Raw genomic sequence first — 124,816 nt, 5'->3', positions numbered from 1 at the left:
AATGAGTACTCCGTTTATAGTCAGCGTATCACTTTAATGACATATTTCAAAAAAATTTGTGTTTGTTCTTGAATTTTAGCGAGAGGTGCAAACTGTCTGACCTTTCACCTACTAAAAGGACTGTGGTGAATCTCCGTTGAATTTGACTTAACAACAACAAGAAAACAATGCAGTCTGGTTTCTAACAGAAACGCAACTATTCTCCATAAATTAAATCTTGTGGGCACTTTGGTATTGCACGACCAGTTGACTTAGACATAAACGTATACCCGATTAGCAATCAGTTGCTTCTGTGCTTCTTTTCTAAAATTTTTTCTTTGTGTTTTTATTTTCTCATGTCTGTGTACAGCACTTTGGCCAACGTTGTTGCTTTTAAAGTGCTTTATAAATAAAGATTGATTGATTGATTGATTGATGCAGTAGATATGGCACGTGGGCATTTGTGTGGGTTCAGGCCACCTGCTTAAGATAAGCATACAATTCACTCCTGTTAGCTGTATATACTGTAAAGCCCTGACAAAACTCTGTTCTGTTAAGTTTGATTGGCTTTAAAAACATTCTGGTTTCATAAAAGCCTGTGTCTTAGTATTGTAGTTTTGACAATCCTTCCTACTGTATCAAAAAAATAACACCATTGATAAAGTTAATTTATAGTCCTGCATTGGATCTACACCATGTATACGTAGATACCTTCATTATGTCGTAGTCTAACGTGACCGCCACAGCGGACTACCCCCGCTGTGTTCGGTCTGAAATGCATTTCCTCATCCCAATTTCTCAGTCCCCAGACAAGCACAGAAAAATTACCCCTATTTCTTCTTCCTGAATACCATCTACTCAGACATCTTTTCGCTTTTGCGTTTTGCTGTGATTTCTGTAGGTGTAACTTTTATTCAGCACTTACTAGCTCCAGCTCCAACATGAGCCTCTAAGTTCCAAACGCAGAGGAACTCAAAAAAGCCGCCAACTGGCATTTTAGCGGCCAGAGCGGCACTGACTCACCAGCCCGGATAAATGATTACAACGGTATAGGTTACAGTGTTAGTTCTGTAGATGTGCCGCAAGAGCATAAACCAGGCTTCAGGCAGACAGCCAGAAAAGGTCAGAACTGCAGAAATACGGTGTAAGTTGTTATAAATGAAAGTTCACTTGTGTATTTGGTAGCACATTTGCTAGCCTGCTCAAAGGTTCCAGTAGAGCGGATTTCGTAACTCTACATGTGCAGTAAACTGATTTTCTTTGTGTGCGTGTCTCTCTGTCTGTGCATGTCTATGCATTGTCTCCCTCTCTCCTTCTGTCGGCCTCTGCCTGTGTCTTTCTCTGTCACTTATCTCATGTGCTGAACACTTCAAGCTCACTCTAGATCCAGTGGGGCACGTGCTACTTTGGAAGGCAGCCATTGTGGGAGGGGACAAGGCACATGGACCGGACACAAAACGCACATGCACACACGCACGTACCGCCTCTACCAGATTACTTGAACTATCACAAGCTTTAAGAGGATTTCACAATGGGAGGCCGCTGCACTTGAATCTCATGCACCTGATGGCTATTGATCCATCCGAAGCCTGCACACGAAACACATGCGAAACAATCACAGTTGTTACTTCTTGTCATTATTAACAGGCTTCCTCACTTTGTGTGTGTTGGAGGTAGTCTGCCCTCTTAAATTCATACTCGGCCTGAACGACAAGGTTTATTTGTTGGACGGCGTGCATCCCAACATGAATCCACGCATAATAAAGAGAGATTAATACACAAATAAAAGAAAATCTGAAGCATCACTTTCCATCTAGGCTGCCATTTAAATAAATCTATCCCTGAATGGTATATGCGTGCTTATTAGCAATGCTGATGTGAGTGGAACATTAGAAGGCTGTTGTTGTCTGCGACGGCGCAGACACTGAATGGGTCCCTCAGATGTGTACGTTGATAAGCAAAAGGTTGCAATCAGCAAGCTGTCATGTGAGAAAATGGAATAATAAGATGCACGCTGTCAGGAAAGTACTTCCTCTGGGTTGCATTTGATGGTACTATGTTATGTGTTGTGTACGACTTTGCCTGACGCTGAAGATGTAATATACAAGACGTTGAACTTGAACACCAAATATTGATTTCCACCGATGCTACTTGAAGTATTTACTTCGGTTTTAAAAATAATTCAACCTCTCACTCTATCATAGTATAGGAAGAAAAGGCTGTAAACCATTCAGGAAGGAGAATAAATCTTTCAGTAGTATTCTAGTTACAACCGCAAAATGATTTCTTAGTCTATTGTGATGCGAATGGACTAATCCCGAATAAAAATGGCAACGCCTAATTAAATTAATACACATGCCACATGTCTCCAGTCATTACAGAAAGCACTGATGCTATTTGGACGGGATCCTGAAAGCAGCACAGCAATAAGTGGCTGTTAACCTTTTTATGCTATTGTCCGTCTCCTCGAGAATGCATCTGTGACAAATAAGCTCAGCCAAATAATTTCATATCCGTATTTACACAACAATTTCTATCAGTATATACATAAAAAAAAAACGCCATGACCTTGAATCGACATCAGCAAATGAATTAGATTTGAATGATCGTATTCTGGGATAATACAGTGTCTCTATATATCATTTGTGACTGCAAACATGAAATAATGGCGTGAAGGAATGAAGGATAAGCTTGTGTGTGTTTTTCCCCCTCGAGTCCAGTTTTGATTTTGTAATTATGACCTTATTGTTGTTTCCAGCCCTGACAAATGGAGTTCTTCCGGTTCTCGCTCAAGGCTGCATGTGGGCTCTAAGCTTATATGAAAACTAGCTGACTTGTGGCCACGTTTGATTTATGCTTTGCATTTTATTTCATAAGTAAAGGAAAATAAATAGATTCATCACCATGTTATGAAAGCAGTGTAACAGAATATCAAACACACGGATCTCCCACTTTTGTAGCCGGTGCGTTTTTTATCTTATCTGTCCAACATGCAGCCTTTTTCTCAGGGGTGCGCACACCTGACTCGCGATTCAGAGATAACCTGCCTTTTTTTTTTCTTCTTCTTCTTCTTCTCCTTCTTTCTTAGCACATTTTAATTACGGCTGACATTAGCTAATTCACAACATGCGTCTCCACTCCCACTTGGGTCGTTCTTGGCGGCTTCATTTGCTGGTGTTGAGCCAATGTGTCTGTGATTACAAGACCGGCAATGCTTCAACCACATCTGGACGCTGGTGGGATTTCTGGGCTGCTGGGCTATCATTACAGATGATCACTTGATGACAGCAAGTGTAAAGCACCGTTTCAGATTGAAGAGGCACATGTGAGCATTCATTTCCGATCATTTTTGTCCCCTTGCAGGTCTCCTGAACCAAACCAGTGTTGTGTGAGCGTCGTCAGATTCTAAAACACGCCACTGGTTGGAGAACTGACATTAGTCACTGCTTAATTTACTAGAGAACATGAGGAATGGACAGGTCCCTGTGTAAACCCTTACATAAATCTTGTCTGTTAAGATCTCCTGTATGCTATATATACATTTTTGGAAGGATGCTATACAAAGGACATGTGGTGGAGAGGACTTGAATTGCTCCAGAGAGCTCAAGCTGTTGAGTCATCAAGCTGTTATTCAAATAACGCATTCCGCAATGTAAATATATGTCGGATATGTAATCATCTGTTTTACATCATTTCAGATGCTGAGCTGTTTCATGTCTTTCTTTTTTTTTTGTGCAATGAAAGAGACGCTCAGAAAGACATACACAGAGGAAGGTGATTTTCAGTGGAGAGGCATGCGGCAGGAAGCTGGCTGCTGTCTCCTTGTCCGATGTCCTTGGAGTACGGCTTTGTGGTGTGAACTCCCATAAGACCTCGCTTTGTTCTCAGAAGATGAGTGCTGCCAGAATGTGACCGTGCACTTACACCTGAAGCCATCAAAAGCAGAGGGAAATAACACATTTTATAGCGTGCGATGGCTCTGCCCTTATCCTGCAATGTGCCTGGCCACAAACAGGCCACAAGAGGTCCTGCTGAGCGGACTGCACTCTTTCACTCAGATGGAGAAAAAAAAAAAACTACTACAAAATTCACAACCCTCCACGTGCTCCTTTATAAACAGCAGATTGATGCTGTTGATTTTCATCTAGTTTGAATGTTTGTCTCCAAGACGTCTTACTAAACCCAGCGGCGTTCATTATTGAGATTAATTTAGGAGGTGCTACACAAGGAAAATATTGAAATATCGATCAAGGCGGTGACAGAAAATCAGTGCCAGATTAATTACTCCCCGGTCGACGGACTGAAAACAGCGCCACTGTTTAGTTCCATTTGCATATCACCTTCTGTGAGAGGAGGCCGCCGGCAAGTTGCATGGTGAGCGCTGTCTTTACGCGTCAGCTAATAAAGTCTAGTGAAAAGTGACTAGAGGAAAAGCCTCGTAGATAAGACAGAATAGCAGGCTGCGAGCAACGTGTCCTACATCCTGTGTCCCACATCTTCTCCCTCAGAGGGGCAGGGATAGATAACACAGACACGAGACTGGCAGGCGTGCAAGAAGGAAAGGTGAAGTCGGCCGTGGTGGACACGGCAGTGGTGCTGAATATTCCCCTCTGCTTTCACAGTGTGTTTTGCTTTTGCTTGAACGCCTTAGTTTGCATTTTAGATTGCCACAAAATACTAAGGAATACAAGAAATGCTAGTCTAGAGATATTCATTATAATGATATTAAACAAAGAGACGAATAAAGATCCTTTATTTGCTATAGAGGCAGAGAATATTTGGCATGTTGACAACTGTCATATCAGCGTCAATAGTGTTAGATTGCAGCATGTTCAAATGTCTCTTCTTCAAATGTCAAATCATTCGCTTTGATGTGTCTCAGTGGCCGTACCAGCCTTTTTATAGAACGCCGTTTCCTTTTTTTTGGTCTCAGAATTTTCGTAGGCTGCCATATACTTTACTTCTCCATTTCTATTTTCTCCCCTTCCATTTCACTCTCTTTGTTTACCTGTCACACTGTATAAACTCATTCCATACTTGCGGTGGATCAGTGAAAGCTAGAACACCAACAGCTGAGAGAGAGAGAGAGGGAGACAGAGAGAGAGGGAGGGAGAGACGGAGGATGGAAACAGAAGGCATGCGAGTGTCCGGGTAGCACCGTGGAGTGCTGGACTTTGGCATGGGCCATCCATCTGTCACTTTCTTACACCCTTTCTGGCGCTGACGGGTCATGGCAATGGCAGCCTGTGACGGATGACTAATCTTCCCCTGGTAATGAATGAGACACCAGCCCCCCTGAAAGCCAAAAGGGTGCTGATGGTGAGGGTGTCTGCTGCCTCTCTGGCAACGCACCAGTCCTATGATGAATGGTATGCAATCATGTTATCCTGTCTGTGCCAAGCAAATACAGTAGCTGCCAGATTATGTGCGTCTCCAGTGAGAATTTTTATGAATCATGGTCTGGGGACAGAGAGCTTCTCCCTCTCCTCCTCTGTGTCAGTTGCATGTGTGTGAGCAAAGGAGGCAAGAGGAAGCAAGGGCTCAAATGAATCAGTAAATTAGATTGCTTTAATGATGGAAACATGTGCAGGTGGGAATCAAAGGGACACTTGCATTATGAATGATGCATGCACTGTTCTGTCAGACTGACGGGCTCTGGAGCTGCACTAGTCAAATCGTCTTGGCTGTGTGTGTGTGTATGTGTGTGTGTGTGTGTGTGTTGAGTAGCTGAGACCTGTCTTATCTTCACCTCATAATGCGCAGGCGTGATCCTATCTGAGCCTCGCACAAAAAAAAAAAAAAAAAAAAAAAAAGCTGTTACCATCAGAACTAGGCGTCGTGTGCGCTGCTCTTCATGTGGCGCTCAATGCTAAGATTTTTGGATATTTTGCAGATCTTCCACAGAGACGGCGTGAAAATGAAGGTTTGCTCGCAGGCTGATCTTTCCGAACAACACAGTCCAACCTGTGGATAGTGCGGAGCGCGTCTAGTGGCCACCGGCCAGTCTCCGCTATCTGGGACGCTCTGCCCGTCAGCCTGCTGTGCGCGTCTCTTTTTTTTTTTTTTTTTTCCGCCGTTGGCTCCGGTCTGTGTCGGCGCGGGGATCCGGTGTTCCGTCCGAGCCGAGCCGTGAGCAGGTATTCAGTTTATGAATGGCACTGACATGGAGGAAATACCGTTTCAGAAAGTCAAAACCAGGCGGAAGAGAAGTCACTGTCCACCGGGCGTCCCTTTGACCACCATCGTGTGCGAGGACGAGTTCGACTGCAAGGAACTCGAGTCCCTCTTCCAGAACTACAACCTGAAGCTGGAGCAGACGTCCACCCTCAAAGCCCTGGCCGTGCTCATCTTCATGTCCTCGACGCTGGCCGTGTTGGAGTTGCTGTCCGGCCCCAGCCTCACCATCTCCAAGGGGTCCCATCCGGTCCACTGTGTCATCTTCGTCTCCCTGTTCATCGTAACTAATGTCAAGTACCTGCAAGTGACTCAGCTCCAACAGATTGTCAACCTGACGCTGCTCTTCGGCTTCACTTTCTCCTTCCTCTGCTGCCCCTTCTCCCTGGGCGCGATGGGCATGGAGCCCCCGACGTCCCCCGAGCAAGGCATGTGGCAGCTCATCCTGGTCACCTTCGTCGCCTATGCGCTCCTGCCTGTGCGGACGCTCTTGGCTGTTTTGTTGGGAATAATGGTCTCCATCTCGCATTTGATTGTGACCGCCACCTCTGTCACAGTGAAAACCCAGAAACTGTGGCGAACGGTGAGTATGCGTTGCACAGCGATTACTACAGTGTCTTTAACAATTAGCCCGCCTATAATTATCATCAGGATTTCAATATTATCTGCACCCCACATGCAGCAGAGTGCAACAAGGAGCCCGGGCAGAAACACACAATTTAGACGTCAGTTCAGCACCAAGGACAGCTCCCTGTGGTTAGACTTGATGGGCTTTGCTCAGGCTTTGATCAAATCTGACAAAAGCAATAACACACTCTTTTCTGAAGAGACCTGCTTTGGTTACAAAAGGAGAGGAGTCAGACCGTGTCAGCTCAGTCAGGGAGAACGCTGTTAGATCTTAACTTCCGACACAAAGCGAGAGCATTTCTTTTCGCATACTTTTTCCCTCCCAGAGTGAATTAGCATGCATGTAACAACACATTTATTCATATTGGGTGATAGTCGGTCTGCAGCATAGGCTGTGGTGCTGCATAGCTGTAGGCCTAGAGAAAAGAAAACAAACAGAGGGGGGGAAAAAAATGAATAGGCAAAACTGTCCGTGTGCTCCTTCCTCGTGGATATGATTCAGTCCCAAAGGCTGGAAATGAAGAACTGGAGTGACACCGAGCTAGCACCAGAAGTAGGGCAAATTGGAGCAACACACACACACACACACACACCACTTTTTGCTACACTATATGCTTCCGTTATGAAAAAGAGGGCAAAGTCATGCATGTCATTTCAGAGCTGAAATAGAAATTGGTACACCACTCTCTGTATATTTTGTACCCTTTTTTTCTTCTTCTTCTTCTGTCAGTGAAACACACACTCACATTTCTGACTCCCATCAGGTGTGGGGAAAGTAGATATGTCACATCAGTCAAACCCTCCAGGGGTAATGAAACATTTCTGCCTACGGGCAACGTACGACATGAAGATTGCGCACTTCTTGGAAATGAAATTGAGATTTGATCAGTTCATCGCACCCTCGGATGGCGACGGCGCGCTCGCGCAGGAGATTGTTTTCCCCCTGTATGTAGGCTATGCGATACCTGCGTAGCCATGTGAAGGACAGTGTTAGCTGTACGACCAGAGATAGCTAATCCATTAAGCTTAGAGATGAGCTGTGTGGCATGACCCCGCACAGCCCAGGCTTGCACCAGCCACCCACCTAGGTCCCAGCCACTCAGCCTATCTGCTTCCACGGCTCAGTCTACATGAAATATCTTATTATTGAAGCGAGAGCGGGGTATCGCTTGAAAAGCAGGTTATTACTTCTTCGGCGAGGAGTCTTGTTGTGATGGACTGCAGTGACTGAACAGCTTTTAAATCTTTTTTTCTGTCTGGAATACAGTCTATGAAAGCATTGGTTGTTTAAATATTATACAATTCTGCATGGCATTAGTTTATAATCTGGTGTTTTTCTAATATAATCTCAGATTAGAAAACAATAAATTAATATTAAATTAGACCCCAATCCAAAGCACATTCACGCTATATAACTGTAATGATGATAATAAGCAAAGTTTATATTGCAACTCATTAACATCAACAGTAACAACATGCATACTAAATAAAACCCTTGTATTCTATAGATATGTATATTATTGTGCTGCAGATGTACGTCACAATTTTAAATGATGCCTTTATAAACGTGCAAAATTGTAACCCTTAACCAAATGCAACGATAGTAATTTATCTGTGTAACACTGCAGAGATCCATCTCAATTGAGTCAGACAGGCGCAAGAGTGAGCGTTTTACACCAATTAACTTGGATGTCCACATGTATTTACTCCAGGCTGTAAAGTAACCTGAGCATCATTCGAGCATGTTGATACTTGCCAGCTCTGCTGCCGAGCTCAAAGACGGACTGCCGCTGCCAAAAACAGTCTTTAAAGGCAATCCATTATTCAGTGCCCCGGGAAACATGCCTGTCTGTGGAGGTGGGAGTTTGTTAAATTTTAGGTGAAGCGTGTATATCATACGAAGCTCTGACAGCGTATTTATGACGCTTGGGGAAAGGAAAGGGCTCCGAATGACAATATGGTTTGTTTTATGTAATTTGTTATCGCATTCCTTGGCGCTCAGTTACTCCGGCTCCACCAAACGCCACAGACGAATCAATACATGAATAATATGAATTCCTTTGTTTTCATAAATATGTAATCGTTGCCCCCAGTCGCAGCCTGCTGGAGTAGTGATTATGTGACTGTGTGTGGTTGGAGCACAAAGTCAGCGCCAGGCCGTCCTCTGTCAAGTAAAAGAAAGTCGTCGTGTCCTGGACAAGGTCGAAAGCAGTCATGCTGCTGTTGTGATGGATGGACCGGAGCACAGGCTCTCAACTGTTTTAGTGCCACAGTGACCCACAGCAGAGAAGTGTTAGGATCCACTTATCTCTCAACCATATGGGAGGTCGCATGTGAAAAAAAACACATATACGATCCATTATGTATGTTAATGTGTATGAATAAACAACTATGAACATCTAAAAAAGCTTGAACCCCACACACAGTATGAATATGTGCATAAATTATCCACTAATGCACAGAATATCTCAATCATATTACACAATTTTATTAGTTACTGTTAAGACATAATGACAGTTTTTACAATGTGACTTAAACACAGAAATTGTCTCGTAGTTGTTGCATTCACAGCTTTTCCTGATACTACGTGTCAGTGTGTCTTTAACAACTGCACCGAAGAATCAAAACTGTGCTCTCCATGTCTTTTTTTTTTTTTTTTTCTTTTCCCCCTCTCTCTCTCTCTCTCTCCTCTCTCTCTCTCTCTCTCTCTTTTGCAGTTGGTTGCCAACACGGTGCTGTTCACCAGTGTCAACCTGTCGGGGCTGTTTGTGCGCATCCTGACGGAACGAGCCCAGAGGAAGGCCTTCCTGCAGGCTCGCAACTGCATCGAAGAGAGGCTCCGTATGGAGGACGAGAACGAGAAACAGGTACAGGCACCTGTGCGCTGCTTAAACTGTGGGTAAAATTAGATGTGTGTGTGTGTGTGTGTTTGTATATGTGTGTGTGTACCCCGCCCCCACCCCAGCTCGACGCTGTGAGTCATTTCCACACATTATTCATTTCTGTTAGATTTCATGCCTCTATGTCTAGCACATTCCTTATCGCCACTAACACTTTGTCCTATGATAACTTTGCTGTGTTTTACTGTATAAATGACTTACTTTATCTTTTCGCTCCCCCTCTCTGTTTTTCACACACACACACACACACATATATATACACACAAACAGGAGCGCCTGCTAATGAGTCTGTTGCCCAGGAACGTAGCTATGGAGATGAAAGAGGATTTCCTGAAGCCCCCAGAAAGGATCTTTCACAAAATCTACATCCAGCGCCATGACAATGTCAGGTAGGACCCTATCATCAATACAGCACAACGGCACGCCAGTCCTGGTGACATTTAAACTCCTCTTAGCTGTGAATTGACTTAAGGCTTGCCGCTTTTAACTGTGGCATTTAGAGATACTATATTCTCCTCATGGGAGAGTTTCCAGTTGAAACAGAGGAATAAACACTGTCTCAGTGAATTACAATGCGTGGCTAAAAAAAGAACTGAATAACTTGACCAAACATGTCCTTTGGAAGGAACACTGAGGGCAATACAATGCTGTGTGATCTGACCCAACAGTGTCCTAAAACATTAACAGCACCCCAGGCTGCTCAAACTGAAATATTTAATTCCTCATACTGAATATCGAGGCTTAGTCGCCCCTGACTCGCTTGTTGTTTTTTATTTTTTTCTTATAGTCCAGATAACACTGAAGTCCTGAGAAGGATGCTACGTTGCACTTAATGCATATTTAATGCGGATAGCAAATCTTGGAGCAGGGATAGAGAAAATTCTATGTGCACTGAGAAATGAGTTGCAACAACACAACATAAAGTCATGCATTCAAATATTACCCAAGCAAAAATACGGTTTGTGCTCATTATGTGTTATCATTTATTTTATTACTGTTTTTTATTATCCAAGCAGCGCAAAAATGTTCTGGTAAACTCATACTGTAGCTAATATCACTGCTTTATAGACTGTCAAATAGTTAAATCCTGAGCAGTCAGTCATATTTACTGAGCTAATCGGATGTTTTCTTTGTAAAATCACAATCTGCTTTGCCACTTTGCCACTACAGCTTTGCCTCGAGTACAATATTCGCCTCTAAAATGAAAAGATACATCAAATCTTCAAGCCAAGTAGATAAGATAAAAAAATAAAAAATTCTTGGTTATAATTCACAACTGCATCTAATACCTGCACTTGCTTCCTGACTCTATTGTTGACTGTGATTGACCTTTGACCCTTTGTCAGAAAAAAACAAAAAAATCCATTGCCTCATTCTCCTATTTTTTTTTTTTTTAATTCTCTTTCTTTCTTTTCTTTTTTGGGTCTGCACATTTGACTGCATTGTTAAATCTCCCCTCTTAGGCTCCTGCATTTCCTCAGTTCCTCTGTGTTCCTGGAGCAGCAGGGAGGCTTGAGGAGGAGAGTTTGCTTAGCCCCAGGATTAAGTTGCTACAGGGGATTAAATGCAATGGAGACTAAATTCTCGTTGCATAACGCGCCGGCGTTCGTGTGTGCGTACGTGTGCGCTTTTGTGTGCACACGCTGGTTAAATATGGACGGATCTCAGTGGAGCTCTGCTGATTGCTTTTGTGCCTTGAACTCCTTCAGATAGCGCCACCCTTTGAGAGCGATCTAGAACGGATGCGGACGTGATTTATGTGATTTGGACGGACTGTAATTAGAAACTAAACTGTTTGCAACACAAGTTTTCTTTATTACGCTCTGAGACTGTGGGCAGTGTCTGATTAAAATCCAGCCGGAGGGATATTGTAGTTATCCGTCACTAGAACGCTCTTTTGAATATTGGAGCACCATACTGACACACTGACAGTAAAGTATATACAGTTAAAAAACAATGACTACTGTAAGGAATCTACCACCAGTAATAAAATTATTGCTTCATTTATCACATCATCTTTACACACATGAAAACAAAAAAAAAAGATCAATTATGAGCAAGCGTTGTTCTATATCGCATCTCTCTTTTAATTAAAGGGCGCTCAGATTTGTCATGATTTTCTAATTTAGCACCATGTTTAATAAAACCTGTTCCACTCTTAGTTTTTAATTATATTTCATTTCCGGCCCCACCTGTACTGTAAATATAAATAAAATGCTAGATAAAACAAATCCCCAGCAGTTAAGTCATTCCATGCCCTTTGCAAAACAGATTCAAACAGATACAATATGATCTGGTAAGCTTTTAATGTCTTCTTGCATCGACAGAGACCACTCAAAAGTTTCCAAGGATGACCAATGTGGGTCACTGGATGTTTTCTAATGTCGCTCGCTCACATTAAACAAATTAACACTCCAGCCTCGTAAAATTAGTTGCAAGCACATCGCGGTCTCCTCTGCGTTATTTTATTGACCTAGCGTCAGCACGTCCGCCCGCTGCCCACATTTCCCATCTCCATTGGGGCCCATCCGAAGTTAACCCTTGAGCTGACTCTTTCTTCCGCTCCGTGGCAATTGACATCACATCTGCCAAAATAGCTACAGTAATGCCTCCCACAGAGGGAAATAAGAGATTAGCATAATTGGGGGAATAAGCATGTGCCATTGGAGAGGAAATGATGAATGAGTGTGTGTATGTGTGCCCGCGGCTGGAAGTCGTATTAGACAATATAAAATATTATAAAGCTCCAGTTACCGCAGGGATAATTATGTTTGTGTGATGTGGTTTATTTAAGTGAATTTTAACAGTACTGTAGATGATGCATTAACCGAGAAGACCTATACACTTGAGCTGGGATGAGGTTTCCTCCTCCAGTAGTAAATATGGTAGAGTGCAGCAGGTTAGTCTGGCCAAAGCTCGGGATAGAGTAACACCCAGGTGTTGCCAGGAGTGCTGTGGTGGTTCTTTTGAAGATTTTGCTGAAGGACGTTCAAAATCAGATGTTCCCAGTCTGCAGTCTCTGTGCTTCTCACTGGTCCAGCTCATAAAAACACGAGTGCTTTCGAGGTGTGAGATTCCAGGATGACAATTAGCCTTAACGAATTCTGTTTTAATATTAATCTGCAGCAAGTCCGCTAGTTTACATATGTAAAATATTGGCGAATGTGTACATAGCGCGCACAACTCTTTAAATAGAAATCATGCTATCCACAAATCCACAAATAAATAAAGTAGTTCTGCAGTTAAAAATAAATCACAGATGTTTGCTGCACGCTCAGCACACACACTCATATTTATCGCTTTGATTAAGTCGGATTAGAGTAGTAGTAAAATCCTGTGTTCTCTTATTTAGTGTGCGACTGGATTTATGTATCTGCAACTTGGATTTATGAACAAGTTGCTGATGTAGGTGAGGTCCTAAATCACGTTAAAATACACAACACAACATTTGTAGCTTATTTCAAACGAACCTGCACCTCTTGAACCATATTACTTTCTGCTGCAGAGTGAGGGATTTGAACATCTGTTATATTCAAATCCTTGCCAAGGCAAGTTCACACAATGTTGGCTGAGCTAATTATCGCCAGGTAAATCTCTCTACTGTATGTGTCGTAGTACAGCAATTTAGTGTATTTCTGAGTTTTAAGTCCGTGCTGATATGCTCATGCTGGTGCACCAGTAGCAACCCTTTTAGCGACTGAGTAGCAACTCGGAAGAAAATAACTGAAAAGCAATTTCGCACTCAGTAGAAAGATTACGGTCTAAAAAAGAAAGCTGACGACGGCTGGGACAAATGCTGCTTAGCAATATTGACTCGTCCCAGGCTCATGTTCAGACATTTCTACAGTTCTGAGAAGTTCATTATTTGGTTAGCGTTAATGTAGAAGCTAATTAGACGTGGTCCAAAACCGGTTAGTAAGCATCTGCGGCTGCCCTCAGTACCTTCTCTACTTTAATCACTCTCCAGGGGGGTACAACTAAGCTACGGGCTTGTTCATAATCAAAACAGACCGATAAAGCATTTTTCTCAGTTGCTCTCTTGGGTCTATGCTGGGTTGTCTTAGCTTTTATCCCACTGACTGAGGCACAGAAAGTCCTGCTGTTACATTGTTATCTCACACTATACGCTATTACTTCTGTCACCCATTGGTGGGGGGGGGGGTCCATACATGCCATGCATCATGCATTCATACGTGTCATGGCAGTGTTTTTGTAATATTGTTCACTACCAGAAGGGGGAGACAAACATTCTGCACTGCAGCTTTAACCCTAACTTCTGCATCACTGAAACTGGTAAATCTCTTTCAGGCATGTATTTTGAATTAATAGAGCTTTTAGTTTTCTTTTTTTTTTCTGAAGACAATAGAGATTAAAATGAGGTGAACATGGTCGAAAATGGTGCAGGCAGGGGTCACATGAGGTGATGAGACATTGGGATACAATGAGATGCTTTCTGCAACACATCATGGCTGAGCCTCAGTAGTATTTTCAAAATGTCAGTCTGTAGAACTATTTCTGAGCCGAAGTTTAGGGAAGCATATTAGAGATTATTTGAAAAAGCACATGGAAGATACCTCGCAGATACCTCACCTGGTTTACATCATCATATCATAGAGCGATGCAGAATGGATTTTGTGCCTGTTAAAAAGAGGTGGCAATATCGTGTTGTCACAAACAACACAAACTAGTCCTTCATTTAATAGCCATACGTATATATCAAGATACAGATACTGTACATGACTGATGACCAAGCGGAAACCTCCAGGGCTGAAAAATGTAGCCGACACTGCACTTCCTCTAATTGCCACTCGGGGCTAGCTCCAAAAGTGAGTCAATTCCCATATACATCCTTGATAACATACTCACATTTATACCAGAAATAAACATGTCCACAGCCTGGTACTAGCTAATTTCCTCCTTCATGACTGATCCAGTTCAATTATATCAAGGCTTAAAGTTATTAATAATTGAATGCACGGCTCCTTTGAATGACAGGCAGTTGCCATCTCACGTTGCAAGTTGTCCGCCTCGGCTCCAGTCACGCTCCACGTCTTTGACCATTTTGAAATTAGTCAGGCACTGCGAAGATGGCGACGGCCAGAGCCGCCCACATTGAGCCTCAAAACAACTCTTTAGGAAATCTATGGGTGATCTATGGTTCTGTTTTACCGGGACATTTGTATTTACAGTATAATGAAACTGGACTCTTTAATAAAGATGAGAAATCTTATACAGTGAATAAACTCTTTATACAAAACATTTTTCATTGGCTTCGCATCTATTATCATTGTGCCGACCCCCCTGTTTAAACCACTTCCTCGTTCATTGAAATCAGCTCATCGTTTCAGTCCTACATTACAGTCTTTTGATGACAACAAGAGTAGGCGTGAGATATAATTATCTACTTAAGGTTCATTCAAGACAGTTTACAGAAAAAAATGGATATTGTTTTGGCTTGTAGTTCGGTGCAGGCATGAAGCGGAATTTATTAATTTGAGGGATTAAATAACCGGGCATGTGTTGTGTAGGCTGATCAAAATCCATTTGGTTTTCATCCAGCGCTTTTGTTGGGCACATTAAAGATCCTTTGACTGCATCCCAGCTCAGTTACAGTAGGTGTTTTATGTTATCCACTGATCATTGAACCAGTTCAGTTCTTTTGAGCGTTCTGGTGAATTCATCTAAAAATGTTTACACCAACACGGTATTTAACTTTCCAAATATTTCCCAACCACAGATGGCTGCCAGTTAAAACACTTAACACAAAATGAATTCACTGCCCCTCGTTACGGCGACATCTGTGAGAGAACAAAATGACATTTAGCGGCTCTCCCTTCAGGATCCAGCACTCTGTCACATTGTGAAAACTCGAGCCCACATGTAAGCAACAGTCTGCCATCGGGACGCGAGCTGCAGACGTCCAAGTTGTTCAGGAGAGTCAGAGTTGGATGACTAATCCCCTTCACACCCTTTGCTGCCACACAGCACTCAGGGCGAATCCTTCTCCAGAAAAGTTTCTGTTCTGCGCCAATACAAAACACGAAGGAACGTATTACGACACCAGAGTTTTCAGCAAAAGTAAACCTTCCACCAGGGCAGGGTTTCAAGGCTGTAACGAAACATTTTTGCAAGGAACCATAATCTTAAAGGGGAACTACTGTTTTCTACAACCTGGACCTTATTTCTGGCATAAAATACGATCGTTTACTCACCCATATAACTTTTGCCTAATTTGTATTCCTTCGGGAGATATTTAGATCTGCGTATATCCATATAGTGGGAGTGACTGGGGCACCGAAACACACCTGGATGATGTCGTGTCTGAGCACCACGCGCACCCGCGACGGTCGACTTGTTTACCTGTAATTTGCTACTGCTATGGTTCGTCCACAACCTCAGAATAAAAATATTCAGCCATGTTACAAAAAACTAGCAGTAGCAAATTACAGGTAAACAAGTCAACCGCCGCAGGTGCGCACGTTGCTCAGAGACAACATCATCCAGGTTAGAAGACATCATCCGGGGTCTGTAAGTCAAACTACAGAGCCCAGATGATGATAACAGCTAACTCCGGACTCAACAGGGAAAAGCAATAGCGTATGATAACAAAATATTGGTGAAATGAATGAGTTTCGTAGCAGATAATGCGTTATTTAGAGGCTGCGTTTCGGTGCCCCAGTCACTCCCACTATATGGATATACGCTGATCTAATTATCTCCCGAAGGAATACAAATAACACCAAAGTTATATGGGTGAGTAAACGATCGTATTTTATGCCAATAATAATAAGGTCCAGGTTGTAAAAAAAAGTAGTTCCCCTTTAAATGATATTACAGTGATTATGCGATTATGCAAATAATGGCTAAATAGAACCTTGGCTGAATTAAAAACACAATAGATAGAAGCCAGACTCAAAAAAAAAAGTTTCAAGTTTGCTGTCCAGGACATCTACTCTCTCTGGCCCTCTCTGGTCAGCTATATATGAGTTCATATCTTAAAACCAGTGTCAGCAGCCAGAGTGAGACGCTTCAGAAGACTGTAGACCAGTGGAAGAATATTAAAATCAATGTTAAAACCTCCAATCTATGTCTTTCTCCTGCATTATAGTTAAGAAGGGCGGTGCCCCGACTGCTCAGCTGGTTGAGTGGGCGTACCACAAACTGATGCAGGTTCAATTGCAGGCTGTGCTGCATGTCGTACCCTCTCTCTCACCCCATGATACCTCACCTCTCAGCACTGGCACTATCATAATAAAGCGTAAATAGGACAAAATAACAACTGATTTCTCAGGAATACACTATAGGCCCTTTTACTCATATGTGCTGTCTGTCAAAAGGGGAGTACAAGTGGATCCTGGAGTCTGTGACAGCACCTTGATGGTTACATTACATCCTAGAAAGGCTCCTCTCTTCAGTTCCTAACAGGACACGTCTCCTCCCTGATCCCCCGTGAGATTGCCGTTGCTTCTATTTTGAGTTGCTCCGCTTGACTGCGCTGCCAGTCAGTCAGAGAACGGAGCAGGTTCCCTCGCACGCTTTTGTTTGTTTGTGTTTTTTTGCAGGTTCTGTTCCCGCGAGCCAATCTGATCCCCGATACATGGAACATGCTGTTTAACCTGCGCTCACTCACACACGTCTTTTCTTTTCCTCTTTTGCAGCATCCTGTTTGCAGATATAGTCGGTTTCACCAGCCTGGCCTCCCAGTGTACGGCCCAGGAACTGGTTAAACTGCTAAATGAGCTGTTTGGAAAGTTTGATGAGCTCGCCACGGTGAGTCCGTTTCCCTTCCTTCAAATCATGTCCCTCAGCTGCAGCCAGTGTTGGCACACAAAGCTGCTCTTTTTCTTTGTGTACACTTTGTCCAAACTTTGCCATCAGATGTGTGTGTGTGTTCTTGCTTTGGCCACAGGCTTCTGGCACATGCCACTAGCTTAGCATGACGTCATAGTGACTATTGGAAGCCCATATGATGCTTAATATGATTACCCAGTGCTTCATTTGAGAAAGAGTTGACAGACCTCTTTAATCTTAGCCAGATTTACCGAGGGCTAAACCTCGCCTTCTCTCTTGTTGTGTGAATGAACCAAATGAACGCAGAGCAGAGTCGTACTTGTCCCAGTCGCTCTTGGTTTGCATGTGGAAAAGATTTCAGCCACCCCATCTGTCAATATTTCTTTGCGATTTTCAGCGCTGGAAATCCGCTCAGCTTTTGCCGTGAATTGTACGGCTATGGTTAATCTGTCCGACGCCGTCGGCGCAGGTGAAAATCTGTTAATGAAACGCACACTTTTGCAATGACGTCATGTCACCGGCTCCTCTCTCAAAAACAGAGCGCATGTGAATTTCGGCTGACGCGTAAATCTTTGTTTAGTGAGAAGGTTGAGCCCCCTGCAGATCACCCTGCCACAGCCTTATCTACATGTAATCTGGCCTCTATTACTTACACTAGGCACATGCCCTTGTCAAATCCATTAATCCACAGGATTACAACTAACCCTTTTTTGCTTTCAAAGAAGGTTTTACTTGGCTGTGTTGAGAGCTTCTATTTTTAACGTGTTTGTTTACAGGCACAAATTTAGAACTGTCTAAAAAGAGAGTGCTTCTCATTTGACTTGGATCAGTCCTTTTACATGATTATTGCTATTTTGTTTGTCAGCTGTGTTTGCCCCGTGGAAAGCTGCATTTGGCCAAAACGGTCCCGTGCTTTACAATGTGCACACTCAATAACAAGTCACATCAACAAGCTGATCCACACGAATGATTTTTGCCTTAATTTCACAATTTTTTATTTACTTTGGTTTCAGGCGATGTGCTTTCACTATCATTTCCAGCTAAGCAATCCAAACTACTTTTGCTAGAAGATCTTGAACTATGTCAGTTTTCTTGCTGCTGGGATTTGAGCTGTCTAATTGTTGTACTTACAACTGAATAGATTCATCTGATGGCTGCTTGGCTGCTGGCCTGGGCGCTTCACATTACACCGAAAGGATGTCCCCAGCCACGGAACGTGTCATCAAATGGTCTAGCCTTACCCTGACCCAAAGCCCCACTCATTCTGATCCACTTTGGCAGGAAGTGGCAATGCCAGTGACTCATAGCTATGGTCACTGTGGGCACGCAGACTCCTCTCGTTCCATACGAAGAGCGGGCGATGCCACATGGCCACTGGGCATCATCTCATAATATCATTCCAGCACCATCCCCACACCACCTGTCCACTCTTTGGACTTGTCAAGCTGCATGTGGATGTGGGCCAGGAACACAGTGTTCTTCCTAAAGTGCTGTTGATGTAGCTGACCAAGTCTCCTCTCCTCTGCGCTCTCTAAATTTTTCAAACAAAAAATATAAGAATATAAGGTTACAAGTCTGAACCAAGAAAGCTTCCACTCACTTAGTCTGACTGAAGTCTTATTTTCTTATACCTTCAGCCACCAAACTCATACTAGTTTCTGAATTTCATGCACAGTCACTTAGTCCTAACTATTAGATAAAAAGAATAGTTTTCCCTCACTTTGCAGCCATATCTGCGTGTTAATCAGCTGCACAGGTAGAATTTCAAACAAATCTCTATGTGTCAAACACAGAGTAACATTTGCTTGTCTTCGGAGTTGAATTTTTCACCCATTGTTTACTGTAAGTTCCAAGTTTTAGCTCTGGTTTGGACGCCCTCACCAACTAACAAGAGAAGCATAGCTCAGGCATAACATTATGACCACCTTCCTAATATTGTGTAGGTCTCCACTGTGCCTCCAAAACAGCTGTGACTCATCAGAGAATGGGTGGGGTGAGGGTGCCCTGTGGTGTCTGGCAACAGAATGTTGTTAGTGGGGGGTGGCTGCTGCCACAAAGGAGTATCATTGCTATGGGGTGGGGGGTGCCTGGTCTGGTCTAGGTGGGTGGTACATGTCTAAGTAACATCTGCACGAATGCCAGGTCCAAAGGTTTCCCAGCAGAACATTGTATTGCCACAAGATGGTCAATGTTATTTACTTCACCTGTCAGTGGTTTTTATGTTGTGGCTGATCGGTGTATATGCTCCATACTGATGACACACTGGTATTGTATAATCAGTTTAGCGTTTCTTGCTTTCTGTTGGGAAAACAACATGGGTTGACGAGGCCAATGAGAACAGCGAATTAAAGGAAAATGATATTTGAACCAAAGCAAACCAAAAAACAACGTCCTTAAAAACACTCTTCCCTAGAGGACAGCTAGAGTTAAAAAATAATAAAATATAATAAAAAAACTCAATTTATCCCTCCCTAAATGTTCTCTAAGCAATTTCTCTGACCCCTCTATCTCTCTCTGGTTCATGTCAAGAGTTGCAATTAAATAAGCAATGCCCAGATGGAAAGAAAGTACAACTAATGTGTTGTCTTACAAGCTAACAGCCAGTAATGAATAAATTGAATTGAGGAAGACACTGTCGGTGCTCGATCAGATCCAGATGTATAATTTGACAGTGGAAGTTCTGGTTTGTCTGAACCACATCTTTAAGACACTGGTCAATGTTTAGCTCTCAGTTTAGCCTTGTTTATAACTCGTCTCGTGGGGTTATCAATCAAGTGCGTGTCCTCAGAAGCCGTTGCCAAAACCTTGTTGTAAGAGCACGAGTGGTTGCGACCAACAAAGACGTTGCCATGCCGCGATTCCAACATTGACTTTCACTGTTGCCGACATCTAAGCGGAGGAAGCACCGTGCCTGTTGTTTGTAATACATTGTGTGGATAACACTTCTTAAGACTTTCGGAGGTGTGATTCTCATCAGCTCAGCGGACAGCAGCATAAAATTTTATATTAAGATGCAGAAGAAAGGGAAAAAAAATAACAAGAGCCCTTCCTTCTTGGACTGTGCCTGAGCGGGTAGGTTGAAAATTGAAGTTTACAGGAAACCCACTCGCACTGATCAGTATTTGCTGTTTCATTCCCACCACCCACATGAACACAAGCTGGGAGTAATTATAACTCTTCACCACCAGGCTGAGAATCTGCCGACCACCGCTGAGAACGAAGACAAGGGGTGCATCTCAGGAAAGCTTTGAAACCTTATCACTACCTAAACTTGGTCTTTGTGGAAACTGTGAAAATACAACACCAGACTGGCACCTGGAGCAGACACAGTAATTATCCCGTACATGGTAGGGGTGAGCGGGTTCACTGTACTGTAGAAATGGTCCAAATAACAGACACACGTAGCATGCAGTTATAATGGCGATTTTTTAAAAGGACGTCCGTGGGCGTTTATTTCAAAAACAAGAATATAAATTGCCACACCAACTGGTCTTCTTGAGGCCCCCTCACTCTATAAACACTTCCTCTCCCTGGCTGAGTTTCCAACAGTCTGTCCGGCACCCGGAACAACGGCTCCGGCTGTGAGAGGAACTCTGTGATTCATTTATGGTTGTTGCAGCGCTATATAACATTAATAGCCCTGTTCTGGATGGGCTTTTGTGTCTGAATGCATGCGTGAGCTGTTGCTGTTTCCGTGGCAGAGTTTCACAAAGCTCCTCATTCTTGTCTCTCTTTTCTCTCCTCTTGCAACACCTCCCTGCATCACAGCTTTCAGACTCCTCCGCTCCTTGTTTCTCGGCTTTTTGATTGACACGCAGCAGCCTACTTCCCTCAACTGTGTCTTTTATGCCCTGTGGTTCTCCGCGCTCTCTTCCTTCTTTGGTGTTTCCATTTTTAGGAAAGGCTCAGTGATGTATCTAGCTACTGTCTCTTACTTCCAAGCCAGAGTTACCTTTTCATTCACTCTCACACGGCCGTGAAAGCTGTGCAGTTCACGAATGTATGCTAAAGTATTGATGATTCATCACCTTCATCGCCGTGAGGCATTTTACTTTTTATCCCACTGCACTATTTATAAGTGGTTAACAGAGCGCCATATATCTGTCAAGCAAAATTGAATAGAATTAAAGATAATAATAATAAATTTAACTTATTATCAAATATTATCGAAGAACTGCTACTTATGAATTTTTTAAAAGCCTGTCCAAGTGGCTTTGTACATGTGCAAGTATAATGTAAAGGATGCAAAATCTCACCAAAGGAAAAATATAGCAAATACAATGAACGTTAAAATTAATCACAGGAGCTGTTCACTGCCCACATGGTGACAGCTGCCTGCCAGGAACTAAAATCTGGGCATAAACACAGTCAAATAACTCTGTTTGGGTTCGTCCCATGAGCAGGTGCAGGGATCACTATCAAGTCCTGCTGTTTTCCTCTGACTCCTCTGTGGACTGAAGCAAAACCCAAACCAAACAAGCCAGCTTTGGTTCTTGACGGAGGAGTAAGATGGAAAAAGCATCACGATGACGGCTGCTATCGCAGGGAACATGAGGCACCCAGCTAAGTGTCTTTTGCCAGATCCTCTCTGATTTTAAAGGGAAGCTACTACAGGCAACCAGGTAAAATGTCTCAATATGTGATCGAAATCTGATGAAGCTATGAAGCATAAATCTCTTTTTATCAATCCATTAATCAGAAACTACTGTCTACTACTGTCAGCAACCAGATTTTCAGGAATGAAATGTTATCTTATTCAGACTATGAATGATATATGAGTGTATGTCGATACTGAAGTGGAGATTTGGTGCTCAGAGTACGAAGAAAATCAAAATTTTTGAGAAAACTGCCTTAAGTTTTATAAAATTCCTTATATCTATTGGAAAACGCTATTTAGTTAAAAAAAATGTAACTAATAGACATCTTTATGAAATTTCCCATATTTGCATAAACACGCAATAGACAAAATGCAGTTAAATATGCATGTAAATGTGTATTTTAGATGTTTAGTCTGGAAGAAGATGAAGTAAGCAATCCTGCCGTACCAATCCAATGGTTATTTATGAAAAGGCAGCACCCACTTTAAGTATTTTGGAATTTAATAGTTATTTATATTATCAGATTTGGCTTCAGCAATTTGAGAACTTCGTTTTTCACTTTACTGTGGTCACCGCTGGCACTGGTACTCGCACAAAGACTTCGGGCTATTTGGGTGTCCAAAAGCCGGCCGCTCAAATATATTTACAGGTTCTTTTATATCGTACCAAGAAAACGCTGGCCCTCGCTGCCAGTTCTGATCCTCTGTTCCAAAAACCAGCGCCATCCCTCAAAAATAAATCCGTTTTGGATCACTTGTTATTTGTCATAGCTGTTTAATTAATATCTACATTATTAAGATGACTTTGCAGACATCTAACAACCGCTCGCTAACGGCCCTCCAGGATGCGGTGGGTGGTTGATTATTTTTTCATTCATTCTTTCTCAGAAACGAATTCAAATCAATAAAAGAGCCGGTGGTGGCTAAAAGAAATACCCACAGATGGAGCAAAGGTAGAGAGAACTTCTATGGCGCTCGTAAAGATTTTGCCCAACACAAGCCAATCCATCTCTGTACCTATATATTGATTAAGTGTTGACATGGAATAAGACAAATTAAGACTGAAAAAGAGGTGGAATATATGTAATGGGCTCATATAAAATGCAATGAATAGTGTGGTCACTTGTAAGTAAAATCGGCAAAGGAGTTCTTCAGCTGCTACTGAAGTCCTGCAGATTTCAGACAGATTCAGAAACAGATAGCCGCAGACACCGTTTCTGTTTTGTGTCCTTTCAACGCCCCAAAGTTACAGGGCTGGAAGTCCTAATCTTTAGGTCCATCAATTATGTGTACACAGCGGTGATCTTTGTCTTTGTATCAAAGGCAGAGCACACCGTGTACCGCTCTCTCCTTTGGGGACTTGTAGGAAATGAACTGCGACTCTCAGCTGGCTCGTCTCTTTCTTCATAATCATTTATTGAATGTTCGCCGTCCCCCTGTTTCTCTCTTTGTCGCTTCCCTTTTTTTTTTTTTGTCTCCCTGTCTTTGTTTGTATGTGTGCACTGAATTGTCTGCTAATTTGAATTCTTCAACAATTTACTGCGTCTAAGGCGCCGAGACATGACACAAAACAAATGTGAAATGAACAATAGCAAGTGAGGGCTATCTAAATTCAAAATAGGTGTGAAACTCGCCCCTAACGCACCGCATCCATCTTCCTCCTACACCGATGACCACCCAGATTGCCCACAATGCTCTAGTCACATGACGACGGTAATCCTGCTTGGGTCTGAATCAGCTCCTAAACCCTCACACTGCAGATTAGCATAGGAAAAGTACAGAGTAGGAGACTCTGTAAGCACAAGGGCTTTCCCTGCTTCCTGTAGCTTCAGCCGTGCCTCACTCCAGCACCATCTGTTACTGCTCCACTTTGCCCCGAGTTGCCCCGAAGAAACCTTGGTGGCTCTGTTACGACAAAGACGTTTCTTACTGTCAAATGCAAATGAGAAAGCCTCGAAGAAGAGACATAAAACTGAATACATTAAGACGCAGCTTAAAGGGGAACCATATTAAATATTCAAGGCAAATAGCCTTGTCTATTGTTTTCCTTTTTAAACTCATACCTTTCTTCTGCTAGGAGGCAGCCCCGTACTGAGGCGGATAAAGTAAATTAAGCTTTATATTTTTAATAAGGGAGAAAAAAGCCAGGATATGTGTTATTATGTTAATTTTAGCACTGTGCTTATTCCATTGACCATAGTTCTTTTTTTTTTTCTTTTTTTTTTGTATATTAAAATAGATTAAATAAATTAACACTTTTTATCACCAGGATCTATATTAACCCTTTAGAGTTTCCGGTTGTGAAAGACTGGAAAAGAAAAGTCTAATTTATTGTTGCTTTAAGGAAACTAAACACATGTATGTAAAATACATACATCACATCCAAATAAAATCTTATAAAATCCTGTTGTGGTTTATCTTTTGACTATTTATAATGTAATCTAGTGTTAAAGGGGACTTTTTTACTGAGAGAGAAGCAAGGAACTGATGTAATTATTAGCACAGCCTGAGTGGTGTGCTGCTTTAAAGGGGAATTACCGTTTTTTTACCACCTGGACCTTATTTCTGGCATAAAATACGATTGTTTGCTCACCAATATAACTTTGGTGTCATTTGGAGTCGTTTGGACGATATTTAGATCCGCATATATCCATATAGTGGGAGTGACTGGGGCACCGAAATGCAACCTCTAAATAACGCATTATCTGCCACGAAACTCATGCATTTCACCAATATTTTGTTATCGTACGCTAGTGCTATTCCCCGTTGAGCCCGGAGTTACCTGTTATCATCACCCGGGAATGAGTTTTGTGGCAGATAATGCATTATTTAGAGGCTGTGTTTCGGTGCCCCAGTCACTCCCACAATATGGATATACACGGATCTAAATATCGTCCGAACGACTCCAAATGACACCGAAGTTATATGGGTGAGTAAACCATCGTATTTTATGCCACCAAAAAAGGTCCAGGTGGTAAAAAAACGGTAATTCCCCTTTAAAGCAGCACACAACTCAGGCTGTGCTAATAATTACATCAGTTCCTTGCTTCTCTCTCAGTCACAGAGCTGAATTTCACAAAACTGTGTCAAGTATCAGGAGCACAAGTAAAATGAAAACATCCGACAGTTTTAAATGAATGAAACAAACCAAACTGTATTAAAAAGACAAGTGACATAGTAAGTATGTAAGAAATATCTGTACATAATATCTGTATTCTGTAATATTCTATATAACATAAGTAAGTTTTTGTGTGTATTATATCACGTCTATCTATTTATTGTATCTGAAATAATTCTGAGTCCTCATTTGAATCAGTTTTCATTTTTAGCTCATTGCTCTGGACAATCTTTCAACAGAAAATAACAAAACTATCAAGAGCTGCTCAGCAACAACACGCCTCTCTTTCCTTTGTAGGCTAGAATACAATTCGCATGAACGTCCTCCACGCCACTGAGCACTCAGAAAGCACGACCACAGCAGGTGAACCCACACGTGGCGAACAGCCGCCGCTAACAAGCCCCAGCTATCTTGCTATGCTGAAACTCCCATGTTAAAAATAGAGCGTCCGTCTTGTCCTGTGCCCACCGACGTGCATAATTATGAGTCTTTGTGCTCTTCACATGCATGGCCAGCAATCCCATTACCTCCATGGAAACAATAAAGGGTTATGAGAAGGCGCCCACGGTAACCTGGTCTCCCTGGTAAAATGAATGTCTGTTGCTCATATCCTCTAATAATGGGTTATATTTGTAAGCTGTCTTTTTATGCCACTGCTCATTGTCCCTAAAGAGTGAGAGAGAGAGAGAGAGAGTGACTCACCTTATTCCCTAAAGTGAGACTGATCCTTTGATTCAGCGCCACGTTTTTGGGACGTATTCTAGTGCTGGTGTATGCTCACATTCTCAAATTGTCATGAGATAATGTTCAGGAAGTATGTAGATATAGAATCATGTATGTTTTATTCTGTCTGTTTTTTTTTTAACGTGATTTGACCCTCCACTGATTTATCACCACAATGCATGTGTTTGTCATTGGTACACAAGTATACAATATAAATTTGGTTATTTGAGTTATTTGTGAGGGTTAGGAAAATTCTGTGCACAAAAAACATAAATTAGACTGTAAGCAAATGTTTAATTCACTTTCTTGCCAAAAGTTGAGAAGACTGACAATAGCTAAGCCAGCTGGTTGCTGAGCTGATTTGAAAAGTGAGTGAATAAGTGTTAATTCCTGTGATGTTTAACTACTCCTTAAATGAATTTTGAATTCTGGGATTTTAGACACAATAACAGGGAAACCTGTGTTCACAGGAACAAGTCAATTAATAGTTGTCGTCACAGACAGATTTAGTTCCGTGACTTGCATGCCCTTGTTTTAACTAATTTAATTAGTGAGTGTTTACCAGACTAAGAAGTTGGAGGTGCTTTTCCTGAAAAGAAAAACATCACTGTGCACTAATCAGCCTTGAAGCAAAAACCAGTGGGCCAGTTTTATAAAGACATACACGCATTAAAACTCTTCACACAATACATAGTATTATGACAGATTTTGAACTATTATAAACTTTAAAGGATTTTGACGTTGCTACAATCTAATATAAAACGATATAATTTTGACACCACCTGTACCACAAGCTCAGTCAGCCTTGGAAATTGAGTAGCTTGAAGCTACATTTCCAAATTATGCTGATAGATATGGATCAGTGGAATGGATTAACTATAATTATATATCTGAACTTTTCTGTCAAGAGCCCCTGGTCTCAGATGCCACTAGTGTGACTTTGATTAAACTCAAGAAACTTTTTTTTTTCTTCACTGCATCCCAGCGTGCTTATAAGAAAATCAATAACGGTTTCTGATACCTTGAGAGAGGGGGTGGCTGCTACAGTGACAGTTTTGTGTTTGATGCCGCTTGCAATGATGATTCTTGTTACTGACCACCTCCACCTCTTGGAGGAAGATGTCGGATCACTATTTCTCTCATCAATCCATATTTCTGGTGGACAGGAGAACCACTGTCGCAGGATCAAGATCCTGGGGGATTGCTACTACTGTGTGTCCGGACTGACCCAACCCAAGACGGACCATGCACACTGCTGTGTAGAGATGGGTCTCGACATGATTGACACCATAACGTGAGTCTTTTATTAGGTGTTCATGTGCCTACTGTTCTGGCGCGATGTGAGACTTACCTTCTGAGCAAGCGGCACTACAGTTGATTTAGAGGAAAGGTTTGAATGGAGAAAGAAAATAAGCTATACTCTCGTTGATTTGGAAGCTGCTTGTTTTCCTTGCAGACGCTGCGTGCTGAAAAAAAGAGAGACGCAGCAGAAGATTAAATCTGACACTCTCCTGATTTGACTCAAAGTCTGTTAATTAAGATTAGATTTTTTCCCCAACACTGACTGAATAGAAATGCTCGACTCAGCAGTCTTTTTGTTCTTAGACTGTTTTGTTATGTTGCCGCAAAGCAGAGAATTTCTGAGAGTTTTTTTCTCCCTGTCCACGTCTTCACAAATCAGCCCCGTCTATTTATAAAGAAAGCATGTAGTTAATTTAGTATGGGTGTATCACCTGTGTCAGACCTCAGTGGTGGTCTTATCTCGGATGAATGGTCTGGCTGATGGAAAACAAATTTTCCCTCCATAATTATGTCCACATCTCATCTTCTGAAATGTGCAGCGTGCAGGTTATTAAATTACTAAATATAAATGTCTTCTTCAGGGACTGTAAAGTCCTGATGTACATTAAACTGTAAATCTCTGACATTTAAGCCTTGTTTGAATTGGCGACACCTGCAGTTTCTGTTGGTAACGACAAAAGCAGTTTGATGCAACAGGTTATTTTTATGCATGGGCTGGTGAACAGCAGGGCGCAGTGAAAGAAGTTGGTTATCTCGCTGGAATAGTTGGGGAGGGGTGCAGCCTGTCGCTTGCAGCTCTCCATCTAACAGCTCATTGTGGCTGCTCCTTCTTGTTCATAATTTCAAGCAGATCCATCTTCAAAAAAATTAAAACATTTTCAAAATTGGTGGTAATGAAAGCAGTAAGTTCTAAGCTCAGTGACAAATCGCACTGTACACAACTTGTATTTGTTAGAGTTAAATGCTTTTAATGTGGAGAACTGTGTTTTTTTTGCGTCTCTTCAGTGCTGCCTTTTATGCCCTTTATCTTTAAATTATCAATATTAATTTATAGATATAGATATAGATATAGATATATAGAAAGATGTACTGTAGCTAATGATGTCCGTGTCTTCTGTCTCTGCAGGTCAGTAGCAGAGGCCACAGAAGTCAACCTGAACATGCGCGTGGGCTTGCATACAGGCCGGGTGCTGTGTGGGGTGCTGGGCCTCAGGAAATGGCAATACGATGTGTGGTCCAATGACGTGACCCTTGCCAATGTGATGGAGGCTGGAGGACTACCTGGGTCAGTAGTGAACATTTTACAGCGCGTCCACACAAGCGTCAGCAGCTATAGACGCCATTTCTGTCCATCTAATCTGTCTAATTTGTGGTTGACTTATGTGATTTGGAATTGAACTTAGACATAACGTGAAACTCATAAACAAACCTCGTTCAAACCTCTTCACCGCTTGACTCTTCTGCGAATTGCCGGCTTTACGTGTTCCGCTTGCCCTGTCTGTGCTGCAGGAAAGTTCACATCACCAGATCTACGCTCGAGTGCCTAAACGGAGACTATGAGGTGGAGCCTGGAAACGGTCATGAAAGGAACGCCTTCCTCCAAAAACATGAAATAGAAACCTTCTTTATAGTGCCATCTCACCGACGGAAGGTATTTTATCGCAGCTCTCTGTTGAGGAATGTGTGCGTTTCTGCAAGCAAAATGAGTGGTCTGAAATCTTCAGATAACGCTGTGTGTTAGGCCATGGCCTTAGCTGAACCTTTTAATGACAGTGTACGGCCTGCATTAGCAAAGCTTCTGCAGTGTGTAAATCCATATTAATGGACATACTTGATAAGTCAGGCTAGGCTAGGTTGCAAAAGTAGGCTTATCTCAAGGAGTCGTTAGCCCTTCAGACAGAAATATACAGCGTGGTGCGGTGTAGCATCGTACGATGGAGCTCACACACATTTGTTGTTGAGCTGATCTCACTTCCAGCCTGTAATGGATTGGACTGGGGCTATGAAGAGAAAGAAAAAACAGCCCGTGGCATCTATCATCTCAGATTTGCACAGTCCGACAAACCTACAGTGATATGTGCGTCTCAGTGCATACACATAAACATGCACATTTCCAACAGATGTGCTACAAGCAGCTGGAGAGGGAATTTCAGTCTTGTCTCTCTTCTCCTCTCCTCTCCTCTCCTCTCCTCTCCTCTCCTCTCCTCCCCTCTCCTTACTATTTCTTGCCAGCAGGTTCCGTGTTCTGTAAGATAAGGCTTGCACATAGGTCCGTTACATATTTCCTCGTGTGAACCGGTAACATCCACGTTGCGTGTATTTTTCTTTGATACGTGAGACACTTTGCTAATCCTCTTAATACAGCTGATGGTTCAGCTTCCTCAAAGACGTGGCTCAGAGAAAGATATGCCCTGTTGGATAAACTGCTACTCGCTGTTAGGGACCGACTTTGTGTATATATTTCTCACTACAAATGACACGCAGACATTTCCTCCAGCCCTTTAACCTGCAATAAATCTTGACCACTAAAAAGTCGTTGTGAAAAAGAAACGAGGGCAGCCGAGTCCTACACCCATTAAAATCTCCTATGGGATTGACCTACCTTATTTTAACAGCTTTCTTGTTAAATTTCTGAGCCTAATAATGTCATTATGATTGCAAGCGTGTGTGCATGAGCATGTGTGCACGTGCATGAGTTATAGTCCCTTATATCTCTCTATATATATTTATATATATTACTGTGTGGGTTATTATGACTTAATCCTTGTTCCCATTTCTTATCTGGTGGCAGATATTCCCAGGATTGATTCTTTCGGATATAAAGCCCGCCAAAAAGATGAAGTTCAAAACTGTGTGCTACTTACTAGTCCAGCTTATGCACTGCAGGAAGATGTTCAAGGCTGAGATTCCCTTCTCCAATGTCATGAACTGCGAGGACGGTGATAAGGTATAAACTCTCAGTGTCTGTGGTGACGTATCTGTGTTTGTTGGTGCTGTGATTTACTAAGAGTTGTGTGTCTAGATTGAAAATGAGGATGAGGAGTTAGGAAAGGTTTGTTTGAATGAACTGGATTTCTTAATGTTAGTATATGTGATCTAATGTTGTCCTAGTTTAGCACTTCAGGCCATTCCACACATTTCATACTGCCTGACATGAAGAATCTGACTTGTCTCATTAGAGAAGTGTCTGACAAATGCTTAGATTAAATTAGAAAGCTCAAATTGTGTAACATTAACTCTATGTAAAAGGTGGACGTCTGAAGTGAAGCCTATGTGGACTTTGTCTTAAAATGCAGTACCACTGATGGCCACTAGGCTGGCTCCAAAACATCTCTGGTTCCAATAGCCTCCCATTCAAAAATGATCTGCTTCACTAATGAAATACTAAGTCAGTACACTTCTTCCACAAGTAATTATGAAATAATTAGCTAAATTCCCTTCTTCGGATCAGTGTGCTGGTGGTCCTTTAAAAAAATAACTTAATAATTAGGTAGATATCAGGTGGTGTTTAGGGGCTTGCATGGTTTAATTGACACATCTGATCTGGAGTGACTGTCCTCATCTCTAGCTCCCTTCTCTTCTCCAAATGTGGTCACTGTAAAAGCATAATAAAATAGAGGCCGATGACCATATGTCAACTCAGTCCTTTAAAACAGAAGTCCACAAACCAATAGATTACATCACGGTGTCCACATCAATCTCTCGTTTCTCTGAATATTATACTCTGTACTCATGATCCTTGTTTCCTCGTTAGTTTAAACTCTTAGTGATGCTCATCACGTTTGAGCATTCCCCTTCTGCCAATCTATGTTGTTGACAATGAACTGTAGATTACTTTACTGTGCATTACTTTACATGCATTTCAATATACAACAAGAAGTCATGTATTTAAACTATATTAAATAGCATTAATAAGTAATTTTATAAGATTTAAAAAATAGTTTAAGATTGCAGGTGCTTCAGAAGGCAGCAAAACATCCACATGGTGGATCGTGTATCTTAAAAAAACAGGGAGTGATGGAGAGATGAGTGTTTGTCCCGCCAGAGACCAACATACCATTTCCCCCGCATATACTGTCAGTGAAACTGTCAATCCGTCTGACTGTGAAAGATCTTGTTTGGCCTTGTGTGTGTGTGTCTGTATAGAAATTCTGTGGTCTGGCAGGTGTACAACTCCACCGACTGTTTTAACAAGGATTTTGATGTGTGTGTGTAGGTGTGTGTGCTGTACGTGTATCCATTTGTATCCGTACAGTATGTTATGTATTAATCATCTCGTGGGTCCAAAAAAAAAAAAACAGGTTCACACTTTCAGATATGAGAAGTCATCCTCACAGAAAGAGTATGCACAAGGTTAATTGTCTATTTGATGGCTACGATGTACTGTATTTGTGTTTAAGCCTATGAGTACTGTTGTGTTTGTTTGTCTGCGTTTGTGTTGCATGCCCAGTTTTGGATAGAATCACACAGAAAAGGCTGTTACATATTTGTGAATGGATAAAATATCAAACATGTGCTGTGGAAGTTTGAATAAGGATCATCTCCCTGGTTTTATAGTGTTGCTCTCGGTGTCGCAGTTACATCCAGTAGATTTTTTAAGTAATGACAGGGCCCTCACTCTGTAGACAGAAGGCAGATTAGTACAAAACAGAAAAATGGAAAAGGGTGACGGGTTATGTCATATCCCAAACCTCCCGCTGAATGGTAATTTCAGATTCAGACCACACACACGCACTTACTGTGTGAAACGACATAAGCATTCAAGGCACGGAGGTGAGCGATATGAGGGACAAGGGATGAATGAATAGCATTTTTGGTGCAGCAGACATGGCTGCACGATGTGTCCTGTGCTACACCGAATGCAATATGGAACATAACGAGAAGTGAGTATCTGCAGTGTGGCTGCCTTATAAATAAACCAGGACATGAATGTGAGGGGTGCACACAGAAATAAGGGATGGAGAAAGGGAGATAAACTAAATGGTGGAGGAAAAGGATAAACAGGAACGGGGACGGAGCTGAAGTGGGGTGAGAAGGGAAGTGAGGTAGAATGGACATGAGCAGGAAATAAAGGAGGGACCAGCATATGAAAGGGAAGGATGACTTCTTAGAAGATAAGGAAGAAGGGAAGATAATGAGGAAGAAGGACGAGTTTAAAGTAAGGAAAAGTATGCAGATTAAAGCAGAGATAGCAAGAACAGACAGAAGCAGGGAGGGAAAGAAACAAGGAAGTAGAAAGAAGAAAGAAAATGATTAAATCAATGAAGTCTGTGGGCTGTAAACATCCATGTCATGTCGTGAACACTCTGGTGATCCTCGCTCACCTTTTGTCTCCCTCTTGTGCTGAACTACACAATTCATCCAACATGCACACACACACACACACACCTACACACAAACATCCACTCTGCCATGTTAACTCTCTGGCTTTGCTCCAATGCCCAATGTTTTGCAAAGCTGCTCACATTGACTGCTGAAGACACTTAGACACAGCGGGGTGCATTCAGTAATGAAGTTAAGTGTGAAGGCACTGTCCTAATTTGAAAGTATAATGAGCTGCCCGTGTTTATTGTTGAACGCTATCCACCCTTGTTCCTAATATGATAATACTCAAGTAGTGCAGAGAGAACAGGGTGCTGCATTGCAGCATCAAACTGATGTTACTCAGGTTTTCAGTGAATGTCTCTGTTTTCCTCCCGCCAGCGGAGAGCCATGCGAACGGCTCCACAGAAACTGAGGAACCGCCCCAACGCTAACCAGGCCAACGTAATCCAGAGCAGCCCCAGAACCCGGGTCAACCGCTATATCGGTCGGCTAATCGAGGCCCGCCAGACCGAGTCGGACACGGCAGACCTCAACTTCCTCACGCTCATGTATAAGTGCCCTGAGCGCGAGCAGAGGGTGAGGGACTTAAGATACTGCAGACACATATACCTACACCGTGTGGATGAAATCACTGATGAACGTGTGCTATTCTGTCACTCAGTATTTTCTGTTCTCTGGCTTCACACAGTACCACCAGATTCCTGATGAGTACTTCACCAGTGCAGTGGTCCTCTCCCTGATCCTTGCTGCCTTGTTTGGCCTTGTGTATCTTCTCATCATACCACAGTATGTTCAATCGATTTTTGCTTTTGTGGTTCCTTTTTTTTCTTTTCTGTTCGGGGAAACACAAAACTAATCCAAATTATCCAAAACCCTTCCTGTCATGAGGAAGTGTTTGACTACAGACAGAGCCTGGTGGAACATGACACATTAAAAAGCACTTTGATTTTAGAAGTTTACGTGTGTTACCTAGCTACAACCGTTGGGGCTGAAAAAAAAAACTGCAGTTCCGTGAATGGCCTTTTGAGGCTGTCTCCAAGACCGAGTCAATTCACATGACATGAATCCTCGTGTTAACCTCCATGTCGAGCTTTAGAGCAGAAATAAACATGTTTACAGCCTGGTACAAAACAAATGGTTTCGGTCTCCATAGCTATTTTCCCCATTCAATACAACTGGAATGAATATTTATATGACTCACCATTTAAACTATGTAAATGCTCAAAGTTGTGCATAATTAAAGGCTCTGTGGCTTTGAGTGACAGGCGGGTGCCCTCACAGGATTGCTAGCCGCCTTAGCTTCACTCGCACCCCACCTCTTTGACCGTTTAGCCGGGAGTTAGGAGGAGTCAGGCTGAAGCCCCCACACTGATCGTCAGAACTGCTTTCTTTGTTGCTTTGTCTCTCTATTTATCTCCACAGTTGACTCATTTGCGTACTCAGGTCTTTCCCACTAACCCTTCCATTTCCATCTCTCATTATTATTTCCCCTCAGGGGCACAGTGGTTCTAGTCCTTCTCGTCTTCTGCATCTGTTTCCTAGTGGCTTGTATCATGTACCTGCATATCACTAGAATACAGGTAAATGCAGATTCTTTCTATTATCCTCATCTCTTCGTTCGTCTTCGTTATTAGTTCATCAACTTTTACCACTGATAGATACGTCTTCTCTTGCAAGTTAAACTTTCTTCATTATATTTTTATTTTTTTATCTGCTATGAAAGTTTTCTGCTGAGCAAAGAGAAACTTTAAAGCCTTTTAATTTCAATTCAGTAGCCGCTGGTTTTCTAATCCCCTGTGTTGTATTTAAATTAAGCTCTTCGTTGTTTGAGGTAGATGGTCATGCTCAAAGAGACCCACATTGAAAAGTATTTAAAACTTTGTAGCTCGTTCATGCTCTGATCTCTGCCTGTACGTCACTGATTCAATGCACTTTCCCTCACACTATACCAGTTAGAGTTCCTCGTTCTCTCTGTGTCCTGCATTCAAATTTTTCCTTGCTTTCATCTCTCAGTGCTTTCCAGGGTGCCTGACCATTCAGATTCGCACTGCTCTCTGTATTCTCATAGTGCTCTTAATCTACGCCGTGGCCCAGGCCTGTGTGGTAAGTGAGGAAGACAATGATAAGAATGTCATTTCCCATAAATCATGTACTTTACTAGGGAACCAGAAAAGTTCTGTGACTGTTGTTGGGCTCTAAAGAGTTTTTATGCATGTGTCTCGTCCTGTTTGCCTTTGACAGGTGGGCTGTATGCCCTGGCTGTGGGGTAGTGCCAACACAAACAGCTCCATCGTCATTATTGATGTGGACAGCGGCGCCAACCACACCATGGCAGAGCTTCCCTGCGACGGCGCCCGCTACGCCTTTCTGTCCTGTGTGGTGGGCACGCTCACCCTGGCACTCTTCCTGCGCATCTCCTGGCTGCCAAAGATGGCGCTAATGCTTCTTCTGGGGGTGCTGTATGTCACCGTGCTGGAGCTCAGCGGCTTTCGCAAGACTGCAGGGTGAGGTTCGCGGCTCGGCGCGATCACAAACACCAGACAAAACACACACTCTTGATTCCTGTCATTTCCTGAAGTCACACGCACATCCAATCAGGGAAGCGAGCCCCTTAAGCCATTATGTGCGTCATTCAAGAATGTGAAGCCACGGTTTTGGGTTTGTTTGTTTGCGGGGAACAAACAGATAACCAGGAGTTAGAAGAGCACTTACAGTACATGTGCTGAGATGTATGTGTGTGGAGGAGTCGTTGCTTGTCTTCGGCCCACACGCTCTTTCATTTCCCACCCTTTGAAGCAGCACACATGCTTATTAGTTCCAAATCAGAAGCCTGAAAGGACAATGTGGGCTGGGTGATTTGACCGCGTTAGCAGTTTCAGCCCAGCACCGAAGGACCTGGCCAATTTTATTGGAGCTCGGATCATAAATGTGCAACTGAGAAAAAAAAAATAGTAATAATCCTGTTGAATTTGTTCAGGTTATTAAGATAAATATCTCTTTTGCAAAACTCATTTTGTTTAGATAGAGTCATGCATCAATGAATAATATAATATTGGTTTCAGCCACATTAAAAAGTAAGTTTTCCTAAATGTTTTGTTTTGCCCTTCAGAAAAAAAAAAAAAATCCATATTTTCATACTTCTCTTAAAGTAAAACTTTACTCGACACTGTGTGGGGTCCATCCAGCCCTCCTGTTTCTGTGTGGTCTGGTCCAGTGCTGACTTGTGTGTTGGTCTCTTCCACAGTGGGGGGTCCTTCCACGTCCGGGGCTATGAGCCCATCCTGTCTCTGTTGCTCTTTGTCAGTGCCCTGGCCCTGCACTCCAGGCAACTTGACCTCAAACTACGCTTGGACTTCCTCTGGGCTGTGCAGGTCAGGAAGTGTGTGTGTGTGTGTGTTTGAGAGAGAGAGAGAGAGAGAGAGAGAGAGAGAGAGAGAGAGAGAGAAACTGTGCATGTTAAGAGGCTTAAATCTTATTATCACAATTTAAGCTTTAATGTGAGTGTAGAAATGCTGCCATTTCAGGTTTGATATGTGTAAAGTATTGGGGCTGTGTGAGGAGGATGTGTATTTATAGGCTGCCAGCTGTCTGTTCTTTGGCAAAAACAAGTCTAAGGAGCTTGTTTTGGCTCGGTTTCATTTGGCGCAGATTGTTTTGCATAGTGGGATTGAAGTGTTGAAGCTGAAATCTTAAGCCATTTAACCCTTTAACTAGCAGCATTAGTTATGCAACGCACCTAAGTCTACTCATCCAACTGTGGGGCTTGATGTGAGTGGGAATGATGTGAGGCTTTTTACTGACACCCCGTGGTGAAGATGTGGAACAAGCTTTGGCTCCCACAGCTGTGTCTGAGCATTCTTTGTGCCACCTCTGCTGCCAGGCGGAAGAGGAAAGAGACGGCATGGAGAAAGTAAAGCTGGACAACAGGAGGATCCTCTTCAACCTCCTGCCTGCACACGTGGCTCAACACTTCTTAATGTCAAACCCCAGAAACATGGTGAGCCACGCTAATAGACAGGCAGGCAGACAAACAGACAAACAGGTAGATAAAAAAGACAGAAAGCAAAAAAACAACAACTGTGCACCGACACCAACGGGTGTATTTTATGCCGTCTTCTTTTCTTTTCAATTAGGATCTGTACTATCAGTCCTACGCACAAGTCGGCGTCCTGTTTGCCTCCATCCCGAACTTTAATGATTTCTACATCGAGCTGGACGGCAACAACATGGGAGTGGAGTGCCTGAGACTGCTGAATGAGATCATAGCTGACTTTGATGAGGTGTGAGCAGGATCACATTTTTCTTTACTTAACATCTACTGCCGGGAGTTTGTCTTTGTAGTGTTCGGTTTGTGTTTGTGTATTGCAGCTCATGGATAAAGAGTGCTACAAAGACATAGAGAAGATCAAAACCATCGGAAGCACATACATGGCAGCTGTGGGACTCGTCCCCACCATCGGTACCAAGGTGGCCTTCCGTTTGTTTTCTTTGGTTTAAACACGAAGGATCATTTCATGCACAGACTAACTGCTTGGTGCGTTCCCCGTCCTCAGGCCAAAAAGTCAGTTTACGACCACCTGAGCACAATAGCAGACTACGCCATTGAAATGTTTGACGTTTTGGATGAAATCAACTATCAGTCGTACAACGAATTTGTCCTGAGAGTGGGTGAGTCCGCTCCTGCGTTAATAGTAGAGTTTGACCCCCGGTTCGATTTCAGCGTGACTCTGGGATTCTATTTTTGGTTCAAAACGTTTGTATCTTTGCGCAGGTATCAATGTGGGTCCAGTGGTTGCTGGCGTGATCGGAGCACGGCGACCTCAGTATGACATCTGGGGAAACACGGTCAATGTGGCCAGTCGCATGGACAGCACTGGAGTACCCGGAAAAATACAGGTACGCAAAAACACTTCAAGTTACAAATTACCCGGATGGCTTCCAGTCATAAGGAAGTGTTCAGCCAAAGACAATACTGTGTTTTTTGGGGAATGTTTATGTACTGTATAAAAAGTATTCTCTTTCTTTTAGAGTGAAAGAGTAACTGGCCAGCTGGCCCAGCTTTGTTCAAAGCTTTAAAATGTGTCTACTAAGCAACAATGTGGAAGAAAATTAGTCAATCCAAGTAGACGCCGGTGTTATAATGCCCAACTTTCAAAAATAAACATGTTTACAGTCTGGTACAAAATCTATTTTGGTCTTTATAGCTCATTTCTCCATTTATGACGAATGAAGAGATTGTTTAATATATAACTAAACTGGATAAGTTATATTTAGACGAGAGTTAGAGGCAGTGACAGTGTCAGAGACCACTCTGAGCTTCAAAACCACAGGTTTAAGAGACCGTCAGGGGTGGGTAGACACCACTTAATTGAACATCACCGTTCCTTTTGCCTCTTATTATCCAGGTGACTGAGGAGGTTTATCGGCTGCTGAACACCAACTACGACCTGGTCTGCCGCGGCAAGGTCAGCGTCAAAGGTAAAGGTGAGATGCTGACCTACTTCCTGGAAGGGAAGGTTCAAGGCGTGGGCACCGTGACCACTTCCTCCGTGATGCGTTCCGTCAGCCTGGCGCGCCGGATCCACTCCTGTGGCAAGACGAGCGTCCCGGCCAACCTGGGCAGCGTCTCCTCTGGTGCCAGCCTGACTGCTTATGCCAGCATGGGCAGCAACATTCAGATGAGCACTGCCAACAGCAGCAACAGCCCGGCGACATGCCTGCCCTCATCCTTCGTGCCCGCGGTGGGTGAGGAGGATGAGGAGGAGGACATAGAGATGACAAAGATTGAAATCGAGGCCGTGGCAGCTGTTGCAGATGTAGCGGTGTAGGAAGAAAGACTGTTATTTAAAATACAGCGAGAAAACCAAGGTTGGACGCCGAGAGGAGTCCGAGCTGTCCAGGTATTTTCTGTAAATCCCGAGCTACTGGCACAACCCAGGATATGCTCACTCAGGATACGAACCTCCTGAGATATGAAGTGATGTTTCGGACAATCATACTTGCTTTTAGAGATTTTTAACCGCTTGAAGAGACAGGTACCCGGAAATCCTCTTTTAACATCTCTATAACAGATGCTTAGATTTGTGGTTGTTCTTGGGTTCCCTCAGATCCAGGTATTACGTGCATCTTTGTTTTATATGTAGCACATACTCCATGTACCGGGGGGTGTGTGCGTCGATATCCAGAAACAGACTGATCGCGCTATGTTGCTTTTGCACTGTGTTTCTGATTATGCCAAGGATACATTGCATTATTTACGGCGTAAAAAAAAAAAAAAAACGGTGTTGTTTCTTTCCGGTGTGTGTAAGCATGCATGCGTGTACTCGTGAGTGTGTGTGTGTGTGTGCATGTGTGATCAAGAAAACGGCACAAAATCCTTTTTTTATACGCGACGCTCACTGGGTGAAATAGGCTTTTTATGATACATATTTACAGCTAATAGTGCATGACTTTATAAGAGTTGACAGCCATAGTGATGATACTCCTGAAGAAAGAAAACCAAAGTATTGAGTTATCCATACAGCTTGATTTTTGCTACTTGTATTGCCTCACCGTACGAGAGAAAGTGTTCCAGTATACCGCTCATATTTAGCATATGCGACTTTGTCCGTGTGTCACCCGCAGACCGAAAAACGGTCAAAGACGAAATAAGGTTTCCTGAATACCTGATGTTCAAAACTAGTGGCAGCTTTGACGGAGAAGAGTCAATAAAGGTCAATAGAAGGGCCAGAGGAAGGTGTGTGCTGCTATGGAAACTGCCAAACCTGGGCCAGTCACCAAGTATTAAAGAAGAACACAAAGAGGACCAACACATCCAAGTCATCCAAATGATTTAAAGATAGCAGTCATCCACACAGATGAGAGCACATACATACTACTGATGATGATGATAATAATAAGCACAAAACTTCCACAAATGCATGTCCTTTAGGCTACTGTAATGTACTGTATATTCAGACTTTATCTTGAAGCCTCAGAATCTTTGGTGCACCGTCCGGCTGCCGTCGCCCTTCAGGCATGCACCGTACATTTCTGCATTTCCTCAAGCTACACTTTTGAGTTGTCCTCAGACGTTAGAAGCTTTAGCAAACTCTCTCGGTTACAGTCTCAGAAATATATATATATATATATAGAGTATATGCTTATATCTTTATAGCCCGTATCTATATCAGCGCGTAGAACTTTCACTCGATCTGCAAAAGTGTAAATACATCATGTCTTTGCCTTACTCAATAAGCTTACAGTGATTGCAACCTGCCTTTTTAGATATATTCACTTTGATATGCAGATCGTACTTTTTTTGTAAATAGCCAAAAGCTGTAAACTATGTTGTATCTTGTACAGTGTAAAGTTGGGTTATTGAATATTTTGTAATAAAGACAATATTGGTGTATAAAATATTACATCAGTATGCGAGTCTGTGTGCAATAACTGTGTGCAGTGTTTGAGGTATAAAACAAGCCATGAACTGAAAGGTGATCTTTTTACTGAGGCGTGCATGAGAGTTTTCCAACCTGAAAGTAATATTTACACATTACCTCCAGCGTGGCAAATGATCACCAGGTAAAAAAAAAAAAAAAAAAAGCAACTTTTTATAGGTGGCTTTCCTTGTTAGTTCCACTCGATAGATTTTTATTCCTCACGCCTTATTTAATTGCTCATAAAGTCACAGTTTTCGCACTACGCAGCAAAATATGCGAGACAGCAGCTGGTTTATTGTGCTTCGCCGGCCCACGGCCCAGATGAGGGTGACCATGTCTCAAACTCTGAGCAGAGGCCAAAAACTGTTTTCCCAGCGCTGATGTCGAGTTGGTCGAGGTTCACTCAGTGTAACAGTTAAGTCAACAAACACCTGGCTTGCTCAACCGTAATGGATAGTACAGTACGGCAATAAATCATTTTTTCGACTCAGAATAAAATGAAACGAATTCTGCTCACGTATGAATCATTTGCCGTCCGCTGCAGCTGTTATACATATATATGTATATACCTCGATGGAGTTTTTATTTTAAAGAAAGGAGGCAAAAAGACGCGCGGCTGTTACCACCGCCACGGTCCTCTGACTCAGAGCTGGAGTTGACATTAAGCAATGAAGGAAAGCAAAGGTAAACGAGGGTGGGCAAATAACATGGAGTCATCAAGGCTAAAAAGGGTCAAAAGGAGTAAATTGGGTCATGGCATTCATGAAGAGTTACATTTACATTAGATTTTAGCAAACAAGAAAATGAAACTTTCATTGAGACATCACTTTTATTAGATCATTTCTAAGAAAGATTTGACTTGGTACACAGTTTAGGAATATATATGTCTACAGATATAGGTATAGTTATGGATACATAGATATATTGTAGACATAGATAGATATTAATGTATTTATCCCACTTTGGGATAAATCAAATAATTGATAGATAGATAGATAGATAGATAGATAGATAGATTTAATTTCAAAGTATGCAAAATGAACATTGTCACTATTCATTTTATAATTTGTACCAGATAACATGTTTATTTCCTGGATAAAAAAAAAAAGAAAGAAAAGAAAAATACAAACTCTAAACGCAGACTTTAATGATCCACAAGGGAAATTGCTTTGTCACAGTGGCTCAGTTGTACATAAAAAACATTCTTGAAAACCACAGGCAAAAAGAAAAATAAGATAACCATAAAATAAAATAAAATGAAATAGTATAAGCAAAAAATGTACCCTCTAAATCAGCAAATTTGCAGAATTAACCATAAAACTGGGTGACTAACAAGAGACACATTAAAAAAAAAGGTTAAAAATCAAACCAGTACACTCTCTGGTTGCATTCTGGTTTCCTTTCACACCTGTGCTTTCACTGCGGTGATGTGTCTGCCTTGGAAGAGTCTCTTGTTAAGTGCAAACACCTGATCTGAATAATCAGCTGATGAAAACGTGGCAACACTCACACCCAGAAAATGCAGGTTCTTCACCTGAGGAAAGCTCAGTTATCCGGCAGCTAAATGGACGCGCAGCAGCCAAATGTAAGTCTAAACGCCGCTACTGTTGTTCCACATACGTGATGTGTGTTTTAAAATTGCTCATTAAATTTTCGTTCCGCATGTCAAAATAAAATGAATGGAAATAATGACGGCACAGAGGCCACACCTGGAGACCATCCAGGAGGAGTCGGAGAAGGAAGATGAAACTGCAGGAAGCGAGACAGGAGAAGAAGAAGAGGAGGATTTCCCATTTCAAGTAGATGAAGAAACAGATGAGATGCTGGCAGAAGATGAGAGCGAAGATGAAGAAGAGGAGGAGGAGGATGCTCCTCTGAGGGTCCTGAGACCCGGGCGGGGGTCTTGTTCCATCAGCAAAGAGAATTTCACTCGAATGCAATCTAGTAACAATCACCTGGAAGAAATGGAGGATTCCTCTGTGTCGGGCGAGAGCGCACATGTGGAGGATCTGCGTGATGAAGCGTCGCCATCTGGGCAGCCCAAGTCAGGAAATGAGAAGAGGTTCAGTTTCAGGGAGCTGAGAATGAAGGTATTTGTAGTTACTATTGAGCACTTCACATTTCCATTAAAGATTTAAACAGTGCGTAGCTGAAACAAATCTGTTGTTTTAAGGTACCCAAGATACGCTGGCAAAGACAGCCTGAGCCTAAACCAGCAGTGCAGAAGAGGAAGAAAAAACACAAGATGAAGATACTGGGTGTGAGTATTCATGTGGAGCAAATATCTAATTAAAAATATGTATTACAGCATCCAGATTCTACTATAAAAAACTATTTCCCAGGACGAGCCTTTTCAGCAGTGGCTAGTGGACCTGATGATCAACATCGAAGAGGCAACAACCCATCAGCTGGTGGTGGAGTAGTAGTACACATCAACCCCAACGGAGACTTGCTGGCAACATTGATAGTGAATGTAGAACACGCTCATCACGGCTAACATGCCCAGCTTGGGGTTGGCACTGCTGGGGGGGTAAAGTCCACGTGTTGTATGTTTGTGTTGTTATACGTGAATAAACAAAAAGTACATTAGGTGCAATCAGAAAATTTGGTTTCCTAACAAGAGTTGTACAGTGAAGTAAGAGCTTTGTTTATTTTGTTGATAGTTCCTGTGCAGCAATCAATATGTACTTTTATTATGTCATCTCTAATTGTAATTTTTTTTGTGTGTGCCTCTACCACTAAACCCCAGCTGACTTTACAATTTCTATTTTATTTATTTTTTTTTAAATCCAGCCTGCAGTCAGTCTAGAATACAGTTTTAGAGTTGTTCAACTCGTCTCTCAGCCACTCTTCTGCACTTCTCTACTCCATTTAAAGGAGGTGGTTACCTATTCTGGGTACAACACGTGTTTAGCATTTAAATAGGATGTGGAATATTGGATACATGAAAACATAAAAAATATTTTGGAAGAATTTAGCACTCGTGCTTTGTCACCACACGCATTAAAGCAAAAACAAAAAGACACTTACAGTTCCCATGAAACAACTAGAGCATTGCTTTTTGTTTCCATATACATACAGTGATTTATATGCTTATTGTAAAAACAGCAAGCTAGGAGACTGCCCCCATCCCCTTAATAGCTCGAAAGGCTCCCGAGCACGCACCGAGAAAAAACCGAGAAAGCGTTTCATTAGCGCCCCTTAGTGCAGGATGAGTCATCAACATGAAAAAGAAACTTCCAAGGAAATGGCCAACTCTAAAATATCTTTAAAAACACATGCTTATGACGTTGTTGGGCCAGATAATATCATAAAGGTGACGACATAGGTAGCCAGACAAGTTAAATTAGGACAATAATATAGAATTTAATTTTATGCAGGAATTAAATACATTCTGCATTCACATTCAAGGTGCTATATTTTTTGACAGAAAAAGTACTTGTTATACTGAAGAGTCATATAATATATCCACGTATATACAATATATATATGTATACACCGATAAGCCATAACAGTATGACCACCTTCCTAATATTGTGCCACTCATCAGAGAATGGACACGGGCCTTCTGAGGGTGTCCTGTAGTGTCTGGCAACAGGATGTTGTTGGTGGGGGCCTTTGGGTCCTATGGGGTGAGGGGAGGGGCCTCTGTGGATCATCCCACAGATAATTGATCAGTTTGGGATCTAGTGAATTTGGAGGCCAGGTCAACACCTTGTGCTCTTCATGTTTTTTGAGTTGTTCCTAAACAGTTTTTTCATTGAATTGTCACAAGATGGTCAATGTTATAAAATACATTTATTTAATGTGTCAAATAATATTTTTTTTTTCTCTTAGCTGTAGCTGTAGTTTAATAAGGAGGTAGCAGAAAATGGAAGTGGTCAAGTAGAGTACTCTAAGACCATTTAAGGCCAATTCAAAATCAGCCACATCCTCTCTATCAAATATACGTACGGCTCATATGACCATCATTTTATTGTTTCTCATTATGCTGTAACTTCAGTTCTGTCTTCTGATGGAAACTTATGTTGTAATAACAAAAAAGTACTTAAGTAATCCTGGTCATTTAATTTGTTGGATCATTCATTTTAAGTTTGTTATTTTTAGTTATCCATGTGATTTTGCGAAGTGGTGTTTTAGACATCTGTCCTATTACCAAATGAAAAGCATGGGATCACGTACACCCAATAACGAGTACACAATGCGGGCGGTGCTGGTGTGTGTATCGCACATTAAGTCACGGGTTCTGGCATTTGCCACAGATAGTTATGACAAATACTACACCAAGGAAACAACCGCTTACTACTGTCTTCCTTCAGACAAACATGTTGTGACTCTAGCAGAGAAATCCATAATGTTAGGGTTATGCAATGCTGAAGGGGGACGATTCTTGTTTATCTGTCTGCCTGATAAGAGGAACCTTCACCAGCAAGTCAAAAGGGACAAATAGGATTTTAGTGTCAAAACAGCGTCAGCGCGCGCGATACGTTACTTCACAAGAGAAACGTCTAAGAAAACAAGACACGGCAGAGGCTTTACACTGACCAGCCATTATCTCAAAGCCTGTAGCTCCATGGGTTATCTGACATTAGTAGCTGTTGGTGTTATTCATTACTTGACTGAAATTATTCCTCAGACCACAGTGCTTTCATAACATCAAAGGTGAAGACAAAGATCAGTAATTTTTCCGTCCAAAAACAGGGTTGTTTTTGATGTGCAGCTACTTTCTAATGTCAATATTGACGACCAGACCTTGTGAACCTGGATCTACGCACGTCATGCGGGGTCATCCACCGTTCACAGCAGCTTCGTCAAAAATATTTTATATCTGTGGTCACTGTGTCAATCATTAACCCATGTGGAGGTCAGATCTCCGTACAAATACCGCCGGGTTCGGAGAAACATCTTTAGAAGAAAACCCACAGTCACATAGAGAAGGTTGAAGACACGAGTCCGAAAAGGCATTTTATCTGAAGACTGGAGATGCTTGGATTACACGAGAAGCTGATATTTGTTGTGGCCGTCTTAGCCTCGGTGAGGTCGTCCCCTGTGGTGGTTCCCGAGCCCATCCGCTGTGCTCCCTGCACGCAGCAGAAGTTGAACAACTGTCCCGCCATCCCGGCGGGCTGCAGGCAGGTGCTGAGGGAGCCCGGCTGTGGCTGCTGCATGGCCTGCGCTCTGGAGAGAGGGGCTTCCTGCGGGGTTCACACGGCCCCGTGCGGCGAGGGCCTCCGCTGCACTCCCAGGCCCGGCGAGGCCAGACCACTCCACGCTCTGACCAGAGGGCAGGGAGTGTGCACTGAAGACCAGGGTCAAGGTAATCTGTCATGGCTCTCTCTCTACTCTGTTTAATACGTGAAAACTTCACCTGAAACCTGGTTTCATTTCGTGCAACGTTGTTAACGTTTCAAAATCTCTACAGAGGAAGCTGACGGGGTCCCTGACCACAGCTCCCTGCACTACCTGCTGGGGCTTAACCTTCCCTTTGACCACGATACAGCCGAGGGCCAAGAGAGTCTCAAGGCCAAAGTCAATGCCATCCGCAACAAACTGGTACAACAGGTGAAAAAAACAAAACATTATTAATAAAAGATTCAAAGTAATTTACCACTCTTTCCACAAGAGGGAGCACTTGGCTCTGAGGGAGTGTGGATTTTATAGAGACAAATCTTGAGATTATGAAATGTTGCACTGACCATGTGCTGTATTTGTTTACACGTTTTTTTTGTTTTTTTTTTGCACAGGGTCCCTGTCACATTGAGCTGCACGCAGCACTGGACATGATAGCCAGCTCCCAGCAGAAACTAGGAGAGAAGTTCACCACTTTCTACCTCCCCAACTGTGACAAGCACGGCTTCTACAAGGCCAAGCAGGTGAGAATTCAGGAGACGGCCACGAAATAAAACTCATTCCGCCTCCCGATGGCGATTCATCTTGAGTTACTGGGTGATTTATTTGCGAGGGGTTACCATCTCCGTTTCTATTTCAGTGTGAGTCATCTCTGGTTGGACCGCCGGCCCGCTGCTGGTGTGTCTCTTCTTGGAATGGGAAGAGGCTTCCAGGATCGAGTGACCTGCTCGGTGACTCCGAGTGTCATCAAGAAGTCACTCATTGAAGGGGCGGACATATTTTTGCGCACACACACACACACACACAAAAAAAACACAATACGCAAACCTTTGGAGACACAAGTATTCATGTAATGTAACTTAACATTAGGTAAATGTATAGATCTATTGTAAAGTATTATTTCAGAGAGGGGACTTTCCTCTCATTTTATGGTGTATGTATCTCAAACTTATTTATTTACTACTTGTATATTCTTACTAGCATTAACCATTTTTTCATTTTTAGATGTTTTATATGTTTGCCCACCTTTTTCAGTTGTAAATAGGGCAACACTGTATACATTTGTGTTTCTGACTAAATAACTCCACCACATGTCCGCGTCTTTGCCAAAGCCCATTTCAGAGTCTTCGGGATGATTTTTTTCTATTTTTTTTTTTTTTCCGATTCATTCAAAACTGGAGCTGCTCGTGGCACGAAACAACACAGCCGCTCATTCATCCGACCTGTTGACATTGTCTGAATGTATCTCCATTGGCGTTTCCTCAATGGGTATCGGGAGGAAATACTTAAACCGCCACAAGTATGTGCGCGGCGGCCAAGCACAAACATATCATGGCTCATCCAAACCCGCTGTGGGGTTTGGGATGGGTCCTACAGCATTTGTCTACCTCTGCTAGTCTCTGCCAGTCCGTGGGTTGAACGGGGAGGTCGGGAGGGAGGATTTCTGAGGGGCTTCTTAGGGGATTTCTCGCATTAGGGAGTTTTATTTGACCTCTTTTAGCATCTACTCTAGTATTTATTATGAGCCACTGTTGATGTTTTTTCTTTGCTGTCGATTGTTGTTATTTGCCAGGAAGGCTGCTATTCCGTTAAAGGTTTTATTTGACCCTGTACATATTCTAATTCTGTGTATATGCATCCAATTAAAACATTATTTCACCAAGCTGGAGCCTGCTTTAATGAGTCGAAGATAGACAAAAAAAAATACAAAATTTGATTTTGTACTGCCTTTATTAAGTAAAAATAGACCTCTGAGGGTTGCATTTTACATGCAAACTGCATATTTACTAAAACCAAGTGCTGAAAAATATCACTGGCGACACAGAGATCAGAGATATCGGTTAGAGGCCTTTATCTCAAATATTGAGCTTATGCAAAGTGACAAAATGTAACAGTAATAACCACACTACAGATACAAACGTCCCTCTTTCTGGGGACTGACATCCAGGATAAAAAAAAAACAAAAAAAACCTAGCTTTATATGCATTGTAGTGTTTGAGCTGCACAGTTCCATCCAACTCCCCCGAGGAGCAGGAAGCAACCGGAAAAAAAACAAACAAGGGCTTCAAACCAATAGGAATTCGTAGTAAGGCACGGCATGCTTACTCGTTTAAAGACTTATTCATACATACATACATTTTATTGTCGTGACCACACAAAATATAATAAAAAAAAAAAAAAAAAAAAAATCACAAGCATACAACTGATTATCGAGCATGCACACGCAGGTAATGCCGTTTAATTGTGCGTAACTGAAGAGCACTCTCATCGCTGTCCGTGACGTGTCCCTGTGCTTTAGAAACAGAATCGGGCCGTCTCTAGTGAGGTGTGTCATCTCCCCCAAATGTGTCCGCGCCGAGACAGAGACAAACAGCTTATAGAAGAATCCATCCGTTGCATAAAAGTACAGAATGTACGGGGATGATTTTTTATTTTTTTTTTATTTTCCTCCCGGTAATCTTCCTCTGTTCCCCTCGCTCTGCCTCAGAAAAAAAAGGTCCCACAGGCAACAGATAGAAATAGCAAACATCCATATATCGGCTGAGCCATCTCTTGACCTCTCTTCCAATATCCTCAGTGTCTCCATTTGTTTACAATTCTTCTTGCTCACTCCCGGCCTCCCTCCCTCCCGTCCTGCTCCGCTCCTATTGGCTCTCGGAGTTGTAGTACTGGGCGTCTCCTCGCTCCTTCCCATCAAAACCTGGCAGGGGCTGCCCGTATTTGTCCACACACCAACAGAAGCCTCGCTTTCTGCCTTTGGATGGACGGCACTGAGAAGTCAGGGAACAAGGGACACGGTGAAGGGAGGGAAGACAAATGGGGGAGGTGGGACATCCGAATTTCGCAAATCCCGTTGAATATGCAGCATTATGGGTAACAGGCCACTTTAGTCAATGAAGTAGAACAGTGTAGTTAAGCGGCATTAATGGTTAGATTGTGCTGAGTCGACGCAGCCTTGGCTATCCAGCGCGCTGTGGTATTTTGAGCTGCTTTTATGGTCTACCTCCTGTTACACACACATATAGAGACCTTTAAGGTAAACAGAAACCTGGTAAAATATTTGCTTAGTCCCATTTGTGAACAACTGTGAACCAAGATCTATTTTCAGAAGCTGGTGGCCAGTACGAATCATCTGTTGCTGATTATACCCCACAGCTCCAAATTATGGGTACTACAAATGACTTACAGAGTCTGTGGAGCTACCCAAGGGCTGTTATTTTACTGCCAATTTTACTAAAGGTCAACCTCCACTCTAGTAAAACATGCAGCCATTCATTTGAAGGGCTGAAGCAACTGTACTGCAGCTCCACGGAGGAGCTCGAGCCGATCAGGAGGGACGACGTCTTTATTTATGTTTCAGACTGAGGTCCGACGCGGTGGAGGCTGAATCGGGTACGGCTCTCTAATGTGATCTGTCTTAATAAAAACGCTGCTACAGAAAGTATCACACTGCAAAACAAAAGCATCCCGCATTGTGCAATACGGAAACTTTTGCAACAATCAAAATCAGACAAAAACTGCATCCGCTCCAAGCATGAGACTTCACCAAGAAGTTTTTTTCTCTCCCCTAACAGGCATTTACTGTTAATAAGAGCTGTAATAAGACCCGTTCCTGCTTAAAATCACACAAGTGTCCAAGTTAAACTGACCGATGCCACTCCTTGAGCGCCTGAGGGCTGAGCGCCGTACACTCGGGCCCGTTCTACATAAACAAAGGCAATGAGGCTGGCGTTGCGAGGCAGGTTATGAGATGATTGCAGGTCAAGGAGAACACTTCCATTAAGCAGGAGGGACTGCTATGTAATAAGAAAAGCTGCCTCGGTGATGCAGTGGCGCGGGAGCTCTAAGTGCCTCCATATGAATGCGTCAGAACCACTCATTTATTACAACCCGATCGTGGGTGAACCATGCAAGCGTGGGGATGGCTGCAGCTCTATTTCTGTGTCTGCCTCTCAAAAGTCCAGCAATTATGGGGCGAGCACATGGGGTGCCGGCGGCCACCTTGACGTCTGTCTCCCTGGGAGGGTTCCCGTTAAACGGCCATCGTCCCAGCCGTCAACCCCACTGGGGTTTGGCCCCTGTGGTTCCCGTTTCCAGAGCCAGTGGCTAGGGTCTACCTCACTGGTGTGGTGGTGCAATGATGAGGCTCTAATAACTACCAATGAATACAGGAGGACAGCAACAAATCTGTAATTGGGCTGCAGGAGACCTACAGTTTCAGTCCCCAGACTTGAGCATTTAATTTTTTATTAACATAGCCTGTAAAATTGCAAATGCTGAGTTCCCGTTCCCCGCAGTTTAAAGGTGGAACCAAATTTGTGTGACCTCGTGAACCAATGAATAATGATGCAAACATCCGTATTTTAGCAAACATTCGCGCTATTTTTACCTGCTTTTTCTTATAGAAGCCCTTCTTGTCACAGTTTGGTATGCGGAAACCTCTGGGGTTGAGAATGTTGGTGATCTTGAGGCTGCTGAGAATGCTCTCGATCTCTCTTCGACAGGGACCCTACGAACGAGAGAGAAACACACATAGTCGGTTATCTTTTCTTTTCTTTTAACACGTGGAACTCTTTGAGCGCCCTGACCAAGCAAAGGGATTTTGATATTACTGCGAATAAACACTAGCTGACTCAGACTGCATCACACACCGCTTTCCTGTAATACCTAAACAATGGTGGCTGCAATATGAAAGAGGTGGCGGATGAGAAATGAATTCATCTGACTTTAGAAGCTTAACATTTTGCCAAAGCTGCTTAGAACTCTTACGCATTACACAAAGGATGGGGGGGGATAAAGTGAATTCAAACAGCTCGAAGATGGAGCCAAAAGGCTTGTCTCTGGTCCAAGTGCTCCAGTCACTAATCAGAGCAGCCAGTCAAAGCCCATTACTCGAGTGTGCTCACTTCTCTGGCCAAAGAGAAGATCAAAATAGCAGCAGGGCTTCCCAACAGGCACTCACACAGGCCAATCCATCATTCGCTGGCTCTCAGTACACCCGGCACGCGGACGCCTTGTGGCCAAACAACCGCCTGACCCAGGTCAGCCGCAGGGCCGTGGTACCCGCTTGCTGCCATGCCATTCTACTGCTCACAATCCCTGCCAACCGTCAGCGCCGCTACCCAAAGCATTTCATCACCCGCAGGGGGAAGAAAACACCAAAACACAGAGGAAGAGGAGAAAAACATTCCTCCAGTGTGCTCTGAAGACAGAAAAATATTGGTTGTGGTACTTACATATTCTGGCTCCTGTTTGGTCTCCAGAGAGAAGTTTTGCGGGTCTGTGATCAGTGGTCCTGGGAGATCCTCCATTTTAAAGCTCTGGGTTTTCTTCTGCTGCTCCCGCCTGAGGACCTCTGACTTGGCGGAGGGGAAGAAGGGGTGAAGGGGAGGCCGAAGTGGTCCGGTGGGCCTGTGGGTGCTGTACGAGGTTTGAAGACCCAACCCGGTGGAGTTACGCTCCTCGTCCTGAGTCTCAGCGTTCTCTGCTGAAGTTGGAAAACAGTGTTTGTTAAAAAATAAAAATAAAAAAAACAGAACAAAGATGGGCTTCCATTTAAAAGAATGTGTTTTTTCACACTTTATTCGGCAAGCCAAGGGTCATTTTGAGGGTCAGGGTCACTCAGTTTTTATAGCAGTTTCTGAGGTTACACATACACAAGATGACTTCCAGACCAAAACTCCATCTGTTTTTATATGGCTCCTTTCCTCTAAGTGTGCACACTAAATATTTCCACTATACTTGGAGTAGAACAGGAGTTAAAATCAATCATCCTGATCTGGAAATGAAGGTTCAAGTCAGGTATTCACAGAAAAAAACTCTCTCTGATAGAGTCTCCTCTCTTTTTCACTTGCTATTCACCGTCTCATCTTTCACCCTCATGTTCTCTGAATAAAAAGAATGAACTTTTGTGACTTTGAGCTGGATTTGTATTGTGCGTCATGGAAAAGTGTTGCTCATCAGTCATGAATCTCTACTGACTGTGCATTTTATTAGAAACATCTTCCCAAACTCGCGATACTTCTCCAGTTACTCATCTGCTTCTTATAAACCCCTCTAAAACTCTGCGCACAGTTACTGCACATCAGCGTGTGTTCCATCAGCTTAAGAACGGTGATAAAGACGAGGTATGGATTCAAGGTGCACGCAAGAAGAATTACCTGGGAGCTCGTTGACCGGAGGTGTTGGTCTGACGGTTAGTCGCTTGTTAGTCGCGTTTGCACAAATCCCGCGTCCCTCCAGCAGAGCCTGCAGAGGTTTCGTTTCGCCGGGCTGAGGTTGACAAGTCAGCCCGGAGCCACATCTCCCGGTGTACACGCCGCACGGCTGGCCGAAGCTCAGTGCGCAGGTCATGCAGCAGCCGCAGCCCGGTTCGCGGACTTTCTCGGCGCAGTCCTTGGGTAAAGGTTTGCACAAAAGCCGCGCTCCGACGTCACATGGTTCGCATTTGATGACCGGTCCGGTCGCACCTGACCTCCGCGTGAACGTTGCCAGGACGAAAGTCATGCAAAGTGCGCGAAAATAGGAATCCATCGTGTCATGTGTGAGAGGGTACGAAGAGAGGAAGCGCACTGTCCTGCTGTGGTGACTTTTCACTGGGCAGCTTCTCTCTCATTCACATAAAGCCAACGGACTAAGCATCTCAATATATAGACCCCAATGACTGTAGTCACACCCCCGAATAGCTTGTGGTGTGCTGATGAATTACCACGACTCCCGTTATCCCTTTGCAACAGAGCAACGCGCCGGAGGTTTTACGCACAAACACAATGGCATAAGCGTGGCTCTTTAAGTTTTATATTTAAAATAAATAAAAATGAAAACCCAAACAAGTAAACTTTTGTTTTTTCCATTTAGATTCGACGTCTTAATAATTAACTGATCCGGTTATTAAAGGCACACTCAAGAAAATAAACATTTTACCAATTTGCGAGATCCAAATCTATTGTATCAGGTCCAAGGAATTCACCTATGAGGAGGAGGGAATCCAAGCAGCTGCTCTGTGCGTATTCGTCCACAGGGGGCGCCAAAAGCGTTGCATCGAGAATTACACAACTTCCTCAACCTCCAACCTCAGTGCAGCTTCACTTTGCACTAATTCACTGACTCTCTACTCAGTTGTAATTTTGTGTTCTTGTTTGTTTTTAGTGTTGATGTCGTGAAAAAGCGTCTAATATCCCATAAGTATGTGTTTCCATGTGTGTTTGCACAAATGTACACCGATCAGGCATAACATTATGACCACCTTCCTAATAAGTTTCCCTTGTGCCTCCAAAACAGTACTGACTCATCAGAGAATGGACATGGGCCTTCTGAGGGTGTCTCCTGTGGTGTCTGGCAACAGAATGTAGTTAGTGGGGGCCTTTGGATCCTATGGGTTGAGGGGAGGGTCCTCTGTGGATCATCCCACAGATACTTGATCAGTTTGGGATCTAGTGGATTTCGAGGCCAGGTCAACACCTTGTACTGTTTTTCATGTTTTTTTTTGTTTTTTTTTAGTTGTTCCTTAACCGTTTTTGTGTGTGTGTCTGTGTCAGGCTGCATCCTGCTGGGGATGGCTGCTGCCATCAAGGAGTGTCATTGCTATGAGGTAGGGGGTGCCTGGTCTGGTCTAGGTGGGTGCTACGTGTCTAAGTAACATCCACATGAAAGAATGCCAGGTCCAAAAGTTTCCCAGCAGAACACTGAATTGTAATAAGATGGTCCATGTTATTCACATCTCCTGTCAGTGGTTTTAATATTGTGGCTGACTGGTGTAGATGACCCTGTGCGACCTGCATATATGAGAGTATAAGAATATAACTAAGCTGCCAGAGGTGGGATGCCGGACAAGTAACTTTATTTACTCGGTAAATCCTACTTCCTACTTTACTTTTCTCTTTTCATTTCTGCTCCACAGTGGAGGGATAGTCATCAGTTATTTCGTAGAAGAATGCACTTTTAACCAATCCAGTATCCACATGCTGCTCAGTCACTGATGCATCTTATCTGTTTATTTATAAATAAACAAAGGCATCTGAACTTGTTTGAGTTATATTGAAGACATTTCACCTTTCATCCAAGTGGCTTCTTCAGTTCTATTTTTTATTTTGCTCTTTGGATATGCCATGGCCTGGATGACCAAGAATCTGCATAAAATTCTTGGTGCTAATAAAATACTGTAGCCATACTATATTATATTAATAATAATTTACATTTCCTACATAACTTGTCAGTACAGTTTATTCTGTCTTCGCTCTACAAAATGTCCATAATATGAGTAATGATGCAGGATTGAGTTCAAATAGAACAAAGGAGAAGTTTGTGGCCGGATGAAAGTTAAAATCATCCACAAGGGCCTACACAATCAGCGTCACTTGGATCAAATAGCAAATATAACTGAAGGTGACTGTATGCAGTGTTTAGTGTTTTTGCGGCATGCAAACAATGGGCCTCATGTTCCTCGCACATGCAGCAGAGCATTCATCTCTCGACTTGGCGTTCAGACGTGTGACATATTTGGGCCTGTTCTGCTCATTTGTCAGCGCTACAAAGCGGACCTTAAAATAAGGACACATACCGCACAAAATTCCTGAGTAATTACATGTGTAACATTTTTAGGTCCGCTATTAATTGGTCACAGATGAGAGCAGGAATACACTAGCACAGAATGTCCCAAATACCTCGACAGAATAACAGCCGAGGAGCTGAGGTGTGTCGTTCCTCTGCGCTTTTGAAAAATCCGGAGAAGTCAATGTCGAATCTGCTGCCAACGAGCCCTGGTTTACTGCCGCCTGTTAACAGACAGGTCTACAGCAGAGCAGCGCTCCGTGGAATGCCAAACATTTGTTTCATATGCTGAAAAAAGCTTGCTGATTTTCCTCCCTTTCCTCCACTCGTGGCTCTTTGGAAGGGGGTCTCGCAGCCACCTGTGCATATTCAGCATAGCAGAGGAGAGCAAGAGTAATGTACTGAAGGAATGTCATCCCGCAGAGCAGCCACTCAATAAAGAGGGAGTGTGAAGAATGTGCTTCTGCGCGCACAGGATATTACTGTACATGTGTTTAACATAACCTGCCGTCGAGGGCTACGCCGGCCGACCGCAACTGCTTGTCAAATCCTAATCCGGAGCAATTTTCCACTCTTTCAAGATGATTTGGACAAATCAGACACACTCGCTCGAAGCTTCGAGAGTGGTCTGCAGTGGCTCCAGCACCCAGACTGCAGCTCGCTGTAGCCTATTGCACTGAGGCACTTAGCTAAATATAAACTGGGTATGCTTAATGCCTGCATTTGGATATCACACACATTCGCATTTTAAATCGTATTAGATTGTGTGTCTGCATACTTGCGAGCAGTTATTTTCACCCACGCTGCTTTTAATATCACGTCTGGTCTCGTGTCTCGCATGATAACACAGCAACTTCAGCTATTGCACGATTAAAAGGGAAGAAAGATATTTCACACGTTTAGTGGTACTTTGCAGTCCGTTGCAGTTTTGAAAAATATCATTTTAAACAGCAAACAAACAGACCCTTTAACCATATTGGTACGTACATACACATAAGCCAATCTGAGGCAGAGAAGAGTATATAGTTTGTATTGTTAATTTAAATAAATCGTATTTCCTTTCAGTAAAAGTGAATTATTTAGACTCGTGGAAGACATAATGTTTCTTTTGGTAGCTTCCAGACCTCTTGTATCCATTAGTGTGAGGCGTGGAGTCAAAGAGAATGGTGTTACTGTAGTGACGAGAAAAGGCCCAAGAATGTGCAAGCACCAGAGCTCATAGACTGAAAAGCACATAGTTTAATCAGCTGGAGGTCTGCAGAACATGCCTGGGTTAACCCGGGAGGAGGAATACATGTGTGTGTGCATACCCCCTTTTCCCTGTTACTTGGAATTTGGGATGGCCGTGGGGGTCCAGTGTGCTTGTGGAAAGAGAGAGTGCGGGTGCACACTGCGTGGAGGTGTGCTGGAGTAAGAAAGGAATGAGGCTGCTGCAGATCACATGACAAGTCTGGTGCATTCAATGTTATTCTTTTCCCCAAAAGTCTCATGACCGTCTTTCATATAATTGCCCCTGTCTGAGAGCTTTTCACTCTCATAACAGATGAACTGGATGCAAAGGTCTGCATTGTGATTAATATGAAAATTGTTTCCCTTTGATTCCGCTCTGAATGGTACAAATACAGAGCTGAAGCAATTATCTGATTATTACATGTGGTTTGAATGGGAAACAAAATAAAGCGCCAAAAGGCGAAAGGTCACCTTTCATCTAATTCCAGGGTCAGTTAATCTTTTTTTTTTTTTTTTTTTTTTTGAGTGGTCTGTTTGTGGAGCTGTCATGGTCCCCATTTCTGGAGGCTTGGCCCCCGAGGCAGTCCAAAGCTGTAATTAGGCCTGAGCAGAGTGGAGGACGGAGAGAGAGGAACTCTCAGCACTCAGCCTGACGGATTGCAGAGTGCTCGGAAGTGGGCTGAGAGTGGCGCCGCTCACTTTGAGCCCCGAATGCCCCCCCAGACGGCAACACTTCCTAAGCCTCTGTCTCATCCAGACGTATTCATGAATAAACTTCTGCATAAACTTAACTTGTTCTGTCAAGAGCTTTAGAAACAGAACTACATGGAAAGCACGATGTTAACATCTTGGGTTCCAACAAACTGCTCATTCATTCATGTTTCATTCCTTCTTATTTTTGGTTCTTTGTGCGTTTCTGATCCACGGCAGCGGTGAGAAATGATTTACATACAAACGAAACCGACAACAATACGTGCAGTTTACTCGCGCACAATCACGTATAATCTTTTTCCACTGACACCGACGCGCCATTACTCACTTGTAAACAAAGAAAAAATACAGTTGGTGGAGGAGGGAATATCTTTTGCAGATGCAGGCCACACAATGCTCCATTTAGAGCAACCGTGTCTGACCACTTCTAATGTAATGACCACTTCTCTAGTCCAGTGAGTCCAGCAGTACTTGTACCCCAAATTACTGCTGTAAACTGCCACGGGTTGCATGAAATGCGTGTGCAGCTATGATTTCTTCTCCATCTATCTATGGAGGACAGAGACTGTGGTACCTCAGGAACCACAGTCTACCCCAGTCAGTTTTGACAGCTTTTCCCCCAAACCATCTCATAAACACAAATTCGCACCACAAAGGTAGCACTTGACCCCACCGCTGGCTTTTTCCATTTCAGCGACCGCATTGCTCATTGACAGCCGACGATCATTGTCGGGCATCATCCTGACCTGAACCACGACGTGGCCCCGATACAGAAGCTCACGTTTTCAGGTTTTGGCGTCTGCTGAAAAAAAAAAAAAAAAAGGGGCCTCAAATTGTGCAGCCATCCCAGACTGCACTTTCTATTTCTGTTCCCCAACCTTTGTTCTGCCTCAGAGGAAAGAGATGAGCCCTGCCCCTCTAATTAAGTGGCTGTAAAAATGCTGCAGAGCTGGGGTGCTCGAGGAATGAGAATGAGTTCTTTCAGCCTGATAACCGGAGCCTTTTCCCCTCTGCATTATCTGCAAAATGAAGCTGATGTAAATCGGAGAAGTTTATTAGAAAGCCAGTGTTGACACACGCATGCTGTTCACGCTCAGGTCAAGAATGTCATTACAATTGCGGTGATTACAGCTCCCAAACCCCAAACTGCTTGTATGTGCATTTTTTGAGTTTATAGCAGCCGTCCTATATGATCAATCCTCTTTGTAAGAGCAAACATTAAGACGTAAATCAATCTTGATGGGGGATTATTCAGTATCAAGCCAGATCTACATATCTCTTACATGCTTGCACACACTGTTATTACCTGAGTGAAATATCGTCTCTCCTGACAGGTTCCTCTGTAGTCTAATAACGCTGCTTGCTCCTCTGGACTTTCCCCGGCTTCTTTTATTTCAAGGCCACTCCGCACTAAATAACAGAGGAAGACGGGCTCTGGGCTCTCTGCAGTTGCCGCACCTGGGCCCTCACTTCCTTCCTGCCCTCCCCGGGAATTCTTCACTTTCACCACCTGCAGAGGGGACAGTCGTGAGGGGGGCGACGGAAGGAGGGTCTACCCCATTACACCTTTCCTCCCTCTCTGGGCTGGGCTCTGCAATTTTATTCCCTTGCCGCACCATTAGTGCAACCTGTCCAGGCACGCGGGGGAAGGTAAAATCCTCTTTTTACTGAGCCCCACAAATGAGACAGTGGACATGTGTGTCGGATGCACGCGCTTCTAACGGAGGAGGAAGAGTACACATGCACCCCTGCTGTTGTACCTGCGTGTCAGCCTCTTTAAAAAGTGTGGGGGTCTGCTTTAGCGGATTGCATTTACAAGCTTGTTTCACTTGGAGCAACAGCTAAATAGTTAATACTGAGGTGGAAATTAACTCACATCACAAAACCCCTCAACTTTTGTGCAAGTTCAAAGGTTTTGTGTTGCTAGTGTCCTCTGCTGGCTGCAAATTGAAATGAAGCTATCCTTTTCCAGCAAGTACTGTAGAGCAGGTTGGGTGTTATGATCTATCTATCGTTTTCATATCCTCCTTTGTGTTCTTCACATTTTGTTGCAGCATGTATCTTGGCTTCCATAGCCCAGAGAGCAGTGAAAAAGGAGCCCGCAAAACTAGAAAAGCTCCCTCTAGCCTGCCCCTTGGTCAAACTAACACTGCATTTAAATATCAGCCCACGAGGATTATTAAAATGATTCTGAACCTGAATACTTGTCACAATATTTCTATTCTAATTGGGGGGTTGTGGACGAACCATAACAGTAGCAAATTACAGGTAAACAAGCCAACCGTCACGGGTGTGCCCAGCGCTCAGAGACGACATCATCCAGGTCAGAAGACATCATCCGGGGTCTGTAGGTCAATCTACAGACCCCAGATGATAACAGGTAACTCCGGACTCAACGGGGAATAGCACTAGTGTACGATAACAAAATATTGGTGAAATGAACGAGTTTCGCGGCAGATAATGCGTTATTTAGAGGCTGCGTTTCGGTGCCCCAGTCACTCTCACTATATGGATATATGCTGATCTAATTATCTCCTGAAGGAGTGCAAATGACACAAAATTTATATGGGTGAGTAAACGATTGTATTTTATGCTAGAAATAAGGTCCAGGTTGTAAAAAACAGTAGTTCCCCTTTAATAGTGTCACGGCTATGTCGAAAATACCATACAGCTAAATAAATGTTTCACTTTTGTTTATTTACAGAACACATCCAACAATGCAAATGCAACAACAAACATAAATCGTTCACATGTAGCACGTTATACACAGACGCACAGTTTTGTAAGGGAATACGTATGAGGTACATATAATAAGTCATGGAAATTAGAACATAACAAGTGTTTACGTAATTAATGCAAGAATACCGACAGCTTTGTTGCGGTTGTAGGTCCCTCTGCGGATAAAATAGTTACACAAGACAAGACAAAAAAAAAAAAAAGTTTTAAGGAATTACTTTCTATGGTCATCATCTCATACACAATGTCAAACAACAAAGCAGCTGTGGGTAATAAACAGCCTTAACTTTTTTTTTTCTCCAAGTATCTACTGTATATGTCATTGACAGATGACGAGTTCAAATAAAAGATGGATCTGTGCAAGACTGAGCTCTTTCTGTCTTCTCGGCTTTCACCTCAATGACAGCATTTGTTCTCTCAACATAGCAGCCTGTGTTCAGACGTTTGATTTATCTGTAAAAAAAATGAAAATAAAAAAATGGCGTATACACATTTTTTTTTGACACTGAAAGACTGCAAAAAAAGAAAAAGCGACGTGTGCACACTTGATAAGCTGAGAGAGGAATGCCACTCGTATCACCTCCTATGCAAAGTACTGATGCGTTTTTAACCGGTTTGTATCAGGTCAATACATATATATATATATATATTAGGGTTTAATTAAAATATTTTTCTATGATTTCTCTTATTTCAACACGCACGCACGCACACACACGCTCAATAAAAGGTTGCCGCCAGCTTTAAAAGTGGTCACTTTCAAATAGGTTCTTGAGACAAACATAAGGACTTAACAGGTTCGAAATATGCCGCGTACATGCCCGCACATGTACAGAAGGCTGTGGTTTAAAAAAATAAAACATTTACATTGCATAGATAAAATAACATAATCTTGTGTGTGATGTGATGTGATGTAGGCAGTCGCTACACGTACATTTGCTCGACTGATTCGCATGTTTTTTTAAGTCCTGTGCACCCCTGAGCTGGGGCAGAGGTGCTTCAACATAATCTACAACTTTACATAATGTTAATAGCTTGAGTGAAGTTTGGTTTTTGGTTAAATATTAGAAAAAAATAAAATAAAAAATCACATGCAACAATGTAGGTTTTCTTGATTTGTCCTTAAAATACTATGCATGAATGAGAGAAAGCAGCTGTTGTGTTATGAACTCAAACTGTAATGACTAACTGTACAGCATTATCACAGCTGTTGTTCAATTGAAAAAAAAAAGATATTTCTTACTATTTTACAGTTCATACAAAGAAAATAAAAATATCAGATATAACAGAAGAATGTCACTGATTTTGCTGGTGCTGGTGATGCATGCGTGTCATATCCAGTTAATATCCAGGTTTGATGTCCCAGCCATCGCCGTCTTCGGCCCTCGCATTTAGTCCTTTGTTCGGGCCTTCTCGTTTAAACGTCCGTCCGGGTGATCGGTGACCCCGTCCTCACTTACTACTCTTCTGCGAGCCGATCATCACCTTGGACACGAAGTTGACGATGGCGCTCGCCGGCTGCTCGGGGTCGTGCTCCGCGAACAGGTGGCACACGTTGTCCATGGAAGTGCCGGTTTTCCTCGCCACAAAGCCGAAGATTCTGCGGAGGTGAAGCAAAGGAGTTAATAGGAGCGGTGCCGTCATGTGCCTCAAACTGACGTAGTGCCTTTAAGAATAGCAGATTTAGTCGTGTTCTCTTTGTGGCCGTGAAAAAATAACAATAATTTACTTACTTTGCAGAGGGGCAGCCATCTTTTTTCCACCTATGAGCAACGAAAAGAGGATAATAGCGTTAGTGTAACTTCTATTACTGGAATCCCATGAATGTGTTTAAACATTAACTCATCATACTCACTTTCTATCTTGTGGGTCCAGAGCACAATATATCACTGTGCTCACGTTATAATGCCTCCTGAAAAAGAGCCTAAAAGGAGACAAAGTTGTAGTTAAGAGAAGTGGATCCTTGCATGTATGAACAGTGTCGAAAGTATGTGTGGTACTCACTTCCTCTGGTTGTCGGTGAGGGTGATTCCTTGAGAAGAAACCTTGAAGTGGACCACGGTGGAGGTCACCGGAGGGTCGGCGCTCAGAGTCATGCTGGTGGCTTTCTGCACGGCCTGGACGCCGGTCAGTGACTCCATCTCCACAGAGCCCAGGTACCACACGTTGCAGGCTGCGGCGACAAACAAATTCAAAAGGGATTCGTGAGGCGCAAACAGCCGCAGAGAAAGTGTATTCATAACGGATAATGACAGGGCAAGAAGAAATGACTCATATCCAAAACTGTCGCCGAGATTGCACGCGGGGACTGTGTCAGTTGTTTATGTGCAGCCCCGTCATGTGTTTTTGCCGCAAGGGCTATTCGGAGCAAATGATCCAAGACGCCTGATTACCTGCGCCCTGTTTGAGCAGCTCGGCAGCAGAGTTGGTGACCGACTGTGATGTATTCTCAACAACATCTTCGAGAGGATCTGTGAACGAGAAAAAATCATCAAGGGATAAAATTACTGAAACAGCTTAAAGGGGAACTACTGTTTTTTACAACCTGGACCTTACTTCTAGCATAAAATACGATCGTTTACTCACCCATATAACTTTTGTGTTATTTGCACTCGTTCAGGAGATAATTAGATCAGCATATATCCATATAGCGGGAGTGACTGGGGCATCGAGACCCAGCCTCTAAATAACGCAATATTTGCCGCGAAACTTGTTCATTTCGCCAATATTTTGTTATGATACGCTAGTGCTATTCCCTGTTGAGTCCAGAGTCGCTTGTTTACCTGTAATTTTCTACTGCTATGGTTCGTCCACAACCTCAGAATTGGAAAAATATTCAGCCATGTTGCAAAAAACTAGCAGTACAAAATTACAGGTAAACAAGCCGACTGTCGCGGTTTCTTTTGCTTTATCAGAGATGACATCATCCAGGTCAGAAGACATCATCATTCAGGGTCTGTAGGTCAATCTACAGACCCTGGATGACGATAACAGGTAACTCTGGACTCAACGGGGAATAGCACTGGCATACGATAACAAAATATCGGCGAAATGAACGCAAATGTACAAATAACACAAAAGTTATATGGGTGAGTAAACAATCGTATTTTATGCTAGAAATAAGGTCCAGGTTGTAAAAAACAGTAGTTCCCCTTTAAGGTGTAGACTTGAATGTTTGTCTTTTAGTCTATAGCCTAGTCAAAGAAACAAATGTAATATGTGTCTTTACCTCTGTCTGGTATAATAAGTTTACAGGGCAGGGCCAAGGGAGTGATCGAATGCTGACAGACCAACGCCGTCAAGCTTCCTGTAAAAACAACAGAATACGACCTCAAAAAACATCTTTTTAGAAATCTTATAATAATAAACAGGAAAGGCTACACACATATTATATTTTTAAAATTTTTTAACATAGAATTAAATTAAATACGATCAATGAAATGACCAACTTTTAATTTGAAATATCGTCCATGTTGGTTCGGATGTAACTTAGATAGCAGCAATGAATTTGTTGTAGTGCACTCGTCCAAGCATATACAATTATGAGACAGAATACAAATGCAAAGCAACAACGGCCTATGCATAAAGCGCTAGGTGCACAAGTTAATTGCACACACGGTGTGATGCAGAATTTCCCAATAGAGGGCAGTGTTGTTTATATTCTTGACATTTCCTGTAGTGTCACCCAACAGCCTGTTGGTGTCGCTGATGAGAGGTTTTAACAGAGCAGGAACTCACCGAAATAGGGCTCATTGGGGCAACCCTTCAGCCTCACTCCTTTCGGTGTGCACTCAATCAAGAAGTGGCGCACTAGTTCATTCGATAGATCGCCTCCTGTTGAAGAAATGATACAGGACAACATAATCAGCAAATGCTCACTGTATTCATATTTTTTTGACGCCTCCTGCTCTGACCCGCATAGCACCTCCCAGTATGTATCTATGATTTCCCGGTCTGAAAGAGTTACGCGAAACGCATTCGTTCTCTCCAGAGATTAAATGGATTATGATTCAACAGAAGCGCCTCTGAGGGGGCAGGAGGAGTCTACGCGAGGAATGTCGCGGCACAAAGGCTCGGAGAAAAAGCCCGCTCCTTGAGGTGGGTTAGGTTTCGCACTTATAAGGAGTCACAATGCCCCAAGATCAGAGCGCGGGGATTGGACTGTGTCATGATGTCACCACAGGTGCTGTTGGACTGTGAGTAGGAGGTGAAGGCAAACAAAAGGACAGGTGTGAGTGAGTCAGGGGGGGCAAAATGAAAGGACTGAACGCAGGGAGCGGGGTGGTTTGTGAAGGGCATGAGGGCATCCTATGTGCCCTTATGTGTTTCTCTTTGTCAGCAGTATATACCTTAAATAAATAATCTTATAAATGTGATGCTCCGTTTGTGTGGGCTTTAATGTCCTTCAGCCCTTTTATGACTAGGAATAAGTTATGTGTGACTCTCTGTCATCACTCAATCAGCCTTTGTTTCCATGTTGAAACGTGGCCAGAGAATGTTTGGCCTGATTCCTCTACAGACTTTGTTTTCATTCCAAAAAAAAACCCCTCTTTTTTTCTAAATATGCTAAACCAACACCCCAGGCAGTAAATAGCCATGTACAATAAGCTGCTCTGACCCCACTACTGCGATATACTGTAACATCTATATCAGACGGAGTAATGTGGGGCAAGGAGCTTCCCTGTGGAAGGCCCTGGGATCAGAGCAGGCTTAGGGACCCAGGACATCCTTTGTTAATGGCTGAAACATTAGCCGTACATCTAAGACTATCAGGCAATAGAGGTCTATTTGGCTTCATGGTGATGATGCCCAGGAGAGAGAAACACAGAATGAAAGAGGGACTCTCAGGTTCCACCATGAAGGTGAGTACAGTGAGCTGTAACTGAAGATGGCTTTGTTACGGATGATTCCCAGGACGTCCGTACTACTGGACCGATCTCTGATACTTTTAATGATGATAACTGAAAGTATGATGGTGGAATCAATGGGGTTTTAGACTAGCTTAGCATGAAGGCAAGAAGGAAACTGGAATTACTCTGTCGGAAAATGTTTTTTGTCTGTTTAATCCGCATTTATTTGGAAGTTGATCAATTCCTCAAGTGTACAGACTTCATGCTCAGCTAGGCATCCACACTTCAGTTGTGTATTTAACCCACAGACACAGAAGCGATAGGGTTAGATAGAGCAAATATTTGTATCCCAAATGTTTCTTTAAATAATGTTAATTCAAAAAGTCTGTGTAAAATATAATGCTTCTGTGATGCTATTCAATTAACTAGGCCTTACCCTTTTTGCTCTGTTGGAGAACTGAGGGAGGGGGTGTAGCCACCTTCATAGCCAGACCGTAGGCCCCTCTGAAGGAGTGGCTGTCCCGCACAATGAAGCAGCCAGGCTCCTTGTCCTTCAACACTGAAATAGCTGAATGAAGAGAAACACATAAATTAAATGCTGCTCTGAAGTTTTTTGTTTCTTTTTCTTTGTCACTCTAGAAGAAAGGCGGAGTGCATACCTTGATCCCTTGATATATCGGGCTTGTACCAGAATTTTGATGTGTCCTGCACAAATTTTACAGTAACCTGCTTGGTGGCCAGAACATCTGGAAAACACAGGGATCAGCCACATCAGTCATGTCAGTACTTATTTTGTTCATGATAATCAAGCCATGGGACGCCCACTGGCTTCTTTGGCAGGTGTTTGCTTACCAGGCAGAGGCGACGCTGTGCCTGGCATCTGAGCTGACAAGTCAGGCAAGACGTTTGGGAATGGAATACTCAGGGAGCTCCCGCTGTGGGGGCTTGAGAATCCGCTCAGAGCCGGAGAGGCTGTTCCCAGCGAATGCTCCCCGTCTGACGCCCTCTTCTTCTCAGGTAAAAGCGGCGGCTGCATCTGGGGAGCCTGATTCTGCCCATCCACTGAGGTAAAAAGATCCCTGTCGATGCCCATGTTTGGACAGTCTGTGCAATAGCCAGGACCGGAGTCCTCCTGCGTATCAAAGCGGTTGAGAGCATAGCAAGCCATGCGGCTTCGCTGGCTGCTCCGGGGAGAGCTGTGGGCGTTCGGAGCCGGGTGGATGTGGGGGTGGTGCAGGGGAGGAGAGTGGTGGCCGTAGTCCAGTGACATGGAGTGGTGAGGCGGCTGTCTGGAAGAGGGGTAGCTGCTCAAAGAGGAGTGGCGGCTCAGGACTGGATGCTCGGGCCAGGACTGGTTCACGGATGAGCTTGAGTTATGAGAAAAAAGAAAACAAAAAAGAAACGGAACACTTGCAATTAATATTAAAGGGTTCTCAGTATGATCAGGTCAAGGAATAAACTATCTTCTCTCTGGTGGTAACAAATTGTTGCAATTGTAAAAGTCTGATCTGTACCTCTCTGTCTGCTGGAGGCTCCCAACATTAGAGGCAGAGTGTGTCGAGCTTAGCGTCCTGTGGCAGTTCATGGAGGAGGCCGGCAGACTCTCCACTCCGATATGACCGATCTCTGAATATCCCCGGGGTTCTGTATGCGCATCAAAAACTGCAATTATAAAGCACATTTGTGAATACATTCAATATCAAGGTATCTCTTTTTTTTAATGTTTAAATGAAAATAAGGACAGAAACTGTGATGCAAGCAAATTTTTAAAGAGAGAAAATCTGCAGAAAAAAAACTTTCAAAGTCAAAATGCACTTGCTACAACAAGTAAGGACTCTATGATGAAAATAGAAAAAATCCCCTGGGAAAAAGCTCTGGGTTGGTTCCAGTAACAATCAATCTATATTGGCGTTGAAATGTAATGAAAACTGTCAACATAGCTTCGAACCCAGCTATTCAATCTATATAAAACCAATCACTGATTAGCCCTGCCGCAACCCACAGGGTCAACAAATCAAACGCCACTGCAGCTAGAAATTAAAATCGTACTGCCATAATTACATAAAAGCTTGATTTCAATCAGTCGCAGTCTGGAGCCACTGACATCCCAGAATCTAAAACCTCATGTTCCAACTCTGTCTTTACAGCCAGGTTTGCTCTGCTTTTATAGAAACCAGAGGTGCAACGCTGTGAAAGAGTCGCTGGTTTCTTCTTGTCCCTGTTTCCCCTCCGCGTACACAGAGACACTTTCATAGGGGGAAGAGAAGTTCTTCGTGCCATGCTTCCTGACCCGTGGTAACCATGGAGATGTGGCACGACTGAATGCAGGGATTCTAGCCTGAATGTCTGAGGTAGCGAGAGGCACAGCGGGGGCACAGATCTGCTCCCAGGCCCCGCAGCTTTGAGACATACTGTAGATCTCTATGGAGACGAGCGAATGAGAGGTCAAAAAGGAATGAAAATTCAAGTAATGGTTTGGTGCACAGTGGGATTTTTGACAGGGTGATATCCGTCTGGGCGTGATCCTCGCAGACAAAGACCACAGAAAAAAAAAGTACCCATGCAAAAAAAAAACGGCACAATAGCTCCGTTTTTATCTGCAGAACAACACAGCTATGCTTAAAAAAGTTCCCTCTGCAGGCCCTGACCACGCAGACATTCTTCAGAAACACAACATGAAGGGCAGGGAACGGTTAGGAATCTCCCCGCTCCTGCACATACGTGACGCCTTTGTTTCCAGCCTCTCGCTACAATTCCACAACCAGTGTCGCAATTATTAGGTAAAGCAAGGGGGGGCCCAAAATAGTTCTGTTCTAATGACAAAGTGGATCCAAACATGCAGTCCCAGGGCAGACATGAAAGGAGACGCCTGCAATTATCTCCCACCCATTGCGTGTCTGTCACTCGCTATGTTTAGTGGGATGAGAAGAAAAAAAACACACACAGATACTAAAAGAAAGGAAAAAAAAACGTAAAAACATAAAAAGTTTTGTTTAACTGCTTATTCCTCTATATTTGATTGATTAACTAAATTCAGTTTTCCATTGCTGTCATCTTCACAATGAAAGACCACTTCTTCCCTCTGGATTGTTTATTACAGTTTCATGTACCGTAGCTTTCTCAAAAGAATAGCTTGTATTTGGACTTACCGTGGTCCGTTTTGTAGCCTCCATAAGACTGCATATTGGGAGATGGAGTTTGTATGAGGTGAGTCACTTCTGACATATTTTTCACTGAAAACACAAAGTACACGAGGACGTTTACTCAAACCAAATAAATATGGTGACCGATACAAACACAATCGAATGCAAAGAGAACAGAAAAATGGCTACAGTGACACAGGAAAATTTTTCCTATAACTGTTGGAGGAAGTGCTTTTTTTTTTTTTTTTTTCTTACAGAAACTTATTAGTTCTTTGTTTTAGCTGTATTAAGGTTCTGTTCTAGCTCCTACTTCAGTACAGATACTTTCCCAGCAAATGTTGAGCACTGTAATTGTATGATGGTTAGTAAATGCAACAGCAGCAACCGCCGCTTTTAAAAAAGTATAAACTTTGGTAAAATGTTAGCCATGCAAACAACAGGTCTTAAAAATGGAACTAAACAAAGGAGACTTGGACGGACAGTGAAGCCCAGGCTTTATTGAGTCTTCATGCAACATGGTTGTATATTGTGCAGAACTAAGTGATTTAGTATAGCTTTCTAAAAGGACAAACAAAACTTGAAGGTATGTAGTTTTCGGAGGTGCTCCCCAGTGGGTAGTTACCCACAGAGAGCCCCCAAAACTGTTTGTCCAAAAGTGCCTACACTGTATTTACCATATGGTGTTGGTGGAGAAATGGGGAAGGCAGGAGTGGGTGGAGTCATGTCACTACCGGCCTCAACTCCACTGTCTATGTCTGGGCCCTGGGCCCTGTAATCCACACTGTCACTCCTGTATAATATGGAATGCTGTAAAACAAAAACACAACACATACATAGATGTAACCCACAATACAGGAAAGGGGAAAAAGACAATTACATTCAAGGTTTATACACTGTGCATGGGTGCTGTTTTTACCTGGGACTGTGGCACATAGGGCGAATATGTCCGCTGGCCCCTGTACTCCTGTGTCTCACCCCACCCTGAGTTACAGAAACCTGGGTGATCCACGACATCCCTTCCTTGGCAACTTAGACTCCGTGTGACACCCGCTCGGACCTCACTGGACTGGACAGCTGCATACACACAGGTAGAAGACATCCGCGGCGAGAACGTCATGAAATGTCAACAGATTTACAGGCATCATTAATTTCAAGGAAGTAAACAGCATTAAAGGAATACTGCATGGAAAAAACAGCAGTGACCTTTGGTAACTTTTAGGAAGGTATTCGGCTAAATGTTTTTTCCAACAGTGTTCCAACACTGTCTGCTTCAAGGTCAAGGTAGCACTGAAATGTCCGGCTACTCTGAAACGCATCACAGACTTGGCTTACGCAATGAGGTTATTCAGTATCACTATCGAAATGTGAATTTTTTTCAGGTTTCTCAGATTCATTTAGCTGGACAGCAAAAAGTACTGGAACTTGACACAATCACCATAATAACTCATCCACATAAAGAAGTTAGGGATTTGTGACATTTTAATTTGAGCATTTGCTTAAGAGAAAGGACCACACGGCTAACTCCGGGGTTTTGCCTCTGGTAATGTTTTGAGAAGACAGCTGAGGAATGCCAGGGGTCTGGCCAGTGGGTTACAGTGTGAGGAGTGTGTGTGTTTGGGGGAGGTCAATGTTGTGACTACTCTGAAGAGTGCTGCCACTCAGCACCAGGGTGTTAATTTGAGCCCTCCCAGCGAGCTGCGACCTCTCAGTCCTGAAGAATGCTAATGGTGCAGAAGTGCTAAAGCCTGGGATCATTACTCACTATTGTCTGAGGCGAGGATGGACGACATGGACGGCATTGTGTTCATACTTGGCAGCGTTTCTCCACGCATAATCCAGTGACATGCAATGTTCCTCCTCTTGTGTTACAGATACGCAGCATAAAGGATTTTTGTTTTGCTTGTAAACCAAGATTCCCTCCAATCCTTCACTTGAAAGCCATCATTGCTGTAATCTTTCAAAAGCAGGGATGGGAAATGTATTATGCAACCATAAGACTCTACATAAAAGATGATGTGGTGTCTGAACTGTGTCCAAAAAGTGAAGAAGCGGTTTCATGGGCAATGCATCTTATGATCTCTAGCGGATAGCTCCAAAAATGCCCTTATAAAAGTCAATAATGTTTCCCATCATGATGTATCCTGGTCCATTTGAAAATAATTTAATGATTAGCTGATTTTAGACCAAAAAGCAAATGTATATATGTTGGGGGGAGGTGGGGTTTTTGGGGCATGCCTGGATTGATTGAGATGTCTGGTCTCCACAGATTTACAAGCCGCCCCTGGGTTCTCAGTTAGATCAACCCCTCGCTCCACCCCAGCTCCTCACTATAAACATCTACCTCATTAAATTTTCTTAAAATGCATATGCATTGTGGATCGCAATGTACATATATATTAAAATTTAGACACACAATTTACACGTGAAAAAGTATTTCATGTCTGTCAACTTGCAAACGCAGTCGAATCTTGCAGGATTTTCTTCTCGTTTCGAAAAAAAAACAAACACAAGCACCATAACCTTTCATCTCCTTCTTTTTCATTTTCTTCACCTCCTCGATGCGTGGGTGTATGATGAGCAGTGAGTGAAATAGTGAAAAGAATAAAAACATGGAGGCTGCATGCAATAACATGATGGGCACAAGGGAGACAGGCATGAGTGGTCTAGTTACATGGATAATGGATGCAATCTTTAAAGGCATGGAGGCAGCACAACGGCAGCTGGAATTCCTCGAGGCAAGACTGATTATCTATCAAGTCATAATAATTTAACCAGAGTTTCTTAATCATACATTATACAGCACTGGTCAAAATGCCTCACCTTTAAAATCCTCATTAAAAGCAAACCAAACCTTCGCTTCCGACAGGTTAGTTGATAAACAGCAAGGTTATAGCCTTTGGCGTTTGTTTCTTGGAATCGTGCTCTTGTATAGTGGATATGCGCAGACAGGTATGCCTTTGGAATCAAATGGAAAAAACTTTGCCTGCGGGCTAGCTTGTTCCTGTTCTGGAAATTCCTCCGGCCTCCCCAACTTCTGCACCCGTCCCCTCCTCCCTGCAACCACATGTACTGTACATGCAGCGATTCAGACAGCTTTTAACATTTTTCTCTGCCTCACTGGGTGTTAAAGCAGCTGCACATTAGTGTGAATGTTCTTGAGTCACTTGCACCAAACTTGCTCACCTGTAAGAGTGTATGAGCCAAACCTGACATAGAAAAACTCTAAACTCTGTAGTCTGGAAAAAATAGATGAAAAGGCTGCTTGAGGTTTTTCCTGATTATGTTTATCGCTGTTGTATGGCTGAAGGGGAAACAAAGACAGATGGCGGAACTTTATACACTTCATCCTTGAATATCATTCCTGGGAGCAGCTTCAACACAAACAAAGAGGACATAACTTTGCTGAGTATCTACTGTAGAGACATGTTGTTTGTGCCCTATACACAACAATGAGCTACATGTCTTAAGGGAAACACAAACTGAAATATCAGTCTGTCTAATTGTCTACAATCAAACATCGAGAGACGGCGTGTTCAGAATGTTTGATGACAGCTGCTCTCTCTTTCTTCATGCACCATAACTGATCCTGTACTCAGATAGCTACACAGGCAAGTCTGGACGGCGCTCTTTCCTCAGAAACATACCGAAAACATCTGAAAGCCTGGCAACAACCCTGCTATTTCTGCCACTAAAACACGCCAGGTGGGAGAGGGACAGAGGCAGTGCTTTGTTAATTCTGGAGTGGAGCTGCTGGAGAGGATCTGCACAGGTTTGAATATTCTTAGCATGTCAGTTCAAATCTTTTTTTGCTATGTTTCTTCCTAATAACCAGGTAAACAACTCCTATGGTTTAATGAGAACCATCACACGCTTCTCTTCCACAACCACATGGCCACACCACACCACACCACACCACACCACCGCCACCACACCCAAACTGTCTGACGATCTTACCTGTTTGCTTTGTGTTTTTCAGGCTTTCTGCGTTATTATCGTCCAATCTGAGATTGACGCCGTTTGAGCATTTGCCCGCTGAGCCGTTGATGTGCGTCCCGCCATTCTTCTTAACGGAGCTCCCGTGGCTCGATACCGGCATGAACGTGGGGTCCAGGTCCATGATCAGCTGATTGAGCTGGTCGATGGAGTTGTCAATGTCCATCGTGAGAGATTTGAACTCCTCGTCCCGTTTGTTGTTGTTGTTGTTGTTTATCGTCGCCTGTTCTTTGTGGGATGCTGCATTTCTAATAGCGTCTGCCTGCGGTTCGGTGGGGAGGCCTGCTTTGGACGAGCTGCTCCCCTGCTTGCTCCCAGAGTATCTATCGGTTTCATTTCCATCCTCGGACATGTATATAAACTGTTGTGCAGCAACCATCTGCTGCTGACGGACCCAGGACTGTGTGGAATAGCTTCCCTGTCTGTAGACGTGCTGCTTGGGTGCGGGAGCACTGCTGGGATTAGAAGAAGCCACAGAGTTGCTCCTGGAGCTCAGACAGCCCCTTCTAGCCTCAGCGTAGGATCTCTCATACTCCTCCATCTGAGGGGCTACGGGGTGATGGAGGTGGTGCTGGCTTTGGCTTTGGTGCTCCTCTCCTCCTGGACTTCCGAAGCCGTCTGACAGCAGGGAGTTTTGGCTGCTCTTGTGGCACGAGGACGACAAGGTCCCTAAGCTGTCCACACTGTGCAGATCATGACCTGTAATGACCTCGTCATCCAGGATGTCCGTTTCCCTCTCACGTGGTCGTGTGTCTCCGTTAATGTGCACTTGTGCTGGGACTATCCGCTGGACGCCAACTCTGGGGCCTTGATCATCCATCTCCTCCAGTGACGGATCCTCAAGACCAAAGCCACTAAGGAGACGCTTCAGCTGGACCTTTTCCTGCTGGCTGGGTCCCTGGTTAGCCTTGGCAGCAGCAGCGGTGGTGGTGACGGTGGTGACAGGTGTGGGTCTGTCTGCCCACAGAGAAGTACTAGACAGGCCTGAGTCACTGCTGACAGAGAGGGTGTGGTCGCTATGGTCAGGGCTAGAGGTGGCGGAGGTTGTGCGGGTCCCTCGGCCCAGCGTGGCCTCTCCTCCGCTGTTGCTCCTCTTGTTAGCCGCTTTGTCACGGGTTAGGCCTTGAGAGCGTGGTGCTGCAAAATAGAAGAGATGCAGCGCTTCATACAGTCAGCCGGTATGGGCACACACAGAGACACACACAGACGGCACAGACTCACACAGACAAACACAAACGGCACGGGACCACAGACAAAACAAGACTCTGTTAACATGCACGGTCATGTCACACCACAAACAGAATCTTTGATTGACAACATCTAATCACAGCTTACATGACACAGACAACATTTCAGACTACAGATAGCCAGGACATTAAAACAATTAGACAAAAAAAAATGTGAATCGTGTAACTAAATTGAGACAAATCCCCGAATTAGATGTGCAGAATTGAAGAATCAGTCAATCGTTCATTTTGATATTGTCATCTGAGCTTGCTTTAAGCTAAACTTCTCCATTCATTCTCTCCCATTAGGCCACCTGTTGATCTGTCAAAGGGCTTGTTTAGTAGAAGTGTAGCATGTGCACCAGCCAAAGGTCTCCTTCATGCCCAGGTTGTATAAGAGATGCTAAGTTCTCTCTAAGCTAAGAGTCAGACGACTGTGGATCTTGTCTGACCCCTGCATTCCTCACCCTGCTGTGATTAAGCCACCCTAGTCCCTCTTGCTTGCCCCTTGACCCCCAGCATATGTCCAAACAACCTCCTTAATCCTCAGAAGTAAAAGAAAAATCACAGAAGTCAGCCGTGTTGCAAAGAAGAGTTAAATCTGAGACAGCAATAAAAGAAAACAGGGTTTGGCCATGCTGGATGTCTTCAAAATGAAGGCTGGGGAAGAAGTGCGGGTGAGCAGCGTTGCCAAGTTAAGTAAAATTGCTGCTTCACTGTCACTCTTCCTCAACAAAAGAGAGCTGGAACATGACTCCTACGCTTCTCCCTCAACTTACGGCCTCAAGTACTTGCCTTTCACTCAAACCAATACCAGAGGATCTGAATACCAGACACGCATGATAAAAGCTCCCCCTCCACCTCCACCCCATCCTCCTCCTCCTGCTCCTGTATGTATGTATGTATGGCTTGGCCCCCCACTCACACAAACACACTGGTGGGACCTTGAGCAGCTACGGCTCGGGGCTCCATTCAGGTCAGATCCTCCGGGAGTTTCCCAACAAATCCTTCTCACAACATTCCTCCGAGCAAGGTGCAAGCAGGTTTTTAACCTCTTAACCTCAACGCTGGCCAGCTTTATCTTACACCCCCTGTCATCGCAGTATCCCTCGCTTTTCTTTCACGGCCACCCATTTGTCTCAGCAATGTAGTCTCTTACCTTCGCTGTCCCTGCCAGGTACGAGACAATCCCTGTCCCTGGTGAAATTGAAGAGGAGAAGAGACAATGCAGACGCACGAGAGCGGACATGGCTCTTAACTGGCAGATAATAGTAAGGGGCAAATCAGGAGAGTTCGAATAAGTTGGCCCCACTCTCTTTCTCTGCTGAGAAGGTGAGAGTGTTTGCACTCTACACAAGGCGGGGGGGACCTTGAGATCTCCAAATAAGGGCAGAGGAATGTAAACAAGTGAGGCGGGGCTAAGGAGAGGAGGCGGGTTGGAGGAAACCGGTAACCCGACCTCTTGCCCTGCATTAGGGGACTACCCCATTGAGAGAAGGGGCGAAAAAAAAAAAGAGAACAGAGAAAGGGGCGGCCACGAGAGGATCAGAGAATGACAACAACATTCCTGCAGCTCAGGACATTTTCACTCTGAAGAAAGACACTTTTTAATTAAAGCAATCTTTAGCTTCCACTCTGAGCTTTGGGCAATTCTCATGAAAAGCGGCAGCCAAGTTGTTTTTCTCTCACTCTTGAGTGTCGTGAAATTACACGCCTGCTGTTGTCATGTGCAACACTGGCAAGAAAACAGATGTGCCCTACACCCAATTATGGGTTTGAAGAATTGTTTCAAAAACAGTTTTACCTATCGAGATTACACAAAGCCATACATGGTTCACCAACTATGTTCTTTGACTGAGAAAATCAGTCAAAGCATTTATATCTCGCATTCATCATGCCGGCTGTTGTGGTACGGTCAGTCCCCGAATAATCCGCCAATTACAGTGCATAGAGAAGCAAAACCGCAACTGTTCCTCAAACTGCTCGTGTATCGCAAGAGGAGGTCTGGTCGTGTATGGCTATGCAATTACCCAACCCTTTCCACTCCTTCTCTGTGTCTACCATCCCGCACCTCCCGAATGCCAAAAAAGTGAGTCAAAAGCATATGACGATGAACGTCCTCGTTTTCTTCCGCCCAAGCCTATGTGTACACGGGAATTCTCTCTTAAAATTCTCTTACAATTTGTCCATTTTTGTGCATAATGTCCTGCACAAACTGTGCTTCTTGTGTTTCTTTCTCACTCACCTCTATCTCTATGCATAAAGCCATGCAGACAGTTTTATGTGTTCACAATCATAGATATCCATCACTGAGAACACAACACTTTGGAACATTACATGAATGGGTTACATTACACACTCAATTGCCAAAACTAGTGAAAATGCTTATTTTTACTTCTGTTTATGTGTCAGAAAGGTCAGAAAGAATTCAACTGTATGATAATTTTGGAGTAGGTAGTTTGTGGTGCTGTTAAACTGGATTGAATTAAACAGTAGCATATTATTCTCAGTGATGGATATCTCTCAGTGTGAACACATAAAACTGTCTGCACGGCTTTATACAGATGGGGGTGAGTGAGAAAGTGTTTCAGACAAATGAAGTTAAATAGAATCTGTTTGTACAGCACAAGACCATTTAAAAGTACTGCAAACCACAGCCTCCAAAATGAAAACACAGTTGAATCAACAGCTCTCTCAGGTATACCATAATCTTCATGAAGCTAAGACTTCAAGCAGGACTGTTACATTAGAATGCATTTGTTTTCACTAGTGTACCTAATGAACTGGCAAGTGGAAATTCCAAATTCCCAATGGGAAATTTCAACAGGAAGACCCCCAGATAATGGTGGGACTTCAGATTAGGAAGCTGGAAGAAAGTTACCCAGCCTGACCCCAAAATCCGAGATTGGCTGCCCCATGCATCAAGAATAGTGAAAGCTGTAATAATATGCAGTGTTTACTTGCACTGCTGTCTATTTGTGTATCATGACACACAGTGCTGTCTAACTTTACCTGTGGACAAGGTGTGTACGGGCAAAACATCACTTAATGCATTATTATCAAATGGTTGTCATCAATGGTTAAACCCAGCTAGTGAGCAAACATCACTATTGATTATATCACTGTTTCGACTTGGTATGCCATCATTCCCAACTTTGACTTCTGAGTTTATTTTAAAGGATGTTCTCATCAGTTCATTAGGGATTTTACCGCAAATGTCAAATGACAAGAGAGTTTCTATACAAAATAGTTTAATTATCTTTTTCAGTAAACAACCTCCATTCTTTGGATATGGGTTAAAGTTTACTAAATTGTACTTTATGTAATTCGTAATCAGGATAATAAATATTTATTGCTGTGTTTGTTTTTATGGAATTACATTTCACTCAAGAGAAATACTCCCCTGGGAAAATACCCAACAGCACCGTCTGTGTGCAAGTTGAGAAATTTCCCTCTAAAAAAAAAATTCTTTACAGAAAGGGTGCCTCCCTAACTCTGAAATGTAAACCTGCTCATCTACAATGTATTGTGGTGGAAGCAGAAACCTGAAGGCACTCTCCACGTGGCTGAGCAGAGGCTAGCAGGAAATACACTTGAGTAAACTGACCAATAAAAACCATATTAACGCGGCTATACAAAGACAACAAGTAAAACGGCCTTTTTGGAAAAAACAACCTTTTAAAATTCAACTCTTAATTCACACATGGGGATAAACAAACACTCGGACCACTGAAGAAAAGTCATTGAAGTAAATGAGGTTTTCTTTTCACAACCTTAGCACTATAGTGGCAAACGTTTTCTAGACTTCCTCCTCCTGACCGTCCCCTGAGTGACAGCCTGCCAGAGGACGGCTGGTAAGTAGATGTAGAATTCCAACAAAGCTCCGAGTCTTCCCTTTCAGATGTAGTGTTTACACGAGAAAACAAGGCTGTAAATATCCCACATGAATGCTCTGCAATCAAGGCAATACAAAAAAAATGCTCCTTTGTTGATGCCTTTGCTTCGCTTTGATGAATTCTTAAATTCGAGTGGTTGTGCTTTCATTGCATTTCCAGCAGCGTGCATAAAAGTCTATGTGAAGTATTTTAGATGAAAATATAAAAAAGGCCGCTCATTTTCATCAAGCTGAACTTAGCTTATAAAAACACTCAATGAATGCTGGAAAAGGGTGGATCTGGGCTTTAATGCCACCACCACGTCGCTCTATTCTGGGAGGCTGTTGTGAATTCTGTGGTTGAGTGGAGAGCAACAACCACAGCTAGGACGGGACGCCCCGACAGGGTGGCTCTGAGTGTGAGTATATATATATATATGTGTGTGTGTGGGCGCTAGTGAGAGTGTATATGTGTGTGTGTGTGTGGGACGGTTAAAGCATGCCTTTTCATTTCATGAAACAACAAAACAGAAATCTCTTGAGAACTAACCTCTCTTCCTCTGAACCTTGCATTCCCTACATACAACAACACTCCTCCCAATCCCTCACACAGAAACAACACTCCTTTCCATACTCATCATGCTGCAGTCTAAAGGTAAACTGACTGGGTCTTATGTTGCAGGTAAACTCCCATTACCAACAATTGCAACATTAACCAGGCTTGTGGTGACTGAGTGTGAATATTAATGCAGTCACACCGCACGGGCTACGGGACCAGTCACGCTGTGTTCATTTCTTGAGAGAAAGCATGTGTTTGTGTATGTGTGAAACACAGAGAGCACATTAAAAACAGGTATTTAATGTTTAAAACATAAAGCTTTCATTCATAAAACTACCAGTACTGTTTTTGCTCAGAATGTGTCTGATTCATTAAGTAGGCCAATGGCGCTGTTACAGTCTTGTGAGTCATGTAGTGACTAATGCAGCGTAGCAACAGTACCTTCACCATCACAGATGTTCTGGTACGAGTCCCAGCGGGTTAGAGGATCTGCTGTGTTGTAGTCCACAATAACATCTGCTCCATTTTGCCACCTGTCTGCACCTGGATCCAAAAATAACGTAACTATGTATTACTCAACCTACGTATCTGCTGTTCATATCAACAAAGCTCGACAAAATGAAAGGAAAACAGTACAAATATTAAGCTGTCAAAAATAAACAGTTTCAATATTTCCCTGATATTTTTAAACACAATTCTCAGGTTTAAAAGCCTTAAAGGAATAGTTTGAAACTTTGGCCTGAGTTAAATGAGACTGAAAGTTAGCTTAGCTTAGCATAAAACTGAATAGTTAGCAAGGTTTTCTCTTAAAACAAAATAATCATTTCGCTTTTGTAAAGTTTAAACAAACCAGACATAATATGATCTATCCTCATTATGGCATTTGACACTCGGTTGATGTACAATACAATGATGGATTGATGGGGGGCTGGTCTGAAATCTCCCCACTCATGCGTGCCCAGACGCTCAAGCTGCGGCAAAACACTAGCGAGTAGTTAGCCTTGCAATTTATATTGACTGAAGAAGGTTTTTATTTTTTCATTTTTTTATTTTGATTTGGTCATTGTAAAAGTAATTTGCAAGCCAAGAAAGTGTGTCACCACTGGTATAGGGCTGTTTCCTCTGTGCTAACTAGATGTTAGGCTACCTAGCTGGAGTTTAATATTTAGAGTGGCTAGCCTAACAGCTAGCTAGTTCCTGTGTAGCTCAATATTTTCAGTAGTGAGCCATACAGCTTGCTAACACAACCAACTGTACCTTCATTATTACAGTAGCTAGCCTACCAACTACCTAAAACTCTCGATGCTAGCTTCATATTTACAATTGCTAGCCTAACCACTAGCTATTTCCTGGATGCAGCTTCATATTACAGTAATGTGATAAGGAAGTCTTATTGATGTTCTGATTATTAAAGGAAAATATGTGATTTCCAAAATTATTTATCTTTATCACTTAGCTATATCAGTTGGGGACAAACGCTTTTGATCAAAAGATCAATATTTGCATATAGAAATATTTTCATTATGCTCCTGGTCTGTAAAGGATCATTAAACCTTAAATATGTGTTTAAAATGCAAATAGACAAATAAATACAGCACACTGTGTTACTAGACACACATACAGACCCACATAGTTTCACTCCTGTGGGGTTCTGGGTCAGCACATGCTGTGCTTCTTTACCTCTCTGTCAGCACACACTTCACACTACATTTCCCCTCTGTAGCATTCCACATCCCCTCTCACCAGGGGGTAGAGAGGGACGTCCAGACCACAGCAAAAAACTGGAGAAAGCACTGCGTTTGTTTTCTCAGCTACATCTCCCTGTAGCAACTTTAAAAATAAATAAATAAAAAAGCTGAAGGAATCTACCTGGAATCTTCTCCGGTCCCTCTGAGAATACCAGCTCCACTTTACCATAATCTGGAAATCTGGGATCTGAAATATCACCACACACAGGAATGCAATAAATTTTTGCCACTCAGAACTGGAAAGATGAATGGTGCTGCAGCTAGGATTCTTGCAGTATACGTAACATGTTTTGGAAAACAAGATTACTGGTCTAGAAGTGCCAAGTCTAAATTAAAGCCAGACTGAGCCTTGCAGATGCTGCGTAGAGTGGAAGAGTTGCTGTTAACTAGCAGCAGCACGTTGAGGCCTGCCTTTAAAATAGTTTATTTTTTTTCAGGCCTACCTTTGTTGGCAGTCTCCATGTCCTCCTTTTCAAACATCAGGTTGTAACCCTGCACTGCTCCCGTGTGGAACTGCAGCCGGAAAATAACTTCACGCTCTGAAGTTACGTCACTTTTGTGATAGCATTTAATCTACAAAAGAAGATATAAAATACTGAAATCGCTGCCTTGTCAGTGAGGTTGTCTCTGAAAGTCCATCTTGCTTTGTTTTTCCTACCATGATGTCCCCTTTGAGGAGCTGGGCTGGCTCCAGGGTGATGCATACACGGTCTCTGTGGCCTGGACCAATGTGACTTAAAGAAAAACAGCAGAGGAGTCGGCCAAATTGAGCCAGAGCTTGGAAGCAATTACAGATATTTACAGAAACCAGTCGCTCGGAATTAAAATGAAGAATAACCTTCCCAGAAAACTGCTTTAAAGTATTCCAAAGTATTCTTTGAAGTAAACAACAATGCTCAAATGATGGCACCACATTCGTAGGTTACTCACTAGACTCCAGATGAATACACTGCTTGCATTCCCTGATAGACCTTGATGTATGGACGGCACACTAAATAAAAAGGAAAAACAAATGTTTGTTACGGGTGCCTCAATGATAACATGACCTCAATAAGCCTGTTAAAATATTCAAGAGTAGTTTCACAGATTGTTTGGTTTCGAAATAAAGCGCGATAAGCCGCCGCTGTGAGAAAAAAGCTTTAAGCTCCATGATGTGACGAAGACCTTTGTTGTTCCAGTGAACTCCAGTGAAAACAGCAATTTACACGCAAGCGCGTAAATGTGTGAATTCCCATGGTTTTACTGGGAACCTCTATATGTCTGAGCATGTGTGTGGTGGTGGAAGAAGAGAAGCACATAAACTTCAGATAAGACTTTATTTTGTTTACTGATGTGGTTGAGTCTCAGTTCTTTTTTATTTTTCTGTCATGGTAACAGTGATTGTATTTTCATTGAGACGTGCAGCTGTGTGTAGTGGTAAACAGTAAGAGTATAACCTCGAGTGGCGTCAAAGTTTGGTATCCCGTGCAGGATGACGCAGTGCAGGAACAAGGGGGAGGCGTTGATCTTCATGGATCCGCTTAGTAAACTGTTGAGGATCCAAACATACCTGCCAGGAAAGTACAGAGGAGGACATTAACATTATACATCAAAGAACAGAAAACATCCGAATATCTAACGCTGGGTATGACACACTTTTAGTTTGGTCTTTAGCATCAAATAATGCACTCATAAGAAATGGAGTCTCTCGAGATACGGGTCATGCAATTGAGGCTAAGATACAACAAGTTCTTTTCAAAGGAAGCCGTAGATATGGCGCTACAAACTGACGTCCAACCCAAACTAACCTTTTTCAGCACTCCCCTAATGCACTGAAGCATCCATCGGTCGTATGTGTTGGTTTTACTTTCACTTTCTAAGCATAATTCTGTTCTGTATGAAAAATGTAAGAAAGGCCTATTCTAGCCTGTTCCCAGTGCTACGTCACCGTACACAACATTAAAAAAATAAGGAGGGATTGTCAGATTTTTACATGGATGATGACATAGCAACTTCAACAACCACTTGTTATGCTTTATTAATCCCTCATGATGAAATTTGTTCTCTGCATTTAACACGTCCATTCTTACACACATCATGCTTGCGCATGCTGTTTGGGAGGTTTAGTTGCTGACATATTCATGGCCAAGGGATTTAAACTGTGACCTTATGGTCCTAAATCTGCTTCTCTAACCACTAGTCCGTAGCTCCCATTTGACTTCAACTTAGTGACTATGTGGGCAGCAAAACCTATAATTTTGTCGTCCATAGTGTGAAGCCTAAACTTAGAAACTCTACAGACATCACTATAACATTTTCATTCTCGCTCAAAATGTTGAGCGAGAGGATCAATACCACTCTCAGGTCTTTACCCTAAATATGAAAGCACTTAGCTTAGGACAAAGACCAGTAAAAGTGAAACTGTCAAAAGGAAATTAAATCCAGCACCTTTAAGGATCCGTAATTATTGTAATTTTTGTAAAAGTTTAACGTGGAAACAAGACATCTTGGAGAAACCAGCTCTATCCGAGCTGAGAGCCATCGGTGTGAGTGCTGACGAGGTTAGGATTACACCAGGTCACCATGGGATCCCATTCTCATTAAAACTATCAACAATGACTGGCATTCAGTTAAAATACAGACAAACAGCACCCACTGTTTTGTATTGAATCAGGTGGGATTCAAATGTTTGGACGCAGACGTGGGTCAACAAGGCACCAGTTGGGCAACGTATGGTTAGTTGTATGTTGCTGAACAGAAGGGCGTGCTCATGTTTTGGGTCTTACCGCTTCTGTGAAGGTGTCATCAGGGCTGAGACCTTATCGTCGTAGTATTTCCTCATGGCGAAGCGGTCCAACGCCTGATCAGCACTTTGAGGGAGACACGATAAACACTTTAGGTAATTATGACTCGGTCATAAGATTACGCTCTGCTCTATAATTTAACAGTGTTAACCCCAACTTAAATAAAGGCAACACGCACAAGCATATGCACACATATATAATAGACAACAGGGAAAGTAAGTGAAGAGACAGAGGATTTAAACAGAGAGGAAGAGAATGCCAGCATTAAGTAAACACAGAGGGGGAGAGGAGGACAGAGTGTGTGCACAGCTTGGCCATTCAGGCAGACCTAAAATCAACAGGGGCTGGAGCCTTTTCACCACAGCTCTGGTCCTCTCTCATCGGCCATCTCCCTCTGCCCCCCACCTCAATCTGTTCCATTGTAAATCTGTCCGATTGTTTTCCTATCTCTTCCTCTATTCCCCTTTTTTCCCCCCTTTGTCTTTCACATACGCCACTCTGAGTTTGTCTCCTCAGTAAACACGCAGGAAAGCAAAGTTTGGCTAAATCAAAGACCGACGTGCTCATGCGGCAATGGCTGCTATGTGCAAAAACGGATCGGACAGTACACAGTGGCCATCTCATTCTCAGAGTTCTTCGCATTTCCTGACAATGGCTGGATAATTAGAATCGGTTTTCTTCAGGATGAATGCGCTTCTCGTAAGTGACACTGTGGCCAGAAGGCATCGCAGTAGCGAGCATGTTTCAGAGTTGATTCATGCAATCCAATACGGGGTGATTCATAGCCTAAATCGTGTGGCTTCCCTTTGATTTGGACAGGGATTACTTTTCTTTGACTCACTTTATGACTCACATTCACCCTAAATTTAAAGAAGGTAAAGAGATCAAGCGTTGGATAGGCAACGACCTCACTTCTCTTCCACAAAAACTCCTCCTTGAAGTGTTGTGGTTTTGCTGTTCGCTGCCAAACAGTGAGTGGGTGCACTCAGATTTGGATGAATCCTGACAACAACATTTATCGTAACATGACACAGCGATCGTGACGCACTCCAGCGCTTACCTGGCTGATACGTCAGTGAAATGCACGAAGGATGATATTACGACGCCGATTCGACCCTTGCCGCCCTAAAACCGAGACAAGACAAGAGATGATTTACTACACATGCAGCAGTTTTTGCAGGAGTTTTTTCACTTTAAAGGCTCCAAAAGGTCCCCAGAAAGTGTATTTTGTATGAGGTGATGCTTCATAAACACACTATTACTTCCAACGGTTATATTTCATTGATTGGAATGAGTCATTTAGGAAAAAAATAATCACATTCCCATGGCAGCTGATGGATTTTTTTCTTCCTGTCAATCAAACCTGATCAAACCTCAGCAGAAAGCAGATTAGCTTTAATCATATTCCATTTTTTTACCCTGGTTGTGGTAGATTTAGTCACAAATCTTAACTGTTACAGAGGAATACCATTTTTCTTAAGTACTCCTTTAAAGAAATGGAGTAACTGTTAAATAACACTGTAGATGCTCACCCTGCAGTGTATGACGACCACATGTAGAGGATCAGCGTTGAGCCAGCTCTCCATGGCCTTACAGATGGTGCAGATCTTATCCAGAGGTGGAGCGTGCATGTCCGGCCAGCCTGTATCCAGGGTCTTAAAAATACCACAATATACAGTGAATACCTACACTGGTGGCTCACAACTACAGTCCTCATCCTCTGTCCCTGTGCAATGCCAATCAATAAAATACTGTTTACAGTAGCCGGCTAGACAAGAGTCGATCAAAGGGCATGCACAGAGATAAAGACGTGCACAATTTGTTGCTGGGATTTTAAGATTAAGCAGAAACTTACCTTGGGGTTCATTTTAGAGAGATCATGTCTCTTCTCTGACAGGTTGATAATCTGTAGAAAACGTGACACAGAAAAGCACATGACTCAAAGTGTTCTTATTGAGATTGAGCACAGGTGAAAGATAAGCCGTGCTGCTGAGATCAATACTTTCATGTCAATATCCCATGAAAGCCCACCAGCCCCGACATCAATACTGTTTGCACTTTGACACTCCTTGTCTGTGGCCCGTTTCAGGGCGAGACGGCGAGCGTGCACTCTGACGAGCACTGACCAGGTAATTATCTTCATGCTTGGACTTGAGCATTCGCGTGACATCCTTCAGGTTGTGCGCGTAGATCTCCTCCGAGCAGCCCCGGGGGAAGGACACGGCTATGATGCGCTCTGTGATGTACGTCAGGTCGAGTTCGTATCCCTCCTCCATCGTGAATCTTGAGATTTCCTGTTCGAAAACGAAATATCGCAGGAGAGATACAGGAGGATAAGGCTGTGGAATTCTTTCACACCGTTCCCATTTTGAGCGCTTCACTCAAGTCAATATTTGATGATCAAAGTCCTCAGCTTTAGTCATCGTGTGGAGGTTTTCCACTGCAGATATCTTTAGAGAATGACTTCAATTCCAGATTGTGTGGCACAGGGTGTCTTGTTTACACAGCTATGGCCAACAGTGTGTGTCACAAATACTGCACTGGTTTAAACAAAACAATGCAACATATGACAGATAACTGCTCATTATCTAGACTGCAAATAGAGCTAAGCGACAGCACTATCAAACGCTTAGACACCGACAATCTAGTCAGTCAGTCAGTCAGTCAGTCAGTCAGTCGGCGCAGAAGTGACAAAGGAAAAGAAAAACTTTCAAAGAATTCCGGTTGAAACCAGTTGTTGTAAATCCCCGAGTGATGGCGTGTCCCTGTGACCTCATGGCCGTGAACTTCCTGCCGCGGTGGTCTAGAGAGAGCCCGTCTCCCCCTCGGCCAGCCCACCACAGCCCCGCAGACACATCCTTTACTCTCTTATCTAGTCATCTCTGTGCAGCCTCACAGTCGCGTCACACTCCCTGCCAACTGGAAAGCAGCGCGTTGTTGCCTGTGGATTAATCAATTACTCGACTGACACAAAATGAAACTGGTGGAGATTTTCCAAAGCTATCTGTAAATATAAAGACACGAAACAGACTGAACTGAAGAAGTAAAAACAGACCCAGCTGACTGTTTGCTGACCAAAGTAACCTCCACAGTTATAGTTATATCAGTGACGAGTTATTAGTCCTGGACACACCAACCAGACATAAAAAAACCAAAAACTGATATAACAGCTGATGGTGACACTGCCTCAAGAGTTGCTCTTGAAAACAGCACACAAAAAAACAACTGTCCACGGCCTACGTGAGAGGAAATAACTCTCAAGACCATCAGGTGGCAATAGTCTATCTCTGTCATTCAAAAGGATGACACTTCGAGAGGTAGGACTAGCTAAGAAGCCAGGTAGCTAGCGAGAACTCCAAACCATCGTAGAGAGCTGGCCTCTCCTAGCATCCTTCCAACTTATGTGCAGGAAAATATAATTAGGTCGATCTGTCTGACCAGCGCATTGCACCATCGATTCAACGCGCTAAAACAGCTAAAAATAGGGTGTCAGGGGTCTATTTATTGGCAACAGTGCGGTACAAACCACAAATACAGGGTCACTGGTGCTCAACAGTGGCCCCATACTGTTGGTGAGCCATCAGGTGGCTGGTTGCTAAGTACTGGAAAGCATCAACATAATGACAAGCTCTTGCGTATAACTGCTGTCTTTGATGACCAGTCCATTTTTCTCATACTTCAACACTTTACTTTCACTATATTTCACTATTTCGCTGATTGGTTTGTGTAAAACAAGTAAAGAAAAACATATCATAAATTAACACCCATAATAATATCACAACATTCTGCTTGCAAGTATGTGAGACTAATTTTCACAGCTTAGAAGCTAGGGCTACTCCAAGTTTTGCATTTTTACGTATTACCAACCAACAAACCAGTCATTCAAATAGTTCTATCACTGATAAACACATTGATAAACTGTGATGTGATGAATGAATTAAAAAAAATGTAAACTAACTGATTACTCTTTCATTTTTGATGCACACTCACAAACAGAGGTACATTACTAAGGCTGCCAGAGATATCATCATCCGTCTTGAATGACCCCGACTGTTTGTTGTGATTAAATGATCGGGAGTCAAGAATGTGTCTGTCAATTAAGTGCGAGATGACTCCGGGCTACAGCCCAGCCACTTTGAAGGGGCACAGCGAGGGAGCCGTAAAAGCAGGGACAGTGTAGCCATGGCTTAAACCAACCCTCAGAGCGGAATGAAAAGAGGCCATGTGAAGAGGTCATCACTCGGGGAAACTGGGCCATGTTTTTTTGTGTGTGGAGGTGCTGGAAGCGGGGGGTGGTGGGGTCCTCAGGGGTTGTTGCAACTAATGGCGGGGTTAGTCTATTTCCCCTGTGACTCTGAGGAAAAACTGTTGACTAATGGGAAATTAATGAAGAGACCCAGCCAGTACTTAGGCTCGGTGTATGTCCAGGGCAGGGTCGTGGGAAGAAGGCGTATATTTTAGAAGTGTCAAAGTACTGTGCTAACTAGAAATGGGAAGGCTACCTAACACTTAACCTCTGTGCGACCTGGGAGTGTGGGGGAATGGTAGCGACTTAATTTAGTGGAACAGTTTATTAGCTGAAAAATCACGCTGTCTGGCTGTCTTTCCAAAGGTAGAAATCCAGCCCATTTCCAAGAAAATTCAACTATAAATGAACTATTATTAGCAAATATAGAAATAGAATTTCTAAATATCTGTTTGAGGTTAATTCATTTTACATGAATTACTCATGTGCAAAAACGCGCCAATCAACATTTTCCGACTACAACCCCTCACTTCTCCCACTCATCATTCGAACCCACGCGAGTGACTTGCCCGAGCACGCACTAAGGATAATTGGTCTTTAATTTCCAGCGACTGCTTTTGTTCCTGGTTTAAGGCACAGCATTATCTCACAAAGGCAGCATAAGTAGTGCCAAGGTGCTCAAATCCAGAGCCCACCCATGGCACTGTGTGAGAAGGGCAGGTAAGAGGAACCGGGTAGACAGAGAGAGATCGCTGAAAACGGGTTGCCAGGTCTCCGGCGAACAAGCTGCGACAGGTTTGCTAAGGTCAGGATGTTGGGGGATTAGGGTGTGTCTGGCTCCCCCGGGTCCAGCCCCTGCAGGTAAGTGCTTGACTCGGCTGCGTCGGCGCTGTCAGCCACGTTCACACATGCACAACCATCACTCGGGACCCATTCCAGAATGCCTTTCTTTCGATTGAACAACGCCGAAAATAATAGAATCAAACATTCCACTCATGACAAGAAATGCCGGGAAGACAGATTACGAGTGCGTGTTTAAGTGCTTGGACGAAGCCTGTTCCTAATTCAGGAGACACACCCTCCACCTGGCCTGCACTGTACGGTATCTTTAATTTTTTTTATAAGCAGGTGAACCACGGGGTAAAAGATGAGACATTATGGGACAGGACATAAACTGCAACTGTAAAATGAGGCTCAAAATCCAGCTAGTCAGGCCCTGTTGAGGGGTTAAATCACAGCCTAATCGGGTGAGCAGTGAGTGACCTCATGCATGTTTTCATTGTTGAGTCTACTGTGGTGACAACAGCTGGCAACGACTTTGCTAAATTATCTGTCGAAAACAATAAAATTCTCTCCCTCTCTCCAGAGCAACAGCAACCGAATCCATTTATGCCAAAGCTTGTCTGTATGCTGGTTGCTACATGTCTACGGCCTCCATGACTGCATTTTCCATTAGTGATTTCACTCATCCTCCTACAGATTGTTTTGATATATTTGTACAAACCAGTGGAGGAAGAAATGCATCACAGGCAAAAAAAAAAAAAAAAAAAAAAAAGCCTGGTTCAAAGGATGGGGGGGAAGGATAGGGATTACATTTGGACCACAATTTCTTTTATTTTCATAACCAATCAATGTATCCATTCTTTCTCAGATTTGATGTTTAGTCTGTACAATGTCATTGATAATCTCAAGCTACAATCAGAGCCCAAAGCCATAGAACAGCAACAGCATCCAACTCAAAGCCCCAAATGCAAAAAGCATGAAATGGAGTATTACGGAGAAGAAAAGCATTAAGTCTTCATATTGAAGTTGCCGCAATCATCAAACTCAACTCCAGCTGAATCTACCTGTTTCACATTCAACTGAATGGCTCGCAAAGAAAGAGATGAGAGAAAACTGGAACATACACAAACGTCATGCCTGCACACATATGAAAGCAATCAAAGCGTCCCTTCCCTCCCCCCTCCCCCCCATTCACACTCTGAAATCAAACTAAATTGCCCCTGGTGCCTCAAACATTGGGTTTATGATTGACATGTTGTGGCAACGGTGTCCATTTTTAGACAACTTGAATCGTTTCGCAGATCCATTAAATTTGAAATGATTATTTTTATCTGGTCCAGACAGTCAAAGAGGGCCGATGAAGCTCAACCGAGCCTGGCGAACAGAGACGGCCTCGGTTTTGCATCTATGGAAAAAATCTACACAATACAGTACACTGGAGTCTCTTCAGGGAACTGGACAGATTAATGATCGTCTAAGCTGTTTGTCTGCAAACCTGGGTAACACCTAAAGTGCCATAAATGCTTCAGGAAGTCTGGCTGCCTGCAGGCTGGCTGCTGGACGGAAATGTTGTTGTTGTTTTTTTCAAGTTTAAGCGTTTTTACAACAGTTAGCTCAATTTTTCTCCTAACACAAAGACCTATTTATTCTCGTTTATCCCTCCATCAGATGAGAGGAGTTGTAGAAGCGGAACGGATTTGTTCTTGCCCTGGTCGTCTGGCTGTACCCCCCCTGTCGGTATTTAGCCTTCACATCTAATAGCCATTTAATAACCTTGATACCATCAGCTCTGCTGTTCCAAACCGCCTTGCATTCATGCTTGGCACGAGAGTGCGCCTCATACCGCGGGATAACTTGTCCACAGTGACACAACGGGCTGGTTTAAGGGCCCGGAGAAGGACAAGGCCACAGTTTGTTCTGGCCTTTTCCTGTCAGGGGCTCTGTGTGTTTATGCTGTGGCTTTGACACCCATTCACTGCTGAGGAACTGAAATAAACAAACCATGAGAACTATTGAAAAAAAAAGCCACAGAAGTGGGAGTAGGGTATTTATAGCAGGTTTATTTTGTAACCCTGGAACTCTAGCATGTATTTGTCTTAAGTTTTTATGAGATATTTTGAGGGAAATAAAAATGAGAGTCCTGACTCTGAGCAAATCTCTGCACCCTTAAGGCTCCTAAAGTACTCCCTAATTACCATTTTCTATCCCAGGGTCATAGTGGAATGCGTTCCAAAATGGATTACGTTCCCACTCTCACTCTCTCCGTCTTCCTTTTTCTTTCCCCCTTTTCTTGCCATTCTTGCCCCTTTACTGCTTTCATTCTCCAAGTCTGCGTTTGTTTAATGACTTACACATGTCAACCAAGTGGCCCTGACAAAAATGAAATGCCCCAGCCTCCCATCCCATGCTGGGATCTCGGGGTTCTGCATTCGGTACACAACTCCAGCCCTCTGCCAACCCACCTGTCCAAACGACACTATCAGGATACACATTTATTTCTCGCTGTGGCAGCCCTTTGTCACAACCTCCTTTTATCAGTCAGAAAAATGGACACTTTTCACGTCTCCTTTTCACCTGGAGGCGTAGATATTATTCATACGGCTCTGAACTCGAAATAGAACCGGGAACAAAAGCTATAATTGCCAGTTCAAAACTGTTTCTCCTGTTTCGCTGGCTCTGTAATTAAAGCTAATCTTGAAAGAGTTTAGCCTGCAAAAAGCACAGAACTACCTGCGTGATTTATGTTGGCTGAAGGAAAGGTGTGCTGGAGTGTGCAAATGCATGTGTCTGCTTTTTTTTTTTAAAGGAGAGAAAGAAATGTTCTGATATTCAACTGAGGCGAGTTGTAGCCGCTGTGATGTAAGCGCTCTTATCCATGTCATCAATAATGGCTGCCTGAGAAACATAGCCTTAAGGCTCCAAAAAAAAAAAATAAAAACTGCACCGTAGCTGCAGTGCAACGGAAAAATTCATACTTTCTCTGTCATTTATCCACGGGCAGACAGTAAACAGACAACAAACAAGACAGAGTAGTTCTTTAGACTACTCTGTGCAAGTTTTACACGAGAAGGGTCCCATATGTTTCACATTATAAAAGGTCTTCAGTGCACCATAGCCCACAACAGCATGGAACCCCAAATTATGGCAACTGCAAAATACAATTCACTGAGGAAGACATTTAAAAGCTAAAAAGAGTCCAGGAGGTCAGGCCCAGCTTTATGGAGTTCAGTTGAAAGGCTTTCAATAATACTCTTTCAAATTTAAAAAAAAAAAAAAGAAGAGGAAGAAGAAGAAAAAAGCCACCACAAGATCAGTTTTTGCTCAGTATGAATGACTCCCTTCACTGCAGCCAGAGTCTTACTGAAAGAGCATAGGAGCACACACACACACACACACAGCCTACATCCCCAGTTCGGGCCAAAGTAAATACAGAGAGCAATGTCCTGTTTTGCTCTTTGACTAAATGAGCAAACTCAATGAAATGTGACTGAGAGCTAAAGGGAAGAAAAGGAGTTGAAAGGTACTCTGGAGTGTGGAAGTCTAATCCTGCTTTTTAAGCACTGACCAGGCCGACTTTAAAACCTTCCGTGCAAATGATTGACCGTGGAAAAGTTCAGACACCGTGCCTTACCTCTTTAAAATGAAAGGGAGCACTTTTTTTCGTCTTTTCCCCCCTTTGATTCCCTTTGTCAGTCAAAGCTGCTGGGAGAGAGAGAGAGTCGGGTGAAGTCCTGAGTCAAAGAGCCCTCAGCCCCGTCATACAGGCTTAGTGCGCGCTGAGAGGCTCATTTCCCTCTGCTGGAATGCGCTCTCGGGCCGATCACAGGCGCTTCTGCGCGCTAACTTTATCCCAGCTGGACCCGATGCTTTTACTCGCCGTTTTCTGAGGATACTGATGATAAAATGGAAGCCCCTGCTCGATTCCTGAACTGCCTCTCCTGCTGTTTCTACTCACCCCCCACCCCCTGCAAACTTCCTCCAGTCCAGGCTACCGCTGCAGCCGACACAAGTCCTGGCATGGGCTTGTCCTACCCCACTGCGCCGCTAAAGGCTGCCTCCCTTGTTCCCTCCCCTTTAGCTCTATACCTCCACAATCCTTCGGCCTCCTCCCTGTGACTCTCTCCGTTTGTTCTCACCCTCTCCTCACACGCAGACAGAGACTTCCGGCCACCCCACAACAAAAATCCCCCAAGAAATACGATATCTTTAGTAAAATCCACTGAATTAAAAATATAAACATTTAATCTCAACGAGAGAGAGGATTAATGACTTAAGTGAATGGCCACAGCCCATACTGACCAAATATTTTCTTCTAGACGGGCCTGTTTTGCATCACTAGGGATTTTCCATCCCGCTAAAAGAGATACAGGGCGAGAACAATCTAACTTTAACAAAATTGCACAAAATTGCAACTTGTGACGTCCAGGCTTTTGTGTATTTATTCAAAATACCTCGTAAAACTGAGAACTTAAACTATAACTGAAGCGAACGAGTCTGTTTTTACGGCTTGTGGTATGATGAAACTCAAAAAAGTTTGCAATTGAACAGTTAGCTTGACAACTGGTGTCATTCACAGAAAACGCTGGTGACTGTCCGAATACAAACACTGACATCTCTTTGAGTCCAAATAGAGTTAAATTACCCAATCAAAACATTGGATTAGGTGGAAAAATTTGATTGATAGACACAAAAAACACAAACAGGATTTATTGTACTGTGTGGTGGTATATATGGCAAAATACAATACCTAGAATAATCCTACAGACCCCCCCCCCCTTTGGTAAGTTCATCTTTGTTTGGATGTTATTAAGACTTGTACCACCCACCTAGACCAGACCAGGCACCCCCACCCCATAGCAAAGACACTCCTTGATGGTAGCAGCCATCCCCAGCAGGATGCAGCCTGACACAGACACACACACAAAAATGGTTTAGGAACAACTCAGAAAAAAAAACAAAAAAAACAAAAAACATGAAAAACAGCACAAGGTGTTGACCTGGCCTCCAAATTCACTAGATCCCAAACTGATCAAGTATCTGTGGGGATGCACTGGAACAAGCCTGATCCACAGAGGCCCCTCCAATCAATCCATAGGACCCAAAGGCCACCACTAACAACATTATGTAGCCAAACACCACAGGACACCGTCAGAAGGCCCGTGTCCATTCTCTGATGAGTCACAACTGTTTTGAACGCAGGAAGGAGACCTACACAGTATTAGGGAGGTGGTCATAATGTTATGCTGGATAGGTGTAAGTGTAAAATATTCCACTAAGGCTGCAGTGCAAGTTTTTGATTTGTCTTTCTGTGTGTGTCTTTGAGCTCTTGTATTGTCTGCCAGAGGTCAGGAGAAATAACAGTTCATGCCCCGGATGGCTGTGTTTTGCTCTGCGGAGGCATCGGGTGATGGAGCTGATGATATTCTTCAGGGTTTATTATTACATCCTCATCTAAAATTAGTTCATCCTTCAGACCTTACAAGCAGCCTGAATTAATTTCCAACTCCGTGAAACATCTGTAAACCAGGGGTTCCTTTCAAAGTCTCCTCTGTTACTGGTGCACATCTGCCTTATAGGCAGAAAAACACCACCAACTGTCAGTGTGAGGAATTACAAGAAACAGAGAGATTTCCTGGAGCTGTTCCTGCCTCTTTTATTGGTTAAACATGTCATGTTTAGCAGGTCTGTTTCTTCATAAACAAAGATTTTAAGATCTAAATGTATAATTGTTTGCAGATTAATTGTTTTATCTGTCTAATCTGCACTTCCACAATACTCTTCACGAATCCATAGCAAGTTCTGTATAATGGCCCAGAAGAGAGTCACGTGTACATTATTGATTCCATAAAAGAATAAAAGCTATTTTATAAATAAAAGAATAAAACAATGAATCATATTCTGCACAAATGCATGAAAACCAGCTCAGATTAAAAAATGAAAAAAAGAAATTGACTCCATTTTGAATGCTTAAAATATTATTGTCAGACTCAGAACTTATTAATTGGGGGAAAAAATACTGTACGTGTAAACATTATGTTTTTTAAAAAATTGTTATGCTTTCAATAAATCAATCATTCATTCATTTATCCATTCATTATGGGTTGGAGGAGGGGCATAGCAGAGGTCAGAGGTCAGACTGAGGTGGGGTCTCTTAAGTTCTTTTGGAGATCTTAAGGAATCGCTCCCTCAGAGATTTGTTATATACTTTTTTTTTATTTTTTTTTCTTGTCTCCTCAGCCTCCTGTTCTGAATGTGCCGGCCTGACCATTAACCCCTTTCTGGATTTTCTCCACTTCTCCACCGCCTCCTTGAGGGCCTCATTCATGGACCGCAAACGTTGCAGGATGTCGGACTTTCGCTGGTTCCGCTGTCTTTGTTGGTTATACATTCTCTTACACTTTGTCTCTTGGATGTTCATGCATGTTAGCACTTGTTTAATTCAGCTTAACACCTTAAGGCAAACATTTCACAAACTTTGTGATACAGTATTTACTTATGTATAGACTTTTTGTGTTCTGAATATTATTAAATGAATGCTTAGGAACGTGATCTTGGCTATTATTAGCCAGAATATTACACTGGAATTTTACACGTGATTTAGAAATATTGTAATTTAGTCTTCTCGAAAATCCCAAAAAGGGAAAAGTATTGTGGAAATTAATATTATTTCCATGTGTATTATAAAGAATCTTTACTCTTTTTTTCCTTGCTGCATGTCTTCACTTGCTTGGTTTCTATATGAGATGTAATCTATAACTGTTGAGTCTTTAGAAGACACTAAAGAGTCCTTTATGAATATGTAACAATTATATCACCATATAACTCAAAAATAAGAATTACAGAAATGTCCAAGCCTAGGGATTAATATTGTGTAGCAAATATTGCTGTAACATGGTCTGGGGACGTGATTCCTATACTCGGGCCATGGTTTCTAAATGCTTCAAATAGAGGTACAGTAACAGTAACAGCTACACAATTTGACTCTCTGGGTTCTAATAAGTCTCAAGACAAATCAGAGGAAGCCTCAGATATTATTAATTGTGAAGAAAATAGTTATAACTGGCTGGTGAACAGTCTGAATATCAGGATTTTAGCACTCGCCAATAATGAGTGTCATCTTGATTGTGACAAAACTTTAACAAGTGCTTAAGTTGCGTTAGCTAGCTGTTTGTAGGTGGTTTTGTTTTGAGTTTATTCAAAACTTGCAGCTTCGTGCACGCTGACACACGTGGCACAGTGATAACTTAATGAATTATTCATAATTATGAACACAGCAATGGGATGGATCAGGACTTGTGCTGCGGGACGTCAAACTTCATATCTTGAGCCAAAGTGCTTACTGGGAGAATAATTTCTTCATCTCAAGTACAGTGCAGCTGGTAAGAATAAAATAGGTAAATAAGTGTACATCAATCAGTGTGACAACTTTATTTGTAAGTACGAAAGAGTAACATTACAATGGCATGGGATTTTCATGGTTGATGATTACATTGTCAAACATTTTAAGCGAGACCTCAGCGTTTGCAATTATCAAAAAAAATGTTCTTTAAAGGTGAAAAAAAAAATCATGAATCAAGCTGTAATAAACTAAATTTCTGAAGCTATGCTGAACCTGAAGTCAATAGGCATTTAAAACAGCAAAATGTTAAATTCTACGAAAGCCACATATTATGAGCTAGTACAAATATAGTCATTCTCATTAAGTATGTTATAAAAAGAGAGTGAACAGTAGTTAATATGAAAAACTTAATTTTCAAAAATTGCAAACAATTAAAATATGTTTATATGATTTCAGAAGCAGATTAGGCACAAACAAACCCTCAAAAATCTTGTAAATAGCTGAAAAACATTTTAGAAAAGCAAACAGTTAAGGTGCTCAAACTGCACAGAAACTGCCAGTATAAACTAGTGTCATTCTCTTTTTTTTTTTTTAATCTTGTGGACTAAAACTGATTGGTAGTGCTGCTGGAAGAGAAGCTGTAGCTGAAAGAGGAGTAGTCCACACTGCCTCTACGAGATCCACTCCTGGAGCCAGTGCGGGAGCCAGCCCTGGACCCAGAGCGAGAGCTTGGGTTAGAGACGTTGTACGGGCTGCTGATTCCCTTGGTGGAAATAGAGGTGGCCTGCAGCATCTTCATACCGTTGCTTTCCTCCACCATGCAGCTGTCCATGGCTTCCTTATATGAGATCTTCAGTTTAGTCTTGGGACATGTCAGGTTCTTCTGGTGGTTCCGAGTGTCTTGAAGCTTCTGGGCGCCCTGACCATCCAGCCAACCTTTGCGGATAGCCTCTTCAATGGTGATGCGTCGTCCAGTCTCAGGCTCTATCAGGCCACCTGTTAGGTACTGAAACTCCAAAAATCTCTGGCCAGCATCATAAGGAAGCCATGTCTCCTTTACTGCCTCTGCTGCAGACATCTTTCTTTTGATCTTCATGTCCTCAAAACCAACATAAGCTTTCTGCGCAGCTTTCAGCTTAGTGGCCATGCTTTCATCAATGATGCTTTGATGGACAGCCTCCTGTAGTGTCAGTTTCTCACCAGTAGCTGGGTTGATGATACCACCTGTGCAGGCCTGGGCCTCCAGCAACCTCTGTGCTGTAATAGTGTCAACTATGCCTCTTCTGAGCCCTTCAGGAATAGTTATTTTTTCCAAGGTCTCTGTGTCAAATATGGCTGCCACTGGGCTCTGGTCGTCAAACAGCTCAGGGGGGGAGACTGTAATAGAAATACTGTTGAGGCGTTTACGGACGGTAGGAGAAGATGGTGTGGCATGGGTGGGGCTGCTGCAGGTGACCATGTCATCTACATTGCTGGCTGCAATGGTTATCTCAGTGCTGCTGGTTCTGCTTGTAATTTGGTCAGCAAACTGGGTCAGGGTTAGTGTTCCAGCGCGATACTGATCCAAAGCCTTTTGGTCAATGATACCACGGTCCATGCAGTCTTGAATGTCATACTGGATTCCAGTTTTCCTGTCCACTATCACCAAGCGGGCAGAACCATCTGACCCTGTGACAGTTATTTCCTCCCACTCACACTCCTGTTCTGACAAGTCCAGGAAAGTGTCATAGTCGATCAGCTCCCGGTGATAGGCCTCCCTCACTGACATCTCAAGCCCAGTGTCTGGGTCCACAATCACAACCCGCCTCTTGCGGAGGACATTGGTACGGCTCTCCTGTGACTTCTGGGGCTTACTCTTGTCTCTGATTGGTAGGAGTATCAGGCCTGTTTTTTCATCAGTGATGCACCTGTCCTTCAGCTGAAGATATGTCAGGTTCTCCTTGGTGTTAGGGTCAAAGAACCCCTTTGTGTCATCTCCTTCATAAGTTAAAATGTCATTCATCTCCTCATCAAAATAGCCTCTTTGATAGGCCACAGCTACATCAATACGGTGGCTCTCTTTGGGGTCAATAATGCCACCACTGGCAATCTGAGCCTCAAGTAGTCGGATTCCATGGCCTTTTTCAATGAGATCTTTCTCAATGGCCTGGAAGAGGGAGATTGTCTTTCCTGTGGATGGGTCTGTGTATCCAGTTACTGCTTTCTCTGCAGACAGCAACTTATTTTTAAACTCCTTCCCTATCAGGGCTCTCTTAGAGGCATCCTCCACTGTCAAGAAGACATTGTTTACTGGGTCGACAATGAAGCCAGAGGCAGCTTGAGCCTCAAGAAGCTCCAGGGTGGTTCCTCTCATGAGCAGACCTTCCTTCATTGCCTGATAGAAAGGCATTATTCTGTCATGAGCCTCATCATAGATCCCTGCAATACAGGTAGAGCCGTAGAGATAGGACTTTAGCCTCTCTTCAATTTCTCTGCTGGTGAGTTTGCCCTGGTTGAGCTTCTGCACATCAGTTTCATCCAGCAGTCCAGAATTGATGAGCTCTGTGACAGTGACTTGACCACGGAGACCCTTCACTGTCATAGGCTTATCCGGACCACGGAGCAAAAGCAAACCAGACACAGGGTCCACTGTGCACTTCCTCCGAAGGTCAGCATAACTTATTTTCTCTCCTGTTTGTGGATCCAGGTAGCAGGGAAGCTTTTTGTTCAAAGCCCTGTAGAGCTCCTCATCAATAAGATTGCGATCCAAGGCCAGATCTTTTGGAAGGAACACACTCAGAACTGGATCCATAATGCCTCCAACAGACTCCTGAGCCTGAAGCAAGCGGATGGCTGTCTCTTTGCTTATGCGACCCTGTTTACAAGCCTGACCCACAGATAACAGTTTGCCACTGTATGGATCTTTGAATCCTGTGCTGGCTGCTTCAGCTGTAATCAAGGTATCTCTGTCTTCGGTGTCTACAATCCCTCTTGAACAGGCAGTGTCTACAGGCATCCTCTCATTAAATGTAGGGTCTATTATGTAGCCGGTTGCTGCTTGAGCTTCCAGGAGCATGAGAGCGCTCTCCGAGGAGAGGAGGTTCTTGTTTTTGGCTTCAGTGAAGGGCATTTTCGCACTGCCACTTGTCATGCCAGCAATGATGCCAGTACCCTTCAGATTAAGCTGGATGTCCACAGCTACCTCATCAACTGTCTTAGTTCCCTGAAGGAGCTTTTCTAGAGTAGCTTTAGATATTATACCACAGTCGCGGAGCTGGTGAGCTGTGACTTTACGGCGCACCCCATCAAAAACAAGCTTGGATGGATCGACTGTTAGGACCTTCTCATCTGTCTGGGTCTGTCTACACAGAGTGCTGGGCTTTTGCTGTAGTCTCTGTATCTCTCTCATCAGGGAATCTCTCTTAAGAGACAGCTCTGACACCTCCTTTTCTGAGCACAACAGACGGTTCTTGTACCTGTCCTCAACACTCTTCAGCTCTCTTGTAAGCCTCTCAATCTCACTCTTGAGGGACAGCCTCTCTCGGGAAGCCATGTCCCGGTCTGATTCAATCTGCCTAATCTGGCTGTCTTTCAGCTCATACTGATTCTTTATGGAGCTTAACTCCTTATAGATGGAATTTTTCTCATCCTGCAGCCTCTGTTTGTTGCGAAGCTCAGTCTCTAGTGTGAGCTTGATGCGGGTGAGCTCCTCTTCGAGCCGCTGCTGACGGTTCTTGTCCTGCTCAAGAAGTTTAATCTTGGTTACCAAACCATCCTTCTCCAGCAGCAGCTCGCTGTATTTACTCTGGGACTCATGCACCATCATGGATGTCTGTGGAGAGGTAAAAGAAGACATTATTATATGCATAAAAATATTGTTTCACAAAAGTTCATAACATATCAACATTTGAAATTTAAATCCAATTACATGTTCTTCATTTGTCACTACTGTTTGAACAAAATGTTTTCCAGCACGTTTAATTAAACTTATGGTATGAGCAAAGTTCTGTGATATTCTGTGAATTAGTGAGAAGTAATGCGACATGAGTAAAAAGGTGATTGGCATGCATTTCTAAGCAAAAGCATTTGTAGTAGGTCTCATGCAAAACTCTAAATCAAAAGGAAAAATAAGCATTCTGGAGTACTATAGCAAATATAGCAATCAGGTTCAGTCTTGCACACATAACTGATCATGCAAGCAGTAGTATAAATTAGTGGTAATATGTGAGGTAATCCTTCAGTACAATTAAAAATACCTCAATTGACTGCTTTTGGATTTTGTCTATTTCCAATTTAAGCTTTTCTCTCTCCTTGGTCAGGTCATTGATGAGAGCCTGGAGCTCCGCTGTCCTCTTTGTGCTAGTCTGAAGCTGGACATGTAAGGCTGAGATCTGAGTGGCACTTTCTCCATCAGTGGTGTCTTTACTAAGCTTCAGCTCATCTCTCTCCTGTCTAACTGTCCTCAGCTCCTCCTCCAACTTCAGCCTCTCCTTTGTCAGGTTCTGCGTCAGAGTCTTCAGGCGTTCAATCTCAGTAGTGTATTCGTTAAGCTGGCGGCTCTTCTCCTCAATGGTTTTGTACAGGCTTTCGTTACGCTGGTTGAGCTCGTGAATTCGGTTGACTTCCTGCTGAAGCTTCTGTTTCAGTGTCTTCACTTCAGCTGTAACGGCTGCCAGTTCCTCCTTCGTGGCTTTGTGATCCCTCAGGCTCCTGTCCAGGGCCTCCTTGAGTGCCCTGAGGTCCTGTTCATACTTTCTCCCAGTAGTGGAAGCCTCTATCTGAACAGATTTCAGTGTGCTAATTGTGGTGGTATGCTCTCTGCAGGTTTGTGTCATTCTCTCCAGTTCAGCTTCTATTCTCTTTCTACGAGTGAACTCCTCCTGTGCTGTCTTTTTTTGCTTTTCCAACTCAGCTTCCATTCCATCCAGAGAGCACTGAAGATCCCGGATACGGCTCTGCAGCCTGGCTGAACTCTGCTCAGCCTTGGTTTTCTCGCTGGTCTGTTTCTCCAGCTCCACACGGGTGATGCGGACCTCCTGCTCAGACACTTTAAGCTTGTTAATTGTCTCCAGATAGGAGGCGTTCTTTGATTTTAGCTCTGCCTCAGCTTGTTTCAGGTGAGTGAGTTCCAGTTCCAGGGCTCTCCTCTTTTTCCCTTCTTCCTCCAGGTTGAATGTTAGCATGCTGATCTGCCTGGACTGTTCCTGATTGCTTTTGGTGGCTTCATTTAATTTGAGCTCATCGTCTGCCTTCTGCTGGTTGAGCGTTCTCAGCTGCACCTCCAGCTCACTGCGCACCCTTGTCTCTTGCACCACTGACGCCCTCTGCTGGTTGGCCTCCTGCTCTGCCCTGCATTTCTGCTCTTCTGTGTGAGCAATGGACATCCTCAGTCTCCTCAGCTCCTCCTCGAGGTCTCTCTTCTCAGCGGCAAGCCTGTCAATGTGCAGCCTCAGCTCTGCTGTGTCTTCTTCTTTTTGTTGCGAGGTCTTTAGGATCGTGGTCTTGGTAACGTGGATCTCTGTCTCGTATTTCTGCTTAAGTTGATTAACCTCCTGGGTGCACTGTGTTCTTACCTTTGAGATATCTGATTCTGCATTTCGTCGACGTGTCGCCTCCTCTTCGAGCTGCATCTTCATCCTTTCCAGTTCACGTTCCTTGTCCTTCACAAGCTTTTCTAAGTCGATCTTGGCCCAGTTGAGCTCTTCCAATTCTTTCTGTCTGCGGCGAACAGCATTCTCGTACTCTTCCTGCTGGCTGGTGTAGCGTTCCTCAGCCAGCCTTCTTTTCCTCTTTTCCTCATCCAACTGGTATTTGATGCGGGTCAGTTGGTCATGAAGATCTTGAAGCTGGCTCTGAGTGCTGTCCAGGCTCTCCTTGGCAGTATTAACTTGTATTGTGGTGGTTCTCTTCACTTCCTCCAGAGAAATTAGTTTGTCTTGTGACTGAGCGAGCTCCAACTTGTAGCGGGCCAGAGTGTCCTCCAGAGACTTGTTTTTTTGGTTATGATCCTGAATGTCATCCTTCAGACGCCTCAGTTCCTCCTCTAGCATCTCAATCCTTGTGTTCCTCATCTGAGGAGAGCAACAACAACAACGTCAGTCACCTTAGACATACCCTACTGTTGGATCAATAAAAGATTTGTTTATCTTTGTTCATTTGCAGAATGTCCTCTTAAATGAGATTATATAAATCCAGTAGCTACCTTCAGCTCTTCCATGTTCTTCAGCAGCTCCCCAAGGAACTTATAGTAGTCGCTAGAGCGAGTAAGTAGCTCTATGTATCTCCCCTGGAGGTCACCCGCCTGATGGAGTTAAAACGAGTGGATGAATACTGATGTCAAGCAGTCAGGTATGAATTATATTCCAGTTATATCTTTAAATGACAAATCAAATTAGAGGATATAACCACAATTTAACATTTTGAACACAAACCCTTATAATTCATAATAATAAAAAAACCATTAAAATGTTTTAATGTGCAAATGAAAGTATCTTAATGGCTCATACCTCATTTCTGATCACAGAAGCAGGGGACTGCAGCATAGTTCTCTTGACTGGAATATTAAGCAGGGTTTCCAGGCCTGAACTGTAGGAAGCCAGCTGCATCTCGTAGTCCTTTAAAACACACAATTTAAACGTATTTATTTGAACCGTACTCTGCACAGCGCGGCTTGAAACAGTGCACGTAAAGCGGGCGACACCAACCTTTATAGAGGCAGCACAGGCGTCTGCATTTTTCTGCATGTGCTCAACGTTGTCCTTCTTTCCTTTAATTTCATTGTAAAGCGCCTGTGTAATAAGGAAATGGGTTCATTAATTAATTTCATTGATTTAATCCTTGACGATCTACTAAGATATCAGCTGCGTTATTAGACAAGATTTCTAATGACATTATAAGTTGTTAATCATGTTTTTCATCTCAAATTTCAAAAATGATCTGAGGAACAACTGATATTTTGAAACACTAGAGCTGTTCCACATATTCATCCCATGCTCTCTGCATCAGTAATATAATTAGTGATAACAATGTGCAGACGGAAACAAGGAAAGGCATGCCTTTTGTTGGTTGAGGTGATCCATTAGAGTCTGGATGTCATTAAGCTTAACCGTCTGAAGTGCGTCCTGGCGGTTCCTGGCATTGTCTATCCACTGGCTTAGGGAAGTGCTGGTCTGCTGATAATCTTTCAGCTGTAACTCCTGCTTCTCCAAGTCCCACATTCTGAGGAAAGAGCGAGAGGAAGCGGAAGGGATGAACAGTTATTCTTACCAGTTGTTATTCTTGCCTGTTGTTGTTGTTAACAGCTATGACGAATGAGGATGTGGATAATATTCATGTGCACTGAAGACGTGTGCATGCATTTGCTGACTATCCCACTGTACCTGCTGTCAATCTGGGTCTGGATGCGATGCCAGCGGTCGGTCAACTGACCCACTAGCTCGGAGTATTTGGATAAAGCTATGTCACACTTGTGGAAGGAGTCAGAGATTTGACCGTTCCAGTGCAAGGCTTTTGACAGGTCAGACTCCATAGATGTCAGCAGGTCTCTTCTTTGGTCCAGATCACTCTTCATTTGCTTTAATATAAAATCATACAAAAAAAGGTCAGTTGCAATTGTAACCATACTGTATAATCTGCATAAATTGGTGTTGGGCATGATATGAATATACTTTCATATCGTCAGATAATTAATTAAAACGTGGAAATTTACATCTGGTTGTTTCATCCATATACACTAACTGTGAATGTTAGCTCTAACTCAGATCTCACTGTCTGCATCAGAAAATGTAATGCCAATATTCTTTTTCAGATGTGGAGAGTATGATTTAGATCTATGAATAAAGATAGCAATGAAATATTATATGAATATAATAGCACAATGTAATTGATTGTTAATGCTTTTGTTAGCTGGTGAGGACTAAAATGTAACTATTTATAACCTATTGGATAGTTTAAGCTACACTTAAAGATCGTATCTTATTGCCAGAATTGTAATCTGTGAAGTAACAGAGTAACCTGCAGAGAATACAAAGGAGAATATCTGCCTGACTTTTAAGGGAGTAGAAATACACAATTATATATATAAAAACAAGCACCTGATATTTGTAAAGTACCTGAGTAAGAACGTGATTGAGAGTAGTTTTATGTACGAGGGGTCTTGGTAACCACACAATACTGAACAGAAGACTTTGGAATTTGGAAAAGGAAGAGAAAACTGTTCCAAAAAAAATACGTGCCGCACCTTCAGTGTGTTCCGATAATTTTCCAACTCGCGAGGGTCCAGAGAGCTGGTCTCCTTCTCTGTCAGCCGGGCCTCGTGCACTTTAACGATATCCTCGGCCTGGATAATGCTTTGAAGCAGGGCCTTAAGCGCGGACAGCCTGTTGCAGACAGACAGGCACAGTGATTCAACAGTTCAGTAGTCAAACCTTATGTTGTGCATGATTTACTCAGACGTGGCACACCACGATGACATACCTCTGTAGGTAGGCTGAGTAGAGACCCTGCAGGTCTCCCAGTTTCTGGTTGATGATTTCCAGTTCGGCCCGGAGGAACTTGGCTTGTTCGCTGTCTGCAGGTATCCCCTCCAGCTGCTTGACAATCTTTTCTCTTATGCGCAAGTACTCATCATGAATAGAGTCCAGGTCTTGGTGCACCGCCTGGAAACAAATTTGAAGTCGTTTTTAAATTAATAAAGCCTAATCAGTAAAAAAATCCCTTTTTAAGTTCATGAAATAGATCCGCAGTTTTCTTGTCATAAACCGACCTGCAGCTTCTGGATGTGCACCGAGCACTCGTGCACACTGTTGTCTCCCAGCGGAATGTGGAGATGACTGGTGAGATCGGTCTCGGCCAGCTCCAGCCTGCGTCGAAGCTCTTGCAGGCTGCTGAGCAGTGCAGGGCTCAGGGCAGAACTGCTTGAGGCAACCTGTGTACTGGTTTTGGTGGCACAGGTCTTGGTGACTTTGGTGGTCTTGCTGGTTTCTGGTTTTTGGGTTTCGGTCTTCTCCTCTTCTTCACATTTACTGTCTGTAGGAAATTAGCAAAACAGAATAAAGGGTGGAACTATTTTTGGAAATTTCGCAGGGAGGGTTGATGGAATGTAATCATTGCACAGTAATGTAGGATTTCTGCATCAGGACATCATGCAGAAACCATAAATTAGGAGGCCACGTGACATAACATGGACTCTCTTTTAAAGAGGTCCACAAAGACAAGTGCATCATATTCATTTCTCATTTAAATTCTAAATTAAACTCTGCTAGTATGTTGAAGCTGATGGACAGCAACTGATGTAGCGCCAAGCGAGCTGTCATTTAATATCCAAAAGGTTAGGATGAATACATATGGACTGTTACACCTCTAACATTACAGGGCAATATTTTTTATACTCACTGTAAGTGGGAAGCTGGATAATCAGTCTGTCATAGTGGTTTTGGGCTTTGTCAAAGTGGCCCTGGATGTCTCTCTTGTCCTCTTCCCCGAACAGTTCAGACCCTTGGCTGTTGCGCTGGAAATCTTGGTAGTGAGTCTCCAGTCTTTTGATGATGCTGCGGTACTCCTCGGGTCGCATCTTGGACAGCTGCCAGACAATTGAGACGGGTTAGGGCGAGCAACAGATCACGGGAGCTGTGATTCTGGTGAGACGCAAACTGCGGCCACTGAATCAAATTCAGGCAACACCTCATTTTTAAGAGTGGCACCTTACCATGCTGAGAGTGAGAGAGTTGATGTAGTTGATGTCTTTGAGGCAGTACTGCCACGAGATGAGACTCTTGATGTTGATGTAGAGCTGATTCCAAATGCCCATGATGGCGTCGTAATACTGCTCATTTCTAGGCAAAAAACACAAATAAAAATCATAGAAGATGTTAACAACGACAGTGATGACGACATTTTAAAACAGTAATAAGAATAATATTGCAGGTTTGATCTATTTTCTGTCCGAATGTTTCTCACTTGTTGGCAAGGCCAATGCTGAGAGGGTTTGGTGGAGGGATGATCAGGCACACGGACGGAATCATCATGTCGAGGCCTCCGGGCCCTGTCACCAGCCACTTGCTGCGTTGCGAGTTGTCCTTCAGGATGCCCTCGTTGTCTTTTAATATACCTTTCTGAAAAATGGAAGAGAGAAGCCGTCTTCAATAAATGGTATGTACAGTAGGAGGAAGAAAGAAGGAATTTTGTTTGTGCTTGTTTGGCCATTGAGAGACACGGAGGAGGAAATGCATTTTGGCAATCCAAGTTGTTGCAGTCTGTGCCTTTGCAGTGAGTAGTTATGTTTGGGGGGAGGTACATGTCAGACTAAGACGCAGAAGCATAAATCTAGGTTTATACTGTGCCAATGTGTGTGTGTGTGTGTGTGTGTGTGTGTGTGTACGCGATTGTATATCCCACCTGGTCTTGTTTAAAGTCACATAAGGCCTTGACTATGACCGGGCTGCTGCTCTTCTCCTCAGGGTTGCGGGGTTTCAGCCTGACGATGGACTTAGACTTGCTCACCAGGCTTTGGACCTGCCTCTTATTCTCCATGATACGTTCTTTTGCTTTCTGTAAAAGAACATAAAACACAAGCGTTCTTAAGTAGAAATCCAATGTTTGTTTTGGCATTTAAGGTTCGAAACTACACAAGAAACCACAAAAGCATTCCACAGAGTCTCTTAAAATCTGGCCTAACAGGCTCCTCAGACATGGTAATTGTTGGCACCGAGATTAAAGTGCGTGATAGTATCATGTGATGCAGTTCAGTGTTTAATGATACCTCCAGGTTTTTCAGGAGCTCAGTGAGGTTCTCCAGCGGGGTGTTCTTGTCACAGGAGAATTTGCTCCGGATCGTCTCGTGCTCCTTCTGCAGCTTTGCGTAGGTCTCATTGGCCTCCTTGAAAAACTGAAGACGAAGGGGTTTTGGTCAGGGTTCACGTGAAACTCTGCAGGGAACTATTTCCATCAGATCTAGAACGGGACTGAGCACTTACCTGGCTGTAGGCAGCATTCTCCTTCAAGTGAACGTGGATGCACTTAGTAATCTGGAGAAGCCAGCTCCACTGGGTCTGTAAGGTGTCCATGTAGGCCTGCAGGCGCACACACGTCATGAGTACACAACGAACAAATGGTGTGCAGCGTGAGAGAGCAAACCAGACCTACTTACGTCAATCTTATCTGAGGCCGGGTGGCTGTTGTTCACAAGGTAGTCTGCTTTCACCTTCAGCTTGTTTAGCTCCTTTTCCTTCTCCTCCAGATCCCTCATCAGCCTCTGTCAGGAAAACACAAAGTTAGGATCCAAGAAGGCGAAGCTGCAGACTTAAAAAAAAAAAGCAAATTGAGAGATTCTTACAGAGTAGTTCTCCTGTTTCCTGGGGATGTACTGGTCAATGTTCTTGTCTCCCCAGTCGAACACAAGCTCCTCCTCCTCCCTCTCGTTCACCCACATGATGGCGCGGGAGATCTCCTCGATGATGTTCTGGAGCTCTCGCAGCTGATTCAAGCGGCCATGGGACATTTTCTGCAACGGACACAAAGCAAATTTACTTTGGGACGAAACAAAAAAAAAAAAAACACAGATAACTGACAGATTTGACAGGACATATGTGTCTACCTGCAGGCTGTCCCATTCCTTTTCAAGTATGGAGAGGTTGTACTTGTCAGCCCTTGTAGACTAAAAAAAAAATATAGACTTTTAGTCAAATGTAAATAATATTACAAAATCCATAGAGGATATTGCTCCTTATAAACAATAGTAACAGTAAAGTAAAACGGAAACTAAGAAAAATCGAAAGCCTACCAGATCATCTCTGGCGCGGTCCACTTCAGGGCACCTCTGGATGGAGCTGTGGTATTTGCTGTGGTTTAGGATTTGCTTTTCAATGGTGGAAGAGTCGTCTCCCCATGGAGCTGTCTCGATCATGCGCTGTAATACACAGAAGGTCACTTTATTACCTAATGAAATGCAATAACAGCTAAATACAACTGTACTGTGTAAGTCAGCTGTAAAGAACACATATACTGTGTGTTGTGTTATACCCAATTTAAACAGCATGTTTTTAGCTATTTACAATTCCATTATATATTACAACAAAACTACACTAAATAAATATACAGCGTTCCTAGATCTCAACAGGTATGTCATTTCCCTCTTTGGCCTCTAGGTGTCAGTATATCCTCAGTATATCCGTTGTCAAGCTGGAAACTATTCCAACAATTCCCCCCTTGTTCAAAGCTTTGATAGGAGCTCTGCCAGCAAACAAACCTAGGCCAGCCCCTGTTCTTTACTTGCATTTTTTCCCCCTCTCTCCTCTACCAAGGCTTTTGTTCTCTCGCCACTCCCTTTTGGTTCTTGACTTAACACTTGACTGAAGCTGCAAGACCAGCATTCAGTAACGGCTAAAGTCTAGTAGGGAAAAGGCCACACATATTGAAAAGTTGGTATAGTGGCATCAAGTGTAATCAGCTGTCTGGTCTTGGACAAGAAAGAAAAGACAAAGACAAGAAAATGTGTAAAGAAACATTTCTACGTGTGACAACAGGACGAGGTAAATGGATGGCGAAATACTGAAGGGTGAGGCTGAAAGTGGTGACAGAATGACAGGGTGTGTGTTTTTGCCGTGTGGGGGAGTGAAGAGAGTAGAAGGGCGTTTTCCTCATGAGTGTGTCAGAGAGCAGCTCAAACTGCCCCGTCCCATAACACAACTGACTCAGTGGAAAGTGTCAGATATCACACTCCTTGACGTCTTCTTCCTTTTTTATTTTTTTGGGGGGGTTCTGCACAGCTCCTTTATCACCTCCCTCTTTCTACCTTCCCCTATCTTCTTTGTTTCAGTCCTTCTGCCCCCCTCTCAGCCTCTTTTCAGCCGCGGATCAGGTTTTGGCAGCGTGTCCAGATGGTTTCGGTTACAGGAGGAGGTCAGCGTGAGCGATAGCGCTGAGTGCATCCCCTGCTCTGCCTCCCTTTGCATGAAAAAACGGTGCACACTAATGCACCCGTACGGGCCTTATAGGTGTACGCACGCAGGTACAACTGTTCGGCGTGGACAAACAAATTACCAGACAACTGTGGAAGATGTTGCCTCTGATTTTATCATATGTGGATACTGCCGCTAATTCAGTTAACTTCTCAAGTATTAATAATTACAAGCTGTCACTGTAAAATGTTTGGAAAAGTCGATAAAAAAAAAACACAACATATGATGCAATTCAGTGATCTCTGATCTAATGCAAACTCTTTACAAAAGTATGGTGAGCTCACCTTCTGTTGGGCAATCCAAGCCATGGCGTCATTAAAGATTCTGCCTCCCTCAAGAGAGGCCACGCTCCCTCTGTTCCGTCTGATAGTCATAGTGCCGACAAGTTGCTGTTGGATGCCAGCGTACATGTGCTGGAACTGGTCAAGGCTGTAGAGATGTACAAAAAAAAAAAAAAGGGAAACACTTTGTGAATCTTTCAAGATTCCATACCCATATCTTGCTCTGCAGCGCCAAACGCCGGCGTTCACCTACCATTAGGTTAGCTGTGGGCAAGAAAACACAAATATGCGCATGCAGTCCTGCAAATGCAAATAAAAACATGCAAAGACTGCGCACAACAGTGCACCTGCTGGATTCTGCCTTACCTCTTGTCGATGTCGTTGGGTATGCGCAACTGTTGCAGCTCTCTGCCGTAGATTTTCAGTTGGTCCATGCTTTCTGCAGCCATCATCAAATGCCTCTCCACCTCCACTCCTGGACCCCCCTGTGAAAGTCACACAGGACACCCGCTATAGCTCCAGCAGAAATTATACTTTTACTACACTGTCCCTGCTACGACAATGTACAGTAGCTCTTAAACAAATGCATGTTTGCCGTCATCAGCCAAATTAAGAAGTCCTTTATGATTGTTTCCCTACAGGCTACAAATAACAAGTCAGATCAGTTACGTTTGGGGTAACATGCGTGGTGCACTTACAGTCTGGAGAATCATCTTTGCTTTCTGCAGGAACTCCTGACACTGGCTCCGCAGGAGAAAAGCTTTCTGCTGAATAGCTTGTGCACTACACACAAAAACAAACAAACAAGGATATTAAAAAAACAAAACAAAATAAAAGTATTCCTATACATGCACATATGCAGAGTTGCATGGTTAAAGATTACAGTCTAAAGCTGCTTTACACAAAAACGCAACGCAGCTGTGTGTTGTTGTTGTTTCCTTTCAAATACATTTCGAAGACATGATATTTTAGCCCAGTTAATAGGTTACTAAATTGTGTGAGTGCTGCTTGTGAATGATCCGCGAATTTCCCAGAAACTGAAACAGAAAATATCAAATCCAAGTTTCTTTAAAAAAAATCAGGAGCATAGCAACAAAAACAAAAACAAAGTATTTCTGATGAAAAATACACTCCCCACTTTTTTTTTTCTCTTCTTTTTTTTTATTTTATATACTTCAACCCCTATTTGTTCCTTCACATTTATTTTGTAAAGTCTGGCTGGGGGTCACCTGGATCACTAAGACAAGAAGTCGAATTGTATTCACTGAAATAAGACGCTGACAATGAATGAAATATGGATATTTAAGGGTGTGCAATTATTGCAACTCAGAAATTAGAGCAGCAATCGGGTTGCTTGGAAACACTATGACTGAAACACATTAGGTCAAGGCTGTACACACATCAATCATGCCAGGCCTAAAACAATTAAGCTGTGCCCATAGTGTTGCTTGCAAACTTTAAATGTGAGCTTCCAGTGGCATTATTGAGCCAACTTGAGGACATATCATGTGTTTTTAACCGTATAGTAAGGCTTTTTGGACACGACGCCTGAGTGAACTTGTGGTTTATATTCAGACTTTGCTATTTTTTTCCAGATATAACAGCCAACAGGTGATTTTAAAGCGCTTACCTCAGTCCACCACCTCCTCCTCCACCACCCATGCTGACTTGCATTTTCTGTCCTCCCATACCCCCGCCGTGCATCGAGCTCCTGGAGTAGGTGTTGTAGGTGTACCCGACGTCTGCAGCCTGGTATTCCCCCTGGAAGCCGTTTCCAGGGGCGAACACCTCGCCTCTGAAAGTCGACAGATCCGGCCGGGAATTACTTCTCTGGCCCATCGTGGGCAGTTTTGAGGTGGATCCGTACAAACTCATGTTGTTTTATGTTGTAAGAAAGTTAAAAAGTTCGCTCTCTTCTCCGCTCTCTCTGCTGTCCGGACTACGGACAGACCGTGCGCGTCTCCCCGCCCCGTCTGCTGTTGCGCAGATAATGGCTCTGCTGTGAATAGACGGAAGCAGGAGGCTTTTGGAGAGAAACCACACCTTGCTGTATTTACGAAACAGTGTGGGAAGCTCAGCGCGGACGCCTGCAAAATGCTTTTCAAAGTTGTGTTGCAATAACACTGCTCGGATGAATTGTGATGAGTAACATCAGGAAAAGTGACAACTTGCCAGATAAGCAGGAGTGTTAAGCAGTCTTAAGTGTCTTTCAAACACATTGACTTACTGTAGGTCCAGCCCATATAGAGTTTGACACCAAGTGTATGTTAAAATCTCATAGATTTGACTCAAAAACTACATTTATTCTGTAGCGGTGTTGATCCCTATGCCTCTTTCTTCTTGTAATGAAGTAATAAAACACATTCTGCCTGTTTTCTGTGAATTATTAGGCATAATTGACTTTATTTTTACTTGGGATCCTAATAACTTCCTGTGGCCTTTGCTTGTCCTCAACCATGGATTTATTTGGAGCCTGACGAGTGCTATCGCCCTATTCAGTTGACAAAACACAGACGTGCAGAGACACTGGTTTGCACAAAGAACTTGTCATCCTGAGTTCAACATTCTTGAGGTCAGAAGGAGTCCATTTGAGAGGTCAGCGTCCTGCACACTCACTTAATCTGACAAGTTAATGACACCAAGTCTTTTTGTCACTGTCTCTCTGCTTGTTCCGCTCACATGTAGGAGTGTCCTGGTCTTTGAAACGTGAAAGGGCGTGAGACTGTCAGACATAAGAACTGGAGCAGGGAGCGTCGCACACCCATTGTCCGCAGGAGGCAGCGTTTAAAAAATGCGTGAGTAAGAAACGGTGAAATCTTTATGAGCCAACACTCCAGTTGTGCAAGATCTCATTGAAGAAAGTTAGAAAAGATGAAGCCACGTGAAAAAAAAAACACTACAAGGCCTCGGATGCTTCATTAGCTGAAAGAGAAAGCTGGTGGACACACTGTGCCCTCTGGTGTTCCAGCTGTGACCTATTGCACACAGCCGCTCCGCCGCCTCGCATAGAGGTGTGACGGTGAAACAGATAGGAGGAGTAGGAGTCCTGATCATGGTGGAAACAGTGGCTTTCGGTGACCAACGCCCTAAGGTGGAATTTTCCAACCATTTAAGAATTTGAGCTCTTTTCTCAAGGAACAGACTTGGTGTGACTTGCCTGCGCTTAATATTTGCGCATATATCCCACAGCAATTACTTGCACTTGCAACTACAAGGTGATACAATCTCTTTGTCATACTAACAGTTTCTTGAAAGGCCAGTCCCAAACACTAAGTGCGCAAAAAGACACGCCCTGCAATTTTTTTCATCTCGCCAAAAGCCTCAAGTGGTTTTTTGTTTTTTTTTTCTTAATACACCTTCTCTAAATAAAAGACACAGCAAGACTGAACACGCATGAGTTTCCAAACTCCAGCCAAAGAGCAGCCCTTTTGGGAATAAGAGGTGGACTTGAATAGTATAGGGGAGTGACTCTATGATGATATTTTGAAGACGCATTAAAGCCAAGTCATTAATTAAAAGCCTCCCCCTCCCTAATCCTAAAAAGAAGATCTCATTATGTGAACCCCACCCAGTCATAGTTTTTATTTCCCATATGCGACTCTTTCTAGCATCTTTCTCTCACGGTAGTCAAAACACGGGACTCACATTTGTCATTGTTCAAGGGTACGCACTCACCTTTTGTTGTGTCTGTCTGCTTATTTAATTTAGCGTGAGGAGAAAGTAAAAACTTTTGTCACTGTCTCTTCAGCCTGGTTGGGAGTTAATATTTAACCCAATGTTTGACTTTGGCAATGCAATCCAGTGTGCATCTAGCTACGTTTCCTGGTTATAAAGAGGAGATTTGTTACACGGATTATGTAATCACCCACAACAGATTGTGTACATTAAATGCTAAACTTTAAGGGTAAATAATGTGTACAAAAACATGCACTAGTTAGTTTTGTGTTTTGCGCCATTTCTCCTTCGTAACATGTCAAAAAAATAAGTGGACTGAAAATGTCCAAACTACACATGTAGATTTTTTTTTTTTTACTGTACTGTACTGTAATTTTTTGGGCTATCAAAAGAATAGCCAGACTTTATATAATTATATAGACAATACATATAGATAATTGCTTATTTGTGGCGTGGTGGTTAGCACTGATGCCTCACAGCAAGAAGGTTCCGGGTTCACATCCATGGGCCGACTAGGGCCTTTCTGTGTGGAGTTTGCATGTTCTCCCTGTGTCTGCGTGGGTTCTCTCCAGGTACTCCGGCTTCCTCTCACTGTCCAAAGACATGCTGGTTAGGTTAATTGGTGATTCTAAATTGGCCGTAGGTGTGCATGTGAGTGTGAATGGTTGTTTGTCTCTCTGTGTTAGCCCTGAGATAGACTGGAGACCTGTCCACCGCCTCTTGCCCGATGACAGCTGAGATAGGGTCCAGCCCCCCGGCGACCCTTCACAGGACAAGCGGTTACAGAAGATGAATGAATGAATTATTTGTTTGCATATTTAAGTATACCATTTCAGATTCAAAACATAAATAAAAAATAAATAATTGTCTTTATGGCGGTTAAATTAATAATCAAAACCATTGCAAGGTTCACACCAGGTCAGCTCAGATTAGGGTGTTGATATAATGTCTCGTGATTCACAATGACTGAGGCGTACTGGCACAGACGTGTGATACCATTTCCAGACACAGATACTGACATCATGCAATGAGTCAAATCAACACTGACAGCTGGTTTGTGCAAAATGGAGACCATCAAAATTGTCTCTCTTATTAAACAGATGTTTCCTCAGACATTTTTACAGCTTCACAGAACAATGCTGAAAAGGAGACGTTGCTTGGAGGCTGCTGAGTACTACAGTTACATGACTCAAGAGTTTACAAATCTGGCAGCCGTATGGGAAATTTTAGCCAATCAGCCGACAATAGCCCCCGTGTGGACAGATTGTTCTAGTGAAATTCAGAGTAGTCCGGTGTAGAAAAACATCTGAATCAGCATTTAAAAGAGCAGTCCATTGGCCGTAAGCTCCTCCTCAGATCAGTAAATTCCACAGAATATAACAGAGGACCTTTGTTGTTAACCGCCTGTTCCCCAGCATTTTCTTATCTGCCACAGATTTGAAATGTGTGTGTATCTTTGTGCAGTTAGATGATACCAAGTGTCCGTGGATTTATTATTTTTCTTATCTGAGTTGATACCATCCGCAAGTAATAAATCACACATTTTACTGTATTTTGGACTTTGGTTATATATGATTTCTGTGGACCAATGTGTTTATGGTCACAGCTTATGTAATGTCAATCGGATCTGGTAACCATGAGGAGTATCTGGACAGATTCACACTACTGGGAAATGAAATGTGTGCGTTTTGAGTTACTAACTGCAGAGTGAAAGCTGAGGCACACCTTTTTTCTTCTTTTTCTGTTTTACGCATCATGTGTAGTGAGCCTGCTTGTGGTACAGAGACAGACAGATAAAACAGCACACATTCACACACACTGACTCATACCTTCACATATGGGCGGATCCTGGACACACCTGCATTAGTTGCTAGGGAGGGTAATAAGCCAGCCTGAATGATAACAAACACGGCGATAATGTGACAGTACAACGGTCGACTGGTTTCTGTTGACTCTCAACCATGTGGTACACTCACCATTGTCTGGTTGACAGATGAGGAAAGGATGCAGGTAAAATAGGACTGGCCATTAATGTTTTTTTGTTTTTGTTTTTTTTCACTGTTAACTTTAAGACTGTAAAGTTTACAGGAGCAGACAACAGCAGGAGAAAGTTGTTTTTTATTTGACAAAAATATATAGCTTTTAGTTAGTTAGTAATTACATTTAACATATTCATTTCACAACAAACACTATACTATAATCTATTTTGTCATATCTCTTAGAAATGGCATACAGAGAAAAAAAAGTGTGTTTGTATGTCACAGACAATCTGATTTTGATGTAATCAAAGGTGCTTGGGAAAAAAACACAAAAAATAAAAGTGCTTTTGTTGCATGATTGTTGCTGGACCTGCAGAAAAAGAAAAAGAAAAAAAAGAAAATGCAGAAAAAGCAAAAGCAGTGCAGTACATCCAACCTGCCTGCAGGGGTCATCTGTACGTAAGAAAATAAAACAGGACGCTGCGGGGACATTAAGGCACTTGGGACTTGCCACTTGGGACTTGCCACATGCAGTGCAGTAATACATGCAATAGAATAACTGAGGGCAGGATGTAAATTCTTAAAATGTTTGTCAATTATAAGCCAGCATCACGTAAAACATTTACCTAATGTAGTCTGTTACTGTAGGCATCTCTTCACAATAATTCTTAATTATTATTATTTAAAAAAATTAAGTAGAAGAAGTCTCAGTGAAGTAAAGTGAAATGGATGAAATTTAAATGTGCACTCATTGAGTGAGTCCAGAAACGTGCAGTGGCACATTTTGACCAGAAGGGTGAAGCATTGCTAAATTCACAGGAGCCTGCAGATGAAAGCAGGAGTGTGCTGTCACGTGGTCAGATTAAATAAGAGTTATCACAGTGTGAGTAAAGGCCTGACTGAAACACTTTGTTATCACGCATACTGTTTGATCCAGTTCCTACAAAGTTTCACTGAGTGCACTACAACGGAAACACATCATCATGTCTGTGCTCAGATTAAATCTGTGTTCCTTTGAAAAAAGAACATGTGAATGTAACTAGCATTTAGTTTTACATCCACTTTCATCATATTCATTATAATATATTAGTTATATTAGTCATAATTAGTTATAATTCCCAAGTTCAGTAAGTGTGGTAAATATTAAAATAATCAATGACATTATTTGACCCATATTAGGATCTATTGATTAAAATGTGCTAAGGAATTGAAGGAGTAATTACCCCAAAGAATAATATACACCTTTGACCTTTGACCTTTGACCCCGAATAATAGACCATTCATCAGGAGTTTTGGGTTACCAGGTTGTGAAAGAATCCATTAGTTGGTATTTATTTTCCTCCTGTTCAGTTCATCAGTGAGACCCGTTAATATGTACTTTAACAATTCACCAGCTGCAAGGAGCTAAAGACAAATGAAAGCAAGTCCATTTATTAACTTATATATATACAACGGTCAGGCATAACATTAAAACCACCTTCCTAATATTGTGTAGGTCTCTCTTGTGCCTCCAAAACAGTTGTGACTCATCAGAGAATGGATATGGGCCTTCTGAGGGTGTCCTGTGGTGTCTAGCAACAGGATGTTGCTAGTGTTAGTTGGGCACTTTTGTCCCCTAAAGGGTTGAGGGGAGGGGCATCTGTGGATCATCCCACAGATACTTGATCAGTTTGGGATCTAGTGTATTTGGAGGCCAGGTCAACACCTTGTGCTGTTCTTCATGTTTTTTGAGTTGTTCCTAAAGGCGTTTTTGTGTGTGTGCCTGTGTCAGGCTGCATCCTGCTGGGGATGGCTTCTGTCATCAAGGAGTGTCATTGCTATGGGGGAAGGGTGTCTGGTCTGGTCTAGGTGGGTGGTACATGTCTAAGTAACATCCACATGAACGCCAGGTGCAAAATTTTCCCAGCAGAACATTGTATTGTCGCAAGATGGTTGATGTAATTTATTTTTTCTGTCAGTGGTCATAATGTTACGCCTGATCGGTGTATACATAATGATAGATATAATTACACATTTTAACATTACAGATTTTAAGTTAGAAATCTGCATTTTTTTCCCCCAGTATGAACGTTGATTTTAAAATGTCTTATTACTGATAAATTACATATATTCTTCTTCTTCTTTGCCTAGCGGGTCCCTCATGGAGCATAGGCCATTGATCACAGTCCACATATATATATTACATTTATATATAGGCTATATATGTTTTCTCCTTGACTCAAACAGAACAGAATACAAACAGAAAAGCTAAAAAAACAAAAAACAAAAAACAGTAAATTAACTTTGGAGAAATACTCAAAATAAAGTCTAGCATGTATTTACTGTCAATACATACTATTTTTAAACGTTTCCCTCTTATTTTTGCTTAGATCTGAAACTTTAAAATGAAGTCATTATTTGCTATTAATTCAGTTGCTGCCATTTGTCCCTTCAGCGCTGCTAGAGAAGTGGGCGGGGGCAGCAAAAGCCCCTCCCCCTTTATCGTCACAGTCTATTTTATATTGTTTTGTGATTTATGTCTTTCGACTGCCATATGTTTGGCCTCACGTTTGACTTGTAACTCCAGTGATTTGGTGATTGAAATCCCCGTCGTTATTTCAGATGCCAGAACGCGTGGTTGCCATGGGTTACTTTGAATGACACGGGAGCAAGAATATATCAACTAATATCAACAGTGGGCCCTTTTATGAAAATAGTCACACTGGGCGGGGGCTGGCCATTATTAGCTATTTTGAAGTTATTTTTTCTTTTTTTAATTATTATTATATTATATTGTTTGTCTTGGCAGACCACAGCACAGAGAACGAGAGTATTCTTTTCAAAGTGGTAACCAGTGGTTACAGGTGGCCATGTTAGGGTAGAGTCAGCAGCACACAGCGTTTATGGGCAGGTGTGTTACCTGTGGCTCCCTCAGGAAACACTTCCTAGGTCTCTGATGCCACGGCAGACCGCCGCAGACACGGTGAACACGACGATGGTGGAGATCATAAAATAGTTCGCGTCGTTTCTACTAGTATACTGCATTCCGCCTTTTGCCAGTGTGTGTGTATGTGTGTGGTTTTTTTTGTCTGCAGTGGGATCCGCACGAGTTTTTAGTGGCGGACGGAGGGAAGTGCTTCCTGATAACGAGGAGGTGCGTCTTATTTCCATTCCAGTGATTGACTGCGCACGGCTTTCACCGCCGGAGCTGGGGGCATTGACGCATTGTGGAGTCGACAGGGGGTAGCACTGCAACCCCGGCTTCGCTTCACATCGGAGGCATCTATAGGCGGAACAGCGATGGCCGTGGTGCAGCTCGAAACCGGGGAACATCAACCGGAGAACGGCTTCGTGTCCTCCGAAACCACGTCGCCGGGGCTGCTGACACGCATAGACGGGTCCGTTCTGCCGTTCCTCGGGGGATTTGGGAAGTACCAGAAACAGCTGATCGTGCTGACATGGATTCCGGCGTTGTTCATTGGATTCAGCCAGTACTCCGATTATGTCCTCCTCGCCCAGCCGAACACCACATGTGTCGAGCCTTGGGCGAACCAGACTAATATGACTTCAGCCCGTTCCTCGTTGTTAGACAGCCCAAAAAACACGAGCGCGCGGCCGGCTCCTATTTATGCCAATGGAAGTTACGGCACCCACAATGGCACGGTCAGCGAGCTGTGCAAGTGCAGTGAGTGGACGTTCGAGCTGCACACGGGACTCGTGCAGAACGTGGTTACAAAGGTAAGCTGTGCATCTTGAGGATGGGGATCCTTCCCATCATGTCATGCATCAGTGCTTTCCTCTCCTCTTTAATCATATTAGGATAGATTTACATGAAGTAGGGGGTGGGAATACTGACACTTATTAACACTAAAGCCATCACTGAAAATGAATGAAGCAATAACACATTCACTTAAATGCTCTCTGGATATAGGGACTGTGGTTATGTCTTCAGTCATTTCTATTCTGTGTGGTCTAGGATTGGCTCAGGCTGGACTTAAAAGTAGTGTAGGAATCTACTGATGTATATCACTAACAGGGAGGGGGTACAAAGGTGTCTCAGGGCGATTGGCACATTGGACCTGAACTGCCAGACCTGGGGAAATTTCCTATAGTGGATTTAACAGACATGGGGCCTTTGATTTGGAGCAAAGGTCATTAGAGAAACCTCTAGAATAGTGCAACGCCATCCCTGGTCAAACATCACCCGCCCTATCTCTGCCCTAAACAAACACCTATGAGATGTTCTTACAGCTTTCATAGTGGGCACTTTTAGCATGTGACTCCCCGTAGTGATGCCTTTAGATCTTGCAACAGTCCCATCTGCACAGGCCACACTGAAAAGATACCTGCAGTCATCAGAGGTGGACTGACTGTGAGCGGCAGCAGCAGGAGCAGGAGGAAAGGTTTTATATCTTATTACGCCAATCAGCTCTTCTCCTATTGTGGATGCAGCACGCTTGTGTCAGGAGATCGAGTTTTATTTTTGTATGGAAAGAAAACATGAAACTTTGGCTCCCGGAGTAAACTTGATATTAGTATCGATTGGATAAATGCAATTAAATTAGAATAATATGGGGAAATACTCAGACTTGAGAGTCAGAAATAATCACCTTTGGCTCAGAAGAAGTCCAAATTATTGATCTGATGGCTCTTGCGAGCCCTTGCAGAGGCGCAGTGAATCACATTTTGACCTGCAGCACCTCTTAAGAGTTTGGCATGTCATAATGAAAAGCCTTATCAGTGGGAGTTTGCTTTGAAGTCGGGCTTTGAGGCTTCACTGAGCTACAGGAGGAGGTTGTGGCACCCGGAGCTTGCCTCCACCGCAATGCCAACAGTCTAATCTGCTAATAACGGATAACATCCACATTTAAATAAGTGTATAAAATGTGTCATTTTTCTTTAGACATGAGCAGAGGGACAGTTGTAAATCCTGATTTCATTTACTCTGTACGTAGGGTAATTTCAGGGGTGGGGTTGATTTTAAAACTCCAGGATGGGGCGATAAACTGTTTTATGAACAAGGGAATTCATACTCGTAACTGCAGCTGGATATGAAGTCATATGTGAGGAGAATTGATTGGGTGGATCCGAATTACTGATGTTTGAAACATGTCTTCATTGGTGAAAACAAGTTTCCCTTATACAAAGGCTGAAGCATGAAAGCGCCACTGGCTCTCCTGTCATGCTGGCATTTCAACTTGTAGATACTAACATTCGTGTTGCCTCTGAACACACACTGAGAATGTCATGTTGACACTACCACCACCAGTGCCGATCAGTGACAGGTCCGAGCAGTTGTGTAAAAGTGACTGCCGGTGCTCGTCTTCCCCTGACCCATGGCGTCCACATTCTGACAAGGTCACCGTCAGGAGAAATTGAATCGGGCCCGGAAACGGAGCCAAAATTGGAGCAGGATTGACTCTTGAGCTTGTCGTCGGCCTTGTCCCTTGTGACAACCTGGCCCTCGGTCTTCCAAGGCCCCTTTTCCCCTCAACGCAACGCAGATACTAGGATATGACACCACAGCTGGAAGTGATGACTTGGCATTTCTCCCTGTGTTTGGATTGCACTGGTGTAACTGCACATGACTGGGCTCAGCGATCTGCAACACACGATCCCCTAAAAAGCAGAGCAGAGTGCCAGCACTGACGAAACGTGGTATTGTGTCTGTCAAAACGCACTGACGCATTCTTACCCATACTACTATAACACGAGATCAGCATGTAAATACTCACATGATGTTTTCACTCTGTGTCACATAGGATCTGTATCCTTCTTTCTTCTCGGGGTGACATAGAAAGAAGGCTTTGGCAGAGGCAGCAGAGGTTGAGGTGGTGGCGAAGGATCCAAAGTGGTTAATGTGGAGACCCATTCTAATTGAGTCAAAGCTCTCCTCAGGGTCCCTCTTAATTGAACTGAGCCTTTGAAATGAGAATGTATCATTACTCAGAGGCAGAGTCTCTCTGCAATCTACCCCGCTCAGCTCCTATTCAGATGGGTGGCAGTTGCTGCCTGAAATAGTGGCCAGAGAACATCTTCGAAGCACAGATTAACCTCTCCTCCAGTGCCTTAGGAATTTGGTTCTCGCATGATAATCGGGAGCAGTTTGGGATTCATGATGTTTTTAGTGTTTACGGCTCTATTTAGGATTCATATCTTTTAATAGTCCCCTGCAGAATGTCGTGTGGAGTGGTACACAACTATAAAAATGTTGCTTATGTTAAGTTTTTACCAACGCCCGAAAATGGTAAAGTAGTTCCCAGTGTGGAAAATCCCCTGAAATATTCAATTTAATTTTTTTTTCCTGCTGATTGTCTTGTTAATTGTTTGATTAACCTAAAAATAAGTAGCAGCTAGTCTGATTATCAGTTTAACGGTACAGTAATTTTTAAACCGCCGCGCCTAATCCTGTACTGGTAAGCCGTATATGTCTAAATTTGGCAAATTAGACCATATAAGATGCCGTTGTTTGTCTTTATATGTTATCTTACATTTTATGGACCCTATAGTCCAAATTAATTTAATCACTGAGAAATATAACTGAGGAGATTACAGTAACCGTTAGTGGCAGCTATAGCTGACAGATTAATCAAATCATCTGTGCCATTTTTGTCACGTTCTTCTTGGAATCTAAGTCAAAGTTTTCTATGAACACTGATAAGGAACATGTGCTGTAAAAGTACATTGGTGGGTACACCCAGGCCCAGTATCACCGTGCTGGAGGTTGCACGCCCACAGATCTGAAAGATGATACCGCAGTTGAACACCCGTGCCGGCCTCTCTGCTCTCTGTCCCTTCATACTGTTTACGCAGCTGGTTGGCTCCTTCCACAGACCCAGGATCAGTGTGGGACACTTTGAAATGGTCTCAGCTGTCGAAAGGCGACGACCCCGCTGCAGATACCCAGTCGGCGCACAATGACAGCCTCTCACGGCGTCAGCTGGGAGGAAAGACGCTTGTGTGGCCAGAAGATACAACTCTGCCGAGGCTCCGTGTGTGTCGGTGTGTGACAAGAGTGTGGGTCGCAGGCTTGTTTCTGATAAGTGATGTTTTGGAACAGGGAGGGGTGAACGCTGTGGGGTATCTGACCCCAGGCCGTGGTTTAAGTTTGTTTTTCTGATAATGAGATGGAATTCAGGTTGTAGGAGTGTTTGTGGCCCATCAGGAAGTATGAGGACTGCTTGGCGTTATTTGTTTCAGTTATCTGTCTTCAACAGGAGGCCATGAATAATAGATTGACAGACAGAGGTTTGTGTTTTCACCATCTGTCACTGTTGATTAGTGGAAAATATAACTGCCGTAAGCCAACTTGTCAGACATGTTGTCTCATGTGATGTTTAGTACAGTACATTGTCACACATAGATAACTTGCCCCAGGCCACTTATCCGGTGTGCCGTTTAATTTTCTTTACTTAGTTTTTACCACAAAACTACAGTCAAATATTAGTATTTGTGGTGCAGATCTTTTTTTCAAACCCTTCTAAGAGGCAGTGGTGTTAAAACTTGCACTTGGATGCAGACGGACTCAGATAACCTGAGTGATGGTCTGTTGCTAGGCAGTAACTATGCAGCAGTCTCTCCATGTGTGTTCTGTGCCTTTCCTCACAACTGCTTTTAAGCATCTTCCATCTTTAGCCTGCTATCCTTTCCACACCTCTTTGCTCTGCTTTATTCTTTTATTTCCCTTCATATTTTTGCGTGTCCTGCTGCTAAATTGCACAATCTTTACCCCTCCCTCCTGGCCTGCTCTCTCTCTCTCCCTCTCTCTCTCTCTCTCTCTCTCCTTTGAAGCCCCCACCCACCACTGTTTTAGTTCAATGAGTGCAGAAATGTGCAGCTGTGGCTGAGAGCGTCTTCAACCGAGCCTCGCTGGTGTAGACCGATCATCGGCGCTCAGCCGTTTGTGAGAGGTCAGCCTACTCCTGCGGGATTTTGACTGTTTTACTTTTGGCCCTTCATTGTTCTGCATTTTCTGGCAGCTAATGGATTCATATGTGTCTAAACCAGTTCCACACAGGGAACTCTATTCACTCCTCTCTAATGAGCAAGACAACAGCAAGGGGAGCAAGTGACAGAGATAATAGGGGCATAGCAGACTAGCTGCATGGATTTGACTCACACTGAATCTGAAATTTGTAGGGATATCCTCCGCTATGGATTAACCCCATTCTGTGTTTCTTCCCCAGTGCGGATGCCTATTCTGTCAGAATGTTGGCCCGGAGAGGGATGTTGGTTGATAATGCATGCAAATTAACAGATGCTTTAAAAAAAAAAAAAAAAAGAAAGAAAAAAAAGCACATCAATGGTGTCTGGCAGGACCACACTCGCGCTCCTAACACTTGCGAGACGTCGCCGCTTTGTCTTTGTCCATGTGACTTTGGAATGCTGATTTTGGTGTTTTTCGACACCGCTCAGCTGTATGTTGTCACCGCCAGATATCAGTTCTGCACAGTCACCGTTTCCTGCCAAGCAGAACCAGTCCCTGTGTAATCAGACTCGGAGTTTCATTTCAGTGTATCTGTTGATTTGTCACAGTCTCGGAGAAGGGCAGCTTCTGTTTTTTTTTTTTTAAACACCTTTGGCTGTTCTGTGATTGTGCAACAGGAACTTGTTGTCTGCCCTCTGTTTTTTTTTTTTTTTTCTCCTCTCCCTCTGCCGACATCGATACTGAAACCATGAATGAGTGGCATGCCTGGATCATGTGATGGCTGCATGGCTCTGGGTAATCCTGGGACGTTCCATTCTGAACAGGTCACCGTGGTAGAGGTTAGAGCCCCTCAGAGAAAATGTATGTACCTGAGCTGCTACACCGGCCTTCCACCACGTTTATGTATTAGTTTATAGTGAAACGGTTTGGTTTATAGACGAGGCAGAGTTGAAGTCGGCGTCGATCAGCCTCACGTACACCATGCACCTGCTTTTGCCACCACACCCCTTGTCTGCGCCTTCCTGCTGCTTAGACAGCTGGGCGAGCATATGTTCCCAGGAAATCCAAAATATCCTCCTCCTGCTCTTAAGTTCATCTCCTTGAGTTCTCACAATCATATATTCTGCTAGGATCATTAACCAATCATGTCAGCAATGTTGAGTTTGTTCCTTCCAGCTGTTCCCATTCACAAGAGCGTCAAGATACCCCTCCGGTCTTTATATGTGCTGCTATGCCGCTCCACAATCATTGCTTGTATTGTGTGTGTGAGGCCTGTTTGTCACAACTTGTTGCTACAGGTGGAGAGGGGGAACAAAAAGAAATAAAAGAAATAAAAGGAGGGTGTGCTTGATGCACAGGAATGCAGGGACAAATTGGACTGTTTGCACTCTAGGAATCCCTCTGCTGTGGAGAGGTGTCCTTGACACCACAACCTGTAGAGTATTCAAAAGAAAATGTTTGCTTTTGTTGACTTGACCTCCACTTATTGGTGTAAGTAGATCATTTAATCTGTGCTGATTTGCAAAGGACATATTAGATTTACCAAAATGACCTTTGCATAAACATGCTTACATTTACTAGTGAAGGAAAACATTGGTACATCAGGGTTATAATCTGTAATTAATGTCCCTAAAACCACATATTATTGGGTTAAATTAGCCTGTTGGAGCAGAAATTGTGCAAATATCTTATTAAGAGATACTCTACTTTGGGGAAACACTAAATTGAATGACTGCAGGAATATTGTGTCAGTGTTCCTATACTCTAAACTACTCTAAACCCTCTGTTGTAAAATAATCCCTTATAACATGATGGTTATTTACCAGCGTAATGTTTTAACCTGTCTTCATTTGTCTTTACAGTGGAGTTTGGTGTGTGGCTCAGCCTGGAAAGTCCATATTGCAAAGTTTTCCCTGCTGGTGGGCTCCATCTTTGGGTACCTGGTGTTTGGGATACTCGCTGACTGGTAAGATGTTCGCACCGGCCTTTACCGACAGCTCTGCAGTAGAATTAAAGGGTGCTTTCCATTTAACAGGTGTCATTTTTTTTAATTTCACCTTACTCGGCAGGTTTGGTCGCCACCCGGTGCTGATCATATCGGTGCTGTTCATGCTGGTGTTTGGACTCACCGTGGCTTTCTCCATCAACGTTCCCATGTTCAGCACCTTGCGTTTCTTTGAGGGCTTCTGCCTGGCAGGGATCACCCTCTCCCTCTACGTCCTCAGTAAGTAAATCGGTAACCAGCTGAAGGCCCTAATGAATTGTTACTCTTAGGCCTTCGAATATGCACACATTCGTGAAATATCTTACAGAATGAGGCTAAAACTAACAGGTTCCACTTAATTTGCACTTAATACTTGCCATTGGAAGTAACCACTATAGATACTACTTTAGGTACTAAGCTAGTAAGACGGGTCTTGATTTAATAATGGGTGCGCAGTGATTAGTTTGCCTAATACTATAACATCCAGAAGGTCTTTGGTGCTGCTGATAAATCTGGCCTTTCTAGAAGCAGCAATGTTTTGCCTAAGGCTCTTTAGGAAGCATTTGAAAGCTAGTAGTTTTATTTCAGGCCGGCAATGAATTGTAATGTTTGCGCTGGATGTTCTGATAAGGCGTGTCCACAGCGGGAAGGTATGAATGACTATGACCAGTGTATTTGCTGGAATGGTGTATTCGTCAGCCGTCAGTCGAACTGGTTTGTTTTACCACTGTGTGTCTAGGAAGTAAGATAAGCTCGTTGCGCTTTACTAAAAACATTTCCTGTTTGGGTTCTCGGTATAAGATCATATCAGGATAGTTTTATATATCATGAAAGTTTCTTGATTGAAACTTAAGTTTCCTTTAGCCAGAAACGTGTGAGCACTTGTTATCTTACATTATTATTTCAATATACACCAATCAGTCATTACATTATGACCACCTGTGTGATACTGTGTAGGTCTCCCTTGTGCCTCCAAAACAGTTGTGACTCATCAGAGAATGGACATGAGCCTTCTGAGGGTGTCCTGTGGTGTCTTTTTTGTGTGTGTCCCTGTGTCAGGCTGCATCCTGCTGGGGATGGCTGCTGCCATCAAGGAGTGTCATTGCTATGGGGTTGGGGAGCCCGGTCTGGTATAGGTGGGTGGAACATGTCTAAGTAACATCCACATGAATGGCAGGTCCAAAGGTTTCCCAGCAGGACATTGAATTGGCACAAGATGGCCAGTGTTATTCACTTTTCCTGTCATAATGTTGTGGCTAATTGGTGTACAAATAAGATGCTATCTGATAAAATGATGACTAATCCATGTAAGCTTTTGAAACACAAAGTACAGTCAGTGGTTTTAATGTTGTGGCTGATCGTTGTATAACAGGTGATTGACAAGTTGTGGACCAGTGCAGAAGGAGTGAATTTTAGTAAAACGTTTTTTCAACATAGTCCTCATAAAAATTAATTTCAGCTGTTGTGGAGCATGCGGATCCCTTCCTTGTAGAAGCTGGTGGCTTTGACCTCCAGAAAGTGTTCAAAATGGCGACCACTGATCTCGTGCTTCTTGAGTCCTTGAGCCATTTCAGTGCAAGAAGGCACATCCTCTTGTAGTATTGCCACCGCCTCATCATGGACCCCTTTGAGTGAAACCAAGGTAGAGGATGATTGCTTGAAGGACGACATTGTCCATTTTCAGACAGTAAAAGTTTTAATTTCCAGAAATAAATTCAAGAGAAGTTATTACAAAGTTGCTTCACAATCACTGAAGCAGCTGAACCACATGTACATATAACACATGTACAAAGAACTGTATATCTACCATAGGTCACAAACCGTAATACATATAGTGATAATTATTGCAGTAGTAATTTTGTCCACGCTCCCTTCTCTTAACCCGTAGTATCCTCCCACTATTACTGCTTTCATTAACAACCTCACATGCCTAATAAAAATGCTGTTGTACTTTAATTCCGTCCCTAGCTGAGGGTAGCATTGACTGATAAGAAGAATAATTCTGTTTCAATGACCTCCTAACATTTATTAAACCGAATGCCTTTGTTGGCATAAATTCTCATTACCGCGAAACTGCCGGCCTGCTTACCCCAAAATTGAACTCTTTCATTTTCATTTCGGTGCGCCGGCACGTGCCTTTTCCTGAGATTTTAATCCTTACTGTGAATCAATAATCTGATAACGACAGAAGGGGTCGGGGGTGGTGTGGCAACTTGTCTTCGGCACAGTTTCAGCCGTCACCGCAGGCATGGAGTGTAGAGGCTGCAGTGTTGGTGGAGATAACTCCTCTCTGCTGACGTGACCTTCTCCCTGGACAGCAAAGGTTTGAATGATTAGCTCTGAAGAAATGTTTTTCTCGTTCCAAAGAAATGAATGTTTCGTGGCGTCCTGATAATTGCCGTTGCCGTTGATGAACATTCTGGTCCTCGCGATGATCCTTAAAAGCCTTGTTGGCCACAGTAATTGACCGATGCAGAGGGAGGTTTGGAAAGTGCACGGGAGAGAGAGGAAGCGGAGAGAGCAAGGATGAGATGATGAAGGAAGGGGGCCTCAGTGTCCTTGTCTTTCTAATTTACTCCACAGTGTGTACCTTGAAAGGCTTTAATGCACACCCAAAATAGAAGGTCCTTTAGTCTGATCTCAGAACAAAGGAGAGACGGTGGCACAGAAGGAGGCAAAGGGGTGGAGTTACATGGTACAATATGGCATCCTATCAAATTAATTTGACATCTGCATCCATTGTTCTCCAATTAGAATACAGTTTATAGTCCAATAAATCCGTTGTTCCTAGCCTGCTGGTCAGAACGCAAATGTGTAGTCAATAATTCTGTGTATCTACTACATAAACATTAATCAAGGTTAGAAAGTTTGCAGAAATTATTAATTGGCTGAGCTGATAAGTGGAAAATGTAAGGATGGCTTGTACATTTCAGACTTGGTAACACAATTCTTGCACTACATTCATATCTATCATGATGCAAA

At 43.2% G+C, this 124,816-nt stretch overlaps 7 protein-coding genes across 11 annotated transcripts in view; 4 read left to right on the top strand and 3 right to left on the bottom strand.

The window, feature by feature from the left end:
• Nucleotides 1–6,127: 6,127 nt before the first annotated feature.
• LOC311489107 (adenylate cyclase type 1-like) lies at nt 6,128–38,963 on the top strand (the record flags this gene model as incomplete). The annotated part of the gene is made up of 20 exons (XM_084546049.1): nt 6,128–6,736; nt 9,498–9,647; nt 9,951–10,069; nt 17,339–17,450; nt 27,076–27,203; nt 28,338–28,496; nt 28,721–28,862; nt 30,003–30,158; nt 32,915–33,112; nt 33,225–33,322; nt 34,032–34,116; nt 34,550–34,639; nt 34,778–35,040; nt 35,781–35,907; nt 36,417–36,533; nt 36,670–36,816; nt 36,905–37,003; nt 37,090–37,204; nt 37,308–37,432; nt 37,942–38,963. The coding sequence occupies 20 exons, from the start codon at nt 6,128–6,130 to the stop codon at nt 38,362–38,364; spliced, it is 3,462 nt and encodes a 1,153-aa protein (XP_084402175.1). The 3' UTR covers nt 38,365–38,963.
• A 2,521-nt stretch (nt 38,964–41,484) lies between these two features.
• Nucleotides 41,485–42,904, top strand: LOC311488831 (uncharacterized protein). Its single transcript, XM_084545682.1, has 4 exons — nt 41,485–41,542; nt 41,658–42,047; nt 42,131–42,217; nt 42,300–42,904. Exons 1-4 carry the CDS (start codon nt 41,522–41,524, stop codon nt 42,378–42,380), a joined length of 579 nt encoding a protein of 192 aa, XP_084401808.1. The 5' UTR covers nt 41,485–41,521; the 3' UTR covers nt 42,381–42,904.
• A 1,681-nt stretch (nt 42,905–44,585) lies between these two features.
• LOC311490035 (insulin-like growth factor-binding protein 1) lies at nt 44,586–46,072 on the top strand (the record flags this gene model as incomplete). The annotated part of the gene is made up of 4 exons (XM_084547373.1): nt 44,586–45,274; nt 45,380–45,519; nt 45,702–45,830; nt 45,947–46,072. Exons 1-4 carry the CDS (start codon nt 44,941–44,943, stop codon nt 46,070–46,072), a joined length of 729 nt encoding a protein of 242 aa, XP_084403499.1. The 5' UTR covers nt 44,586–44,940.
• An 894-nt stretch (nt 46,073–46,966) lies between these two features.
• Nucleotides 46,967–51,956, bottom strand: LOC311489934 (insulin-like growth factor-binding protein 3). 2 transcript variants are annotated; one of them, XM_084547248.1, is made up of 4 exons: nt 51,468–51,956; nt 50,544–50,794; nt 49,697–49,816; nt 46,967–48,077 (listed from the first exon to the last, which is right to left on the bottom strand). In XM_084547248.1, the coding sequence occupies exons 1-4, from the start codon at nt 51,838–51,840 to the stop codon at nt 47,952–47,954; spliced, it is 870 nt and encodes a 289-aa protein (XP_084403374.1). In that variant the 5' UTR covers nt 51,841–51,956; the 3' UTR covers nt 46,967–47,951. The 2 variants fall into 2 exon arrangements, with proteins under 2 accessions (XP_084403374.1, XP_084403373.1); XM_084547247.1 differs by lacking the exon at nt 46,967–48,077 and having other exon boundaries at nt 49,468–49,816.
• Nucleotides 51,957–58,441: 6,485 nt separating this feature from the next.
• On the bottom strand, nt 58,442–89,727 carry LOC311489458 (tensin-3-like). 2 transcript variants are annotated; one of them, XM_084546536.1, is made up of 27 exons: nt 89,367–89,727; nt 82,833–83,000; nt 82,562–82,612; nt 82,239–82,361; nt 81,767–81,831; nt 80,689–80,772; nt 79,360–79,472; nt 78,854–78,914; nt 78,582–78,657; nt 78,367–78,496; nt 78,045–78,110; nt 76,617–76,718; nt 70,478–71,653; nt 67,440–67,597; nt 67,198–67,330; nt 66,530–66,613; nt 64,895–65,042; nt 64,233–64,747; nt 64,040–64,126; nt 63,817–63,948; nt 62,269–62,364; nt 61,760–61,837; nt 60,924–61,001; nt 60,535–60,703; nt 60,386–60,454; nt 60,264–60,293; nt 58,442–60,130 (listed from the first exon to the last, which is right to left on the bottom strand). In XM_084546536.1, the coding sequence occupies exons 2-27, from the start codon at nt 82,980–82,982 to the stop codon at nt 59,983–59,985; spliced, it is 4,122 nt and encodes a 1,373-aa protein (XP_084402662.1). In that variant the 5' UTR covers nt 82,983–83,000; nt 89,367–89,727; the 3' UTR covers nt 58,442–59,982. The 2 variants fall into 2 exon arrangements, with proteins under 2 accessions (XP_084402662.1, XP_084402663.1); XM_084546537.1 differs by having other exon boundaries at nt 64,895–65,024.
• Nucleotides 89,728–93,148: 3,421 nt separating this feature from the next.
• On the bottom strand, nt 93,149–108,475 carry dspa (desmoplakin a). 3 transcript variants are annotated; one of them, XM_084547087.1, is made up of 24 exons: nt 107,921–108,475; nt 106,989–107,073; nt 106,657–106,775; nt 106,294–106,438; nt 104,833–104,958; nt 104,647–104,706; nt 104,386–104,553; nt 104,200–104,304; nt 104,027–104,122; nt 103,813–103,938; nt 103,449–103,601; nt 103,011–103,165; nt 102,760–102,886; nt 102,447–102,633; nt 101,818–102,080; nt 101,529–101,710; nt 101,293–101,431; nt 100,433–100,626; nt 100,109–100,271; nt 99,758–99,841; nt 99,560–99,667; nt 99,256–99,354; nt 97,310–99,124; nt 93,149–96,885 (listed from the first exon to the last, which is right to left on the bottom strand). In XM_084547087.1, the coding sequence occupies exons 1-24, from the start codon at nt 108,163–108,165 to the stop codon at nt 93,679–93,681; spliced, it is 8,151 nt and encodes a 2,716-aa protein (XP_084403213.1). In that variant the 5' UTR covers nt 108,166–108,475; the 3' UTR covers nt 93,149–93,678. The 3 variants fall into 3 exon arrangements, with proteins under 3 accessions (XP_084403213.1, XP_084403215.1, XP_084403214.1); XM_084547089.1 differs by having other exon boundaries at nt 98,627–99,124; nt 107,921–108,465; XM_084547088.1 differs by lacking the exon at nt 107,921–108,475 and having other exon boundaries at nt 106,989–107,835.
• A 4,407-nt stretch (nt 108,476–112,882) lies between these two features.
• The window catches only part of LOC311489897 (solute carrier family 22 member 23-like), a 30,936-nt gene continuing 19,002 nt past the window's right edge, over nt 112,883–124,816 (top strand). Inside the window, exons 1-3 of the mRNA XM_084547209.1 lie at nt 112,883–115,661; nt 121,713–121,816; nt 121,920–122,074. Coding sequence (XP_084403335.1) covers nt 115,224–115,661; nt 121,713–121,816; nt 121,920–122,074 — 697 coding nt within the window. The 5' untranslated portion in view covers nt 112,883–115,223. The remainder of the gene's footprint in view (nt 115,662–121,712; nt 121,817–121,919; nt 122,075–124,816) is intronic.

This window comes from Chelon labrosus (assembly GCF_963514085.1).
Source record: "Chelon labrosus genome assembly, chromosome: 6".
Classification (NCBI taxonomy): Eukaryota; Metazoa; Chordata; class Actinopteri; order Mugiliformes; family Mugilidae; genus Chelon; species Chelon labrosus.
The sequence above is the reverse complement of the archived record's forward strand: the minus strand, read 5'-3'. Positions and strand labels throughout refer to the sequence as shown.

What these genes read in the sequence shown, in the direction of transcription:
- LOC311488831 (XM_084545682.1), top strand. Translation starts at nt 41,522, where the DNA reads ATGGACGCGCAGCAGCCAAAT. An exon ending in TGGACGCGCAGCAGCCAAAT is followed by an intron (nt 41,543 to 41,657) that starts GTAAGTCTAAAC and finishes ATGACGGCACAG; the next exon opens with AGGCCACACCTGGAGACCAT. An exon ending in ACAAGATGAAGATACTGGGT is followed by an intron (nt 42,218 to 42,299) that starts GTGAGTATTCAT and finishes ACTATTTCCCAG; the next exon opens with GACGAGCCTTTTCAGCAGTG.
- LOC311489934 (XM_084547247.1), bottom strand. Translation starts at nt 51,840, where the DNA reads ATGGATTCCTATTTTCGCGCACTTTGCATGACTTTCGTCCTGGCAACG. An exon ending in TCCGGTCAACGAGCTCCCAG is followed by an intron (nt 50,795 to 51,467) that starts GTAATTCTTCTT and finishes TTCCAACTTCAG; the next exon opens with CAGAGAACGCTGAGACTCAG. An exon ending in CCAAACAGGAGCCAGAATAT is followed by an intron (nt 49,817 to 50,543) that starts GTAAGTACCACA and finishes TCTCGTTCGTAG; the next exon opens with GGTCCCTGTCGAAGAGAGAT.
- LOC311489458 (XM_084546536.1), bottom strand. Translation starts at nt 82,982, where the DNA reads ATGGAGGAGGGATACGAACTCGACCTGACGTACATCACAGAGCGCATC. An exon ending in GAAAAACACAAAGCAAACAG is followed by an intron (nt 67,598 to 70,477) that starts GTAAGATCGTCA and finishes GTGTGTATGCAG; the next exon opens with CTGTCCAGTCCAGTGAGGTC. An exon ending in GCTGCTCAAACAGGGCGCAG is followed by an intron (nt 60,704 to 60,923) that starts GTAATCAGGCGT and finishes TTGTCGCCGCAG; the next exon opens with CCTGCAACGTGTGGTACCTG.
- dspa (XM_084547087.1), bottom strand. Translation starts at nt 108,165, where the DNA reads ATGAGTTTGTACGGATCCACCTCAAAACTGCCCACGATGGGCCAGAGA. An exon ending in CTTGGATTGCCCAACAGAAG is followed by an intron (nt 104,959 to 106,293) that starts GTGAGCTCACCA and finishes TGTGTATTACAG; the next exon opens with CGCATGATCGAGACAGCTCC. An exon ending in ATCACCTCAACCAACAAAAG is followed by an intron (nt 99,842 to 100,108) that starts GCATGCCTTTCC and finishes CTTATTACACAG; the next exon opens with GCGCTTTACAATGAAATTAA.